This window comes from Urocitellus parryii, chromosome 14 (genome assembly GCF_045843805.1).
Source record: "Urocitellus parryii isolate mUroPar1 chromosome 14, mUroPar1.hap1, whole genome shotgun sequence".
NCBI lineage: Eukaryota > Metazoa > Chordata > Mammalia > Rodentia > Sciuridae > Urocitellus > Urocitellus parryii.
In genome coordinates, this window is record NC_135544.1 from 37,676,552 (window position 1) to 37,820,730 (window position 144,179).

The window sequence follows — 144,179 nt, forward strand, 5'->3', positions numbered from 1 at the left end:
CACATCAAGGTAGATTCTGGCACCCATCAAAACCTAGAATCAAATCAAATTAATAAAAATGAAAAATGAATTTATTTGCAGTTTGACCAAATGTACAAGACAGTTATTCTGCCTTCTACCCAACTCACAGAACTTAAACAGGGGAAGAACAAAATTTATTTGCCCAGGCTTGTGGGTCAGAGGTCTATTCTAATTCTTGTGCTTCAGGGTCCTGTTGGCATTCTCCTGGTGCCAGGGGCCAAGGATTTGGGGGACAGTTTCTATTCAGGTTTTGTTCTCAGAGTGAGATGATTGCTATAGGAAGCTAAGGTGGAGAAGTAAAGAAGGGTTAACAGGACAGTGGCTGGGTCTACAAATTTTTAAATTCTGGGAAGATAGCAATTCCACTACTACCTACAACATGGATGAATCTCAAAAGCATATGCTACGTGAAGAAGCCCAATTCAAGACTAAATACCGTTTGACTACATTAATGTGAAATTCTAGAAATGGCAGGATTAAAATGACAATGGGAATCATGTTTGTTAAGGAGCACAGATGGAGAAAGAGGTTTGACTGCAAAAGGGCATATTCTATGTATTGATTATGATGGCTGTTGAGTGAATGCATGGCCGAGATTGGTGGATTTTATTGTATGTAAATAATACGACAATAAAGCCAATGAAAAAACATGAGGCCACTTCAAGACCTTAGGTTACTAACAGCAGCAGTTCCTCGGGGAAAGCTGCTGTTTTAGAGAAGGGTAATACTCTGAATATTCGTTTCCTCTTCTTTTAGCCCTTAAGGATTTCTGTGTGTGTGTGTGTGTGTGTGTGTGTGTGTGTGTGTGTGTGAGAGAGAGAGAGAGAGAGAGAGAGAGAGAGAGAGAGAGAGAGAGAGAGAGAGATAACTTTGATAATTACTTATTGCATTTATCTAGACTATTTGATAGTTCTTTCAGGGGTTTTGTACATTTTTAAATATCTTGTCAGCCATATTTCCACAAGCAGAAACCTCATTTTCTCTAAAACTTCACTACCTTTTAGTGTTTTAAATGAGACCCAGAGTATACTTTTTTTGAGCAAACTTTCATAAGGAAACTCCATATTTAAACTCCAAATATATCAATGCTTATTGGATGGAGAAACTTTTTAAAAGTTACCAACTAGGGAATTAGTGCTACATACTATATCCTACATTTACCAGATAGAGAACTGTAGCATAACATCTAAACAGATAGTTGATATTAAATTGAAATGGATTTGAATTTAAAAATCAGTACCTGATGCATACAGAATTTGAATTACATAGAAATACAAGGTGGGGGAGAAGAGGTGTTAAGTGTTTGTCTATCAAACCACAAAGTGAATTGAGAGTGTCCTATGTATCAGGCATTGTGCTAAGAATGGAGAACACATCAGTAAATAAAATTCGGGATCTTTTCTTGCATGGTCCTTGCAGTTTAGCAGAGGGAAGACCTTATTTAACAACTGCAAATGGGCTTAATAAGGTACAAAGTAAAATGAAGGAAAATTATAGGACACCTTAATGAAGAATAGGGAATAAGGAACATTTTAAATACACAGAATGGCATTTTTAGGTCATGGAAAGTCTAGCAAGTTCAAAAACTGAAAAACTATAGTATATAAATGGGGAAAATAGAATGGGGAAAACCACAGTAAATCAAAATGTGATGCCAAACTGAGAAAGGGATAAGGAGAATTTGGTGATGCTTTTAAATTTTAAACATTTTGACATTTTTGATGGTCATTAAAAAGGGTCACCAGCTGTGGTGTTGTTTTGAATGTTCTAATTTGAACATCAACAGAGTAAAAAATAAACAGAATTTGAAAACACAAACCAGATACTGTGAATTACTTAAGCAGAAGAAAAGTCAAGGGAAGACACATTGAGTCAAGTTATACTTTCCTCTTCTCATACTCAACCTACCCATTGAAATTGCTTCCTAACTATCATATTTTCTTTTTTTGATAGTTTTTAAAATTTATTTGACAATGGAATGCATTACAATTCTTATTACCCATATAGGGCACAATTTTTCATATCTCTGGTTGTACACAAAGTATATTCACACCAATTCGTGTCTTCATACACGTACTTTGGATAATAAGGATCATCACATTCCGTCATCATTTCTAACCCCATGCCCCCTCCCTTCCCCTCCCACCCCTCTGCCCTATCTAGAGTTCTTCTATTCCTCCCATGCTCTCTCTCTCTATTCCACTATGAATCAGCCTCCTTATATCAGAGAAAACATTCAGCATTTGTTTTTTTGCAAAAAAACCCCTTCACTTAGCATTATTTTCTCTGACTCCGTCCATTTACCTGCAAATGCCATGATTTTATTCTCTTTTATTGCTGAGTAACATTCCATTGTATATGTGCCACTTTTTTTTTTATCCATTCATCTATTAAAGGGCATCTAGGTTGGTTTACAGTTTAGCTATTGTGAATTGTGCTGCTATAAACATTGATGTGGCTGTGAACTATCATATGTTCTTAAATCTAAGTTGTTTTTTTTCTTCCTTCATTTTTGACACTTCTAAAAGTGGGTTGTACTTTACAAATTATTTTTAGAAAAAGCAAAACCATATACTGCTGAATTTTAAGTTAAATGTAGATCCCAATAGTTACTCCATGATATAACACTGAAAAACACTGAATTGTCTATAGAAGATTGTCTGTTGTACTTTGTGTAATATAATTAAACGTGAAAACTAGGAAATTTCTCAGCATAAACACACATATTTCAAAGATAGAGGATAATTGGCATGATCTGTACACACTTAGGGAAAGATCATTATTGATGAGGCCCCAGACATTTGTACAAAATATACATCTAATGTTTTAACTCTGTATAGTTCATATATAGAGCTCTATATAGTTCAACTAAGAAGAAAAGATAGTTTAACTAAATTCACTCAAACCCCAACACTCTATACATTCAAAAAATTATTGAGTCCAAATACTAATTACATATTATAAAAAGCTGCATATACCTAGATAAAAGCAATTTAGAAGAATCCTGAATTTGAAAGTTTAGACTCCATGTTGATTATGCTAATAAAGCAAAAGGAATATAAACTGGTGTTTCTCAAATTTAAGGTTCCTACAAATAACTTTGGGTTTTTGCTGCAATGCAGAATCCAATTCAGGTTAGGAGTGGGGCTTGATCTTTTGTATTTCCAATTAAGATTCTAATCCAGGAACAATTTGGCAAGATATTAAACATGAGTGTATATCCTCCCATCCCCCAATGCAGATTCTAAACTGAAGATGGCCTTAAATTGAAAGAAATACATTCTCTGTCAAATCCCATTATTTCTCTTCATTGATATTGTCTTCATTATCTGAATCACCCTCTCTCTTCCTTAGATTACTATCACAGCCTCCTAAAGTTTCTTGGCCTCTAGTTTTTGTCCACTTATCCATTCTCCATACTAAACCACTAAAATCAATCCTTAAAAAACTCCAGTCTGATTGTGATTTTTACAGCTTAAAATTTTTCAGTAAATAAAGTTAATGTGCTCCTGGGGCCTATGTAAACTGACTTCTGACCACCTTGCTCCCATAGACACAATGCAAACTCAGTATGCTAGCTAGCCCTAGTGACTTTCTTTCAAATACCCTTCTTCTCATGCCTTTGTTCATGCTAGTCCTTTTATGTAAACTATCTTTGCTGGTGTATTAATGTTTTAATACTAACACAATAACACAGATTGGGCAACTTAGAGAGAAAAGACATTTAGTTAGCTCGCAGTTCTGGAGCCTAAGACATCCAAAAAAGTATATGTGCTAGATCTGGTGAGGACCCACTTGGCTATATTAGGCAGATGGCATGGAGGGAGTGCATGTGAGAGAATGGTATCACATGGCAAGACAAGGAGCATGTGTGTGCTTCTGGCTTCTAATAAAGCCATTGGCATTCAATCTTCACGCCCTCAACCTGATCTAATACTAAGCACCTCCCAAAGGCCTCATCAGAAAACACCATAGTCAGATTCAATTTTTATCCTTTTAATACCTCACAATAGCAATTCAATTCCAAATTGAATTTTGGAGGGAATAAACCATATTTAAACCATAATGTCTGGCTATCCATTAGGACTTAAAATTAACTGATAATTAAAATTCAAATCATAAAATTAAAATTAAAACAATTTAAAATTACGATTCAAACCACAGCACAATTCATCCTTTAGGACTTAAAATTAACATCACTTTCTGAGAAGCCTTCCCACCAACCTTTATTACTTAGATGTATCAGCCTTCCCTTATCACAGCACTGACTACACTTTGTTATTGCTTTTTAAGTTATCCTTCTTACTCAGTCATTATCTTGGTGAGTATAGGAACCATCTTTTCCTTGTTATCTCCCTATGTCCAGTGCCTGACACACTGGCACCTTGGGAACAATTCAGTAAACTTTCATTCATTCTAAAAGTATTTGTTAATATATCAAAGAGATATTCAGTTTAGGACGATTCTTTTCTAGGATATACAACTATATCTTTTTTTCTGAAAATATAGATTCCTCCCATAGAACAAATATAGCATAGATGACAGGTCCCAGCTTTTGACGTGATAAAATCTTACTCATCTGGAAATCCTTACTTATTCAGTAGTCATTGTTCAGTCAATAATTATTATCATTTAGTTGGTAGTGAATAAAAAAAATAAAACAAATAATAGGTACACTGGGAGACTAAAAATAATTAATAATAGCTATAAACTCGATGTAAAAATCAAAAGTATAAACAAGCCACTAAGGCAGCGGAGATGAAGGTTTATAACTTGGACTTTGTAGTTGAGAGAAACCTACCCAAGAAAGGTAAAGTGGCTTTGAGGTTCACTAGATGGAAAGGAAAGTCATTCTTAGCAAAGGAGATCATGTGCAAAAGCACAATTTAAGAGAGCACTGTACCTAGACTGTCTACAGAATTGCAGATGATCTGGAAAGGAAGATGAGACTTCAGAGAAATAGGCCTCTTGATGCTCAGCCTAAGAAGTTTGTCTTTTTTTTTTTTTTTTTTTTTGCCGAATTGGAGAACCTAAAGGCATTTTTAGTAGCAACATGGCATAATCAAAGGAACTTTTCAAAAACTTACTTTGGAAGTAGTTTGGATACACTGAAGGGGTAAGATATCAACAGGGTGATCAGTAGATAGTGCAAACAGAGAGAAAACCTTGAGGTCATACAATGAAAATGGGAAAGGAAATACACATATGAAATAGAATGAAGAATAAAGGATAGCATAGTAATAACAACGGGACTCAGATGGGGGAGACTGGTAGTAGCAATTATCTTTGGCTAAGTGAGATTTCGTATTCTGTTTTTGATAGTGAAGGGTGGCAGAATATGCCACTACAAAATATGCCACTTTTGTCAAATGGATTATTTTAAGCTAAAGGCACTTGAAAAATAGCAGATACAAAATGGGCACTATGCCATCCCTACCCCATACCAGGAGAACAGAAACATCTCATCACCAGAGACAGAAAAAAATTCTTATGTAAAAGGTGTTATAAGGAGAGTTCTTAACACCAGAGATAAGGAATCGTGGCTGAGAAAAATGTGCCCAAGCAATGTTTGTTAAAATAATTCATCTTCATTCGTTTCCTCAAACATTTTAATTATTGTTCCTATGCTCAGTGTGACTCCACATCATGTATAACCACAAGAATGTAATCAAAATTAGAATGGGTTGCATTCCATGTAAGTATGTCAAAATATACCCTACTGTCATGTATATCTGAAAACAAACAAAAAAGAAAAAGAAAAAAAAAATGATTAGGCATATACACAATGGAAATGCCTAACTATGTTCACCATGTGCAAGAATGTTTACAACAGCATTATGTACAAACTGGAAACAATTCAAATATGTATCAATAATTAAAGAATAAAAAAAACCTATCTACCTAAATATTTTTATTTATGAGTTAGTGAACTTCAGTGAGGAAAAAGGACATAAACATTTATATAGGCCCCATTTCTACAAGTATTACAAATATAAATCATGATAAAATATCATTTTAAAAATTCCCCAACAAAAAAAAAACTTGCACGTTCTAAATACTGCTGTCAGTAATGGACAGTTTCCAGTTGCTTTCTCTCTTTTTGAGTGGCATAAGAAGCCTATCATTTTCACTAGAAACACTAAAGTTCAAGTGTCATAACAATTAAAGTTTAATTTTGTAGTTTAAAATTTTATACTACCTCTACCACTTTATTCTCTCTGCATTCTTTGGATTGAAAGAAAAGAGACAGAGAAACCTGGGAATTGTTAAAATGTAAAAATTAAAGCTATAATGTAATTTGAGCTTAAAAAAGTGTTGTAGTTTATAAAATTGACAAGGTCCTTTTATTTTTTAATGCTTCTCCAAGTGCCAATCAATTATATAAAGCTCTGAGTAATGAATGGCATAAAACACAGTTCCAAAGTCTTTAAGTTTTATTTTTCAAGGAATATATTACATGTTAAAACATCACATTAAAACAGTGAAGTAAAACAAACATGATAGAACTACTTTTTCCTAACATAATATACCTTAACTTTGACTAGAATTTTCATATAGTTGGCATTAATTATTTTCAACACTTTCTTACTAGTACTTTACACAATATGCATTCTTCGTGGTAGTATATATTGTCTCTACCCAGACTATTTGGACTGTACAGTGTAAACAGGGCAGCACAAGCCACTGACACCTTTGTTGGTAGTCTAAAACTTACAGTTAACTAAGGGTCAATTATGTAACCCCAGATAATCTCTCCAGGACTTCCCTACCTCAGCTTCTCAAACTCCCCAAAGGGGCTGGTTTATTGTTATAAAACTACTTACCAAATTACCTATAGAAAAATGTTTCTACTATTTCTAAAAGAGTTAGAATAAGAAATAATTTGACAATCCTCTTCAGTAACTTAGCTTAAATCAAACTTGCTTTATTTTTGTAAATATTATGTGTTCAAAATAGTATAGACTCTTTGTAAATGTAAACATATATAGTTATATGAGTTGTTTTGTTTGTTCCTAGCTAAGCTGGATTCCAAATTTGGATTCCAAATTTCTACTTGGTAACATAAATAAAAAATGTCTTATTACATTTTCAATAGACACATATTTTCTAATATTAGAAATAAATTAGATTAAAATATTTTAAAACATCTAAATTTTGTTAACATTTATACTATATAAAGAAAAAAGGAGGATTACAGAAAGAGAAAAAGGAACTTACCTTTTCTTCTGTCTTCTACAAGAAAACTTCAAAAATGTTTATTTTTAAAATTGGAATTCAGTTTTTTCAAAAGGAAAAATAAGATTCCATTTTATGGGAAATCATGTTTCAAGAAAAGGTAAAATATTAGCGTATCAACCACAAGGTGGTGCTATAATTCCACACTAGAATTGATAGAAGCTGATGTATTGTTCTTTCAAAACTGTGGAGTTTTATAAATGCTCTCCTGTAATTGATAAAATAAAGCTAACAGGATTCATTAATTTTGGATGTACTATTAAAACTTTGCTAAATTCAAGGTTATATTCTTTAATAGGCTAACATAAAAAGCTAATAGTTTTAAAAGTCTAGTGACAACATTTGTTGGGATATTAAAAATACTTTTTCAAAAAAGTTATCTGTTCACCAGTGAAAATCAAATTAGATATATGTATTGAAAACAGATGAGTAGGATGCAATCAGATGTTCTATATGATAAAAAAGAAAAAAAAAACTTTTTATCTTTCAAGTTTCCTGAGTATTGCCTAGGATTATTAGTATATTTTTATTTACAAAGTTTAGAAGTATACTATGTAATAATTTCTAAAATGAATTTCATTTTCTCTTGATTTAACTTCATCTAAGGCTTTTACCATTCGAAAATATTTACAACTTCCATCAAGAGAAAAAAAAAATTCACTGTGCATCTTCTGACAGCCACCATCTGCATCTGGCTGCTGGTCTTAAAATGTTATATACCGGGGAATTTAAATACTCAACACATCTCTCAAAGTGATCTTTCAGAACCTTTTCAATACAAAAAGAGAATCATACCCCGATTCTCAGTGTTAATTGGAAAGGTACTGCTGCTTTTTGACTAAGCATAAAATAGCTGTATTTTTTAGCTTTAATTTTCAATGAGCATTTTTAACTTTTCACTACTGCTTATTCGTTAGCACAGATGGCAAGATGGTATGTACGAGAGCCTCTTGGGTACAATATGCAAGTCCTAGCTGGAATGTTTCCAACAGGATGTAAACTATGGTCCTCAAGTCTGTACGTTAAAAAACATATTACTTAGCACATTGCCAACAAATGTCAACACAAAAATACAGTGCTTGCTGTAATGACTTCACTCTGTAAAGGTAATGTACTGAAACATAAGTTTTTTCTAAGAAAAGTGAAGGAGAGTAAAGCAGTATAATCAAAGCTCAAAAATAATATTTATTCAATAATGAATGAAAAACTCATATCAAATGGAATTCAAATTCTTAATAAAAATTGCAGTATATTAAAATTATATAGATTCTTAAAATATACAACATGTACAGTAGTCAAAGTTCTAGAGAGGTTCATGCAGGAAATTCTACAATTAGTGACTTGAGCATTTCAGTAACTCTGCTGTTTCTTCAAACCTGAAATAGAATAAACAAATGATATGTTACGTAAATAAATGATTCATAATGAAGAACATGATTTAAATTGTTAAGACTATGCTTTTGAGTCTAAAATAAATTTTAATATTTTCCCTACTTTTAGGCACAGTTGCTATTAATAAACTTAAATATACCATAGGAGATAAAAAATAGTCAATTCTTGAAGCATGAGTTATTTTAACATTTCTCACATTTCAAAATATTAAGTTTTTAATGTAGTAGGTTGTATAATATTGTTATAAAATTTCATTTTGTATTTCCTTTGAACTGGTCTTTAAAAAATACCAGGTGTAATGTCATTTGAGCTAAAGTACTGTCAACAGTATTACTTTATCAATAACTTACTGAAAAAGATGCTTTAAACCATTTATTTATATTTTTAATATTTTGATAAGTCAGTTATCAAAAAAGATAACTCGATTAACTATCAACCCAAAATATCTTTGCACTCTTTAATCCACAGTTAATTCCATTAACAATGTTTTATACCACTTCTTGGAAACCAAAACAGTGACTCATCTCACAAACACATAATTGTAGGTGGATTTATTATCCACTGGAGTCTTGAAGGAAATTCCACACCTGATTGAGACCTTTAAGGTTTGAAACATATGCACATTCTATATATATTGTAATCCAATACAATTCCCTACAGAGAAATTAATTTCTGTTGCCCCTTTCTGTTACTTACATTTTTTTCATCCTTTCCAATTTCTGGATTGTTGTTTCCTTTAATTTAAAAAGCAACAAATTTAGGCGATTTCTCAAAGTAAATCATCCTCAAAGACGGACCATGAATATATAAAACACAGTCTGAAATATTGCATCGATTATTGTTACTTATCACAAAGAATTTTGATAGATTAAGATTTACATAGTTTTGCTTTTTCCTGATAATAGCATATACAACTAAAGTGAATGCTTGCTTATTTTCTTGACCTTAGAAAGGAGATCATCTGTACAGCTGTCAGTTTTTCTTACCTCTGAAGTCTCTTTCAAACCACTGTAAATAACAGTTGAAGCTCTGGGAGTTGAATCTGTTTCTGTACTATAACCAGAGGACAGAGGAATATTTGCTGATGCTTCCACTTCACTTTTTCTATCTGAGAAGAGATAAGTTTTATGTCACCTTTTCCTTTCACAATAGCATCCATGTCCATAAACTTTAATTACAGATGGAAGAAAAATAAACATTATCATAAAATGGCTACTGGTATAGTATTCTTTCAAGAGAACTGCCTACATGTGAAGAATCTAAATGGTATAAAATGGCTACTAAAAATGGCAAAAGGCAGCTGAGCATAGTGTTACATGCCTATAATCCCAGTTATTCAGGAAGACTATGCAGGAGAATTTCCAGTGTGAGGCCAACATAGGCAATACAGCAGACTGTCTAAAAAGAAATTGCAACAGATAATATTATCTTCATCATGACACAATCAGTGTGAATAAATAGGTAAGTTCATAATTTATTTTTAAGCCACTGACGCACACATATTGTTTTCTTAAAATGGTAGTATTTATAGTAAATAACAAATGCTCAGGAATTTGTCATGATGCTTTTATCATGAATTTGTTTAGTAAATATTTTACAATATTGTTCTGTGGCAAACAGAAACTTCTACTACTACTAAAACTTGACAATATATACCTTTAAAGAATCAAGAAACATCCTTATCCCAAGTTGATACACATGACAAAAACAACGTGCACAATTCATGATCCAGTTTTTCTCTAAATAAAAAATTTTAACATTTTGGATAAAATGATGGCAAATTTTTCCTATAATTCGATCAATTATGGACCATTAGAGATAGTACATGCCCCACCAAATCAATCCTACAGTCATACCCCATTATGTCAGAGTAATTCTGATTGCAAAGATAAGGGAAACAACAACAAAACAGGCGTCCATTTGAACCGATTTAAATAAGATAGTTTTATCGTAAGCCTTTATTGACAACCTTAGTTCGGGAACAAAATATTAATAGAGGAGGACTTAAACAACTATAAGACTTCAATTTTTATCTCAAATGGAATCACTGTCTCTTTTGCCTACTTCTTTTGTCACTTGCTCCCTTTCTCTGCTTTTGTCTATAGAGTGGCTTTCACTGTTCAATCATCAGCATGAATTTGAATAAAATGGCCATCCTAGCCCAGGCCCAACATTATTTGGTAATGAGTAACATGAAGTTATTCTTGAGGTCTTAATTCCAAATTCTAAGAGAGAGAATAGAATTTGTCTCAACACCCTTTGGATTGGTATTCGCTGGGTTATGTGTCTACTATTGATCCAATTAGCTGAGCCTGAGGGTCCAGAGCATATGGCACAACTTTGAAGACTAGAGAGATCCATATTTTTTTACCAGGGACTTTGAGCAATAAGTAATTTTAAGGAACAATCTAAAACTAAGCAGGCATTGTATCTACTATGCCCTAAATCTTCTATTATTTTCTATGGGTAGAGATAAGTATACTCTGACAGTACTGATGTTATTCCCCAAAGAGGAAGGATTCCTAGGAAGAGGATACAGGACTGGGAAGATGGAGATATCAGGGAGTAAAGGAATGGCTTTTCTGCCCCTGCATTTTGGGGCCTAAAGGTATCTAGCCTTGTTCAAGGGTGTGTTTTGTGATGGAAGGAAATTGGTATTATGCAGGCTGGGAGGCTATTCAGACAGATCTCCCCATGGGGATTACAAAGGGTATACAGTGTAGCATACAAACACCAGGCACATTTCATAGTCAGATGTGTTAAGTGCATATTACTTTCAGTAACAATTTTTCTTATTGCTTTCTTGAACCTTTAGTAAAGTCTTGTTTAAACATAATTGTTTCTTAGCCATGTTGTAGGAAATTGAGAAAAGAATTCAGTTCAGATTGCAAAAGAAAATGGAGAGCAGTGACCCATGACACCAGTTCCCAGAAGTCAGTCATTAAGAGCATTTCAGTAGTGACTGCTAAGAGATCCCTCTGAAGAAAAGGAAATCTAAGGTACAGGACACTAGATCTTCTAGACAGTTCTCCTTACATGACTGTCAAATTTGGAGTGTTATTACCTTTTACCAGTAAGGGAACTAGCTGCATCCTTTACTATTTAATAATTTGTCAGCAAATCAAGGACCTATGTGCATATCCAACCAGTTTCTGAATCTTAAGTATTCTATACATATTATATTCAAAAGTGAACTCATTATTTTTCCCAAATCTTCTCTTCTTCCTGAATTCCCTATTTTACTAAAGAGTACCAACTATCTGCTCAATCACATGAGTCAAATATGAGTAAGCAGTCAGTCTTAACTTTTCCTCTCTCCTTCACTCCTTCTTCAATCAGTGAATGAAGTAATATCTTATTGATAAATAAAGTCTTTCTGATTTGAACATCAAATTATTTCCAAAACTTATTCCCTGATCTTTATCTTCATGATTGTAGCCTTAGTTCAGACATCTGTTATTCTTCTAAAACAATGACCAATGAACTATTCTTAAACTACTGTCCTTGTCCATCTTATATTCTACTAATCAATCACTAAACTACTGTTATGACACAAATTGAGGATATTAACCTTGCCCACATGTACCCATCCTTCTAGTCATACCTGAACAAACCATACCCTTTTGTGGTGTCATACTTTAATAATATGTTTTACTTCTATGGGGGAAAGGCCCAAACAAAGCAAACAAGACAAAAACAAGACAATCAGCCCCGACACTGGGGTAGCCTAAATGGCAATTAACACCTAAATTATTGTAGTCCCCATAAATAATATGAACACATTACAATTTCTTTAAAAGCAATATCACATAAAGTCATGAAATAGAAAAACCAAAATCAACATAAAACCACTGTCATTTCTGAGGAGACAAAAGCATTATGTAACCACAAAAATGACTAGATATAGCCCTTTCTCCACTAACATGAGTACTTCTTTTCCATTGAAAATTTCAGCTCAATTTCATTCTTATCATCAAATTGCCCCTGCTTCCTGACAACATTCAAATCAGAAGAGCCCTCACTTTCTTAAATCCTCTAAATAAATAAATTAATTAAATGACCCAAGCAAAACTCAATCCTTAAAAGGTTCTACTACTTTACTTTTACTGAGCTGCCTTACAGTTTTCCACGAATACTACACTTTTGATAAAGGGAAACAAATCTGGAACCTCATAGAAATCCTTCCTGATGGAATAATGATTCTATGACTAGACTGGTAAATTACTGCTTTCTGCATGCAAATGAAATCAAACCTTATGTTTTCAAGCATCATGTAAGGAAAAAGGTGTTAAGGCTTTATAAACTGGACTCTTTAATTTATAAACTATTAAACACATATTTGCCTCATTCATAACCTAACATTCATTTCAGACAGTGTTCTGATATAGGCTTAGAGTATATTCTGTAATAATAATGTTATTAAAAAACAGTAAGCCGGGGCTGGGGCTCAGTGGTTAAGCACTTGCCTAGCACGTGTGAGGTATTGAGTTCAATTCTAGGCACATAAATTAATAAAATAAAGGTATTGTGTCCATCTACAACTAAAACAATATATCTAAAAAAACCCAGTAAGGTTCAATATGCAAATCAAACTTTAAAAAGTAATATTTTGCAAAGAGTACATTCAATATTCTTTCGATGCAGAAATATTTGAGCTTCACGAGATGTTATAGATATACTTTCTGTCTGCTAGAAAGACAGATCAGAAGATAATTTTTGTTTTCACTACTCTTAGAGCAGTGCTATGATATTTGATGAATAAATGCATGAATAAACGAAAAAAAATCAATATTTTTACCAAATCTGAAAATTGCAGTCTATAATAAATTTAGCACCTAAAATAATATGTCAAATAATTATATTTAATAACTTAATCACTAAAACAGTTCTCTGTGTGATGATGAAATTGGCATGTTTTTTCTCCAGAAAAACATGGTGGTGGGAAGGGAGTGAGCCACCCCGTGCCCTGCACTGACGTGCCAGTAGATCTCACCTAGTCGGAATACTCCATCTCTGAGAGTGTTAGAGGACCCCTATTCAGCTGCTCTCCACAGAAATCCCCAGCATTGTGACCCCACAAGGGTCTCCAGGCCTCAGCATTGGAATAGGACACCTGGTCTTGGAGCAGGACCTAAAGCCTGAAGTTCCAGCCCACTCAAGACTTGACAAGAGCCTTAGCAGAATCACCTATCAACACATCTGCAGATGGCCAAGACTTCATGCAGCTCCCACACATGTCACTCAGCTGCTACCTACCCTCAGCTCAACACCATCGCCCGGCTCCCCAGGCTCCCCCCCACGTCACCAGACACCCCGTCACTGAAAACACACCACTGCCATATTGACTCAACATTCTCACCAAATTAGCTGGGAGCAGTTCCCAGATCAGATATCGAATGGCTAGGTACCAGGTTTCCAACCTTTCCCCTTCCCCAGCGGCAGTAACCCAACACAGTAGCTGCCTAACACAGGTGTGCAGTTCGATCAGAGAGCCGCCTACAGGAGTCCCCAGGGTCAGAGTTTCCTCAGTTGAGAACTGCTAGGGGAGAGGGAGACAGGGCTAAAGTCTGGAGCCTAACAAGAGACCAGGAACTGGGAAATCTCCAGGCAAGAGAGGGAGATAGTATCAGGCGCTCAAGTCATACAAGCAGTCCCAGAAAGAGACCCATGAGGTGCAGTCTTTCTGCAGGGACTAGAGGGTGCCACTCCCCACATCCAGTTGCCCTGTGCCAGGACCAGTCTTCCCACTCTGGTTACCTCCACCATCCAGAGGGCAGAGACACCAGGTCACAACAGTCTTCCCCACCTACGGTATGAGAAGAGAAGCAGGAAAGATGCAGATCTCTAAAGCTAGCTACAACCCTAATTTCTTCCTTTGAGTTGTTTGTTTGCTTTTTCTTTTCTACCTCTCTATCCTCCGGCCCTCACATCCCCAACATATGTGAAACCAAGAACTTTGCATAAAATAGGACTTTGAGGAGTGAGTCATCTGAATAATATAATATAGAGGTGTTGTATATGCCCTTTTTTTTCTTTTCCTTTTTATTCTTTTCCCTTCCAAATTTTAGTGTTTTAACATCTGTATTTTTCTAAATACATATGTGTTTTATATACTCTATTGTCATCCCACATATTTGCCTACCCTAAATTACTTCCTGTCTTTTCTCTTGCTACTAACTCTCTTCACTAGATTTCTCCTTCACAATTCCTAAGATATTTTAACTCTATATCCTCACATCCTACCTCCTCAGCATATCGTCATACACCTGACTCCCAGTTTATTGTCCACCATCAGAAGCTGTAAACCTTTTTACAAACCTACTGGTTATATTTTAGATAATAATTGAATCCAACATTTCTGTACAGCGAGACTAAACTGTAAACGTCTTAATAACAACAAATTGTTCATAGGTGGTATATTGTTGATATTGTGATCTGTTAATATTGTCCTTCCCCACAAAGGAGAGGTCTTGGAACCCTACAAGAGCACTACAAACCTATAGGATAAACACAATAAGAATCTAGACCCACAGAGATGGAAAGGAAAACACATGAGAAACATGAAAAGACAAGGGAAGAAAGTGCCCCAAACAAATGAAGACACCACTTCAATAGAATCATTGGTAGTCACAGCAGAAGAAATGACATAGAAGGAGTTTAGGATGTACATGGTTAAAATGTTCTGTGAACTCAAGGAAAATATAAGAGAGCTAATATAGGCAGTAAAAGATCACTTCAACAAGGAGATACATAAACAAATACGAGATGCAAAAGATCACCTCAACAGGGAGATAGAGGTTCTAAAAAAAACCAAACAGAAATCCTTGAAATGAAAGAAATAATAAACCTAATTAAAGCTCAAATGAAAGCATCACCAACAGAGCAGACCACCTGGAAGACAGGAAATCAGACAAATATATAATCTTGAAAAGAGCATAGACCACATAGTGATAATGGTAAGAAACCAAGAGCAGAACATTCAAGAAATATGAGATAGCATAAAAAGACCAAATTTAAGAGTTATTGCGATAGAGGAAGGCATAGAGGTCCAAACCAAAGGAATGAACAATCTATATTCAATGAAATAATATCAGAAAACTTTTCAAACATGAAGAATGAATTGGAAATCCAAATTCAAAAAACCTACAGGACGCCAAATGTACAAAATCACAACAGATCCACACCAAGGCACATTATAATGAAAATGCCGAATATATAGAATAAGGAGAGAATTTTAAAAGCCATAAGAGAAAGGAATCAGGTTACATATAGAGAAAATCAATTAAGGTAACAGCAGATTTTTCAACACAGACCCTGAAATCTATAAGACCCTGGAACAACATATATCAAGCTCTGAAAGAAAACGGGTGCCAACCAAGAATCTTATATACAGCAAAATTAAGCTTTGGATTTGAAGATGAAAAAACCTTCCACGTTAAACAAAAGTTAAAAGAATTTATAGCTAGAAAACCAACACTACAAAACATCCTTGGAAAAATATTCCATGAAGAGGAAACAAAAAACAACAATGAAAATCAGCAGAGAGAGGTAGTAGCCTAAAGGAAAAACTAATCAAAGAAGAAAATCAAGTCAAGTTAAATAACAAAAATAAACAATATGGCTGGTAAAACAAACCATGTCTCAATAGTAACACTGAATGTTAATGCTTAAACTAGCCAATCAAAAACCATAGGGTAGCAGATTGGATTAAAAAAAAAAAAAGATCCAACAATATGCTGCCTCCAGGAGACTCATCTGATAGGAAAAGACATACACAGACTGAAGGTGAAAGGTTGGGAAAAATCACACCACTAACATGGACTACAGAAGCAAGCAGGGGTTTCCATACTCATATCAAATAAAGTGGACTTGAAGCCAAAGTTAATCAAAAGGGATAAAGATGGACATTACATACTGCTCAAGGGAATCATACACCAATAAGACATAACAATCACAAATATATATGCCTCAAACAATGGTGCAGCTATACTCATCAAACAAATTCTTCTCAAGTTCAAGAGTCAAATTGATCACAACACAATAATCTTTAACACACCTCTCTCACCACTGGATAGATCTTCCAAACACAAGTTGAATAAAGAAACTATAGAACTCAATAATACAATCAGTAACTTAAGACTTAACTGACATATACAGATATTTCAACCTGCATCAAGCAGATACACTTTCTTCTCAGCAGCATATGGATCCTTCTCTAAAACAGACAATATATTATGCCACAAAGAAACTCTTAGCAAATACAAAAAAGTAGATATACTACCAAGCATTTTATCAGATTATAATGGAATGAAATTGGAAATCAATGATGAAATAAAAAATAAAAATTACTCCAACACCTGGACACTAAACAATATGCTACTGAATGAACAATGCATTGCAAAAGACATCAAAGAGGAGATTAAAAAATTCTTAAAGGTAAATGAGAACATAGGCACAACACATTGAAATCTCTGGGACACCATAAAAGCAGTTCTAAGACAAACGTTCATTGCATGGAGTTCATTCCTTAAAAGAAGAAAAAGTCAACAAATAAATGACCCTACTTTACATCTCAAAGCCCTAGAAAAAGAAGAACAGATCAAAAGCAGTAGAAGGCAAGAAATAATTAAAATTAGAGCTGAAATCAATGAAATCGAAACAAAAGAAACAACTGAAAACTTGACAAAACAAAAAGTTGGTTCTTTGAAAAAATAAATAAAATTGTCAGACCCTTAGCTATGCTAACAAAGAGAAGGAGAGAGAGAACTCAAATTACCAGAATACATGATGAAAAAGGTAATATCACAACAAACACTATAGAAATACACAGGGTAAATAAAAATTATTTTGAAAACTTATATTCCAACAAAACAGAAGATATCGAAGGCATCGACAAATTTCTTAAGTCATACGATTTGCCCAGATTGAATCAGGAAGATGTACACAATTTAAACAGACCAATATCAAGTAATGAAATAGCAGATGCCATTAAAAGTCTATCAACCAAGAAAAGCCCAAGAGTAGATGGATACACAGCCGAGTTCTACAAGACCTTTAAAGAAGTACTAATACTAATACTCTTCAATTTATTTCAGGGAATAGAAAAAGAGGTAACACTTCCAAACTCACTCTATGAGGCCTATATCACCCTTATACCAAAACCAGGCAAAGATATCAAAGAAATAAAACTTTAGACCAATATCTCTAATGCACATAGATGCAAAAATTCTCAATAAAATTCTGGCAAATCGAATACAAAAACATAACAAAAATATTGTGCACCATGATCAAGTGGGATTTATCCCAGGGATGCAAGGTTGGTTCAACATAAGGAAATCAATAAATGTAATTCATCACATCAACAGACTCAAAGATAAGAATCATATGATCATCTCAATAGATGCAGAAAAAGCATTTGACAAAATATAGCACCCCTTCATGTTCAAAACACTAGAAAAACTAGGAATAACAGGAACATATCTCAACATCGTAAAGGCTGTCTAAACTAAGCCCCTGGCCAACATCATTCTAAATGGAGAAAAATTGAAAGCATTCCCTCTAAAAACTGGAACAAGACAGGGATGCCTTCTTTCACCACTCCTATTTAACATAGTCCTTGAAACACTGGCCAGAGCAATTAGACAGAGGAAAGAAATTAAAAGGATATATATAGGAAAAGAAAAACTTAAACTAGTACTATTTGCTGACAATATGATTCTATACTTAGAAGACCCAAAAAGCTCCACCAGAAAACTTCTAGAACTAGTAAATGAATTCAGCAAAGTAGAAGGTTATAAAATCAACATCCATAAATCAAAGGCATTTCTGTATATCAGTGACAAATCCTCTGAGAGGGAAATGAGGAAAACTACCCCATTTACAATAGCCTCAAAAACAAAACTTGAGAATCAACTTAATGAAAGAGGTGAAAGATCTATACAATGAAAACTACAGAACCCTAAAGAGAGAAATCAAAGAAAACCTTAGAAGATGGAAAGATCTACCTTGCTCTTAGATAGGCAGAATTAATATTATCAAAATGACCATACTACCAAAAGTACTACACAGATTTAATGTGATTCCAATCAAAATCCCAATGGCATTCCTCAGAGAAATAGAAAAAGCAATCATAAAATTCATCTGGAAAAATAAGAGACCCAGAATAGCTAAAGGAATCCTAAGCAGGAAGAGTGAAGCAGGTGGCATCACTATACCAGACCTTAAACTATACTACAAAGCAATAGTAACAAAAACAACATGGTATTGGCACCAAAACAGACTGGTAGACCAATGGTACAGAATAGATGACAGAGAGACTAACACACAAAATTACAATTATCTTATATTGGACAAAAGAAACCAAAAACATGCATTGGAGAAAAGATAGCCTCTTCAACAAATGGTGCTGGGAAAATTGGAACTCCATATGCAACAAAATGAAATTAAACCCTTATCTCTCACCATGTACAAAACTCAACTCAAAGTGGATCAAGGACATAGGGATTATACCAGAGTCTCTCCGTCTAACAGAAGAAAAAGTAGGCTCTAATCTTCATCATGTGGGAGTAGGCCCCAACTTCCTTACTAAGACTCCTATAGTGCAAAAATTAAAAGCAAGAATCAATAAATGGGGTGGACTCAAACTAAAATATTTCTTCTCAGCAAAAGAAACAATCTGTGAGGTAAATAGAGAGCCTACATCTTAGGAGCAAATTTTCACCCCTCACACATCAGACAGAGCACTAATCTCTAAGGTATATAAAGAACTCAAAAAGCTAAACACCATAAAAACAAGTAACCCAATCAATAAAATGGCTAATGACATGAACAGACACTTCTCAGAAGAGGATATACTATCAATCAATAAATATATTAAAAAAATGTTCATCATCGCTAGCAATTAGAGAAATGCACATCAAAACTACTTTAAGAAATCAACTCACTCCAGTCAGAATGGCAGCTATTATCAAGACAAACAACAATAAGTGTTGGCGAGGGCTGGGGATGTGGCTCAAGTGGTAGCGCGCTCGCCTGGCATGCATGCGGCCCGGGTTTGATCCTCAGCACCACATACAAACAAAGATGTTGTGTCCTCCAAAAACTAAAAAATAAATATTAAAATTCTCTCTCTCTCTCTCTCTGTCTCTCCTTCTCCCTCTCTCTCTCTCACTCTCTCTTTAAAAAAAAATAAATAAGTGTTGGCGAGGATGTGGGGAAAAAGGCACACTCATACATTGCTGGTGGGACTGCAAATTAGTGCAGCTAATATGGAAAGCAGTATGGAGATTCCTTGGAAAACTTGAAATAGAACCACCATTTGACCCAGCTATCCCTCTCCTGGGTCTATACCCAAAGGACTTAAAAACAGTATTCTACAGGGATACAGCCACATCAATGTTTATAGCAGCATAATTCACAATAGCTGAACTGTACAACCAACCTAAATGCCCTTCAGTAGATGAATGGATTAAAAAATGTGGCATATATACACAATGAAATATTACTCAGCAAAAAAAGAGAATAAAATCATGGCATTTGCAGGTAAATGGATAGTGTTGGAGAAGATAATGCTAAGTGAAGTTAGCCAATCCCAAAAAAACAAATGGTGAATGTCTTCTCTGATATAAGGTGACTGACTCATAGTGGGGTAGGAAGAGAGAGCATGGGAGGAATAGATGAACTCTAGATAGGGCAGAGGGGTGGGAGGGGAAGGCAGGGGGCAGGGGGTTAGCAATAATGGTGGAATGTGATGGACATAATTATCCAAAGTACATGTATGAAGACATGAATTGGTGTGAACATACTTTATATACAAACAGAGATATGAAAAATTGTGTTCTGTATGTGTAATAAGAAGTGTGATGCATTCCACTGTCATGTATTTAAAAAAATAAAAGCAATTAAAAAAAAGAAAAAGAAATTGGCACGTGTACTAATTAAGTAGTGGTTAAGAGAAAAGAAATGATTGCATGCATTCAAATTTGTCTATCATTCGATAACTGTGTGACCCTTGGTTACTCAATCTCACTGTACCTCAGTTTCTTAATCTATAAAATATCGGTAATAATAGTATTTATCTTGTGTAGTTATTTTGAGAATTAAATCAGTTAATATAATAGGTAGAATTGTGCCAGGCACAGTTACTACTGTAATGTACTGTTGTTATTATTATATATATATAATAGCTAAAGATTATACTATATACTAAACTTTATACTATATACTAAACTATATACTATATACTAAACTTTACATACACTAAAATTTAACTACACAATGAATTCTCAATTGTACGAAGTATTTCTCCTACAAATACAATTTAATCATAGACACAAAATAAAAACATGTCTTTCAAGAACAATGGAAAAATCAAAAGAATAAATAAAAACTGTTGTTGATGCAATGTAAAACTAATTAAAACACATTTTTAAACATTTTAAAAAGAGCAAAAAAAAAAAAAAAAAGCTGTTGCTGAAAAACAGAAATCTTTATCCAAGCTGCTCAGTCACCCTGATAATATCTTTGTGAAGGCAAGAGACATGGGAAAGATCTGTCACTGCTGTCACTAATTTTAGATCTTTCTTCTTTTACTGCTATCAGTGAACTATTCAAATGCAAAAAGTTTTCAATAATTCACAGATTATTGACAAATGTTTTCTTCTTTTACATATATTATTTGCATTCAAGAATGCTACAAAAGTTTAAAAATTAAAAACGCTAAAGGTCGATTTTGTTAATCTAGAGTGACAAAAAGAGCAAGATGACTCCAAGGTTTGCAACTATGTACACTGGAATTTATTCACCCAACTATGCTACATGAGATATGTAAACTGGCTTCTCAAGCAATCCTTAGTTTCAGTAGTTTTTAGGTTCATTATTTTTTTCTGGAAGCTTTGTGTTTTCTTTAAAATACAAGGCTTGAGAATACTAAAATTACCAAGTACCTATAAAAATTATTTTTCTGAAAATCCCTTGTTATACCACCAATAATAATACTATTTAGGGACTTACCAAGAGTCTGAAGATCTACATCACTACCAGAAGCACATTCTTCACTCACTACATTTAAGTCTATATATTCATTCTGCAAAGTATAGTTATAAACATTTAGAATAAAATGAAAAGAAAAATGTTTTCATTTTATATTCTTACTGCCATGTATAAAATATTAAAAGAGAACAATGTTAAATAATTTAAATTATTTTATTTTCAAAGCAATATGTAAGTATTTGTAGGCATTAGAAGTATCTTTCAAATGTAGAAGCAAATTTAAGCTTCTTGAATCTACCAACTTTATTTTCTATGAAGAAAAAACGAAACAGAATTGAATTCTAAATAATAGAAACAAATTTCTCAGTTCCAATACAACAATGGTAAGTTCAGTTGTTATTTCTATGAAATTCACATTAGAAGTTATTAAGTAAAAAAAGAGTTGATTTTTCATCTTCTTCAAATATTGTACTATTAAGAGATTAATTTCAAACTTTTTATAAACAAAATCAAACATATTCTTACCTCATTTTAAGTAATTTAAGTATTTTTAACAACTTAGAGCTCAATTTACAGGTTTTCCAGATTATCCTACTTGATAAAGAGAAAAATAATAGCCACAGATAAAACAGGCTATATTTAGACAGAACTTCATTCTAAGTAAACATTTTCTCATTACCTAAATACTCTCATATTTAAATTTCCAATAGAAAACACTCCTAACAATAAAAAAATACTTTATTATATCTGAGATATTCTAGACATGCTAAGGAAAAATACCTTTTTGGACAAAAGCAATTCTGTTTCAAGAAGAGTGACACGACTCAGAAGATTAGTCCAGGTCGTTTCATCTACCATCACTTTTCCTTTCATTGCTTCTTCCAAACAGTCTAACCTTTTCTCTATGGAAGGCAACTTATTAAGCTTTTCTTGGCATTCAGCAAGCATGGTCTGTAGTGCAGTAATCTCGAGGTTAACTTTTACATCCTAAAATGATTAAAAGGATTAATTTATAAGTTGAAATTCCTTTAAAGTCAATGTATTCCCATTTTCACCATGTTATTCCAATAGTTAGGAGAGGCAGTACAGCAAGAGTCAAAAGAACTATCACTGGAAGGAGACTACTTGAACATTTAAGTTAGTTCATCTCAAATATGAGATCTCACGTTTCCATTCCCACCTAAAAAAATAGAGCAACAATAACTATTAACATGGTTCCTGTGAGTGAATCTACATAATGCCCTTAAATAATACAGATGGTACAATAAAATTTCCACTAACAATTTCTTTTAACAAACAAAACTAAGAGGAAATGACATTAAGGATGTGAGGGCGATCTGGCTGCGACATCTGTCACCCCATTGATCGCCAGGGTTGATTCGGCTGATCTGGCTGGCTAGGCGGGTGTCCCCTTCCTCCCTCACCGCTCCATGTGCGTCCCTCCCGAAGCTGCGCGCTCGGTCGAAGAGGACGACCTTCCCCGATAGAGGAGGACCGGTCTTCGGTCAAGGGTATACGAGTAGCTGAGCTCCCCTGCTAGAACCTCCAAACAAGCTCTCAAAAATGACATTAAGGGCATTGAGATTATTCACTGTGCCATATAACAGGAAATAAGTCAAATGGCTATCTGGTATTTTTTATAAATGCCAATTATATATTAAGATGTTCAGAAATCATATGACATAGATGAAGGATTGAAACAGATATTTTAGCAAAAGCAGTAGAGATCATGTATATAACAGGGTCCACGGCAATAAAGGCTAATAGAAATGGTAATCTAATAGAAAAAAAAATAGCATGGATCCAGAGAGGAAAATGAAAAGACAATGAAGTGCCAAGCTTTTCCAATCACCAATATAGGAAAACAAGTAGTAGGCAAACTCCACTGTACAAAGTGTTATATTTTTATCTCACTGGATTATAAATTTTTAAATTTTTTAATTTGTTCTTTTTAGATATACATGACAGTAGAGTATAATTTGACATACTATACATACACGGAGTATAAATTCGCATTCTTGTGGCTACACCAGATATGGAATTACACTAGTCATGTATTCATATATGAACATAGGAAACTTATGTCTCATTTATTCTACTGTCTTTCCTAGTCCCATCCCCACTCCATTCCCTTTATTCCCTTTTGTCCAATCCAATGAACTTCATTCTCCCCTTTCACCCCTGACACCATGTCTTCTTATTTTTTGCATTACTCAGAACATATGTCCAAAGTCCTAAACACAATAATAAATAATATCAGTTTAATTATATTTAGTATGACTGATTACTACATAATGATAACATGAGTAATATGCCATCATTAATAATTCAAAAGGCTAGAAATATGGCAAAGTTCAAACACTGAAACAGTTAAGGTTATCAAAAGAAATACTGGCATTTGATAAAGAAGTCTAACATTCTTACTTTTTGCTCATCCTTGATTTCAGGCACGTTTTCTTCAGGAATGTTTATTTCAGAAGGCTTTAAGCTCAACATATCAAATGCTTCATCAGTATCTGCTACTGAACTTGTTGTAGCTTCAGGAATGTCAACATTATCTTCATTATACAGGTGACGAATCACCACAGCTTTCTTCTGCATGAGAAAAATATGTAAGAAATACTTTAATGGTTGTACTCCCATAGTTATTTCAAACAACACATGGTCATTTTGCAAAAAGAATACCTGATCTTCCTTTCAAGATTTAAAAAATCTTAAATCGCCATATATAATATAATGTATCAAAATACTATAAAATATTATTTATATTTTTAAAAGCATTCTATTTTAAAACATTTCTATTTTAGAAAAAAATTGAAATATTTATTTAACGATCTTTAGATTTGTTTGAAAATGTCAGGAAGAGTTATTGCAATAAAGGTGAAACTAGATTAGCAAAGAATTGGTAAATTTTTGAAATGAGGTAATGGGTACTTTTACAAATGTTTAAAATATTCCATAATATAAAATGTTATTTTAAAAGAGCTGTGATATTCAACACAGTAACCACCATCTAATGTGGCTAGTCTAAATCAACATGTGCTAGAAGAACAGAGAACACAGGGTATTTCAGACTTATCACAAGAAAAAAAAAATCGCTCATTTTAAAAACATTGATTACATGTTAAAATCATGTTTTTAATAGATAATTGTACTATTAAAACTAAAAAGTATAATTAACAAGTCACAATATATTACACCGTCAGGTAACAATCAAAACCTAATAATGGCAAAGGGAAAATTCTGACAAGAAGAACTAGGTCCAACAATGCATTTATATAGGGCTCTTTTGCCTACTTACTTTCCACAGTTTGCATATACACTATACAAACTTAACATATGTGACAAAGTCATGAATAGCATTCTTTATAAAGTGCTGTGAAGGAGATAATTTGCTTTAATACAGATTCATATTTTGCCCATAAACAAAGAAATGTACTTAAGATTCTAACTTTTCTAAATCTTAGAATTTTAATATTTATTCAAATTTCTGATGATTAATTATAAATTATGTCAGACTGAAGATCTGACATAAATCATTAAATTTTGATAGATAATGAAGAAAACTAAGACAATAAAAAACAAATCTAGTGTATTGAAATTTTACATTTTTCTTTGTTAGGATAATTTTGATTACCCTTCAACCTACACACTGAAACAAATTGAAAAGTACATTTAATTATATCAAATCATATTTAATATCAAAGTAATAAGTACTTATTAAATATGCCCAATACTGTGCTAAAGCACAGTGAAGGTAAAAAAAAGTGATATAAATCCCTGTTTACTCATGTTCTAGTTAAGGAAGGATATATGATATAAATCATTTAACAGTAAGAAAATCATAAAAAGGGCTGGGGATGTGGCTCAAGCGGTAGTGCGCTTGCCTGGCATGCGTGCGGCCCGGGTTCGATTCTCAGCACTACATACCAACAAAGATGTTGTGTCCACTGAAAACTAAATAAATAAATATTTAAAAAAAAAAAAGAAAATCATAAAAAACTAACAAGAGTTAGAAGACTTAGAGATGTGTATGGATGAGAACTATGGGCAGTTATTCAGAATCCACGCCTCTTAGAATTCCTTTACTGACATAGCATAAGAACCTATTCATCTGGCATACTATCCTTCAATCTCAGAAAGTTTTTGCCAGATAGAAGACAGCTGAAAGTACATATATAATTTAAAAATAATACTTTGGTTTAAATATCTCTTGAAGATAGAAAAACTATACTTCTAAATATACTGGATACACTTAGGCATAGATGCTAAAAGTAGTCAAAAACTGATATCAAAACAGAGAAAATATTAAAAACACCTACATTTAAAACAATCAAAACCCAATTCCAAATTAGGAGATTATCAATCATTAGATAATCAATACTCTTAATTGTAAAACCATCAATGTATGTAAATTTATCATCATAACCTCCACTATAATTAATGGTGGGCTCTTCATATGTTCCCATTTTAGGAAGAACAGATACATATAATGAAGAGTAGATGTAGATAATTGCATAATGTAACTTTAAATTGCCAGTATTTTATCTGGGAAATGAAGCAGAATTTGAAAATAGAAATATAAGGCTTATTTGATTTTACATTGCTATTCTCTTCTTAAAACTTTAGGAACTTTCCCAAACAATATTTGGTATATGAAATAAACATCCCTACATTGTAGTATTTGACTCAAAAGTTTCACCATAGCCAGGGAGAGAAGTGAATCATGTATGTCATATTCACCATACAGATAACTCTTTATTAAATTATATGACATGTTTTTTTTTAATATTTTCATACCTTTCCTGAAGTCAGAAACCTGCCAGTAGTGACATCAATGCTGACAGATTCTAAAAGCGCTTTCTCATTGCTTGAGCAAGGTTCTAACTTACCAGCAATGCTTTTCTTTCTTTGTTGTGATGGAGTCTAGAAACAAAATGATATTAGACATAATTACAGCTGGGCATGGTGGCACATATTTTTCATCTCAGTGACTTGGGAGCCTGAGAGCAGGAGGATTGAAAGTTGAAGCCAACCTCATCAACTTAGCAAGAACCTAAGCAAATTAGTGAGACCTGTCTTAATAAAATATCTGGGAATATAGCTCAGTGGTAAAGGGCCCCTAGATTCAATGTTCAGTACCAGAAAAAAAAAAAAGGCATTGATTACAAATTTTCTGTGAAAGAATAATGTATACTTAATTTCACTATCATATAAATATTCATATATAAATATATCTAAAAATAATGAGACTCTAGAAACTACATGTCTTTTAAAAACTAAGAAGTGATGAAAATGCATTATCTTTGAACTGTTGGTTTAGGACTAGCAGTTCCAAGTTACAGGTGTATAAAAATAAGTGACTAGTATTTAAAGTAAACATAAAGCTTTATAAGATTACCCAAATCTGTGAATAATGTAATAATTGTATTATGCAACAACTGGCTATATAGGGGCTTAATTTTATACATTAAAATGTTGGGTCATTTAGCATAAGTTAGCATCCAAATCTATTCACAGAATTACCTTGGTAAGACTACTTAATTCCTTGTGCTTCTTCATCACACAATTCAAAATATCACAAGTAATCTGGATTTTCCATTCTGCGAACCCACATTGAATAAATTGCTTTTTTGTCAAAATTGGTTTATAATTAAATTGATCACGAAGAAGCTGAAAAGAGGAAAAAGATTCTGTAATGGAACCATTTTCTTCTTTAATCCAAAATGATAAATGGCTATTAGGTCAGGAGATAGCTATCTTCTAGAGGACAAGAAAGACTAAGTCATTAATGAATGCTATTACAGAAATTTATAGAGCTGGTATGAGTCATGAGAGGCATCCATGTAGAAAACAGACAGCGAGAGGGCTGGGGAATGTAACTCAGTGGCAGAACTCTTGCCCTAGTATTGCCTAGAATCCCTGGGTTTAATCCCCATTACAGCAAAACCAACCAGCCAACCAACCAATCAACCAGGTAGCTAGGAATGTGCCAGAGAGATGCAAAAATAGTCAATCATCAAAAAGTTCAAAAATCTTCATAGGTACTAGAAAATCTCCTTAGTTTATTAAAATACCATGCTACTATACTAGATGTCAGAAAACCATAGTTCCATTTGTTTATAATTCTATTACACTTTTAGACAAGTCAATATGTTTTATAAAAATATTCATTTTTTAGTTGTTAGACACAATATGTTTATTTTATTTATATGTGGTGCTGAGGATCAAAGCCAGGGCCTCACACGTGCTAGGCAGGCGCTCTACCACTGAGCCACAACCCCAGCCCCAAGTCAATATGTTTTTTGATCTCAATTTCTCATTTGTGAACAGACTAGACCAGTGGTTCTAAAGTTGTAAAGTTCTTCTAGGTGACATCCTAATATTTCTTACAAATTCTATTTACGCTTCTATAGGAGCTTTCTGGGGTTAGAATACATATAAAAACTCCCATTCCATTAAACGCAACTCTATTGTTTTTTAAAGGTAAGATCTAATAAATAGGCCTTACCATAAAAAAAAGTTTTTAAAAACACAATACTTGAGAAAAAAATAAATGATTAAAAAATTTTTAAAATTAAATTCAATATACATATAGTAGAAATGTAGATATTAGTTAGATAAATATAAGACAAGGTCTTGGACCTCAAAGAACAAATTACCTCAAAGTTTCAGTTCTTATGCACAATTACATTAACTCATAATTTTATGAACTACAAATTTTTACTGAATGTAATTACATTTACCTCTAAGTTCTGCCAGTGTATCAAATTTTACTAACATTTGATAAAAAAATGGCAAATGATAGTCAGTGACTAATGTTTATAGTTGCCATAATTTATCAGAGTAGGAAACATTCAAAGTCACAAAGCAAACTTGAATTGCATTTTGATTTCCATAGGGTATGCATTTTAATGTCATGAATGAGTATGAAATATTTTGTCAATTATATATGCTGCATACACAATCCAGGGCTGCAGAACATTTTGGTCAATGATGCACCACATATATGACAGTGGTCCCAGAAGATCAAAATGGAGTTGAAGAATTCCTATTGCCTAATATTTTTACTATGCCTTTTATATGTTTCGATATATAAATCTTTATTTTGTATTACAATTGCCTACAACACTTAGTTCAGTAATGTGTTGTATAACTTTACAGCCTAGGAATAATAGCTTATACATATACCTTAGGTATGTAATAGGACATACCATCAAGGTTTGTGTAAGTACACTCTGTGATGTTTGTATAATGACAAAATCACCAAACAACACACTTTTCAGAATATTCCCATCATTAAGTGACATGTGACAGCATCTAAGGAATTATTATTAAAACATTAATTTTTTCAAATCATTTAATAACTTCTAAAATATTATTGTTTCACCATCAACTCAAAATACCTTATAGACAGTATCTATAAAGCGCAAGTCATTCTTTGCTATCAGCTCTACGTTGGATTCCATCAGAAGTTCTGTTACATAAGGTGAATATGAAGTAAGAGAATAGCTGATGATGGGCAAACAAGCTGCTGTGTCTCCCTTTACCAAACTGTTAGAAGAAAAAAAGGAAACAGATTTTAATGAGCATAATTCTGAAAGCTCAATGATCAAGGTAGAATTAAAAATCTTGTAAATAATTTGTGAGCCATGATACAATTAGGTCGTACATGACCCTCCAGATTCTATCTCCCATTCTAAACCACTCTAACATGAAACACTGTTATTCATGGTTCATCTACTTAAAAACTTGCTTTAGCTCTTTAGCACCAACAGTCTATTTACTATAGTATTTTGTGGGGAGGCACTCTGAATGATTTGTGTCTTCCATCTTGGAGCAGAGAGGCATTGACATCTTGTAGTGACCTGGACATTGCCCCCGGTCCAGGAAGTTAAGGGCATGTCTTCAGACACAGGCATGTCGCTCCATGGCCCCTTGGATCAAATTACACTCACCTGTCCTTTGTAACCCTGCCCCTTCTGAACTTTTCTGGATGGAACTTTCTAAGAATAAGGGTCCCTGCAATAAAAGCCCACTATTGAATGTGCTTGCTCTCTCTTGCCAGCCTTGCATGACTTTTTATTGCTCTCCTATTTGAGGAGCCTGAGGCTGAGAGTGGAGAAGCCATCCTGAAGCTTGTATAAAGGTAAAGTGTGTATCTGTGTTTTATTTGGTGTACCTGGGAATTCACAGCAGTGACTTTAAGTTCAGCTGCCTTCGTGGGTTGGGGGCAGCAGTATTTATTGATTTTCCAGAGCTTAGTCTTACCAGATTGACTTCATTTTCTAACACTTCACAGTGCTCAACAACACATGGTGGTTTTGCAAACACTTGTTACATTACCTTATTTGTTTTCTACACAAACTTACAAAAGTAAATATTATGAATTATAAGTTACAAATAAGGAAAAAAGGACTAGAAAGAGTATACGCTATAATTAGGTAAGCTGTTTACAACATTCCACTTTTTGCTCAGTTGAAATCTATACCTTATTAGTTTCCCACAACAAAGCACATGATTTTTCTCTTTTGTATTTCTTTTTGAGTAAAGCAATATTTTACTCAAAGAGGAAATTGCTCTGGCAACCTTCTCTATCTGAAATATAGTCCAAAAATAAAATGAAAGAAATACTGTTGAACAGCAAATGTTTTCATTTTATTCACTTTATGAACAGATAACAGCCAAGATTACATTAAACACATCTAATGCTAATTTCAATGACTTTGGTTATTCAGCTTCTAAGGACTTAGCAGATTAGAAACAGTAAGGAAAAAAAGGATAATACAAATCAGTAGTATATCAACACAAAAAAACAGTTCATGGTAGGAATTTTTTAAAAAAATTTTACAGAAAAGGTAGAAAGAATCAAATTATGTAGGGGAGTGTTATATGTGTATTTGTATATGTGTGGTTGTGAGAAGGAAACAATCTGAGTCTCTGTAGAAGAAGCAACCTCCCTTAATAGACCCTGCCAAAATCACCATGTTTGGGAATAATCTAAAAAGTATTGTTCTTAATGATGCTCATGGTTCAATAAAAAAAAAATTAAGTGTTTAAACACTGTTGCTATGGATATAAGGTGTTCTCCAAAAGCTACCGTTCATGCAGGTATATTTGGAAGTGAAATGATTGTGAGAGCTGTAACCTAATCAGTCCATCCAGGCTTGAATGAACTGATGGTTAATTACAGGCAGGTAGGGCATGGCTGCAGGAGGTAAGTCACCGGAGGCATGGCCTGGAAGGGTGCATCTTCCCTGTGGCCCATTAGCCACTTCCTCTCTGCTTCCCGAATACCTCTATGAGCTGAGCAGCTTTCCTCTGTTGAACCCTTCTATCATCTGCTTTGCCTTGCGCCAAGCACAGTGAATTCAGCCTACCACTGAGCTATAATACCATGAGCCAAAATTAAGTTTTTCTCCTTTAAGTTGTTCTTGTCAAGTATTTTTGTCACAGCAATAAAAAGCTAACTAAAACTACTGTAGAAAGAACACAGGTCAGTATTGGTATATTTTCAATTATTCCTACCTAAAATGTCTTAAAATGATGCTCAAAAATAATAAGAAAAAAACCTGTGTACTCAAACTGGTTAAGTCTTTACAAATTCTGGATATTTGAGATTTTCTTATTTTCAGAAGCCAAGATGACTGCTAAAACTATGGATTACATTTGTTTCATACCTTTGTTTCTTACAAAGTAATAGTAATTAAACTTTCTCCTTATTCTCACTATCCTTTTTACTTACAGCCTTCTCTTGGGATTAGTCCTCCCTAGTGTATAATTAGAATATCCATTCTCCTATGTAAAGCCCATTACTTGAGGATTCTACTTAGTCGTTAGTTTAATTCCACTACTTGAATATATACCTAACCTGGACTTGTCCCTTGATACTCTTCCACTCGATAAATGTCTATCAACTAACCAACTCCTAATATATGCCAGGTACAATTCTAAATGTAGAGTTTCTGTAATGAACAAAACAAAAATCTCAGACTTCAGCTTCCATTCTACTGGGAGAAATATTTAATCAATCAATCAACCAATGATAATAGGTAAGAATATGTGCTATGAAAAAACAGATGAATTAAATATAAAAAAATATAATGATTATCACATCAGATGGGCATTTATAAAGGAGAATGTATGTTGCTATATTCTACAAAAAAAGCAATATCTCTGCTTATTTTGAATATATTAAAAAATAAGAAATATGATTCAACTGAATGAGGAATCATATAACTAATAAAATCAGTTTGTCATATTTCTATACATTTAAAAGTTATAGAGAAATAATACTTTATACTAGTGTATAATGAACTTATATAAATAGTATCTTAATTCTCTTGGGTTGGAATTTCTCACTAATCAATACTTATATACAAACTTCTAAAATGTCCTTTCTCAAATATTTTAAATATTTCAAAGGAAATTTAAATAGAATAAAATCTTTGTTTTTATTTAGGTGTTCCCTCTAAATTATTAGCAAAATAATACAAATAAGTTTGATATTATAACTTACCCTACACAGTCCACTTCTTCAGGATAATTTAGCAAGCGAAGCACTTGTTCTAGGTTCCGTAAGCTTCTTTTTAAGTCACCTGTTGCCATTATTTAACATTAGATTCAGCTCCAACTCTTGAAAAAATCTAATTTATCACATAAAAATAAAAATCCAAGAAAGAGTGGTTAAGTCAGTTTACGTTTTGAAATTTCTCTACTCTTCCTTGTTCATCTCTCTCATGGGCACTTGCTATGTTGATTTTATCCCAGCTCTATTTCTGCTATTATCTTTCCTACCTGTCAAGTACTTACTGACTTGTATCTACTATAAATTCTAGAATGTGTAATGAGCTTCTTTCCTACCACCCATTATCTTTCCCTTGCAAAAAAGTTTGCTTTATGTTCATGTTCTTACAACGGATTTCATATGACATTCTCCCAAATATTTTTGCTTTGAACAATAAAGTAGAATTTGGAAAGACACAGCAAGTTAAAATGGCCTCTATCAGTGACTATTTTAGATACTTACATAAGATTTACATGATGCAATCAGTAAAAAATGAAGACACAGAAATTTGGCAAAGACATAGTCATTATTCCTAAGGCTCTGACCTCACACAGTTGCCAATCAGATGCTTTCTTTACAAATAAATATAGATGAACAAAATCCATTAAATAAATAAATAAGTTCAAGGTCCACCTACATAAGACAGATTAAAAGAATATAGCTTCATTTCCATTTTCTAAACACCACTAAGATGAAAGTAAATAACTAAAAATTATATATACCCTCCAGGATAAAGACAACTGGAGGAGATTTAATGTGATAAAATAATAATCAACAAAATTATGGAAAATGGAAAGCAGATGGATGAGTGACAGCCAACCTAGCAGAGCAGAGAAAGAGCAATTTAGGAAACAATAGAAACTACATAGGTTCACAAATAAGGGGCACCAGATACTTCTGAAAGGTACACAAGTAAGGCCAAGAGAATGAAGTATAAGAAAAATCATTTGAAGGTCCATATAAGGTGTGTCTAAACCCTAGATGGGAAGGGGAGGGGGATAGTAGGGGATAGGAAAGGTAGCAGAATACAACAGTCATTAATATGGTATTATGTAAAAATGTGGATGTGTAACCCATGTTATTCTGCAACTTGTATTTGGGGTAAAAAATGGGAGTTCATAACCCACTTGAGTCAAAAGTATGGAAGATGATATGTCATGAGCTTTGTAATGTTTTGAACAACCAATTTAAAAAAAGAAGAGAAAAAAAAGAAAGAAAATGCATTTATTATTCTCATTATACACACTGTAAAGTTGAAAAATTTAAGTTGGACCTTTCATTGTAAGCTAGGGGCCATCCATATTCTCAATAAGGTTAGAAAGAATATTAAAACTGAATTGGGGGAGTTGGGGTTGTGGCTCAATGGTGTAGTGCTCTCTTAGCAAATGAAGGGTACTGGGTTCGATCCTCAGCGCCACATAAAAATGAATAAATAAAATAAATGTATTGTGTCCAACTACAACTAAAAAATATTTTAAAAAACTGAATAGAAGGCTTAAAAAAGAATGAAAAAGTTTATCATAATTTAAAAATGAGTCAGAGACTGTCAGAGTGAATTAAAAAAAAACAAGATCCAACTATATGCTTTCTGTAAGAAGACCATTTTAAAAGAGACACATAGATTAAAAGCAAATGGATAGAGAAAAAAAAAACATGGTAAGACTCATCAAAACAGTGCAAATAACTATTAAGTTCAGACATAGCATATTTTACAATATGAAAAGGTATCAGTGATAAAGAGGGACATTACATAATGATAAAATCAAACTCCAAGAAAATATAATAATCCTTAACATATATCACCTGACAAAAGAACATCAAAATATGTGAGAACTTCGAGGAGAAACAGATAAATTCACTATTTTAACTGGAGACTTCTGACACCCTTCTATAATAAATATCCAGATCTAGCAGACAGAAGATGAGTAAGGACTCAGGACACCATCAATTAACTGGACATAACAGATATCTAAAAACGACTTCACCCAACAATTGCAGAATACACATTCATAAGAACACATGGAACATTCACTAAAGTAGACTCATAATAGACCATAAAACATTGCAGCAAACTTAAAAGAATAGAAATCATACAATGTCTGCTTTTACACTATAATGAAATTTAACTAAAAATCAAAAACAATTTAAAATAATAGTAAAAATAAAAATTTCAAAAAAAATTAGAAGATAAGTTTGAAAAAATAAATATATTATACAAAGGATGAAAAGATACAAACATGGAAAAGTATAAGAAAACCAGGGGATCAAACCAAAAGGTCTGACATCTAATGAATGGAAATTCCAGAAAGTCATCAGAGACACTGAGGGAAGAAGGTGTGAAATAATACAAAAACACCTCTTAGACCTAAATGTCATTATTTTCTAGACTGAAAGAGTCATTGAGTGATCAACATAAGTGAAATAAAACTCATGCCAAGATATATCACTGTGATGTATCTCATAAGAGAAAAGCAGTAGTTCTAAAAACATCCAAAGAAAAATAAATATATTACATATGAAGAGAATCAAAAGGAATCTCTATACAGACCTTATATGTTTTACAAAATTTAGTTTAGAAGGATCATGGATCTTAATGTATAATGTAAAAGTATAAAACTTTAAGAGGAAATATAGTAGAAAACTGATATGACCTTGAGTTTAGCAATGAGTTTCTAGATAATATCAATTTATAATCCATAAAACCAAAAATTGGTAAGCTAAGTTTCATTAAAATTAAAACTTCGGTTCTATGGAAGATATTGTTAAGAGAACAAAAAGAGGTCATGGTGTTACAAAACACATATTGGGTAAAGACTTGTTTCCAAAATATCCAAAGAACTCAAATTGAAGAGCATAAAGCCAACAACTCAATTAAAAACTGGGCAAAAGATCTGAACAGAGAATTCACCAAAGAGAAATGCAGGTGGCATACAAGCATATAAGATATTCTCGCCCTGCATAAAAGTCAACTCAAAATGGTATAACACCAGAAGGTTTATAACTGTTAGAAAAGAAAACAAGAGAAATAATTCAATAGGAAGTACAGGAAACAACTTCCTAAATAAGACTCCTAGAGCTCAGGAAATAAAAGTAAGAGTCAATAAATGGGATGGCATCAAATTAAAAAGCTTCTGTACAACAAAGGAAAAATCAGCATAAAGACACAGCCTGCAATGGGTGAAAATCTTTGCCAGTTATTCTACTGAAAGATGATTAATATCCAAAAACATAAAGAACTAAAAAAGACTAAAAAAATTAAATAAATGGACAAATGAACTAACATACACTTCTCAAAGGAATAAATAAAAACCATTATATAACAATTATAATATGTTCAACATGTTTAGCCATCAGGGAAGTGCAAATCAAAACTATACTGAGATTCTATCTCATCACAGTCAGAATGGCAACAATCATCAAGAATGTGAACAATAAATGCTGGTGAGGATGCCAGGGGAAAGGAATTCTTACATAGTCTGGAATGTAAATTAGTACAGCTACTATGGAAATCAGTATGGAGATTGCTCAAAAAACTAAAAATAGAACTATCATATGATTCAGCAATACTGCTCCTCAGTATTTATCCAAGATAATTTAAGTCAGGGCTGGGGACTTGCCCTATATGTAAGAGGGTCTGGATTCAACCCCAAGCTCAGAAAAACAAAGCAAAACAATATGAAACAGTAATACCTGTGCCCAGAAGAATTAAAATCAGTATGCTTAGGGACACCTGCATACTCATGTTTATTACAGCACAATTCACAACAGCCAAATTGAAACTGACCTAGATGTCTGTCAACAGATGAATGGATAAAGAAAATAAAGTATGTATACACACACACACACACACACACACACACACACACACACAAAATGGAGTTTTACTCAGTAATAAAGAATGAAATTGATTATTTTATTTGCAGGAAAATGAAAACTGGAGGACATCGTGTTAAGCAAAATAAACCAGACACAGAAAGACAAGTATCATATACTTTCTCTTGTATATAAAAGCTAGAGGGGAAATAAAAAAAAAAAAAAAGAATGTCATGAAAGTAGAAAACAAACCATTAGAGGAAGGGACAAAGGTAGGGAAATTACTAGAGAGTAATACTGGTCAAATTATGTGTTATATGCATGTACAAATAGGATACAAGAAAACTCACTATTCTGTATAATTCACATGCACCAATAAATAAATTTAAAAAATTTTTATAAAATATTTAAATAGATGCTCAACATATCATCAGGTAATTGCAAATTTAAAAATAAAACAATGAGATATGTGTTAATCAGCTTTTCTCTGCTATGACCAAAATACCTGAGAAGAACAACTTAGAGGAGGAAAAATTTATTTGAGGCTCAGGATTTCAGAAATGTCAGTCCATAGTTGACAGACCTCATTGCTCTGGGCTCCCAAGTTGAGGCAGAACATCATGGTCAAAGGTTCTGGCAGAGGAAAGCTATTCACTTCATGGCAACCAGGAGGCAGAAAGAGAAGGGGGAATGGGTTACAAGGAAGACAAACCCTTCTAGGATACGCCCCAGTGACCTACTTCCTCTAGTGACCTCCACTCCCTAGAGTTACCATTCTGTTATTCCATTCAAACTAGAATGGATTGATTTGGTCACAGCTCTTATAATCTAATCATTTCAACTCTGACTATTCCTGCATTAATCCAGGAACTTTTGGAGGACATTTCATATCCAAACCATAACAAGATACTACTGCACACCTATTAGAATTGCTAGAATCCAAAAACAAAGCACAACAAAAATAAGCCTATTGATAACCAAATGTATTTGAGGATATGAAGAAACAAAACTCTATTGCTAGTGAGAATTCAAAGTAGTATAGCCATTTTGGGAGATGGTTTGGCAGTTTCTTACATAACTAATCATACTCTTACCACACATTCAGCAATTATAGTACTCATTTACCCACTAACCTAACAAAAATTTATGTATGAATAAAATCCTACATAATCAGTGTGTACAACAGTTCTATTCATAATCACTCAAAAGTGAAAGCAACCAAGACAACCTGAGGTGTATTACAGTAATGTACATCCACACAATGGAATATTATTTAACAATAAAAAGAAATGACTTTTCAAGCTACAAAAGGACATAGATAGATCTTAATTCATATTTCTAAGCAAAAGCAAGTCCAAAAAGGCTACTAGACAATTTCAAAGAGAAGACATTCTGTAAATAGTAAAACTATAGAGACAATAAAAAAACACAAAGGTCAATAGTTGCCAAAGATTCAGAGGGAGAAGAGTAAGATATATAGGTGAAATATAGGGTATTAATTTAGAGAGATAATCTACTCGTTGTGATATCTTATAGATAGATAAATGACATTATGCCTTCATCAAGATCCATGAAATTCTGCAGTCCAAAGAGTGAATGCTAATGGATGCAAAAATTTTAAAAATAATTTAGGAAACTGCACAGGATCGAGTGTAGACTATGAAAGGGTAATCGAATTACATTACCAATGTATGAAACAACTGCATTAAAGGGGATGGGTGAAAGTGAATGGAGTCTGTGAGATTAAAGGCAAAAATAACAACACATAAACACTACACTCTGGTTCATAAAGTTTTTGCCTACATGCATATGAGATAAAAATTCTGATACTCTTAAAGAGATATATTGAAGTTTAAAATTAGGTATATTGATGATTGCATAATGGGAACCAGGTTTAAGAGGAATTTTACAGGTAAGTGGAGTACACTAGAATTAGCTCTATGTGTTAACTGATTATAGTTAGAAACATCAGTATCAACATGTTTACCGTAATATTGATACCAATCATTTCAAATAGAAAGATTTATTGATATATGCACACACCTGGAACAATCTTAAGCCAAAACCCCAAATCCAAAAACACTCCCCAAACCTGAAGCTTTTTGATCATCATGTCTATATGCAAAAAGTTTCAGATTCTCAGCATTTCAAATCACAGATTTTTTTATTAGAAATGCTTGATCAATACCCTATGCAAATACTCCAAAATCTGAAAAACTCCAAAATTTAAAACACTATGATCCTCAAACATTTTGGATAAGAGATATTTAATCTGTGTAGTGCTCAATATATACACATATATTTTGTTTCTCTGTCAAGTGAAAGTTTTTGAAAGTAACATCCTTCAGCAACAAGCATAGCAATCCTATGGCAAACTAGCATCTAGATCTTGATGTCTACAATACAAGAAATCAGGGCTCCTTGAAGAAACATTCAATTCTAGGACTGGGGTAGGAAATATAGAAGATGAACTGAAGCATTGTGTAGTTTTCAGGAAATACAAAAACACTCTACAAAGAAAATTTTGAAGGGTTACGTCAAAGGGACATAGAAGCCAACAAAGAGTTCCTAATGGTTACAAACTGAAACAACTGGAGCACCAAAATTCGTAACTATTGAATTATAACCCAAGTACAAGACAAAATACAATCAATATAACCCAAACATGAAAGAAATAAAGAAAATCTTATAATGGACAATAGGTATATGAAAATATCCAACATTTATTTATAATTATTAGAACATTAGTAATTGAGGGGAATTGCCTGCATTTGATTAAGGATATCTACAAAAAAAAAAAAAATCTACTGCAGCTGGGTGCTGTGATTCATGTTTGTAATCCTAGTGACCTGGGTGGCTGAGGCAGGAGGATGGCAAGTCTCAGAATTTTAGCAAGACCCTTAGCAACTTGGTGAGATCCTGTGTCAAAAAATAAAAAAGGTCTGAGGATGTAGCTTAGTGGAAGAGCACCACTGAGTTCAATCTCCAGTACAAAAAAAAAAAAAAAAAGAGGTGGGGTGAGGTGGGGGGAGATCTACTACAAACATTGTATTCAATGATGAAATACCAAGTTTTCTTCCGAGATTGAGTAGAGGCAAGCATATTTACTGTCATCACTTTTTTTCAACATTAAACTGGAACTCCTTGATAGTACAAAAATATAAGAAGGAAAAAATATTAAAAAGAAATAAAAATGTCATTATTGTTTGAGATCACACTGAATAAACTGCATGTGAAAAAATCCAAAAGAAATAATAAGTAAATTTAGCAAGTTTGCTGAATACTGGGCCAATACACAAAAAACTTAACTGCATGTCTCTGTATCCCTCAAATAATAGAAAATGTTTTTAAATGACATCTATCAATAATTCACTATAGCCTCAATAAATATCAAACACGAATAAATCTGGAAAAGATGGATAAGATCACAAAACAAAACCATAAAACTTTATTGACATGCACTGAAGAAGATCTAGAGAAGAGGCAACATTTTGATCAAAGATTGACTGAATAGATTATTGATACATAAATTCAATGCATCCCTGTTAATGTTCAGATGTGGTGTTCCCCAAAAGCTCACATGCGAGACAATATAAGCTTTGGAAGAGAAATGATTGGGCCATAGCCTTAACCTAATCAGTGAATTAATCCCTGATGGAATTAACTGAGTGGTAACTGGAGGCAGGTGAGCTGTGGCTGGAAGAAGTGATTCATTGGGGGCTTGGCTATGGGGTATATATTTTTATCTGGCAAGTGGAGTCTCTCTCTGCTTTCTGATTGCCATGTGAGTTGCCTCCCTTTGCCACACTCTTCTACCATGATGTTCAGCCTCACCTGAAGCCCAAAGGAATAGAGCCAGCCTTCTATGGACTAAGACCTCTGAAACCATGAGCCCTCAAATAAACTTTTCCTCCTAAAATTGTTCTGGTCAGATCCTTTAGTCACAAAAGCAAAAAATCTGACTAAAACAATCCTTTCCTACTATCACTAAACAAACACACACACAAAACAGGTTTTTGAGGGTGAAAATTGACAAGCTGACTAAAATTTATACAGAAATGCAAAAGCTAAAGGATAACTAAGAAATCTTGAAGATCAAAATTGGAAGACTTAAATCATTCATTATGAAAATGTTTTATGAAATTAAATTTGGAATTCATGAAAAGATGTACAAACAGAACAATGACACAAAACCAAGTCCAAAACCAGCATATATATTGATAGTAGTGACAACAGTGAGTAGCAGTGAAAAAACTATATTCTTTTCCAATGGTAATACATCAACTAAATATCCACAGAAATCTTGAAATCTATATTACAACCTTCACAAAGGGTTTATTGAAGATCTAACTTCAATAAAATACAATCAATATAATCCAAACTTGAAAGAAATAAAGAAAATCTTATAATGAACAATATACAAAGGCCAAACAACCAGGCTTTGTGAAGATCACAGAGGAGAATATCTTCAGGATCTCAGGAAGAAAAAGATGTCTTATGACTGATAAAATGAACCACATTAAAATTAGTAACTTCTGTTCATCAAAAGATACTCTGAAAGGTCATTGAATGGACGATGATACTGGCAATACATATAACCAACAAAAATAATCTTATGTAGAACATGTAAAAAAAATCTACAAAACAATAAGGGGAGAAAAAAAAGATGCTCAATAGAAAAATGGGCAAGGATGCTGAGGGCCATTACCAAGTAGGTATTGATGCATTGTAATCCTTGCCAGTGTACCCCATGTTAAATGGACTTGCCTTGGAAATTTGCTGCGACCTTGCTTGTGTGTTTGAGAAAGATGACCCTGCTCAAGGTGATCGAGGGTGGATCCAGGTTTGAGGAAGTATCCTGCAGGTTTGAGGAAGTATCCCGGTCCTTGGGCTTAGGGTGTTCCCGGTTTAAGGCATTTCCCGGTTTAAGAATATGGGTTTTAGGGAAGTTGAGGTTGAAGATTATTGCTGCTGGGATTAGGGTGTTCCTGCGGCTTGTTGAGTTCTCCTGAGATTAAAATGGGATTTGGAAAAAAGCCTCGTGGAGTAGGATTTGGGATCAGACATATTGGAATTGCCCCTGAACGTGTGTGGAGGCTGGTGTGAGATCGGGAATAAAGAATTGCTGTTTGAACCTACAAAGCTGTGTGGTGGCTCGTGATTCTGTGCCAAGCGGAGACATTGGCACTTGGCTTCGGCACAAGAGATCACAGCAAAAACTACAAGAACTAACATGTAAAAAGATTTCATTAATCCTTAGGAAATTATGAAGTAAATCCAAAATATGAGTCGATAGTACATGTGAAACTCTTAACACAATGATGTGAAAAAAGTAAATCAGTACAATTACTTTGTAAAATTTATTGTTGATATCTTCTAAAGCTGATGTACATAGGGATCTATGAAAGAGAAGTGACTCTGAAAACTGTACATAACAGAAATACCCAAACATACAAACATGCATGATCTTTGAGATTTTTTGTAAAAGATCATTTAAAAAAAATCCCCTCTCCCAAATTAATACCATGAAACTTATTTCTAAATGACTCATTTTACTGAATGGACTACAAAATTCCCAAAGGGGGTTGTTTCCAAAGGAGGTTCATAAAATAAACACATAGATAATTTGTTAAGAACTTTTGCATGATGGAGATAAACAGGTTTTGAATCACAAATTTAATCAATAAGGCAAAATTCAAAAACATATTTAAAAATATCTACGACTATTCATTGACACTTCATAAAAGGAAAATAATACATAACAATACCTTGATTAATGAATCTTCTGAGAATGAAGCTCCTTTAAAATGAAGTCATTGACATTAAAAACAAAACAAAACAGAATAATTCATAAATTGGGTGAAGTAGTTGGTGTGATCTTTTCCCCCCTAGTCTATATTTCAGTAGCAATCAGAATATAAATCATTCCCTTACACATCTTGTCTGAATCTATACATAAAGAGGTATTAAGGCTACCAATTTGCAAAATCCTAAATTTAGTAAGCTTTCTATGTTAAGACCCTTGCCACCCATTTCTGTAGCCATTTCTCCAGGGTAGAGCAACTATTCCCTCTCTTGAGGAAAACTACTGTCCTATTTTTAGCCTGTTCTCCTTTATCAACATGGTGAAGAATAGGTTCTTGAATAATTGTTTACCATTCTTCCATGATCACTTCAGTCACTATTTTCAGCCTCTCAATTATACCATCTAAACAAATTTACATTTGTAGGCAAAGGGAATTTCGGTTATAGTCAAATGGGAAATAACCAATCTCAAAATCAAATTATACAAAATACTGGTCAAGAAGGTAAGCTTTAGCTAACATCTTATAGGAGGCATGGGTGTAGATGGACATATGGAAACAGTTTTCCCAAGATCAGCCTTTACTTAGCTAAGAAAAAATGAAATGGAAACTAATCTGGTTGTAACTGTCAAAAAATTTTTTTCTTGGATTCTGTCACTGAACAATTTCATATGTCTGAAACTTTTTCAGGTTCCAGACCTATCTAACTTCGTAAAATTCTTCTCGGGTACTTTCTTATTGAAAGACATTCTCTAACTTTAATGTAAAAGGTATCTCTCCCACAGATTTCGTTTAGTCCCTCCAAATGTATATCTCATCATCCCAGTACATGCAATTTTGTGGTATCTTTCCTTTTTCTGAAGTCCTGAAACACATTTCCATGTCTCTTACATTATTTCTACCTCTGGTAATGGAATTTCTGACAACAAAGTATGTCCCTGGAACACATCCTCTTCAGTACCAGTAGAATACATATTTTGAAGAAGAGTAAGATACAAGTACAGCTTGGATCTGTAGGTGAAGGAGATAAGTGATAAGACAGAATAGTAAAAATGAAGAAATTTAAAAAATTTGAGTATTACAGAAAAAATTTACAGCTCCTGCTGTACATTTCCATGAAGGGCTTTGCTAAAAAAAAGGGGGGGGGACACTAAAATTAAGATATTAAAAGAAGCTAATCTATTACTTATGCATATTTTAACAGAGTACTTTTGGAAACGAAAATTAATTTTTTACTTTAAAAAATGTGATTAACATTTTCACCTGATTACCCTTGTCAAAGAAAATTCAAAGGAGGCAATACTCAGCTTGTAGCACAGATTCAGTCATTAAGGTCTCAATATTGCTGGCTAGCTTCCCCTAGAGTTCTGTCTACAAGTCAAATCTGTCCGAGTGAATTGATGAGAAAGGCATAAAACAATATATACTATTAAGTAAAATATACTATTAAGTAAAATATTTAAGATTTTTAATGTAGCTCAATCACCTAGCATTTTAAGATCATTAAAATGATGCCTCCCAATGGGACATCACAGGACTCAAAAGTGATTTTTGTTAGAATCAAACAACTAAATTGTATAAATTAGTGTGGATGTTTAAAGAGTTTGTGGCATAGATCCAACGATTTATATTATCTAAAAACCATGCGTCAAAAACAAGAGGAATAAAGATGAGAAAAAATTAAATTTGTGAAAATTTCCACAAAAGATATTAAGGAAATACTGTTCTAAGTGATATGGAGAAAAGTTTAAGGAAGGGAAAGCATTGAGGAAACTGGGGGGAAAGGGAATAACTGTGTAAAGGTTTACGAATAATTCTGGAAAAATATTCTACGACACCCCAATTACAGAATATAAAAAAAGAATTAAAATTCAAGACAGTTCTTTTTATAGTGAGAGGGAAATCTGTAATTCTTAAGATGGAGAAATATTTTAAACACCTGGAAAACGCAAGTAAGGAAAAAACAATTACTTTCAACTCTTCCTTCCCATCAGTATTTTAGAGGAGCCCGATGCATCCTCAGCTCAGAGTATCCACTAGGAATCCATCCCTTACCCTGATCTCAAGATTGTAACTTCTCTATCCTTAGCCACAGCCTAAATCTGATTAAGCAGCTACGATGTTTTCTACCTCGTGGCTATTAAAAGCATACACCAGGCGAGTATACGGGCAAGGTACATTCGGGATTCCCCTTCCGTAATTTAAGTTAAAAGGGTGAAGAGACAGACCTGCTCTTTCGCCTCCACCCCGGGTCTCAGTGAGGAAAGCAGAGAGAGGCGACCTCTGTCCAAACTAGTGCGCAGCCCCGCAGGCTCCCTCGGGCTCACCCGGCAGCCCCCGAGCAAAGAAGACCTCTAGCCCAGCAGGACAAGAAGGGGAGAAAAGGCATCTGTAACCGGAGCTCATCACCGGAACTAGTCTCCAGCAGGTACTCCCTCAAGGCCAGAGCTGGAGCCCCAGCGCGCTTCTCGCGCTGACCGTTTGTGTTGGAAGAACAAGTTCGAGCCCGCCGCGCACCGCGGCAAGATCTTCAAAGCGGCGGGCTCCTTGGCGCTCTAGGATTCCTCGCTGCAGATTCCATGGCCCGTTCGTCCAGACTCTGAGGTAACTTGACTCTGCAGAAGGCCTCCTCAATGGCCAATGCGATATTAATTTGCAGATTATTAATCAGTATAATTTAAAAGGTCAGAATAGCTCGGACTAAGAAGCAAGAAACAAGGAATCTGTAGCGAATCATAAACAACGGGAATTAAAATGATTCTTCTTTAAGGGTCAGAACCCGAACGTCACTTCCGGCAACAATAGGAAACGTCAAAACTGGGACAGTCGGCAGCTCTGGCTTCTGCAGCTTGAGGTGCTCCGAGTTCACACGGGTGTAGGGCTGTTTCTGATACTCTCGGCACCGTCATCTTCACCGGCGTGAACTAGTAAAGTTTGGACACACTTCTCCATGGCCTGGGCATCAGTTCCTGGCTGAGCCATTTTCATTTTGGCTTAAAGCCCCCGCCCAGAGGCCGATTCGTCGCGGCGGCGGTGGAGATCGCAGGTCGCTCAGGTACTAGCATCAGCCTAGATATTTTATATCTATTTATCTCTTTTGCCTGTTTATCCTCACTTTTCTTCACTGAAATAAAGACAGCCAGTGCTTGCCAGTTGGCAGAAATTGGCCGATCTCTAAGAGTTTACGACCAATGACAGTGTAATGTATCTTGAGTGACAGCAGTGATGGCTTATTAAAGTGAAGAATCAGTGCCATAAGGCGGGAATGGGCGTTCCTTCTGTTTCTAGGCCATTGGGGTATAGGTCAGCTTGGGACCCTAGTTGGTGACCCAGCCTCATTTCAAAATAAAACCGAGAAACAGCAAGGGTTACTTTATTTAAGCCCAGGTGTTGCTTTTAGGTGTTATTTGGGTGCCTTACCACATTTTTTGGTTCTTTTATGAATGCAATTGCAGTTAACGTTACAGCAAGCAAATTTTGGTATAAAATTTGTTAAGGTTTTAATTCGTCTTTTTTTGTTTTGTTGTAACTGGGCTCTAATCTCTCACATGATACATAATAAATATTATTAATTGGACAAAATTACATGAAAGAATTCCAATTCTCTGTCATTTGACTTTTTTGGTTTTATTTTAGGTTCTGTGTGTCTAATAATTGAGTCTACTTGTTTTACAACTATAGTTTTTATTTTTAAGGATTCTAGGTGTTTCTCCCTGGGTTAATTAATCATGACCTTTTATTGCAAGTGAAGCCAATTTGTTTTCCATCTCAGCATTTCTTCCTCTTCTTTTAATGTTTGGAGTGTGGTAACTATGTTTCTAAGATAAGAGATCACCCCTCCATAAAAATGACTTACAAATATGTCAGGTTTCAGAATGAAGAATAAACAAGTTTTGTTATATTTTTCAGGTTGATTCATAAAATTTCATTTTTGTCTAGTTAACCTGACAATTTGTTTGATGAGGTACTTTGTTATCTATTGCTGAGTAACAAACTATGACCCTTATTTACCCCAGCTTAAAACAACAAACATCTATTATCTCAGTTTCTGTGCCTCAGGAATTAGGACACAGCTTAACAGAGAGCCTCTGGCTCAGGTTGTTTTATGAGGTTCCATTAAGCTGTAATTAGGGGTTATGATCTCATCTGAAGGCTCCTCTGAGGTGAAGAAGACTCCACTTCCAAGTGCATTTATGTGGATCTTGGCAAATCTAAGTTCCCCACTTCATGAATGTCTTCAAAAGGCTGCCTCACATAATGTGGCAGCTGGCTTCCCCCAGGGTAAACAATAGAGAGAGCATCCAAAACAGAAGGTTGTAGTCTTTTATAACCTAATCTCAGAAGTGGTATTCCTGTCACTATTGCCATTTTGATTTGTTAGGAGTGAGCCATTAAGTACCACCCAAAATGGAGAGGGAAGGGATTACACAAGTACATGAATCCCTAAGACAGGGATCACTGGGTGCCCTTTTAGAGACTGCCTAACATAGATACCCTGGCTGGTAACTTTCAGGAATTAATAGATAAGAATAACTGAGCAAAAAATGTGTCCAAGAGAAATGTAGTCTGACAAGGAAAATTTCAGATTGTAAAGAAATAAACAAAGTTGTACTAATATTATCTCTCTTGGAAAAAGTTTTTATCTTTTTTCATACTAATTATCTAAAGAGGCATACTTTATATTTTTCTTGGAATACTTTGAGAGATGATATGTGTGAGAGGATCTTTGTGTTTAGGGTCTACATAAGCAGAGCATATACCTACAGGAGATTGTGTGTATCTTACCCACTGCCCTTTTTGTATGGTTGAAATTGGCTCAAAATAAACATGAGCAAAGATGGCTTTTAAGGTCGTAAGGGATCAGGAAGGGGCTAGGAATAAATATAGAGAGAACGTTGATCACTGACAGCCTTTGTATTGGGAGAGGTTTGTCTTAGAAATTTATTTCGGCCAGGTATGGTGGCTCATGCCTTTAATGCTAGCTAATTCAGAGGCTGAGGCAGGAGGATTACAATTTAGGGAGACTGTTTAAAAAAATGAAAAGAGCTGTGGATAGAGTTTAATGGTAGAACTCTTTGCCAGCATGAGTGAGACCCTGTATTCAATCCCTAGAACCCCCGCCTCCAAAAAAAAAAAAAAAGAAAAGAAAATGCATTTTGGATGTTTTAAGTGTCTTTAGGTGGTAGGTATCACCCTCTTCCTGTGTTATGGGGCTGCACATAGCATCCTAAGCACAATTTGTTAGTAAATCATATAAGTTTGTTGGAAATGAAAGATATAGGCTTCAGACTTTATTATGTCCACCTTTTGGCTATGACCCAATGTCAGATTGATTATGCTTTCTTCAGGTTTGAAGGATATTGTAAATTCTTATCTGTTAGTAAAATATTATTTTTTGTCTCTCAAACCTCATGTGCTTACCACCAATTTGAATATGGCAATTTGCAGATTATAAATTTGGCTTTTAAATCTTTGCTCTCTATCAGGTTAACATAATTTATTTATAGTAGGTTGAAGTTACTTTACAGATATAATGTTGGGTCCTTTAGATGCCTGCACAATTTTAAACAGAATCTTGAGAAAATAATACAGTTTAAATGTTTCCATCCAAAAAAATATTTTACAGTAATAACTTCCAGGTAATCCAAAATGTTCATCATAATTTTTTAACATATGATCAGTTTAGTGAGGATCAGTTTTGTGTATTTACTATGTTTTTGCTAGATTAAAAATATTTTCTTCATTTCACACTATATATACAACATTGAATTACCAAAACATTCCTCTTTTCTTTGCTCACAATGCTTTTGAATTTTTTCAAATTTATGACTTTATAAACAACCACTCATATAAAAGTATATAATGTTTTCTACATCTATATGCAGATTTGGAAACAGAGGCTCTTCTAGTCACAATAATGCATCAAAATCATTAGTACTGAAGTATAAAAAATTTACATGTAACTCATGTTGCTTTTTCATTGGACTATTATGTAATATTTTTTAAACTTTTTAATGAATACATCTGTTTATGGAAATTTGTTTCCTGTTTTGTTTTCTCTCAATGTTTTGTTTTTCTGACAAATTTCTTGACAAACATTTTATAATAAACTAAAACATCTTTTATTAATTTGAGTAAATTTATATCATATTTGGGGCAAAGTATTTTAGTTATATAGAGATAGAAAAAGATGTGGTTTTAAGTTTAGGCAGCAGATTTAGGTAGGTTAGATCTGCAGTTAGTGGTTTGTGTATTCTTCAAGAATTGAATATATAGGATTTCATAAACTATTTGAATGAAGAAGACAGGCATGGTACACACTTAAAATCCTAGGGATTCAGGAGGCTGAGACAAGATCACAAATTTGAGGCCAACCTCAGCAACTTAGCAAGGCCCTATCACAAAATCAAAACAGAAAAATTTTAAAAAGAACTAGGAATGTAGATCCTACATTCAGTTTAATCCCCAGTTATATGTGTGTGTGTGTGTGTGTGTGTGTGTGTGTGTGTGTGTGTGTGTAGGTATATATGTATTGGTCTCTTTTCATATTTTTTTTTTCTCTCTCTCTCTCTTAAATGAAAGAACCAGGTTTTAGCAACAAAACCAACCTTGGAGAGCCCCTGTCGGCTCATACTGAACAGTGAATCCTAGAAGTCAGGAAGACAGGGGGAAAAGAAATAGGAAGGATGAATGCTAAAGACATAGACACATACACCCATATCTGTTACTTATTCATTTCTTCATCCTCAATCATTTTAATTAAATATATTCATAATGTTGTGCCTATAATCATCATCCTCCAGCTTCATAATTCTTTTCCTCTGGTAAAACAGAAAACCTATACACATTCAACAACCCATTCCCATCCCACCCCCAGTCCCTGGCAATTACCATTCTACTTTATATATATGTGATTTTTACTACTCTAGATACTTCATATAAGCAGGATCATTACTTGTCTTTTTATGACTGGCTTATTTCACTTGTTTTAAAATAGTATTGACATCTTAACAATATTAAGTCTTCCAATCCATGAATATGAATGTGTTTCTATTCATTTGTGACTTATTTCATTTCTTTCATTGTACCTTTCATTGTAAAATTCTTTCATCTGCTTGGTTAAGTTAATTCCTGAGTATTGTATACTTTTTGTTGCTATTGTAAATGAAATTGTTTTCTTAATTTCCCTTTCAATTTGTTCATTGGTAGTGTGTAGAAATACAAGGGATTTTGTGTGTTGATTTTATTTTCTTGTACTTTGCTGAATTCATGTATAAGTTTTTAAGTTTTTTTTCCAGAATTCTTATGGTTTTCTACATATAAGATCAAATCATCTGTAAACAGAGATAAGTTTACTTCTTTCTTTTCAGCTTGGATATCTCTTTTATTTCTTTTGGCCTAATTGCTCTTGGAACCATAGAATTTTATTGCTAAGAGAGACTTTGGAGATGATCAAATTCAAAACCTTTGTTTTACAGGTAAGGAGTTGGGGTTTTCAAAATTTAAATATTTTCCCCAATTCTCACATCTAACTAAAGAAACAGTCTGAATAAAATCCATGTTTTACATTGGTTTCTTTTCACTATTAAATGTTTCTCATCACATTTCTGACTTTCCTGTTATTTCAGGCTACTCTCAAAATTTAATACCTTGTTTTTCTGTAAAAAAAATAAGTTCTATGAGAATTATGATTTTTGTTTTGTTTTTTAATTCCACAGTGCTCATACGAATAGCTATTATAGTTAGTGGGCATGAGAGTTTGATGTACACTGAGGAGGTGAGTTAGATAGTTGGGATATACTGTCATGGCTGCTGCTGATTACAGTTGTTCTAAGTGAATGATAGTGCAATAAGAACCAGTATAATTAAAGGTAATACTGGTTAAAAAGTGTGATAAATTTATTTTATCTACAAGTTAACACGGATGATAGTACATTTCTTTCAAAACAAGTTAATGAAATTAAAATAAGCCTAAAATTGTCAGATTTCTGTTTAGGATTTAAATAATACATCTTAATTTTTATGTTTATTTAGTTACCATTTTGGTAACACTCATTATAGAATGAAATTAAAGAACAGGAAAAAAACTTCAGAAAACAAAGTTATATTGTAAATCTTTTTGAATTAAAACAAATCCTACAAATGGTATGCCTTTTAGTAAGAAAAACTGCTCTTGCAGGACCACATCTTTAAATTTAATGAGTGGGGGCCTTTTTTATGTGTTTAATGTACCTTGTGACCTCTTAGTACTTAGCTATTTCCCTTTTCTCCTTAGAAAGACCTCCTTGTGGATTTACCCTTCTTTCATTCCTCTACAATTGTTGCCCTTAAATTTTAGGAGTGTGATTGGTTATCAGGTTTTTTTTTTCTTTTCTTTTTAAAATTTCTCTACCCACTCTATTGTAAACTACTTTGGTGGTCTCTTCTTTTGAAAGTAGAGAAATAAATGGGCTGCCAATTTGATTATAAATGTCTCAAAATATTTTCTCACAGATTCTCTCAACATTAATAGGCCATTGAATAATATCACTTGATACCACTTAAATATTTTTAAACCTAAGTAACCAAAAATTAAATTGTTGCTTTCTTCTTGAAAAATATTGGGGACATATAAATGAAATTCCTTATCTTTAAAATTGAATAAAATGTGTGTTATAGAGATTACTGTTTTTACACATTTTAGATCTTTGTCTGAGATAGAACACGGTCTGTGGGTGCCAAAGAAATGTTGAAGAAAATTATAATGAGTATTAAAATGAAGCTATTTATATGTCTATCAGTCATTAACTAAATGGTATAACACTTTTTCCAAAGGTGCTTGATGGAACTGGTTTGCCGCAAACAAAAGTATTTAATGAGAGTGCTTTTTGAGACCTTCAGCCTTTTTTCTTCTCATTTTCCACTAGGAAGATTTTATATCCTGCATGGTATATATAAACCATTCTTCTTCATTACATACAGTTGTCTTCATAGCATATACCCTTTGAATGCTCACTGCCATCAAATTACTAAAAGCATTAGTACACCTACCCTTTTTAAATATGAATAATGCTTTGTTATTTAACATGTTACATGTAAATATTTTGATTAAACCTACTAATATTTTACAGATTGCTTTATATTAGATATACAACTATTAATAAAATTATTTTCATCTTATTCTTTTGTGGAAAGACTCTTTTTGAAAACACGTCATACAATAAAATATACTACCTCTTTTGGGATTATTGCCTTTTACTAGAAGTAAGCAGTACAGAAAACTATCATAGTTCTTATAAGTTAGTAACTGGTATAGTTGCTGGCAATTAATCTTTAATTTGTACTACTTTCTAGGTAGAAGTTCCTTTATGCTATGCTACCACATACTTGTTTAAACTAAGACCATAATTCTTTTTTTAATGAGAAAACTACATCCAAAATCAGCTGTTTCTCAGATTTTTCATTAACGAAATTAAACTAGGAATTACATACTGCTTTACCAATTAAAAAGTACTTTTATATACATTATCTTACTGAAGGGTCATAGCAATCCTGTAAAATAGATAGGATTGATTTCCCCTATTGTATAGCAAACAGAAGCTCATAAAGTTGTTTGAAATACCTTAGGTCAAGTTATGGCATAATTGTAGCTTTAAATTCACCCTCTACAATAGCAGTGTCAAGAAAACCTCTATGCTTTTCTCTATAGCAGATGTTAGAGTCTATTCTCCAATTTCAGCATAATAAAACTAAATGAATTTAAAGAAAACCAAAAAGACCTACATACTTCCAATTAGATTTTTTTAAATTGATTCTTCCATTAAGAATTTGGTCAGTGTTTAATAAAAGTATTACTATTAGTTTTACTGTTATTTTAATAGAAAAAAGGATGTATACGAATATAAAAGATTTAAATAAAACATTTTTAAATATTAATAAATAAATCATTATTTTCACATATATTAGAGAGTTACTATTTAAAGTGGTCTAAATTAACACACTACTTTATGTAATTTAAATGAGAAGTTATACTGATTTTCTAATGTATTTTGCATTTACATTGTCTTTTTTTTTTTTTTTTTTTGTGTGTGTGTGTGTGGGTTGTTGGAGATTGAACCCAAGGTCTCATGCATGCTAGATAAGTGCTCTGCCACTGAGCTTTATTTCCAGCCCTACATTTTCTTTTTCATAGACTAAGTAAGAGACACAAAAAATAATCTTGTTTATTAATATCACAACACAATTATTGGTACATTTATAATTGTCAAATATCATTTTAGGATTTGTATTGTTAAGTATTTTATTACTTGATTGTGTCTTCTTTTGATCTATATAGTAAATTTGACAGAGTCAGATAATTCATAGACTAAATTTTTTAAAAATTAGCTTAATTTCCTAAAGTCTAAAATAGTTACTGTTTGTCAAATCACACCAAATTCGCTGTGTCCCTGGTCACTTCTTTCAGAGCATTCATGAAAGTTCCTAATTCCTTTTGAAAAAAAATTTTGTTATCATTTACATACTATAAAATTCACCCATTTTAAGTGTACAGTTCAGTCCTCCCACCTTCTCTCTCTGAAGATAATTTTGGATACATATGCGATGGCAAGAAATATACAGATTCCTTTTACATTTTACCTTACTTCCCCAGTAACATTTTGCAAAACTATAATATACTATCAAGGAGGATATTGAGAGTGGTACAGTCCACCAGTCTATTCAGATTCACAATGGATATGTGTGTATGAAGTTCTGTGCAGATTCATACAGACTAACTCCACAGTCAGGGTACTGAACAGTTATGTTATAGCAGAAGTCCCTCATGCTATTTTTTTTTAACTGTACCCATCTTTTTCTTGGCTAATAATATTGAACACCTTATGTGCTTATTCACTGCTGGTGTATGTTTTTGGTTAAATAATATCTTTTGGCTATTTTTAAATTGGATTGTTTATTTTGTTACTGTTGAGTTTTGAGAATTGTTTTAATTTTCTTTACTAGTCTTTTGTCAAATGAGTGGTTTGTGAATATTTTCTCTCAGTTCATTAGGTTATGCTTTTTTAAAAAATATTTTTTTAGTTGTCAATGAATCATTTATTTATTTATTTATTTTTATGCAGTGCTGAGATGGAACCCAGGTCCTTACACATACCAATCAAGTGCTCTATCACTGAGCCACAACTCCAGTCCCTAGGTCATGCTTTTATCTTTTAAATAAGAGCTTTCAAAGAGCTTTATTAATTTTTATTTTTTATTTATTTATTTTATTTTATTAACTTTATTAATTTTTCTTTTATATATCATGCTTTAATGTCAAGTCTAAGAACTCCTTGCATAGCCTTAGATCTTAAAGATTTCCCCTATGTATTTTTTTAAATTTATAGTTTTTATGTCTTGTATATATATGACTTTAATTTTGGAAAAGGTGTGAGCTTTAGGTCCTGATTCATCTAACTCAGTTTTTAAATCAATGTTTATCATTCATTCAGTCAACAAATATTTGATGAGCAGTTTATATGTTCAAGACACTAGGTTTTATACTGCATTTATCCACTTTTGTGTGGCATCAGCTCCTCATCTTAGTACTTAATAGGCAATCCTCATTTCCATGGTGCCCTGTTAACTAAAACTAGTGCATGTTGGCAGTGTGGTCTTACTTTGTGTGTTTCATGGTAATTACTAACAAGTAGTTACCATGAATGGTACAAAGGAAGGGTTGTGTATATACATATAGGCATATATATATATTCTTACATTTTATACTTATATTTTTGTATATTATATGTTTAAATTTTCTTGTAACAACGGACTATAATAAAATGAATATAAGTACAATATAATAAATGAGTTCCAAAATTGTCTTAAAAGACATATGTTTGAGTAAATATTGTACAATTATCAAAAAATGTGCCTGCAAATACCAATCTCACCAATTGATAAATTGATTTAGAAGGTCTAAAAAGTTAACCTGCTATCCACAAAACACTTCATAATTTAAATTACTGGGGATGGAAAGGTGTTACTAAAATTTGTATTGTAAACAACTTCTTATTAATTGGAAGGTGTATTTTGTGGTACTTCCAAAAGGACTTTTTGGCTCATTGAGTTTTCCAATGAACTCTTAGAGTTTCTTCTGAAAGCATATTGATAGTGATTTAAAATTATGAAAGCACCTAACTTCCAAAGTGGCACCTGTTATCACTGACTGATGACTCAATTATTTACCTTACTTGCCATACTCTGTTTTTATATATAATGTATCAATCCAAGCAAAGTTAACTTCAACTTACTTTTTATATTTACTTTTTTTCTTAGCAAAAGCCAATGGCATCTCTCCAAATTTCATAGATCGTAAATTAATGAAATTTAGGAACAAGATTATGACTAATTAGGTAATTCAATCCAAAATAATGAGATGAAATGGAATAAAAATAAAAGTTATCATTTAAAGAGTCTGGAAGAAAATGTATGTAAAGCTACTTCTATTGTAAACTACCTACTATGGATTAAGTTCTCTAAATGTTATCTTAAGTTCCATGTGATAAGAATTATTATCTATTATTTTACTAATGAAAAAATTAAGGAGATATTATAACTAATCAGATTCTGTATTAGAGTTTGATCCAGATATTTTTTTATATCAAAGTTTGTGGCTTTCTTAAGTACATTAGCCTGAAAGAGCAGTTGCAGCTGGGAGCAACAGTAGCGATAATAAGCAGTGACAGGTAGATGAGATGAGCACCAGTGATGAAGAGACAGATGGTAGAAATGTCTTTGACAATTCATGGGCTCTAATAGCTCTAGACATATGATTTGCTGGTTAGAAATAAAAGCTCTGGGCTGAGTTTGACTCTTAAATGTTTCATTTTCCAGCTATGAGATCTCAGGCAAATTTGCTTATCCTCTCTGTGTTAAGATAATATTACCTACCTATTAAGATTGTTGTGAAGGTTAAAATGAGACAATATGTAAAATATTTAAGAGTATATGGTTCAGAATATTAGATAAATGGTTTATAGCACAAAAATAATATTTGTTACTATTTATAGTACTAAATACTATGTAAATAAACATTATATACATACTATTATGTACAAAAGAAGGGAATGCAGCTAGGAATTCTATTATTATTATTATTATTATTACCACCAAGTATTGAACCTAAAGTTACTTTACCACTGAACCAAATCCCCAATCTTATTTATTTATTTATTTATTTATTTATTTATTTTTGAGACAGGGTCTTGCTAAGTTGCTTGAGGCTGGCTTTGAATTTATGATCCTCCTACCTCAACCTCCTGTGCCGCTGGGATTACAGGTGTACACCACTATGCCCAGAACAGCCAGGAATTCTACACGTGCACAAGAATTCTAAGGATGTTTTTTCCTATTTTGGTTAAAAATATTTTCTCTGTTCTTCAAAATAAAAAATTCTTATCAAAAATAATTCTTACTTAATGTTTTGATATTTTCCTTAACAGGTTTCTTACTACTCTTATAATGCTGTTTCCTTAGTAATGGACTTCAGTTCATAATATAATTTACCTTAGGGTAGCAGTTCTTGACCTGAGTGCACTAACTCAAACATAGGGTTTTTCAAATTCATATGCCTAGATTCCATAGCCAGGAGGATTCTAGTTACATAACAATCATACGAGCAATAGAAATAACTCTTGTATACCTTTTACCTAGCTTAACCAATTTTTAACATTTTTGCTACTTCAGTTTATTATTTTCTCTTTATAGACATAGACATTACTTTTTCTGAGCTATTTTAGAGAAGGTTGCATAAATCATGCCTTGATGCTTCAGTTTATGTTTCCTAAGAACAATAATTTATTCATATTCATTATACACTTATCAAGTTCAGGAAATTTAACATTGATATAATACTTTATACAATCTTCAGTCCATATATCCAGTTTCTTAATTATCCCAGTAATATCCTGTTTAGCAATTTTTTCCTAGTACAGGATCCTTTTCATATACTGCATGTAGATATCTTCTTTAACCTGAAATTATTACTCAGTCTTTCTTTGGCGTTGTTTATAGCATTGGGATTCTGAAGAAAAAAATTCTGTTGTTTTATGGACTCCATTTGTGCTTCTTTGATATTTTACAATTGAATTATGTATTTTGGATGGAATACAATGTAATTGATTTTGTGTCTGTCTCAGGGTGTCACATCCAGAGATACATGTGTTTGTTTGCCTTTTATTGCCAATGCTAATTTTGTCATTTTCTTAAAGTACTGTAAGATTTCTTAATTTCTTTTTGCAAGCAATGTGGGGCGATACTTTGAGACTATAAAAATTGCATTCTTTATCAGACTCCATTCAGCATCCACTGGTAATTCTTCTCTGAAGGTTGTAAAGTGGTGATTTTTCCGACTGCATTATTCTTTCTATTAGTCATCATTGTACTGCTAAGAAAGACCTACCTCCTTTATTTACGTATTTATTGATCATCCATGTAGACTGGGGGGTTTTTTTATGTGATGGATCATATTACTGTCATTTTGATGTCCACATTGACCCATATTTGGCCAACAGGAGCTACCTTCAGATCAGCTCCAAATTTCATTTTTATATTGCTTTTGTTTTGTTTTCATTTGCTTTTAGTTCAATGGACATTGATAATCCACATTAAGAAACACTGCATTAGGAGTTTCTTGATGGCCCACAAGTGGGTCCTGAGTGGACTGAAAAGGTGAAAGTTGGGGGGAAATGCATCTTTTTTTTTTCAATTGTAGATAGACACAGACACAATGCCTTTATTTATTTATTTTTTTAATGTGGTACTGAGGATCAAACCCAGTGACTAATGCTAGGCAAGCACTCTGCCACTAAACCACAACCCCAGCCCACATCTTTATATATATATATATATATATATATATTAGTATCACACAGCTTTCAGTGGGTACCTACTATGAGCAAACCCACAAAATATTTACCATGTAGAGTATACAATTTTATGTCTATTAAAATTATCATTAAAATTAACCTGTTAACTTTTACTGAAAAGTCACTGGATAAAATCAGAGGAAAAAATCAAATAATTCTTGTGCAGATGTTTTGGCCACACTTGTAATTATTGAACATCTTTGAGGCAATAAAATGTGGATTTATAGATGTGTGGGCCCTCATAGGACTGATGGTTCTTGATTTAGGGGAATTGGTTTGATAGTCATTATATTGGGCCAATTATAATTATTAAGAGAGTCATGGAGAGGAATATTTTCTCTGTGGTTCTTCAAATTTTTTTAGAAAAAGTGCTAAAATTTGCCTGGTAAGTGATAGGGGTTGAGATGTCTGCCTAAACATTCTAGACATGTGGTGTATATGTATTAGGAGGAGGGATTGTGGTCTACTGTTCCATATACGCATATTATTTCATTTAATTCTCACAAAAATCGTATAAAAGTAGGAAAATTTTATCTTTCTAATATAGGAAAAGGAAACAGTGACCCACTGATGTTAACCCACTGATACTTTATTACTCATTTTACTCTGTATTTTTCCCTTTCTTACTCTGTTTTGGAGTTTCAGATGTCTTGGGGATTTTGGAAAGTATGTAAGCTTCTGCTATCCTTCTGCACTTTTCCAGACCATCCTCCTTTTTTTCTACATGACTTCATTGGAAACCACTCCTCTTCCCACTTTTCATGTTACACCAATATGTTGAAATCTTTTTTCATAGTAGTTACTGTTCACTCCACAAAGGGAGCATTAGCTAATTAAGAAGCTCTGTGCAGTCTTCTGGGTAAATATTTTTCAAAGGCTTTGTTAATTTTTGAATAATTCTGAATCTTATGACTTTCATTTACATCATCCTACTACTATGCTGCTATGCCACAACAGCATAGGACTTTAGGAATAGAAAGTTAAGTTTGAAATGTAAAATATGATAATAAATCAACCAAAATATGAAATTCTTATGCAGGAGATTAAATTAATTAAATGGCCATTGTTCAGTTCATGTGATGCATTCCTTAGAACTAAGTATTTAGGATTACTCAATTTGATTACCAGTTCCTCACTCAATAGTCATTAATATAAGGCTTCAGAGTTTCTTGTCCACTACTGTGCTGCATGAGTGTGTTTGTGGGCAGTGTGGAATTGAACATGAATATTTTGCTCTTAAATCAAAATAATATCTAATGACTCTGAGACTGATCAGGATTAACTGATCATAATAGTAGTCAAGTAATGCTCCTTATAGGCATGTTTGCATAATTCTAGGAAAGTAGAAGTTTTCAAATCTCATTCATTTGGCTGTTTAACCATTGTAAATATCTCTGTATTTTCTGTAGGAGCAGTGATTCAGTAGTTAGCAATTCACTGAATTTTATAAAACATAGCTAAAATGAATAAGAAGAATAAATTTTATTTCTAATATTTATACATGAAATACACTAATTATTATCTTTTTAAAGTGAAGAATTTTTTTCCAGGAAAGCATTATCCATTTCCCTCAACCTATTTGTAGTGGACATATAAGTTACCAGCAGTAACTTCACCACAAAAATTCATATTAAAATAGAACTGGTGGGGCTGGGGATGTGGCTCAAGTGGTAATGCTCTCGCCTGGCATGCGCAGGGCACTGGGTTTGATCCTCAGCACCACATAAAAATAAAGGTATTGTGTCCACTGAAAAATAAATATTAAAAAATTCTCTCTCTCTCTCTCTCCCTCTCTCTCTCTCTCTCTAAAAACAAAAAAAAAGATTTCAAATACAAAAACTTCTGTGTTCATTTTTCTTTCAATTTGGAATTCTTTGTATATTCAGTGATTCAACTATTCAGTGACTTTTTTTAACCAAATAATTGCTATGAGTGACAGCACTATATCTTTTATAATATTATGTATGCTTCAGTGTTAAAAATCCTTATACCAAGATTTTATTAAAACTTGGCAATTCTAAAAATGCCATACCTTGAAATCAAGCTTTGTTTAGTTCAGTAATGCAACAACCCAGCATTAACTGCATATTTTAGATCTCTTCATGTTTCATATCATATTTTGAATCTCAATTTTAAAGCCAGAAGTTGACAGATGACTGATGATAACACAAGAACCAAGATATTGCTATTGGCATCATTGTCAGGCATATTGACTTTTGAATCTTTTTGTGGAATTCACAACCTTTTTTTTAAGGGCTTTTTTCCCCCCGTGGGTGAGTAATGGTCATTGAAAAACAAATTGCATTTACCAAACTAAACAAAACCCAAAAATACTTGGCCAAAATATAAGAATAATTAAAAGAGATGAAGAATTTGTGTGCATAATCCCTACAAACCTAGGCAAGTATAAACATAAATAACTTTATTGAGCTGGCAAAACCTCAGAATAGCTAAAGTATTTTAATACATTTTATGAAAGTGTTCATCATAAGCCAAAATGATTCTGACAAAAGAAAGTAATACCTAACGTGTGTTGATTGTTAGGCATGAAATGAATCTTGTAGACATCATCTCCAGTACAACAGCCTTTTGAGCTTTAGGTATTATTATTTTTCCACACTACATGTGTAAAAGCTACAATTTAGAGTCAAGTATCCCATAAGTATCCTTGCAGTTCTCTTTGAGCCTCAACTCTCCACCCTCCCCATCATTTTTTTTTTTTTTTTAAGAAACAGCAACTGACCCTTTACCTCTTTCTACCTGCTGGATGCTTTCTGATCACATTATCCAGTGCTCAGTTTAAATGATCCTCATTAATTAAAGTCCAGAGCCTAGGGAAATCACCCTGGTTTTTTGTTCCCTAGCAACAGCCCTAACAACAGCTGCTTAAACATATGCCACTAAAAAGATGCTATAGAGGAAGTACATGAAAGTTATTATTAAATGTCTTAAATATTAAGATTTCAGACACCATAGTTACCATGTTTGATTATTTACCTTTAGTGGTGCAAAAGAGAAAAATAAATTTAGTTATTTAGAATAACAGATACACTAGATGAAACTAGCAACACATGTGATACCTAGGTATTTTCTGGCTGTTAAACCAAAAAAACATGAAAATAAAATACTTTTTTATGATTGTGAGTCTTAAAATGTTACATTTGTGTCAAAATTAAATGTGCTTATTTTATAATGTAACATGGCCTATTTAAATATTAAGAAAATTGAAAACTCTATGAATTTTTGTTGGCATTCTATATTTTTTGTTATTAATTTTTTTGTTATTAATTTTTTTAAATCAACACCATAGTTTTGCCTTTTCCAGAATGTTGTAAAATTGGGGTCAGAACTTCATATGGGATTCTTTTATTTACTAATATGCATTTAAGTTTTCTTCATGACTCTTCATGGCTTGATAGCTCATCTCTTTTTAGTGCTGAGTAGTATTCCATTATATGTATGTACCATAGTTTATACACTCACCTACTTAAGCACATCTTGATTGCTTCCAAGTTTTGGTAATGATGAATAAAGCTACTATGAACATACATGTGCAGATTTTTGTGTAGTTTTCAACTAATTTTGGTAAGTACCAAAAAGTATGAATGAATGCTAGATCATATGATAAAAGTATGTTTGATTTTGTAAGAAACTGCAAGTTGTCTTCCAAAGTAACTGTATCTTTTTACATTCCTATAAATCCTTGCTAGAATTTGCTATTGCCAGTGTTTTGAATATACCATTCTAATAGTTATGTAATATTATCTCATTGTTTTAATTTGCAATCTCCTAATGACATAGGATGTTGAGTGTCTTCTTGTCATTTGTATGTCTTTGGTGAGGTGTCTATTGAGATGTTTTTTCCTAAACAGGAAAAAGAACAAAAAATTTACTAGACTCCTACTGAGATCTTTTGCCCATTTTTTAAGTGGTTTATTTCTTATTTGGGGGTTTAAAGCATTCTTTGTATATTTTGGATTATTGCTCTTTATTATATATATATGTTTTTGCAAAGATTTTTCTCCCAGTCTGTGGTTTGTCCTTCCATCTTCTTAATACTATGTAGTTTTTAAGCATTAATTTTTTAAAGCTGAACTCATAATTTAAGAACTGATACCATTATAGTGGTATGCATGGTAGGTAAGGAAAGGTTAGTTTTTGTGCCTTCTGTGTTTTAAAATCACTAATATATTCCTTTTCTCTTAACCTCCTACTTCAACATGCACACAAATATGCCACCATTTTGTAACTTAAGCTGCTAGAATTTCAAGCAGTTCAATGTAAGAAGGAGTAGTTAAAATTAATTATTTTTCTTGTTTGGATCAACAAGTAACCTAATGTGATAGTCATTGTCCAGATAATAGCCCGTAATTTAGTAAATATACATGTGGAGTATTCCTTTTTAAATATTAAGAAAATAATATCTTTGACATTCTTTTAAGGTCTACTCAATTTTCAAGTTATTCCTAAGAATTTTCAGAGTTTCTACAGCAATGTTGTAGTTTTTGTTTGCTTATTTGTTCATTTGTTTGTTGTTTGTTCTTGTTTCATCTTAGGGTTTTTTTTTATTTTTGCTTAACAAAACTATAAGTTCAAGTAATGCTATGAATGGATTTCACAATGTTAATGATTTTATGTAAAAATCAGTATTTTTTTCCAAATTTTTGAAACAAACAAGTATTAGTAGTCAACTTGGGTTAATAAAGCAAGAATATTTTGTTTGAAAGAGTGATCATGAAAGAAATTACTTGTATTAAAATCTATTCCTTATTTAGTTTTTTTTAATGAAGTTCTTACTCAGGAAATACTGCTTATTTTAAAGACAAGATCAAATAAGAAATCTAGGCCACTTGTTTTCTAAGTATCTGTATATTACAGTCCAATATCTGTAACTGAAAAATTTAGAGCTGCTCTGGTGGAAAGTCAAATGGAGGTGAGGGAGACTAGAGCACACCTTCTTTTTTGCTTTTCCCCAGGTACCTCAGGGGAATCCATGGAGCCATGTGGAGAAGTATTGGAAAATTAGTCTAAATTATGATTTTTATTTTAAAGCAACAACAAAATAAAATAGTCCACTGTTACTAAGCAATTTATCATGGAGTTCTAGGTGTCTAATTTATAAGGTTTCCGAATTAGACTTCAGGGCCTATGTTACATTTTATTACAGTCTACAACGTAAGTGTAGACTGGCAAGAATTAAACGAAAAGCCTGTTTCACAGCTGTTATGCATCTGGGAGTTTGGTTAAAAGGGGCTAGTTTAGCTTAGCCCGAATTGTGATAAAAAGCAGGGTCTGGAGGCCTTTTAACTAAAGTCCTGTGCTCTGATCAGAGCTGTATTTAATACTGGTCCATAAGTCCACATAATTATAATTTGTAAGAGTCTTTAGGACATCAGTAACTTTTAAATCTTACCATGTGAAAAATGATTTTGTCACCTGTGGACTTAAAAGTAGTTAGCAAGCTGGGAAAAAGGTGATGATCACACGAAATATTTCTGAAACTTTCTCCATCCAACTTTTGTACTTTAAATGTTCCAACTATTCTTTGTAATATACTACTGGTTTTACTAGTCTTTAATGAGGAACTTTAATTCTGATAAGTGAATGCGTCATGTCGAATTTGTTGTACTACTGGGAAAGATGTTTTACTTTTTTAATGTTACCATTATTACATTCTGGCTTTTTCTCAGTCTTGCAGATGGGTCAAGGGCTGTGGAGAGTGGCCAGAAACCAGCAGCTACAACAGGAAGGCTATAGTGAGCAAGGCTACCTCACCAGAGAGCAGAACAGGAGAATGGCTGCAAGCAACATTTCTAACACCAATCATCGTAAACAAGTCCAAGGAGGCATTGATATATATCATCTTTTAAAGGCAAGGAAGTCTAAAGAACAAGAAGGATTCATTAACTTGGAAATGTTGCCTCCTGAGCTAAGTTTTACCATCTTGTCCTATCTGAATGCAACTGACCTCTGCTTGGCTTCATGTGTTTGGCAGGACCTTGCTAATGATGAACTTCTCTGGCAAGGGTAAGTTAAACCCACCAATATTTGATTCAGATCTCTCTAAACGTAATCAGGCTTAATGTTCTTCTTGTAAAAAATAAATATATATATATGTGTGTGTGTGTGTGTGTGTGTGTGTAAAATAAAATAAGTTTTTCACTTTGGCTTGTACGTTGAATTGCACTTTATTAAACCTGAAAAAAATAGAGAAAGTTATCATTAACAGTCAAATTTGATATTGAGAAAAGAAAGACTGTAGAAAGGAAAATGGATCAATGACTTTACAGTGAAAAGAGAGGTTGTAAATTTCAGTTTGTTATAAATCAGAAATTTCCAGCTTATTCTAAAAGTACAACAAAGTTCTGAACTGAGAATTTATAATTCAGAACCTGGAGTCTTCACATCCTCTCTGTCGTTTGTGCTTCCCACAGGTATCCCATCTGCAAAACAGGCATACCTAAACATCAATAAATAGTCCTCAGATGTTAATGGTTTCCAAGGGAGTACATGTGTATTTTTTTAATATTTATTTTTTAGGTGTAGATGGAAATAACACAATGCCTTTATTTTTATGTGGTGCTGAGGATCGAACCCGGGTCCCGCTCATGCTAGGCGAGCACTCTACCGCTGAGCCACAGTCCCAGCCCACATGTGTATATTTTTAGTTATACATTATTTTATCAAAGGTGCTTATTAGCATAAACTTTAGCTGGTGAAAAATTCATCTACTTTTTATTTTTTTCTAACCACCATTTCATCAATACAGTAGGAAAAAAATTAGAAAGCAAGGGGATAAACAGTCTATTTGCTTAAAGTGGATAATAGAAATTTTAGTGACTATTATACCAGTTTAAGTTAAATTACAAATCTAGGAACATTTGGTAGTATAGATTCTGTAATTGAACCTAAGTTACTTCTTAAGTACTTAAAAAAAATCATAGGTCCTTGCGATTTGTTTCTTTTGGGTCCTGAAAATGTTAACAAACACAGGAGAATTTTGGGATCTCAGACTTTCTAGCATTCTTTACCAAAGTTTATTTAAGTTTCATTGTTTTAAAAATGGGATTTCATAATAACAAAGAACATATCTAGAAATAAAAATATTTTAAAAACTAAATAATTTCTTTTTTTTCAAATAAATATATTGATATTTTTATTATTGTTGTTTTATCTCTAGATTAATTGTCTTTAAATGGTAAAGAAATTTGTTTGTGCTATTAAAAATGTAAAATAAACATGTTGAATCTCAAGAACATAAGTATAGAACAGTTTTTTTTTTTTTAAAGTAACAGTATTGTGAATACAATACAAAGTGTCAGCCATAGTTCAACCATCATTTCCACCAACATTGAAGAGAATATCCAGGAAGCACTTTGAAAAGAGCTTTCAAAGCCATCTGAAATCTTATTAATCATTATTAACTTATTAATTCCCTCAATTAGATTGAGGGAATTAATAAGTTAATCTAAATTGTCAAACTTTAGTAAAAAGGTAGTGAAATTTCTAATGTTAGCCTTCCTAATGTTATATAATTATAGTATAAAATAATACAGGTCATTTCTCAGCTTTTGAATAGATAAAATCTTTAGTTTGGTATTGTTATGCTTTCAGTGCCTTGTCATAGTGAAGGTATTATGTGAGAGGAAATTCTGTTAGAAGTGTTTGAAGTAAGTCATAAGTTTTAATCACCTACGAACTTATGAGGGAATTAAATACTTTAAAACTATCTCAGTTTGTAGTATTTTTCTACATTTTAACATTCCTCTCAAACTTAATTTGTTTTCCTACATTTGAACTTGAAAAAAGCTCATTTCTAAGCTTATCTGAACTCAAGCAGAATTTTTCATTTGAAGTTTAAATCTGGATGGTTTATCTCTAAAAGAAATGCTTTATTGTTTGCCATATAGTTATGCCTATATCTATGACATTTGATTTTTCTTATTAAAAAATTGTTTCTATTTGAAATTAAAGGTTGGCTGAGTTTTTAACTTTGAATATGTTGAATATTTGTTGATGTTGGGAGATTATTGCTTTCACATAGCTTAACTCAGAAGCTGATTTCTAAACAATTTATTGTACTTATGATTTTAAAATCAGTGATTTCATTTGGTTAGTAAAAGTAATGCCAGGATATAAATTAACTATTAAGATGATAGTGTCAAATCAAGTATTTTACCCACTTATCCTCGCAATTTCTGATGTTATAGACTAAGACAATAACTTTTTTCACATTTTCCTTTGGTGTGTGTGTGTGTGTGTGTGTGTGTGTGTGTGTGAGAGAGAGAGAGAGAGAGAGAGAGAGAGAGAGAAAGGGAGAGGGAAGGAAAAGAAGGAAATTTGAGGCAGAAATCAATAATGAATATTAGAGGGTGAAACTGTTTTGTCTCAACAAGTTGCAGATATTTTGAACATACACACAAAAATTTACATTTTTGAGGCAAAGACTCCAGAATTTCCATGCATTCATAAGAAGACAAAAATTGAGCCTTCAGATAACAACCTATAGTTATTACCTCTGTACAGAGTTGGAAACCACTATACTGGTCTGCAGAAAATAGTGTATTTTTAGATGCAAACAGTATTTTAGATTCTATAGACTTTTAAAATAATCATTTATCATTGTAATAGTAAAGAATCAGTTTGTTTGAAAAACTGTATTAACAGTCGTGCTTAACATTACATTTTGATGTATTAAAGTTGTAACATTACAATTGCTATGTTTAGTTTGTCTGTTAATATATGCATTTTTGAAAAAGCAAAAGATTATTTCCCTACCCAACAATTTTCCCACCCCACCCCAGATCCCATTTATTTTTATTTCACAGTAGGGCATAGGTTACCTAATAGATTCCATTTAGCATCTTGATTAAGATTTCAAGCTGTGGAGTAAGACTCATTGTGTTCAAATCCTGCTTGTATACTTTATTAGCTGTGTGACTTTTGACAACATTTTTGTCTTTTTGTTTTTTATCTATTGTACCAACATCAAGATTGTTGAGAGAGTTGAGTAAATTAGTACAATTGAAATACTTAAAATAGTGCCCAGCATCTAGTAAGCACTGTCAGTTATTATTACTATTATTGATACTTATTTTAAACTTCAGGTAGTATTTATGAATATTATTAATCTTTGTAACTTAAATTTTTAGGTTCTATGAAAATTGCCAAATTTAAGGCACTTATCATGTTTGATAAATAAAAAATCAAATATAAAATTAAAAATTTTAAACTTTAGAGCTACAAGATCTAATTTTATATTATTTAATATTTCTCTTTTATCATGTTCATACATATTTAGGAAATTAAATGCAATAACTTTTTGTCTCATTTTCTTTTATTTTTCAGGTTGTGCAAATCCACTTGGGGTCACTGTTCCATTTACAATAAGAATCCACCTCTAGGATTTTCTTTTAGAAAACTGTATATGCAGCTAGATGAAGGTAGCCTTACCTTTAATGCCAACCCAGATGAGGTAAGTGAAAAATGTGAATATTTGTGTCATGTGAACTTTATTGCTATCTTGCTGCAGCTTTCTAACATAACAAATTTGCAGGTAAAACAAGTAATTGAACATACTTTTTCAATCACTAAGAAGCCTTGTATTTTAATTATTGCTATATGACATAGTCATTTTTCCTTTTCTTGTTCTACTCTTTCTGCTTGCTCACTTGGTATGACAGCATCCATGACATTTGCAGTCCTCTTCTGATCTAATAGAGATACTTATTACTGGAGAATATGACATTTTGATAATTAGAACATGGAATAGGTTCATCAAATGTTGTCTATGCATTTTCTGTTTATTGTTTATTTACTAGTGATACACTTTTATCATAATCACAGATAACATCATTCTAGTTTCCAACATCAAAATATTGTCTTTAATTGATGCCTATAAGTCTTTGTTGACATAAAAAGTACTTAGAGATTGTTATAAAATTGAAAAATTTTATATTGATCATTTAATTATTTCTTAAAATGTAATAATGATCAAAATGTGAAGCCAATACTTCTACTGTTTTTTTTCCTATTCTCATTTTAATTTATTCTGAAAAAGTTCTAATTTTCAGAATTGTTTAAATACCTACTACACTAATTCTTTGAAATCTAAGTAGAAATTATTCAATGCTCAAAATTAATACTTCCAGGTGTATTATTTTCTGTGGAAAAATATTAACTAACCAAATCTTTTAAATTTAAAAAAAAAAAACAACTTTTTTATTTGTTTATAGAAGTCTTAAGGACTATTTAGGGATGAGAATGTAGCATAGTGATGGGGTACTTACTTAACACATATCAGGCCCTGAGTTCAGTTTCCACTACCCCAAGGAAAAAACAAAGGACTCATTAAATCATGCAGCTAAACATGTTCTAAAATTAGGGAATTGATTTTTGTTATAATTAGGGAAATATTTCTCCCATGTAAAATATTTTTATCTTAAACAGAATACTGATTTTATAAATGTACATATAATAATACTTGTGACAGCATATTTTTTTAAATTGATTTTCACTTATTACATATAGTTTCTTTTTTGTTAAATTTTTCTTGTACACATGAAAAATCAAATAAAGTTTCATTGCTAACAAATTTATAAAATTTACATATTTTAAAACCTGGTGTAATACTGAAATTCAGATATTCTCTTTCCTCTCTCTACTATTCTAAGAGGTGAGAGAAAATTGATACTCTTAATGAAAATAGAATGAGTCATTGGAAATTAAAGTTTAAATTATATATTTAGAATGAATATAATATTGTTTTTTAGAACCTAATGACCATTCTTTAGAAAGGCAAATGAATGGATAAATTATTTATCATAAGTTAGGTTTTAATATTTATTATTTTATTGTTAATTTTTCTGATGCCCTTTATTATTGAAAAAAAACACTTGTTTTTACTTTGTTTTGGTCAAATCTGTTCTTTTCCTTGTAAACATATGAGAACAATAAGCTAGTCATCTTTTTGATCTTGTACTGTGGCTTATCTTCTCCATTCAAGAAATTCTGCTATAGGTAGATAATCAGAGAATGGCATGGTGTCAGAGACTTTATTGTTCTCAACTTGTTATTTAAATTAGATATTACTCATTGTTAATTAAAATAGTTCTCATGATGAATTTTATGACAAGATATATGTTTTGCATCAGTCTATTGAGGTAATTGAAGAACTGAAGCAGAATAGTACAGTGTTTAACTCTAGAATATATAGGGATCAGAAGAGGCAGCTGTAGTAAGCCCCAGTCTTTATTTTGCCTAGTTTCTCAAGCCATACTGGACCTTATCACAAATTATATTGATGTTGAGTAAAACTGTCATATTTGATTGTTATGACTTGAAAATGTTGCATTCTAAGGAAAATGTAACTTGGTAAGTACCAAGTTGTAGATTTATAAAGTTGGGAAAAGTTGGATGTAACTGCTGATGTTGATTATGGTAAGTAGTCATTCCTTGCTAAGAGTATCTGTTTTTAAAACAAATCCTAAAGCCATCTTTTTATTCAAATATTAAATATACATATTTATATATATTTATACATATATATACTCATACACTAAAATATTGAATAGTTTTAAGTATTCACATTGAAAAAGCTAGATGTAAAAATATGATTCCATTTTTGCAGCTACGTATATCAACATATAGCATTCTTGTTATTACCTCCTCTAGAGCATTTGGAGGGGAGGCAGAGAAAAGAGGTAAAATTCAAATTCTTTTTTTTTAAGTTTAAAACTGATAGTTTTAAAATTTTTAAATCAAAATGTTTGCTAAGAGAGTGGATTGAAGTTATTAATTTAATTATAATTTTTTTGATCATCAGATTTTACTTATCCATCCTACCTTCCATTGCTATTGAGAGTTGGCTGTATTTTCTTTTTCTTTACTTCTTGGCCTGATTTAAAGATATCCTTGAGCATTCCAGAAGTACTGAATTTACCATTTTGAAAGGGCCATATAGTGCTGTCCATAAGTGTAGACTTGAACCACTCAAAGTATGTTATGGTTCCAGAATTCTGATGTTGTGCTATTATAAATATCAGTAATTAAGCAGGTGTTGTCTGATAGCAAAATAGAATTCTGTCTTTACCAGAATGCACTTAGGATACAAATAGGCAAAACAAGATATTGAAATATATTTAATATGTTCTGAGGAATGAAGGGAAGTGTTTTAATGACTATATTGTATATGTTTGTTACTAATATAAATATATTATAGCCATTTGATTAATTGTTTCAGGTCTTCAAATTGAAAAGTGAAAGGGTTATCCAAAAAGATGTTTTTATGTTGAACTTATCTGTATGAGTCATATGTTAGCCAGGTCATTAGAATGATGTTTGTCAAGGTTTTTGAGTGCTAGAAATCAAGAGTACTTTTTGGAGATTGATTTTTTCCCCCCACTCACTGGAGCACTGTCATCAGAAATATCATTTTTAGTTCATTTAACTTGAGCATTAAATTACTTGGATGATATGTTTAAGTGTAAGTGGTGTTTATTGCAGGTATCTGAGATAAGATGTATATAATTGTTCACTATTATAAAAAGTCTACTTTTCCATAATTTCTAGTTTTGTACTTAACATTTTAATAGCAAGCATCATTAAAATATTATAAAAATAAGAATACTTACAGCCACAGGGAACAAGAATCTCCAAAGGACACCGTTCATGTCACGGATATGGGTAACCAAACTCCACAGCAACTGCTGGCAGTGGCTCATGGGGTGGGGGAGAACATCTGCACAATTTGTGGTATGATTATCTAGCACGCTGTTGTTATATGCATGACATTGTGATCTCAACTGTATGTAATGTCTTGATTTTATGCATGAGCTTGTGTACTTAGTGGCAGATGACCACATTCTAGTAAAGGAATGTGCTGAGACCCGTTTCCATTATGTTGTATTTCCCTTGCATGTACAAGTTATGTGTGTTGATTTTATTCTACTAGCAGTATTATAATAAAGTAATTTTACTTACCAACCAGTAATATATATTTCTTGTGCTGTATTTTGTGTTAAAACATTTTCTTGACATATTTTAAATTTAGAGTCTACAAAACTGGCAATGAATATGGTTTAATTTTATTATAGGATTTTTTATTTTAACAATTTTTTTTAATATCCTCATGGGGTCAGATTAACAAAAAGGCCTTTTTCCCCTGTACTCACACAGAAAGACTTACATGCATACAATTTTTTGCAGTTTACTAGGTTGATCATAGATAAGATCTATTATAAAAGTATTTTAAATTTGACCTATTTACATATTTCAGATAGAAATCAACATGCAACTTATTTTTAAGATAGCATTTTGTTGTTGTTGTTGTTGAACCAGTGTAAGTATAAACAAGAAATTTGTGGGAGTTCTCCATTATAAAAAGGATCTTCGTACTAATACTGAATCTTCCTTTTTGCTCCAATATACAGCAACAAAATGGTCATTACTTTACTTCATAGCACGGTAACAGTGGTGAGAAGTAACTTTGATTCTTATTCCTATGGATAGAAAACCTTTATTGATATTATCAGAATATACAGATAAGCATTTCTCAAATGTATTCTTCAGGAATACCTAGCTTAAAGTTCCCAAGTCTAATAAAATTGAATATGAAATGTTATGATTAATTGGCTTTTATTTACAGCGTACCTTTTTAGAGCCTTTAATACATTGATGCACTTCATGACTCTTTAAAAGAGAAATGTCATGTATAGAATTTTCCAAGTTTATTTGACTATGCATATATATATTTGTAAAATAGCATTCCAGGAAACACATATTGAGATACACTAGTATAGATCATCTGTAATCCTACTCTTTATAAATGTTAGAATAGTTGAAATACACGATTGTTAATTTATAGCTATCTGATACAACCTCTTAATCAAAGTCTGTGGATCCATAATTGCTTTTTTTTTTTTTGGTTATACCTGTAATCTTCTTTCTTATGAAAGTCTATAGATCTAAGTGGCTCCTGTTTCACAAGGGTATTGACAATGAAGACTAACAGGACACTAAGATGCATTTTATGTTAGAAAATGTACTTGCCTTTTGAGATTTTATTCTTAGTTTTATATATCTAGAAATTTTACTTTATCATTATACCAAAGTAGATTAGTCTGTCAGGTTAACTCATAAGTAGTAGGATGTGAGCTAGATTAACAGTGAGATGTATATTCCTTGAATAATGACTGAGAGCATAAAGAAAGATAAATAGAAATTCCTAATCCTTGGCTATTATTTAGAGTCTATTTAGGAATAATTTAGTTCTCAGTGCCCTACACTATGCTGCTTCATTCAACCAGTTTCATGATCTACTTCTGGCCATACCCACTTCTGCCCATATATGTCAACTAGGATATTTTTTACTGTAAGCAACAGAACCTAAGCTAATAGTAACTTAGACCATATATATTTGTTTATTTCTAAAGGGTTCTGGAGGGAACCAGAGTAATACAGTCATCTCATTGTGGACTCACTATCTATTGACTTTTACCCTCTTGATAGCAAGGTGCCTGCCATAGTCCAAAATATCACATTCTCACATGATCCTGTTTACAGCACAAAGAAGGAGCAGAAAAAGAAGCTTTCTTCTTACATTCCTTAAACATATTAGGTTAAAAGATTATTCCATAAGTCTTCAATATAGTTAGTGACCTACTTGCAAAATTTGTGATTCTGTGTTCCTTATTTCTGGTTTGTGTTGGGTCAGAGGCCTTTGGACAAATAGTGATACCAGAAGCACCACCATTTGAATTGGCAGCTGACTCTACCTTTTTGCTATCTAAGCTGTCTGTCACTGACCAAACAGACAAAAAAGAAGGGAGATGGTTATGTTGTGCTTGAAGTAATTCAACCTCATTATCAGAAGGAAAAAGCTACTATTGCACAGTGAGGAAAAAGAGAACAACAAAGGTGTAATTCAAGAGATGCCTTTGAGTTCCTTCTATATGACTATATTCTATGACAAAAATAATTTTTAAAGAATTAACAATAGACCTACATGATCCTATTACTTTGACTTCCCACTAGAGAAAGAACCTCAACCAACTGAGTTGCAGTAGCAGTCCTAGTCTCAAGAGTTAAATATAGCTTATTCTAGCTAATCGTGTTAATTCTATTCTGCCTGGCTTCCATGACATTCACATAATCCAGTTCTGACTCAAGATTAGAAATGTGTGCAAAGAAAGATTTTCCAGATTTTAAAAAGAAACAAAGGGAAGTAGTATTGTGTTTGTGTGTGTATGTGTGTGTGTGTGTGTGTGTGTGTAGGCATGCACAACTCGACATTGGCGTAGACTGTGTGATAGGCCCACATGCAGCCATTTTTCAGTTATGAGGGGTATTAGAAACATAGAATAGAAAACTTGAAAGAAAGATTTGGATCTGAGTTGCCATTCCTGAGCTCAACAACCCTGGAGCCATATTATTTTGGAATTTCTTGTTTTACAAGATAATTTTATTTTTAAAGTAAATTTATCCCTAATTTATCCCTGTATTAATTTTGAATTAGGGTATCTATTGTTTATAATAAAAATCAGACTGATGTATTATTATTAGCATTATTACCCAAACTTTAAGGAGTTTGATATATAATCCTGAATGCAGATTATTTTTTAAACATAATTAATTTGTCCCCAGATTTGCTGATGAGAATTTAATCAGAGAAAAAAAGAGCTAGTTAACAATGAGAAAAGTCTCTCACCAAAAAACAGCTTAATTAGCTTCTAAGAATTCTTTATCCAAAGGAGCTAAAATGTTCATGTTCATTGGCCAAGCCTCTTCTGCTTGATCAGCATTAGTCAAAATGAAAAATTATGCCCCAAGACACTAACTAGAATCCTCTGTCTAAATAAGTTAATACTTTGAACCAAAAAGTTACAGCTAATCAAATCTTGCTAATCTGGAGGGCTTTTACTTCTTTGAGGGTAAGGTAGTGTAGATAAATATGTGTATATGAATGTATGAATATGTCTATTTTCCTATTTATCTATCCACCTACGTATCTCTCTTTAATCTGATCCTTGAGATGATTTTATGGTTAAGAAGGCAACTTTATCCTTTGTCTATTAGGTCAATTTTATTTCATACTTTGCCCTAACCATACTCTAGTTTGGCCATTTCTTCCTCCCTTGTCTCCAGTAATCATTGCAACACATGGTTAGAATTAGTCCATAGAAAGATTTGTGAATTCCAAGTAAACTTTTTTTTTTTTTTTTGGTGCTAGGGATCTAACTCAGGGCCTTGTGCATGTAAGGCAAGTACCCTATCAACTGAGCTATATCCCCGCCTCCAAGTAAACCTTTTAGAAGCCTAAAAGAGACAAATTTCCCATAGTTTATTCATTGATCAAATGACCTGATGGATTTTGCTCTTCTTTTTCCCAAAATGCTATGAGATACCAATTTGCTACCTTATTAGGTGTGAACTTTTAAAAGTTAAATTAATGAACAATGTGTTGATTGCAGAACTGAGAAAGATTTTTTTCTTCATTTAAATGGTGTTACCAATTTAGATAGAGACATTGTAATGTTGGCTTAGGTATTTTAAGTACATTTCAAAGAAAAATTTATTTTCTTTTTATTTCCTTACCATATGTGACCTGACTACTTTGGTAGCTCCAAAATTATTTCTTTTCTCTGATATAACCACAGCTTCAGTGCAGCTTGATATCATTGTCTAGATTTAATGTCTTAAGATAGGAGTCTTTCATGAGTTTAGCAGTTGTTACTACCACTGTCACAGTATATGTCACTGTAAGATATGACAATATTTTCTCAATTATTGAATGTCATCAAGTCCATTAACTTAACTACAGTTTTTACAATATGGGAGTATGAAAGAAACACTACATTAAAGGCATTTAAAATCAAAATGTAATATATATTTATCCATAAGATTATATCTTTTTTTCTTTCATATCATAAAATTTTTAGAACTACCTTTTTATAATCAAAGTTTTAATTATGAACCACTTTTAGCCACCAGCAGTTAAATATAGCATCAGGGTGATATTCTACTTTATTTGGATTAATGATGCCGACCTATTAGAATTTATAATTTGAGGCATTTCAAGGTGTATTGGGTTTTATATCCCCTTCATATTTAATCTAACTCATAAGTTGAGGGGTTGTATTATTTTTTTATCCTAGATAAATTAACTAATTCTTAAAAGTTTACAGCTTCTCTTGAATGTCAGCTGGAAGCTTTGTACACTAAATTCAAATATTCTTTCAACAAATATTTATTAGTTATCTATACCTCTTACTAGTTACATAACTTTGATTTGGGGCAAATTATTTAAACTCTGTATGCTTCTGTTTCTTCTTCTACAAAATGGGTACAATAAGATTACCTATAACATGATGTTATAAAGGTTTGGTGAACATAAATGTTAAATTCTTAGTGCTTCTAACTGCTAAAATGAATCTAAATATTTATACTAGAAGTACAACTACAACAACTTAATTTGAAGAACCAGGTGCTATTTTAGGCTTTGGAGTTCTAGAACTTTTGGATTCTATTAGGTAACTATTTTGACACTGAGTAATAGTTCTTCATGAAGGGGGTATATTGGTTCCACAAACATCTCTAAGCTTTAGTGATACCCTTTGCCTTTACTCACATTTCCTGATATATGAATAATCTTTTGCATATGCAATAAGCATTTTGTTTCAATATTATTGCCTAGTTTAATCTTTTCAAAGACATTTTAAACAATAATTTGAGGTCTAAAAATTATGTCCAAATTAGAACATGTGTCTTGGCTCAAATGGTGGTAGCATGAACAGACACTTTCATTACATGAATAAATGTATATTTATTGGCAGTCAAAGTATCATTTGAGTCCCAACTTGCTTCTGTTTGCTTGTGTGCTGTTAAGACTTTAAAAGAAATAGTTGTTTAAAGTGTTGTATGTTTTCTTTCATACGTAGAAGCTAGAGGGAAAAAAGGATTTCATGAAAATAGAAAGGAGACCATCAGAGTATAGGAATGGGATCAGGGAGAAGGATGAAGGGAAAGCAAGGAAAGGTTCTGAAGAGTGAAATTGATTATGTACATGCATAGATATTCCACAATGAAACCCACTATTTTGTATAATTGATATGCACCAATAAGTTTTTAAAATAGTTTTTCATTTCATGGTTGTTTCAGAGTGTTAAATATATTTATAAATGTACATATTATAATTAAGATAATATGATAAGACTATACCTTATTTATCAGAGTGAGTTACATAGTTACATATGCACATTGCAACTGGCAGTGTTTGTGTGTGATTTTTATGAAGTGGAAATTCTAAATTAGCTAACATCAATATTTAAATACATCACTTCATTACTTTCAATTGTTATTAATTATACCTGAACCTAATAGAATTTTATCTCCATATTTTAATTCTAATGCTTTTTTCCTTCCACTTTAGAGGCAGGCTAGAGATAGAATGCATTTTCCAAGAGTCTTGCCTTAGCTAATAGCAATTTTCTCAGTAATAATTACAATAATTATTGTTACATTTAATTCTTAGTGGTAATTTATCATTTGTGAAGTGACTTCTTATCTGTCATCTTATTGATGCACCCCAGTGACAGATGTTCCTCTTTTGGGGGCTATTATTTTTCCTAGATGTGGCTCATTTTCTATTTGAAACTATTATAATTAATTAATATGACTTTTAATTATTTATTTAAAACTTTAGATAAGGAGGTTCATATATTTTGTCTGATGTCACTGTTTTCTCTCTCTTGAAGAATAAACAAAAATCTATCCCACGTCCCCTCTCCAGTTTCTCTAGATTCCACTGGAGGGGATTCTTCATTTTTATTTTAACTGTCCTACTTTTATGTGAGATTTCCTGTTGATTTCTAACTACAAATAATTTCAGGTATATATGTGACTGTACTTAGCAATTCTTTAACATTCTGCACTTTAATGTACTGAAAAGTTCCTTATAAATAGTTTTCAGGAGCTACTAAAATCCTTGCTAATTTGAACATTCATAAATAAGCTTCTTCCAACATCCCACACTCAAGTCTGAATAATGTGATTTCTCATTATCTTCCAGATGAATTGTGATGTTATGATTCATTTCAGTAACTATATTAATGGAAATTAGCTACAGGACATTGATACATTCTCTTCTCTCACAATTTTCTTTTCTCCCACATGAGTGTAGACAGTGAATGTTCTTTGTTCTTGGTAGGTAAAAGAAGAGACTGAGATCTGCATTTCAGATTTTAAACTGACATCAAAATTCTCTCTTTTCTTTTAGTTCTAGTATTAACAGAGTCTTCCAGTGCATAGTTTAGTTATGGGTACCTATATAGAAGGAAAACATATTAGTCTTATAAACTAATCTTTCTACATAGCCAACTTTTTGGTACTGGGGATTGAACCCAGGGGCATTTAACCACTTGGCCCCATCCCCAGCCCTTTTTTATATTTTATTTAGAGACAGGGTCTCTCTAAATTGCTGGGGTTGGATTTTTTTTTAAATTTATTTGTTCTTTTTAGTTATACATGACAGTAGGATGTATTTTGATTTATATACAGGAAGTATAACTTCCCATTTTTGTGGTTGTACATGATGTGGAGTTACACTGGTCATGTATTCCTATATGACATAGGAAAGTTATGTCCGATTCATTCTACTGTCTTTCCCATTCCCATCCCCGCTCCCTTCCCCTACTCTGCCCTGTCCAATCCAGTGAACTTCCACTCCTCCCTTTCTGCTGCCTATTGTAAGTCAGCTTCCGCATATCAGAGAGAATATTTGGTCTTTGGTTTCCGGAATTGGCTTATTTCATTTAGCATTGTAGTCTCTGGTTCTTCTGCCTTGTAAAGCCTCCCAAGCTGCTGGGATAACGGGCATGTGTCACTGTGCCCTGCCAATATAAGACGACTTTAAAAACTTGGGCCTATTACCAAACCAAGATCTATCTGCTCACTATTTAAAAACCAATACTCAGGAGATGAAAGTTGGTGGAAAGGAAATAATCAAAATTATGTAAAGATTGACATCCTGAGAAGATGGGGGAAAGTTATCATGCACCCCCCAAAAAAGACCATCTTGGGAAATTCAGGCATATAAGGACTTATATAGGGAGGGAAAAGAGATACAGTAATATGTGCAGGAAGGCTAGTGCTGAGTGAGGTCTTCGTCATCCAGGACATGTATCTTTTTTCTCAAACCAGAACATTGCAAGGGACCTTGATCTCCTGGGGCTAATTTCTAAAATGCTTTAGACAAATAGATTGCTTTTCTTCCCACCCCACCCCTTTCTCTTTTCTTGGTGCTGAGGATCAAATCTAGGACCTCAGGCATACTAGGCAAACCCTCTATCACTGAGTTACTCACCCAGCCCTCACACATTATGTTTCTAAAAGTTAAGCAACATCTTATGCATTCTGATGTAACATGAAGGTCACCAGATGTTCTGGGTTCTATAAGTCTAAAGAAAGATTATTCAGCAGTTAACATCTTGATCATTTAGGTGCAGCTTTTCTTTGGAATTTAGAATGCAGGGCAAAAGGAGGGGATGTAACTGCACAAGATAACTTGCAACTGAGTTGCCATTGTTACAAGCATACTTTTTAGTCTTTATTTTACTGCACATAAAAAAGAGCATGTTGATTTTTTTATTTACAAATAAATCCCATTCAAATTTTGCATTGTTGTTGTTATTGTTATTGTTGTTGTTTTGGGTTTTGGTACCATGGATTGAACTCAGGAGCAATCAACCACTGAGCCACATCCCTAAGCCCCATTTTGTATTTTATTTAGAGACAGGGTCTCACTGAGTTTGTTAGTGCCTCGCTTTTGCTGAGACTGGCTTTGAACTCACTATCCTCCTGCCTCAGCCTTCTGAGCTGCTAGGATTACCAGTGTGTGCCACTGTGCCTGACCAAATTTTGTGGGTTTTTAATTTTAATTCCTTAACTATAGAGCACATATTCTCTGATTAAACAGGAAGAGTGAGAGTTGCTGAACTGAACAAAATTAATAGATTTTATATTTACCTTAGCAATTCTGAAATTCTGTAAAAAAGAAATCTTATCAGAGCAGTCTCTTAACTATTGTTGTTTCTGTATTCAAAGGAGACAATGGGAATATTCCCATTTGATCTGCAGCAGGCTGTTTCTGATGTACTATTTATTTGTTACTATCTAGAAAGTGAAATTTTTATAACATGTTGCATCTCTTAATTTTCACATTACTTTTACTGTGAAAATAATACATTTTAACTATATTTTTTGTTCATTTCACTGTGGTTAAAATGTATATGTAAAAATTAATATATGAGTTATTATATTGAAAGGAAGGTTAGAAATCTAGATTGAGCTGTTTTGTTTTGTAAATATTTGTTGATAAAATTTAAGAATTATTATTTTTAGAATATCCTTTTAAAAATAAAATTAAATGCAATGTCCAGTTTCTTTGTATTATATAGTGTTCTAACAATAGGTTTATCATGGTACTGTATTTTGCATGTATAAAAGGACAAATTTGAACAAAAAAACTAAATCATTTTTTTTCTTAAATTTCTTTACTAAACTGTTCTCTAAGAAAACAATTAAGAATATGTTCCTCATATATGCTGGTTTTGTTATATTAATGATCTCCTTAATTGACATGAACTGTTATACAATGTTCCTGCCAGGTATCTGTGCTAATAATCAATAGAATGTACTTTTCTATTTGGCTTTACATGCCTAATTTTTTAGAATGCACTCTATTCCCAAATATATATTTATTGGTTCAAACATATATGATAGATTTTGGTGAATTTAACATGAGAGGAGGAGACCGATTCACATTGACTTCCCTGGATTCTTATTGTTGCTCAGCACCATTATTGTTTATTACTAGTGGATTCCATTATACCTCCACCATTGCTAATAGAAATCTTCACTGCTTTGCACAAGGATCCAGATCAGCTCTCTCTTTTCTGCCTAAGAAGGAAATGAACATGCACTCTATTTTTTGCTTTTTACTTTTTTAATATATATATATTGTTAAAAATACCAAGGTACTGCAAGAAATCAAACATATGCTCTGGGCAGGCAAGGCAAACTTTACTTCTTCCTGAAGGGTATTCTACCAAACGTGGCTAGCAAGTACACTTGTGCAGGTAGACTGCAGCACTCCCCCTTGCCCTAATAGGAGGAGTTTGGCATTACAATCTACATGATTAGCTAATTTTAAAATTAGGGCAGCCAAAGGGAAAGAATATAGTTATAAATAGTTACAGTTGAATCTTTATATCCCAATTAAGGCTAAATACCATATTCTGAAAATGAACTATCAAACAATTTATTTTTCACACTGCCTCTGAACTAGTGCTACTTCCCTGTCCTCCTGGCCTAGAAAGCATTATATATTCCAATGATACTTTTCTGTCTTTCTCCTTGTTCCCATTTGTCTGTGTTGCTACTCTTGCAGAGCAAAAGTTTTCCTGCTTATCAGTCTTTTTCTTTCTCCATTGACTTTTTTTTTTTTTTTTTGCATTCTGACATGCATAGGTCAAATTACCTTGAAAAATACTCATTTTCTCTTTTTGCCTTTAATTTTACCACTTATCTTTTTCCCCTTTTGTACTAATAAAATTTTCAAGCAAGTGGACTTTACTCAGTTTCTTTATCTTAAGCTCATTCTTTAGATTTCTACTTAGACTTGAGCCTCCACTACTGGATGGAAAGAGACTTCTTGAAAGTCACTACTTTGTTTTCTCCCAATCACCAAAAAAACCAGTGACCTCTTTTCCCATAGTCTCCTTGAGCTATGCAAAAGAAAAGGTAAGCCAGCTATTTCTTTTGCTTGGCATTTTAGTTTCTTCACAATAGCTGTCCAAGATTTTTACTGATTAGGAAACTGAGACTCAGAAAGGTTGAGTAAATTATTTATGTCACATCATCATTTACTGGCAGAGCTATGTTTGATACTTCTGAAAATTATGCTCTTTCAACTCTACTGTGTAAATGTATCTATTCCCATTTTTAAATCTCAAAGACTCTTGGCCTCTAGGACATTATTCTACCCTTTTCCTCTTTTTTAATCTATATCTCTAATCCCCCCTTCTCTCTACATCCTATTACATTGCCAACTGCCTATTATGCCTTTCTGGTTATATCTATCACCACCTCCAATTCAACCTAAGACCAAATCTATCACTGTTTTCTTCAAATCAACACCATCTGTAATTCCTTTTTTTCCCCCTTCTCCCCATCAGTCATTTTTTTGTCAAGTCAATTCCCTCTTCATCAAGCTAGAAAAATCAGTTATCACTGCCAGCATATTTGCAAGAATAACCACCTCTTTTCATTTCTGGAACATACGGAGTTTTTAAAATGTTTTATTTCTTTCCTATTTCTATTGTTTTTCCATGCTTTCAAACACTTGTAGTAGCCCACTAGTTTATCTTCCATTATTTCTTTTTATATTAGAGTATACCTTCCTTATTATCCAGGGAGGATACAAGACTCATAGTGGATATCTGAAACTATGGATAGTTCTGAGCCTACATATAGTTTTTTTCCTATGCATACATGCTTTTGATAGTTTAACCTATAAGTTAGGCACTGTAAGAAATTAAGAAAAATAATAGAACAATTATAGCAATATATTGCAAAAAAATGTATTTGACTATACCCTCTGACCCAACATATCTTATCGTACTTTCTCATTTTCACTTGAAGGAAGCACTTTTTGGTTTCTCTTTGGCTTATTCAAGTTGTTAGCATTATTTCTCTTGGTTTTTGTAGCCATTTTAAAGTAAAACACAGATTATTAGAACACAAGCACTATGATACCATGACAGTAGATCTGATAGCCAAGATATCTACTAAGTGACATATAAAGTGAGGATATGAATCAGGAGGGATGGAACAGGACAGCAGGAGATTTCATCATGCTACTCAGAATGGTGCACAATTTAAAACTTATGAATTATTATATTTTTAAATATGTGTTTTTTTAGTTATTGATGGACCTTTATTTTATTCATTTATTTTTATGTGATGGTGTGAATTGAACCCAGTGACTCATACATGCAAGACGAGCCCTCTACCACAGGGCTACAACCTCAGCCCCAAACTTATGAATTATTTATCTCCAAAATTTTTCATGTAATATTTTCATACCACAGATGAATAGGTAACTGAATGAACAGAAAGCAAAACCACAAGGAAGGACTACTATACAGTCAAATTTATATTGTAGGCCAGCTTCCTCATGTTAAAAATTCTTCAAAGACCTCCAATTACATATGGATTTGGAATAAAAATTTTATCCTAAAATTCAGCCTATTTATACTACTGTCCAGTTCCATACTTATTCTCAAATTCAAGATATTTCTCCTTGTCCTGAAAGTAGACTTAATTTTTATGTTATATTGCTTTTGTTCACATATCAACTGAAATGTTCTTTCCAGTGTTCCCCTCATTTAGAGCTATCTGAACTCTTGTCATTTCTTCAAACCTATCCAAATGTCCCATCCTTTAGTGATGTTTCCATTCATTGAACTATTGAAATTCTTATTTTTAATACAGATTAATTTAGGGCATGCATTTTATTGATTTGTCACATTGTGTATGCAAGTTATTTCTATACATGTCTCGTCACCACAAATAAATTTTCCTAGGGTAAAACTATCTTATACCACTCAATGTCTGTCACTGAATACCTTACATATACTATCTAGGTTTAACATAATTTTAAATGGTGATGTGGACAGTTTTAATTTATAAATTTTGATTTGTTTTAGAAAAACTTTATACTGCTAGACATGTGTGCATACATATGTAAATATGCATACATATGTAAATATATATTTATTATATATACTATTCTTTAGGTATTCATATTTGTATCTAAATGTAAAGTTAATAGATTCTTTTTTAAAAGACTAAATAATTAAGAAATTTAAGGTGGGGCTAGGGATGTGGCTCAAGCTATAGCGCGCTCCCCTGGCATGCGTGCGGCCGGGGTTCGATAGTCAGCACCACATACAAACAAAAGATGTTGTGTCCGCCGAAAACTAAAAAAAAAATATATTAAAAAAAAAAGAAATTTAAGGTGGACATGGTGGCACACACCTATTATCCCAGCGTCTCAGGAGGCTGAGACAGAAGGATCATGAGTTCAAAGCCATCCTCAGCAATTTAGTAAGGCCTTAAGCAACTCAGTGAGAGCCTATCTAAATAAAATAAAAAGGGCTGGGAATGTGGCTCAGTGGTTGAGTGCCCCTGGATTCACTCCCCAGTACCAAAAAAAAGTTAAGATTTATAACATGAATATTATTTACCAGTTTATCATTTTCCAAAGAAACATGAAGCCTAATGTCTACTTTCATAATAGGAATTTTGTTTATCCTACTGTAACTTTCCTATAGAACTATTTTTTAAGTAAAATCTATTTGGATCAATAGTTTCATTTCAGCTGATGTGAACTTATCTAAGGAGCCAGCCAAATATAAGACTGACACCGTTAAGATTTATCTCACAGTTATTTTATGGAAATGTCTTAGAATCCTCCCCAAATGGAAAAAAAAGAACTACACTGTGAACAAAATGATTTAAATAGTTCTAAAAGTTGAACAGAATAGAATTTGCATAATGAAATTAAAATTTATAAACAATGAAATTAAATAGTAATGACTTTGAAGCGTAAGTTTATTTTGGAAATGCAAAAGGAAAAATAGACTCAAGTAAATAACAAACTATTGGCCTTTGAACAACTCAGCTGTAGTTACAAGCATGCCTTTCAAATGAGATGTTAACTGGCTTGAGACTCCTATGTTCATTTAGAATAGGGATTCCTAGACTGCAGTCCTTAGATGGACTTTAGGTGTTTAATTTCCATTTTAAAAGTACATAGGGGGCTAGGGCTGTGGCTCAGTGGTAGAGTGCTCCCCTGGCATGTGTGAGGCACTGGGTTTAGTCCTCAGTACCACATAAAAATAAAATAAAGGTATTGTGTCCACCTACAACTAAAAATATACATTTAAAAAAAGTGCACAGGAAAGCTATGGGGGTAACTCGGTGTTAGATTGCTTGCCTAGAATGTGAGAGGTCCTGGGTTTGATCCCCAGCAGTGAAAAACAAAATCTTTTTAAGTGCTGCATTATTTTGATATATTGAATGTCTTTATTTTTTCTTCTTTTCTAACTATTTCCTTCTTTGATTAATACCTCTACATTCCTCACCTCTTCCTTATATAACATGAGTTTTATACCCTTCAACCATCTGAGTCCTAATTTTCTCTGTCCAGATAAATTCTACTTTGTCAGTATGCAACATAAAATGTAACTTTCAAAATTGGACACTTTTTTAATGAACCATGTAATCAGGTAAAATATACCAAGTTGCAACCTTCCTTTTACCAGAAACTGTATTTGTATTAATATAGACTAAATATGAGTGCTCATGATTTCTTTTGACTGTGAGAGACCATGTAAACAAATCAATGTGTTCACATGCATGTGTGCGCACACACACATTCATAGCTGTGAGTTCTAGTTGCTAGTGTACTATGTGGTCTGGAGATCTCTCTGTATCATTCTTCTAAAATTTTATTAAAAATTTTTAAAAAACTACTTATTGAACAAATACAATATCCTTCAACGGATCTCATGTTCTGTTATATTTTTGTGTTTCACTATTACATAGAATGGAGTTCGGATGATTGCCAGCTTCCTTATTCAAGACAATTATAATCTAATCCCATGCCTTTTTTTGTTTGTCTTGATGTTCACCTTGATAGTTCTTCCTCTACAGGGAAATCTCAGGCTTGAAACTAAAGCCTCCTTTCCACATAAAACCAATAGAGTTGGCTTATTTCAGGCTATATGTTTCTAGTTTTCAGGATTGGGTTTAAAACTCTTTGTGTATGTGCTTACTCCTGTGTATTTGATTGATTTTGGAGAATTTTGGTTAGATTAGATATTTAATTCTCAAAACACATGTTCCATAAAAAAGGAAATAGTCAACAGTATATTTTTATGATGATTACATAGGCAAACATTAAGGTTACCTTATAACTAAATAGCATCAAATGATATTAAAATTACATATAATAACATAATTATATCCTACTTAATGGATTATATTTGTGTTTTTTTAATAGGTGAGAATTAATTTTATACCTCTTAAATAGCGATTTGGGTATGAATAAAGACTATTAAGTAGTCCTTAATTGACATTTCTTCATCTTTAAATCACTTCAATTAAAATTGAACACAGAAATGATTTGAAAATACTGTTATTCTTTTACACTGAGAAATTTTGGAAACAAACCCCACTCAATTTTTGCTAAGCTGATTGATTAAACATACAGTCAACTCTCGATTATTCAAATTAATGGAGGAAAGGATGGAACAAGCATTAATAGTTCTCTCATCCCTGCCCCCTCAGACAATTGCTGACAGCTCATTCTAGACAAAATTTGACTTTCTGTCTTGATCATATGACATTTTCAAGCCCTTGTATCCAGGATTCAGTGAAATATGACCTACAATTTAGTTAATAGGAAAGTTTCGTGTTATTATACTATTATCTTCTTTTATGTAGATTCTTAAAATCAGGACCTTAGCTTTGCCTTTGTACTATTAAAATTCACATGAAAAGTTGGTAACATTGCTATTAAGGTATTATTCTGAAGGATCATAAAATTAGTTTTATATAAAAAGTCATCCTGGAATTACAGTTTACAGATAATTATAACTTTTTAAAAGCATTACCTCATGGTATCAACTTGCTTTAAAAATTTTTTAATATAAAAATTTTATGAGAAAGCTTTTGTCTTTGAGTCTTTTATAGAATATATTCCAGCTTTTTAAATTCTAATGAGTGCAATATTTCTGAGTACTATGTGTTTGTAAAATGAAGAAATGCTGAAAGAATTTATGTGTGAAAATAGTATGTTGCGTGTATGTAATACGTCATCTTCTCTACCAATTAACTGCACACATTGTGCTAGTATCCAGACATAAGCATTCATAGAAATGCATGGCTCTGGGTAACTACAAGTTGAAATAAACACACCTGCATTTTATTTCAATACTGCACATTCAAATCCACCTAATACATTTATTTGAATGTGACTTCCATATATGTGAAAGAACAGTGGTTTTAGCATTTGATTTTTTGTGATGTTTTGTTGGTGGTGATTAAATCTAAAGTAGATGCAAAGTTGTGGGTAATGCTTCTCTGGAAAACTTTGCATGCAGAGAAAAGGAAATTCAAAGATAAATCCTATGAAAACTTTCAAATTGTTTTTGCCTCAATGTGCATTGTAGTCGGATTCTTATAAAATATAGTGATGCTTAAAGCCAAACTAGTAAAACCCATTAACCAGCCTGGAGTATGGCCTACTTTACTTAAAGTTCAGTAATTTAATTATTTTTCTTTCTAGACTAAAAATTATTAAGTCCTTCATTTTGAGAATATTATTTTTTTCTCAAGAAACTGTTTCCTTGAAAGTGGACTAAGATTTAAGAAATCATGGTTTCTATTAGGCAGGGGAAGTATTAGTTACAAGTCTTATTTTATAGTCTATGTGATGGTTTCTTTCATATGCTGTCCCAAATTAGGCCATATTTCTGTATAGTTAGTTTTACCTGACATGAGCCAGAAAATTAAATTAATATTTCTTTAGGAATCTTAACTTTGAATTTCCTACTTTTCATTGCATGTAAACTATCAGTCACAAATAATAGTTTCAGTTCAGGTTCTAGCTTGTATTTTGCATGATAAAGCTATATAAAAAGCCTAGTAATGCTGGGAAAATTTATAGCTATGGTTCCGCTATTGCCTAATTGTCAAAATTTATAAATAAGGGGTGATTTTATTTATGTAGACTTGTCTTTCTGCCTTAGGGAGTGAACTACTTTATGTCCAAGGGTATCCTAGATGACTCGCCAAAGGAAATAGCAAAGTTTATCTTCTGTACAAGAACACTGAACTGGAAAAAGCTGAGAATCTATCTTGATGAAAGGTAAAAAAAAAAAAAAAAAAAAAAAAGAAGAAGAAGAAGTTTTAGTTTTCATAAGAAATGAGTTAAGTGAGGCTTTACTTTAAAAACTATACTAGATAGCAATCAGCAAGTACTGTATCTTATATATCCTTTGTTTTGTGAGTTTTAGCTTGCTAATGAAGAAGTTGCCATTATAAAAGTAAAAATAAGTCCATGCACAAAAACAAAATGATAGCCCAACATTTTTCTTATAACAAACCAAAATCAATATTTTTGTGGAAGCTGCAGCAGCCCTTTTTCTGAATAACTAGCTATAATCTTAAGTGTTAAAATAACTGAAAGTTTTGAATTCTGAAATTGTTCATATATATGAAAATAAATTATCAAAACTTAGAGATATAAGGATATGTGTGTGCATAGCAGTACTACACAGAAGTACCATGTGCATGTTTGAAAATATGACATTTAGTAGTGTCTTCTACACACATTGAGATAATTAATATGTTGTTCTGATTTAATAGTCATTCATTTATACTCTATTATTCTACTAATTGATGGACATTAAAAAATTGAAGCTGGGTGTCGTGGTGCACACCTGTAATCCCAGTGGCTCAGGAGGCTGAGGGAGGAGAACTGCATGTTTGAAGCCAGCTTTAGCAATTTAGTGAGGCTATATGCAACCTATTGAGACCCTGTCTCAAAATTTGAAAATAACAAGGGCTGGGAATGTGGCTCAGTGGCTCAGTGTTCCTGTGTCTCTAGGTTCAGTCCCTGATTACTAAAAAAAAAAAAAAAAAAAAAAAAAAAAGATTATGGGAAAACATTTTGATGCCACACAAACTCTCATTTTAAAAATTATAGGTCTGATACTAAACTAACCTATGGCACACAAAAAAAATGCATGCCTTTCAATCTTTTTTTTCCTCAGGATTTTTCAGTACCAATTTATAAATTTATAAATGTTTACTTTGTTTTAGAAACTTTGCTAAAAAATAGGGTATATAGTCATTACAAGAAGTCTCTTATGTAAAAATATTCTCATTGACTCTTCTTGTCTTTAAATGTCAGGCTCTTGAATTGGCAGTTTTCAGTAAAGAAACAGATCTGCAATTGTGTTGTGAAAATAGACATATAATCTATAAACAAAGTACTGTGGTTGTGTTTTAATACAGCTGTTTACAAATCAGGCAGTGGGCCAGATTTAGCTCAGTATCTATAGTTTGCCTGTCCCTGCCATAAGCAATTGGTAGAAGTTGAAGGTTATGATTACATAATTGTTGTTAAGTTCAATAATCATTGAAGGATATTGTAACAAAGTGAGACTAGACATTAGAATGCTATTGATTAAACATTCATAACATACATATTCAAATATTTATATAATTGTAAATAACCTGAATGTTTACATCAATAGGATATATAAAATAGGATTGTAAGATGGATACATCAATAGGATTGTAATGGCTACTTTGCTGCCATGAAAAACAGTGAGATGAATCTATATGTGGAGTTAAAGAAAGCTGTTAACAATAAACTGTGTGAAAAAAGCAAAAGCAAATTCTAAAGCAATATATAGCATATGTAGGCAATTTAAAATCTCTACATAGTTGTTGCCTCTGAAAGTGTAGCTTGGGATGGTAGGTGAAGATTGTCTTTACTCTCATAATTTAAAAAATAAAGACTTAGCCAAGAAGACACTGCAAAAAAATTTCTTTATTTTATAAGCAGCATTACTTCTGGTATTGTCTTTTGTTTTGTTGTAACCTATTTATGAAAGAGTTCAAAATTGTTTAACTTCATTAGATAATCATACTTAATGTTTTAAAGTTTTAAGAATAATATCTACTTTTGAGCCAGGTGTGGTGGAACACTCCTGTAATCCCAGCAGCTCGGGCAGCTGAGAAAGGAGGATTGCAAGTTCAAAGCCAGCCTCAGAAACTTAGTGAGATCCTAAGCAATTTAGTGAGACCTTGTCTCAAAATAAAAAAAAAAAAGAACTGGGGATGGATCAGTGGTTAAGCACCTCTGGGTTCAAAAAAAGAAGAATATACACTCTTATAGGATTAACTGAGTAATAATTCATTATTTTTGTCCAAAAATTACAAATTACACTTTATAATTTTTATTATTAGCATTTTTTAATAAAGTTAACTAAAGCTGTACCTATTTTTTTTCTATAGGAGAGATGTCTTGGATGACCTTGTAACACTGCATAATTTTAGAAATCAGTTCTTGCCAAATGCACTGAGAGAATTTTTTCGTCATATCCATGCCCCTGAAGAGCGTGGAGAATATCTTGAAACTCTTATAACAAAGTTCTCACATAGGTTCTGTGCTTGTAATCCTGATTTAATGCGGGAACTTGGCCTTAGTCCTGGTAAGAATATATATATATATAGTACATTACTTCCTCCCTCCTCCCTGGCCACCTCCAGGTAAAAAGAGTCCAATATGACACGTTTTTCTCACTGTGGGGAAAAATGACTCCATTAACTAAAAATATTTATTTTTTTTTATTTTATCAGTAACTGCATCTATGGAATATATCATTTATGTAAACATAGAGGACTCCTTTAGTTAGTCATAGACATCATTTATACTTAGTAAATTTACTGACTTAGAACAAAAGTTAGATTTAGCTACAGATATTCTTTAAAATTATTCTTGTTTGAATGTTCAATAGTTTTACCAATGTAATTGAATACTTGAGAAATTATTTTAAAGCTTTTAATAATCCACATATTGCATAGGTAATATTTTTCTACTAAATTTTTTTGGGTTTTTTTGCTTTTAAAAAATTAATTTACTTATTGTAGTTATACATGACAGCAGAATGCATTTTGATTCATAGTACACAAATAGAGCACAATTTTTCAGTTCTCTGGTTGTACTCCACAGCATTCATGACTTCATATGTGTACCTAGGATAATGATGTACATCTCATTCCACCATATTTCCTACCTACCAAAAGCACTATACAGATGTGATGTAATGTAATGTAATCCAATCAAAATCCTAATGACATTCCTCATAGAAATAGAAAAGCAATCGTAGGCCCTGGATTCAGTCAGTTGTGGGGTTGGGAGGAAATGCTTACTGAATTTACATTCAGACTGGAGGATAACTGTCCTGGTTTGCCCAGTCCTGAGGAATTTCCCAGGTCTTTTAGTGCTGAACTGGAAAAAGAGCAAAACTAGGCAAACTGGGAGGAGTTGGTCATCCTGTTTAGTTGTATACTAATCTTGAGCTCTTAAAATTATGAACATTTTCCCTTATGTAAAACCTTTGGGATAATATTTTTTATACTAGCAAATAATTCAAAGTGTTTCTTTTTCCTTACAGACGCTGTTTATGTACTGTGCTACTCTTTGATTCTACTTTCCATTGACCTCACTAGCCCTCATGTGAAGAATAAGATGTCAAAAAGAGAATTTATTAGAAATACTCGTCGTGCTGCTCAAAACATTAGTGAAGATTTTGTAGGGCACCTTTATGACAACATCTACCTTATTGGCCATGTGGCTGCATAAAAGCACAATTACTAGGACTTCAACTTTCTACTTCAGACTAAAAGCTACCGAAGGACTTATTTAGCAAATATGGGGGTTTCATCAGTGCTGGCCCTTCTAGCCTCTGTATACAATCAAGCTTGAGTATACAACCTCTTTTTCTTTCACTATCTTCTTTTTTAGTAATTTCCTTGGAGAACTAAGTAACTTTGGAGAATTTTTCTTAATTTTGCTTATCATGTTTTGCACAAAGCACAGCCATTGTCTAACACAACTGTTGAAAGAATGTTAAACTGACACACATTATACTCTATAAGATGGTGTATTTGTGCAGTAGATTTGCCTGAAAAACTTTATCCATTCTTTTTTAAGATTCCACATAATGTGTACATATTTAACTAAAGAGATTTATAATCATAATTATTTTATTGTAAAGATTTTAACTAAAGTTTTTTTCCTTTTCTCTCAAACTGGGTTCTGAAATTTATTTGGTTCTTATCTGAGAATATTGTTGTCTTTGTAAAAGTAGGATCTGACGTCAAATGGAAACCAATACCAGCTATCCTTGTCTTTGGACTTCCAAGAGTGTTGGTTTGTTACTATATTACTATGCAAAACTCATACTTACTTGTATAATATAAATTTAACATTTGATTCTTCATTTTTAAAACTTCTGAGTTAGTCAGTTCTCAGTAAGTCCTTTAAACCACTTAAGTTTTAAAAATGTGTCTGAATTTAACATTTACACTTATCAGAACAGAATACATGTTATTAGAACTCTAATAAATCTCTGCTTACTTATAGCTGAACTAATCACACTTTACTCCTTTCCTAATCTTGATAATCTCTGTTCAAAATTCATTGAGAAAGGGATATTGTGACGATGGTATATAGTCTTTGTTCATTCATTTAGTAAATATTCATCAAGGGACTTCCATGTGCTAAGCACTGTACTAGGTATTAGTAATACCTAGACATCAGCTCTGCATTCACAGGAGTTACATAATTGGATAAACCCTACTAAATGGAGAGCAGATGTATTCAGTGTGTCTTAATTAATAATTATTTAGTGGTTAAAGAGTGTTGGATTTACACAGCATTGGATTGATAGAGAATATTGTATTTATATAGTAAGTTAAACAACAAAAGGTTTGGAGTGACAGAATATGATGGTAGAGCTGCTAGCTTGAGGTAAGGGAGTTGGAGTAGAGACTTCTTATTAGAAGTGTAGAATCCTGGCTTCCTTTCATATATGACCCTAAATCCATAGAGATTTTTAATATTACAGCTGTAGTAGTATACTATAGATTTTTAAAGGACAAAAATAAGGTAATCAAATCATTTTTAATGTCAGAAGAACTTTTAAACTGATACAAAACAATGTCTAGATTCTGAATAAAATAAGTAATGTTTACATGTATATAATTTTGAATTCCATTACAAAATAATTCTAATTTGTAAAGTTCAAACTAATTTATTAAGCTTCAAAAGACAAAGAACAGTGGTAATGTATTTTATTTTTGTTTCTATGTTCCAGTGCGTGGCACATAGACCTCACTGTCTACTCCTTCCCCCACCCCATCCCTCTTAATTGTCATCTTTTTAAATTTCACTCTCTCTTTTCTTTTTTAATAGCTCCTACTTCCCAATTTTTCCCCTTTTATCAGCCTTATTTTCTACTATGGTCTGATTATAAATGTGGATTAGCAATACCTTTTTCAACATTTTCTTATGGAAATGTTCAAACATATAGAAACATATTTTACAGAGAATGCCTATATACATGCCACCTGGATTCTACAATTTAAATTTTACTATATTTATTTTATTGCATATTTATCTATCCCTCTTTCCATTAGTGAATCCATTTTATTAGTTTGGTACAGGTTAAAATAAGTTTCAAACATCAATATACTTCATTTCTAAAGACTTAAGCTTGCATATCTTTAATTAAAAGTCTATTTTTTTTTAGCTTTTTTCCTTTGAGGTAAAACTTACATTCAGTGAAATGCAGATATATCATGCATACTGATCAATGAAACCTCACTAAAACATGTACCTGTGCAAACCAAACCAATGTGACCATAGAGACCCATTTATGCCGTCCTCCCATCCACTACCTTATTCTTGTCATATATAACATACAGTATGTTATATGTTATAATTTTTCTTGAACAAGCATATACACTTTAAATAAATTTTTTAAAAATACTCTTTAATACTTACCCAGATTATCATTTCTGATACTCATTCTTTTCTGATGACCCAAGTTTTCTTGCAATATCATTCCTTTCAAAATGAGAAACTGTCTGATTTCTATTTCAGTTCATGTCTGCTGAAAAATTATCATAGTGTTCTTTTATCTGAAAATGTCTGATTTTTTTATGAAGAGTTTTTGGCTGAATATTTCTGGGTTGACATTTTTCCCCTTTAAAGATATTATTTCATTATGTTCTGACCTCTTATTTCTGATAAGAAGGCAGTAGTGTTCAAATTGTTTTTGCTGTTGTACGATATTATTTTCCTCTGAGTGTTTTATTTCATGCAATATTTTTTTTAGCTTCATATAGTCTCAGGTTTTTGAGGCTCTATAGATTTTTTTCCAATCTTTTATTCCCCATGTAGTTTTTTTCTCTTTATCTGTATTCCAGTTTACTAATTTTTATATACTTGTTCGCTTTTTAAGCCTCCAATAAACATTTTTCTTTAAATTGCTACACTTTTTCAGTTCTATAAATTCCCTTTAGCTTTTGTAACTTATAATTGCCTTCAGCTTTTATGACTTCTATCTCGCTGCCAAGATTTCTTTTTTCATTCATTACAAGCACATTTTCCCTTACATCCTTGAGCATAGTTAGAAAAGCTGCTTTAAAATACTTGTCTGTTTATTCCAATATCCTGGATCATATCAGTGCTAGTATTCTTTGGTTTCCTTTTCTTTTGAGAATGTGTTTACATTTTTCTGTTTCTTTATGCTGAATAACTTAGACTATGTTCTGGACATGGTAAATAAGATGTAATAGAAGCCCTGGGTTCTGATTTGTTTCCCCAGATCCTTTTTTTCCCCCAAACAAATAGGCAGTTAACTTGACTAAACTTCCAGCTGTAAACTGTGGCTCCCCTATAGTTGAAGGCAGGTCAAATTTCAGTTCATTTCTTTAATAAGGCAGCTCTATTTAGAGTCTGTTCTGTGCCTGCATGCTTCAGGGATCAGCCAGAATTGGGGGCAAAGTCCATACTTAGGATCTGAGACTCTCACTGGTTCTTTCCTTGCCAGGCTTTCCCTCTGCATTTTCCAGCAACAGCCATTACCCCAAACCCTAGCCTGTGGTTCTTCACATCAATAAAACTATAGGTTCCACAAGATGCAGAGTAGGACTGCCTTTGGGCTAATTATCAAAATGGGAAGCTCACCCAATGCTGTGTTCTCTGCTACCCAAAATGATATTCTCTGTAGGATCAGCTTGCTTTGGGTTGCTTTCTACTACTTTCAAGTCATTGAATTTTATATTTTGCCCTGAGTTGGTAGTTTTATCTGTTGGAAGGTTGAAAGAGCTATTTGGCTATCACTTAAAGTTAAACCCTCTCTAATTGAGTAGTATTCCTTTTATGGTTAATGATTAGGGATTCATTCCTCATTCTTTTTAAAATAGGTGATTAAAAATTTTTAACATGATCCATCTATGAAGACCCTTAATAATAAAAAACACGTACTAAATTAAGCATTCAGTGTTTCCCTGTATGGGTTCTATTATTTTTGAAGGAAGGTTAGTCTTCATCATGCGAAGAATTTTGTATTATATATAATGTCACATACAGTATGGGGCATAACCATGCTTGGATCTTGCCTACTAGATGCCACTAGTCTCCCCCAATCATTATGATATACAAATAATGTTCCTATATATTCAGGTATCTGCTGGGGAACAAATTACCTATAAGTGAGAACTGCATCTTCTTTCAGATTTAACATTTATATCTTTCTAAAACACAAATCATCTTGATGACACTTCAAAGTCCCCTTTTGCCCTGAAAAACTAGGTGTAACCTCCTTAAGACTTTTCACAATCATTTAAGACTTTTCACAATCAGGCCTCAGCTTATCTTTAAAGCTGCATCTCTAATAACATTCCTCAAGTATGGTTTGATCTTCCTTTGCCTTTTATAAGCTCTCTTTCTCTGATACATTTTTCTTACCTATGTATATAGTGTTCCTCTGCTAATCATCTGAGAGTCACCTCAAATATAATTTCTTTTTCAAAGCTCTCAAACTGTTTTACACACCACTAATGTTAATTGCTTCTTCCTCTGTAAACTGTGGTGCTTTGTATATATCTTTATTATAGTAGTTATACTATTATTTTCTACATGTCCAACTTTTTCATCAAACATGATCTTAAGATTAGACTGCTCCCAACCACTCAGGTTCTCTTTCAAAATCTGAATTAGAAAAGTGGCAGAGGATGTTAGAGAGAAGTAATAAGTTTGGAAATTGATAGGAGTGGTGATTTTAGAAAAAGATTTGTAATCTGACTGCCTGATTGTTCTGTTATGAATGGTAGCTCCTAGGAGAAGCAACAGGTGGAGTAAAATGGAAAAGATTTTCCCAATTTTTGCATATTTTTAACTTCAAAGAATGAATAGAGCTTTCATTGCAGCCAGAAATAGGACTAGGGTTAAAAGTAAATAGAGCTGGATATTTAAGTTGTAGTCCACATTACTATTTAAAGCATATCAAGTGATACATGGAAAAGATAACGTCTCTTGAAGTATGGAGTATAAAAAGAAATAATTGGTAATATATTATTTTAGGTTTGGGTAGAGAAAAAATAGGAGTCAGAAAAGAGGGTTCATCAAAGCACTAAAGAAGAACAGTATCCCAATGACTAAAGAAAGAAATTGTCAAGAAGGGTGCTGATCTTTACTTTTACTGCAGCCCAAGGAAGTTTTTTCCCATCTATACTCAGCCTTCTTGAGTCTATCTTGCCACCTGGGACTAAATTCTTTAAGGCTAGAAAATCATCATACTGCTAATGGCTTTTATATGGTTCTTGGGCAAATATTCCCTTACCCGATGTGTAATCTGAGCTCTGCGGAAACCCACAAAAGTGCTTAGGCCTGTCTACACCTTCCTTCCCCAATAAGGGTTGTGTTGTTTCAAGCCCAGAATGCACTATGCCAATTGGGTATTTCTGGTGAATACTTCCCACACAGTCACTGGGTATGTTTTCTAAGATACAGATCATATTTTGAAAGAGAAAAGGAGAGAAAGGGAAAGGAAGGAAGGAGAAAGGGGAAGGAAAGGGTGAAAAAAAGGAAAGAAAAGAATACAGAAGGAAAGAAAAAGGAGAAAAAGGAGGAGAGGGCAGAGAAGAAGAAGAAAAAAAAAAACAATACTTGAATCATTTAGAGCCTCCTCCAAATTTGTCATCAGGATTTTTCCAGAATTTACCCTGGTGAAACTAACACTGTAATCACAATGAATGCTGTATTTTCACCTTTTTACTCTGTTTGGGAAACTGTTAAATCCTCCTTCATATTTACCTGTTGAAATGCTATTTGTCCTTCAATGTTCCCAGATTCTGTTCCCTCCAGGACAGCTTTCTCAATTTTTGCAGATGGAAATTTAATTCTTATGTCTCATTCAGTTCCTAACATAGACATTTCCCCAGAGCAGTTTCTTGATTTATTTTAGCTCTGGTTCAGTTCCTGTATAAGCATATAGAAAGATGGTTTTACTAGTTCCACTTTACAAAACACATTAAGATTTTTCAGGTGTACACAATTTATAAGTCGTTCACTTTAAAAATTTTTTTAAGACAGATTCAACCTGTGTGTTATTCTAAACATAAATTCATCTCTCTAGTACCTCCAATTTTAAATATCTGGATAAATCACTGTTTCTTTAAGATTGTCTCCCTTTTTTAACTTCAAGAATTTAAGTCTTTGATCTTGTTAATTTTCGTAATTATTCTTTCCAATTTTTGGCAATATTATGAATATCAATGAATACAGAGCTAATGAAAGTTGACTTGCTCAGTTGTAATATTTAAAATAACAACCTATTCTAATTGGAGCTTGTTTTCCACTGCCTAAAGTGTTTTTTTCTTAAATATCCTTATTAATACAACTACCTACAGTTTCTTTTCAAGCATTCATAAATAAATTGAGCCTCTTTTAGGGAGCCATCTTAAGAAAATAATAAAAATAGGGAAAAGGGAGTGTGTATGCCCCTTATCACATTCTTATATTTTTAAAGGAAAAAAATAGATGGAAACACCTGGAATCCCCCAAATTGGGAAATAACATTTGTAAGAAATAACATATAATTGACTATATACCCAACACTATATTAGGGACTGATCAGGTAGATCAAAATACATTCTCATGATGTATTACTATGAAGCCATGATGTCTCTGAATAATATGAAAAACCACTTATAAATATTAAAAGATATGAAGTTATATGTGTACATACATGTGTAGATACACACATTACAATAACCTTATAAAATAAGGCAAAATCATGAATGGAAAGAAGAGATTGGAATAAAATATACCAAAATATAATGGATTTTTTTCTTATTTCCTCTTTAAAATCCTACTAAGGGTAATATGTATATGTATGAGAGAGAGAAAGCGCACACGAGAGCAAGCACATGTACCCATGTATGTGCATGTGTGTATATATACGTGTGTGTGTTTGTGTGTGTGTGTGTATTGAACTCAGGGTCATGTTACCACTGACCTCTATTGCCAATGCTTTTCATATTTTTTCTTTTGAGATAATGTCTAGCTAAGTTACCAAGGCTGGCCTCAAATTTATAATCCTCCAGGCTCAGCCTCCTAAATTGCTAGGAATTATAGGCATGCACCACCGTGCCTGGCAGGGTCATTAGATACAACAAAATAAATTCATTGATCTATGAAGAAAATAAAGATGCATAATCTTTCTAATTTGCATGGTGTAGTTTCCTCTCAGAATGTCTCCATGACTTTTTATTCAAAATATGTTTTATCTTTAAAAGACACTTGGTTGATCTGTTAAATTATACCTGGACAAATGTTTTGTTTTCAAGCTTAGAAAAGTAGATTGTTTTGTTTTATTTTTGTCTAACTAAATTAAAGACCAAGACGAGAAACATACCAAATTTTTCTGAGGAAATTTTCATTGTTGAAAAAAAAGAAAGAAGGAAAGAAAAGGCTTTCTTCTTGGCATGGTGGGACAGGAAGGTTGGATTTAATTTAAAATGATTAATGAGATTTTGTCAGGCTCCTTGACTTTACCACCACTGCAGTTTGTCAGTGCAACAACCTGGGAAGCCCGGACGCCACTCTGTCGCCCAAAACCACTCTCCAGGGAAAAAATTAACTGGAAGGACTAGTGCCAGGTACACGTCAATGGCATTGTCTTTCTGGTATTGACAGTTTAAAAGTCTAAATCAGAAATATGTATGTTTGGGGACACACATACCTAAGATATTGTTTTCAGTCTCTTTGCAAGTAGTTAATCACTTTTTAAATTTTTAAGTTGTTGACATTTTGAGAATACTTGAGACAAAAATCTTGGACAACCTCTAATTTATTTTAAAAATTAAAACAAACAAACAAGGAATTTTAGAATCTCAGGTTACTTTGTTGTTTTGTTTTTCACTTAAAGAAATGAAGCACTTGAAATGTAAAATAATTTTCACTTTTGTAAACACTTAAAAAAAATACCTAATTGTAGTCAAGTTTTAAAATTAAGCTATAAAATTGCAATCTGACTTAATACACCCTTTCTTACTTCCTCATGTGTTATGTTTGAAAATAATGACATTATTACCTAAAACCAAATTTCTGAATATGACTAGTTATTAAGTAATAAATGTAATATAAGTTTTTACCCCAGTATTGATATTATATTCAATACTGGACAATCATTATATTTGATATTTGTATTACAAGTATTTTAATTAACCAAGACTAATTAAACAAATTAAACACCAAATACCAATTATCAATACCAAATACAATATCAATACTGAATTACAATAACATTGTGCAAATTGTTACTTGCATTTGTACCAATTAGCAATAGCAACACAATATCAATATTTATCATTTTATTCAAATAGCTATCAAAAAGAGTTGAGGCATGTGAAACTTCTTCCAACAAAAGCAGAATAGAAAATATCTTGAGGATCTGAAAGATATTCGGGGGCTAATTTTACAGAAAACTGGTAATGTACATTTGTCAGGTTTTATCAAAATGAAAAATGAACAAAGAGTGCCTTCCTGTTGAACAATTTCAAAGTAGTTTTCTGAGTTGAGCATACATCCCTCAGGGAAAGAGACCTTCAGCCAGAACCAGATTTCCAGTGAATATCCAGTGGAATGGCCTAGAAAATTTTATTAAGCCTGCTGGTTTTATTGATAGAACACTAACAAGAGCAAAATAGAATAGTGTGTGTAGGCCAGTACATTTGTCGTCTATCATATGGCCCACAGTCAGTTTCTCATGAAGCAAATATCACTTTCAACCTTGAAGCCATGAAATAGTTTATTGCATTTCTAAAATTCTCAAAAATCATATTATTCTATTTTCAATGTATGTAAATTTTAGTTGCAATTGCAATTTAGTTGCTACATTGCATACTTAATATCTAAAAATGGACTTCAAAATATTTGTGTGTTTGCATAAATGTATGTGTGCATGTGTTCAGTACTGGGGATTGAACCCAAAAACAGTCTCTGAGCTACATCCTCAGCTCTTTTAAAATTTTATTTTGATGCAGAGTCTCACTAAGTTACCAAAGCTGGCCTCCAACTTGCCATCCTTTTGCCTCAGTCTCCTGAGTTGCTAGATGTTATCACCATACCTGGCTTTGACTGCAAAATCTAATGTAGGTAATAGTGTTTACACAGGGATTCACAATTATTCATTTCACTTCTCTTTGGAGATTTTTACTGTTACTGCAGAAATTGAAAAATAAATATGTATTTATTTTCCCTTCCCTTAGTTGATTGTGGAGTTAGGAAAATGTTTAGAAGTTTCCAGAATGCCCCATCCCCAAAAGACTATGGCCATAGACAATAATAAACCAGAAAAATAAAAATATCCTTGAATGGGACTAAGCTCATATTGGATTAGGTTAAATCCAATGCCTTGTAACAGCTGTCCCCTTGGGGGCATTTATTACCATGATGAATTTGTGTTGATGCTGGGTCTGGTTCTTGGTTTCAAAAATCTGGTTTTGTCAACACATCTTAAGCAAATGTATTTTTCATGACATTGATTTTAAATCCAGTACAGAAGGAAATGTTACAGTGATAACCTACTGATCAGTACCCTCTTTATTTACCAGCTTACTATAGAAAATTGATTGGCAAACATGGAATTAAAGCAAGAGGAGTTACTTGAATCAAATGCTTTGTGCTTTGTGTCAGACTGCAATGGCCAGATGCATTTCTCAGTAGAGGTGATTTTGCACATTTAAAATTGGATAGCCAAAATCACTTTCTACTAGATACTGCCAACATTTGCTTCCATTTTTCAATATTTTATTTTATTTTGTTTTATTCAGTACTGGGTATCAAACCCAGGGCCTCAGGCATGATTGGCAAGCATTCTGCCTCTATACTACATCCCCAGCCCACAATCCATATTTCTTTTTCTTTTACACTGGTAAGTGGAACAGTGTCTTGTCCTTCCCCTCACCAGTTTTCTTTTTCTTTGACTCAGAATATTTCAAATACTTCCACTAATCACATTAATTTTTTGGGGGGGTACCAGGGATTTAATTCAGGGGCACTTAACCACTGAGTCACATCCCCAGCCCTTTTTGTATTTTACTTAGAGACAGATTCTGTCTCACTGAATTGTTTAGAGACTTGCTAGGTTGCTGAGGCTGGCTTTGAACTCTCCATCCTCCTGCCTCAGCCTCCTGAGCCACTGGGATTACAGGCATGCACCACCAAGCCCAGCTAATCACATCAATTTAATACAAACAATATAGCCAATCAGATTATATTCAAGGCCTAAAGTTATTCTTATGCATTTTGTGCTTTTTTTCAGTGTCGAAAAAAAAAATCTCATTTCTCACATACCAAAGTTCTACTGCACATATAATCAAGGTCACTGTAGCACCCAAATACCTATTACATGGCAATACATTTAAGACATTATTTTACATAACAGTGAAGTTATAATTCAAAAATTCAAATAAATATTTAAAGACGGCCCATGTGCAGTGAAAGAGACAAAAAGGAAGAAAGCCCATTGTCAAGGGCTTTCATGGGAGAAGTCAAACATAGCCACATTCAGTCCTAAAATACTTTGTGTATGTCCATAATAATTTTGCAGAGTTCTGTAGGAGTTAGGTGATTTCTGGAGGATCATATGACCATTTGTAGGGGTCAAGAAAGACACTGACTCCAAAGTACTTTGTGTATGTTATTAACTTAAGTAATAGCAGAAGAAAATGTGTTATTTTAATAGGTGTGTTACTGAGAGAAGAGATGACTAAAGGCACAGATACAAATGTGGATGGGAGTCATGGAGTAGTGAATTACCTTTGGGAGCTGGAGGGTAAGGTGTGAACAGCAGTTTAGTGAAAGGAAAGACTGGAAAATACAAGTTGGAGAAAGAGTAAGCCATAATAGAAAGTTGACACTTTAATTTTGTAGACAACTGGGGATTTTTCAGATGTGTCATTTCTGATCTGTTTTAAGATCTTTCCAATGCTGATAAAAAATGTAAAGTAGAAATGCAGTCTGAGGAAATCAATGAAGATTGGTAATTATACACTTTTAATTATGAAAGCAAAATTTGAAGGAAATCTGAACTTCAGCACTGTTATTGGAGTGGAAGGGATAGACGAAAGATTTAAGAGACACTTTTAAAAGTAAACCATCTTGGTGCCCTATTGACTGTTGGACATAAAGCAGAAGGTGTTAAGAATTATTGCAGGGCTACTGAGGATATAGCTCAGTGGTAGATTGCTTGCCTCCATGCTCAAGACCCTGGGTTCAACCCCCAGCACCAAAAACAAACAAAACAACAGCAACAAAAAACATTACTCCAAATAATGCTGCCATCCTAGAAGAAACACAGTTGAAGGCCAAGTTTGCTTGTGTTGGGAGGAAGGTGGTGATGAGAGGATGTAGGTAAGAAAATGGCCAGTCACTTAATGTACATACAGGTGAAAGTATTCAGCAACTACTTTGTAAATGTAATTAGTACTCAGGTGAGGGATAATGGCTGGTATAATATTTTGAGAGAGTCCTCAGCATAAAAACAATAGAATAAATCACAGAAATAGATGCATATTGATATCATCATAAGCACTTAGCACTGTGCATGGCAAATAGTAGGGTCTAAATAAGTATTTGTTGAATGGGCAAATTGATTTTGACAAGTGTTCTCAAAACAAACAACCCAAAATATCCAAGTACTTTAATAACATACCTTGAATATAAACAAATGCAGCTCTGTCTCAAGTTAAAGAATCTTTCACAATTAAAATTTTGAACTAAATAACCAACTTGTTCAGAAAAGTTTCCTCTAGCCAGTCCAAGTCCTTGCTAGGGCATGAGGTGTTCTACTTACCAAATAACTCTTTTACTGTTGCACACTGTGGTGACTATAGATAATGATAATGATCTATATATTTCAAAAGACTAGATGAAAGAACTTTGAATGTGTTTCACCATAAAGAAATGATAAATGTTTGAGGAGCTATATTTACTTTAGCTTAAACATTGCTTAATATATACAACAGCACATAGTTCCCCACTAATATGTACAACTTCTAGTTTTTATGCATCAGTTTTAAAAATAGGGTTGGCAGCAGTAGCTCAGTGATAGTGTGCTTAGCATATGTGAGGCCCTTGATTTAATTCCTAGCACCAAAATAAATACATTTTAAGTTTTAAAAGGAAGGTAGAAAATATTCTTCTTTAATTAATAGACTGTAACTTACCCTACAATTGGAGTACTCAAAACTGAAACGACACTAAACAAAATTAAATCTTGAACTGGTGATTAAGACACAAATCCAATCTTCAATCCCACCTCAGCCCTGGGCCCTGAGTATTTCTCAGAAGCCTGAGAAATTCTGGGTGAGTTGTTTTCACACCTCACTTAGGTTCAGGGTTGCAAAGCATCTTCTGGGATGTGTTTCATTACCCATGATTTCTTCACCAGGCTGTTGTCTCCTAATACAACCTTAAACCGAGAAGAACAAAATGGTGCTGTTCTCTGGGGTCCACACTATCTTGGAATACACTGTGTTCCTAGCAGAAATGGGAAGAGAAGCCATTTCCCTGCAAGCCTGCCTCATAGACTTTGAGGCCTTCCTAACTCTCCTCTGTTGATTCTTCCTGCCTTTGGAGGCTAAGTTTCTCCTTAAGGAGCTTTCCTCTGCAGGCAAAGCTGCCAGACATCTCTGGGTCACCAGCACCACCAATGTGTCAAACAGGCCCACATTCTATTTAGGACCACCCCAGTGCTCCTCGGCCTCTCCTGCCAGGCACCTGCTTCATAATTGGGGGACTATGGAGTTTATTGTCTAAACCAGGACACTTCTGAGAGTGCTAAAATGCTAAACCAGATGGTACTTCAGGACAACATGCATAAACTAAGGATGTATGGTCACCCTACTCAAGACTGTAATACAATGTGATAAATGCAATAATAAAAGTTTAAGCACTTTCGAGTGGAGACATTTTGAATGTAATGCATGCGCCAAAGGATCAGATTTGTTTCCAACCCAAAACATCTCTAAGTTATTTTCCAGTTGGCATCCATGATAAAAACCACTCTGTTCAGCTGGGAATGTTTGTGTCATGCCACACAGCAGAGTCCTGGATTTTGGAAGAAACAGTTTCAGCATCTTGGAAATGTATTTTGTAACTCAGATTTCCTGTAGGGGAGTTAATTTTGCAGTTTGGTCAATACCATGAGAAACTGAGTCTCAGAAATCTCTGAAAACAATTGTGGAAAGATTTAACTGAAAATAATGAAAATGGAATAAAAATTATAAGTAAAATGTATCACCCTTTTATTATACTTACTCTGCTAAGGGCCTTTATTCCTTAGTTCATTTGGCCTTCACAGATATATTCTAAGGATATAAAGGTGACTTCACTTCTGTGAAACACATGGTGATCAATTGAAAGCTCTTCTTCAAGACCAAGTATGCACCACTTTGCCATTCTGTGAGCTAATAACAAGTGACTTATATTCTCACAAGTAGATGTCCTCATGGTGATGTCTCCATGAAAATGATGATGTAATATTAGTCATAGTGGCAGTATTGAGAAGGAAGAGTCCACCAGAAAAAAAAAAGTTTTAAGCACAAAAATTCAAAGATTTTATGTTTCAAGTAACATGTAATACAGTATTAACATTTTTGGTCACAAAGCTTTCTACATGGACTATATTTCAACCATGTGTCATATTTTGTATGATTATTACTATTATTATTTGCAATGCTGGGGATTGAACCCAGGGCCTTGCATGTGCTAAGCAAGTATTCTACAACTAAGCTACATCTCTAGCCCTTGTATGGTTATTATTGTTTGTCATTTATGTTTTTTTTCTACAATATGACACATTGACTTCATGTTTGTTATAATGTGAGACTTTGCCACAGAATTTTAGGCTCTTTATATTTTGCAAAAAATTAATTGAAATACTCCAGAAAATGGTTGCACAAATAATGAAATCTCTTGATGTACTCCTTAAAATATATGTTGATTTAGTGTTGCCTTATGGATAAGGAAAATACTAAACCTTTAAATGTTTTCTATTTTAAAATTGTGGATGAATGACTAAGGATGTAGTTTAGTGGTAAAGCACTTGCCCAGCATGCAAGATGCCTTGGGTTTGGTTCCTAGCAATGCTATAAATAAATAAATAGATAGATAGATAAATAAATAAATAAGAAGGCCCTATCTCCCACCAAGGTATTCCCATTTCCTTGTCCAAAGTTTTTTTCTTTTTAAAGTTCTGTGATTGATTTACTAAGAGCCACTGTCATCTTAGGTCTGTGGTAACTGATTTGCAACATAGTAGATGCTTTCACAGTGTTCTCTTCTTAGGTTGTTTTCCTTTGAGTAATATTCAGACCTTCAGATGAAGTTGCACCAACACCAGCAACATTATCATGGCCTTGTAGCCCTGAACTCTCTATTAAATATAACTCAAAGGTTATTCTCTAGGTTGAACTATGGTAAAAGTTCATGCTTAAATAAAAATTATGTCAAAAAGCAAAAACAAACAAAAAACCTCAAGAGAAGGAAAGTCTGAGTTCCCATTATAATCTATTCAATTATTTATAATCTTAGTTTCTTTAAAAGTTTTCATTTTTTCTCCTTTTTAAAATAAAAGGCCATAAGTCTCTTTAGGATTAACTTTGAGGATAATTTGCTATCAGTGGGAATGGATAATAGCTGGTTTCAATTTCTTCAATTTAATAGCACTTTATTACTTAAAACCTTTGAATTGTCCTTTCTTTTGTTTAGACTAACTATAAGTAAAATCCTTCTTCTCCCCATACCCCTGTCCCAGTACTGGGAATAGAACCCATGGGCTTGTGCCTGTTGGGTAACTGCTCTACTACTGAGCTCCATCCCAGCCCTAAAATCGTTTAATAATAAAAATCAATTTAAGAATGGATTTTTCACTAGTAACACCATAACAGTCTCTTTTCTTGACTACATTAAGATCTACAAGTAAATTTTATACAAATAATTTCTTTATGAAATACATCATAGTTACTAATAAAGTCATTAATTCAAACATGTATGTCAAATATATGTTTGCTATAATTAATTCATGCATTTTCAATGTACTGAGGATCACTACAGCTAAGGAAAATATGTAAGGAGAAAAATTTCTACATTATGTACTAAAATGTTAATATTCTACTGTGTCCTGGAGGTGGGGAAGGAGGGAACATGAACTGGGAGGAATTGGAGATAGCATCTTCACTTACAGCAATATTCATCTTTAACATCTCATTCTGAGATCTAAAGAACACCCTTCTATAAACACAGATCTTGATTTCATATGATAAATAAGCACAGGAAAATATCAAACTCTGCATTTAAAATTTTCTTCAACTATTTCTGCATCCTCTATAAACCATTTATCAAGGAAGGTAAGATTTAAAAAAATCTTTTGGGGAAATCTAGACATAAATAAAGATCCAATTTTATTTGGGAAAAAAATGTCAAAATTGTTTCAAAGAAGAGGTCTGATTAAGGAATTTTAATTCTTCAGTATAAGGGTGAGGTGGTACTTAAGAGGTTTCTGAAAACAAAATATAAGCATGATTTCATATATGTGTTGATTGGTGTGTTTGGCTACTTGTTACCATGGACATACTTCTAAGGTGTTTGCGTTTTAGACACTAACCCCATCATATTAACAAACCAAAGTGTGAAACCCAAGTTTATCTAGGTAAATTTGGATAAAATTAACCCAAGGCTCCCTGGGCCGTGTACAAAGCCAGATGTACAGAACCTTAGAAAGATTTCTATAATATGCACATCTGGGGGCACAGAGAAATAAGCAGAGGAAATGAGGAAAAATGTTTAAGATAAGCTTGGGGATCTTGCAGATGGGCCTCTGAGGAATACAGCTGGCTCTCTTCTTTCCTAGGAGATGAGTCTCTAGCAAGAAATGATTTGTTAAAATTAAATACAAGAAGTATTCTGACCATTTAGTTATTAACTGTGACAAACAGAGACATTTGTAACAAGATATGCTGGAAAATTTCACTCAAGATATGCCCAAAAGCCGCTATTTGCATATTAGCTGCCAGTTTTGCACACTTTGCCACCTAGTGGATCAACTGAAAACTACAGGATTTTCTATCGCTAATGATTAAGTTCCACAGTCTTCAGAAAAAGTCCTAACTCGACCTAGGGTAGGTATTTGGTTTGTTTTACTTTTGGGGGATCCTAGAGTAGTGTCTGGATATTAACAGGCAGTTAATAAATAGCTGTTATATAAATGATGAGCATTCACTAGAGGTGTGCTACACTTAAAAGAATATTGTTACAGGGAATATGTAATTGAAAATTAAGTCTCAAAATGTTGTTGCCAAAATGTATTTCCAAACTAAAAGTAAAGTTCTGAATTATTTAAAAAGTAAATGGGGGGGTTATATTCTCATGTTATGGGTGTATCTACATAACTCATTTGGATGTGTCTCTATTGCTCCATGTAGGCAGATAATTCAGATAATTTAATTTAGATAGTGAAAGCCTACCCCTCTTTCATCCCAAATGCCCCTAAATAAAATTAAATCTACCCTGGAATATGTCCTTTCTTCTTTGCCTAAAAATTATTCCTAGGTTTATTCTTGCTTTGGACTGTAGTGTTTGTTATACTCCTTTTTTGCTGCTCAAAATTTGAAACCTTTTAATCTTCTTTTTAAAGAAAAAAATATGCATACACATATATGACTATATGTACATTGTTTTGTTTTCCGTTTACAGAATAACATTCCATGTTTCTCTTTTAGTGAACTATAGGTGTAAATTACTCTTAAGCATATTTCTTCTGGCATGAAGATTAGTGATTTAAAAAAACAAAATGATCATTATAATTTTAAGTAGAGTTTTCCTCTAATAAGTGCTTGATTTTTTTCATAATTCTTTATTAATTAAAAATTTCAAAACATTTATATATTTTCACAAAGATGTAAAGAAATGTACAGGGAAACCCTTTATCTCCTTAGCTTGTTTCACCAAATTCAGTATCTTGCATGACTACATTACTGAAACTATGGAATGCTTCACAAATTTGCATGTCATCTTTAAGCAGGGGCCATGCTAATCTTCTCTGTATAATTCCAATTTTAGTATATGTGCTGCCAAAGCGAGCATAAGTGTTCAATTTTTGAGACTTTAAAAAAAAAGAACTTTAAAAATAAAAATATTAGATTATGTTTTAGCACCTTAAAATTTAGACTGGAAAAATTGACTAGATAATCCACTTTAAATTTCTTTCACAGAATTATTTTTCATTCTAAATTAGCCAATAAACAAACAAATAAAACCCCATATACATGACATAATGGTATGCCAACAGTTTGTTAAAAGAACTTACTCTTGTTCTCAAATTAATATGAACTTAGATTGACAATAATAATACATTTTTATAATATATTACTGAGATACAAATTTTATTTTTTATTAGCTGAAACAGTAGCTGTTCATTACATCAAACTCATTTTATATTTCATAGAATTAAAATTCTTCCCAGAATTCATAGTTTTAAACAAATATGCACACATTTTCAAGTAAATATAATATCCCCAAATAACAATTACTTTATTTTGATAGAGTCAATGGAAAACACCTTAAATACAGAGTCACAACAGAAAAACTTGAAAAGCAACATGTGAAGAAGCAGAATTTTTTTTTTTTTTTTTTTTTAAGAAAGAGAAAGATGTGGACTAGGGAGCTGCAGAGTGGTAGAGTGTTTATCCAGTGCTCAAGGACCTGGGTTCGATTTCCACCACTGCCTGGTGCCAGGGGGAGGGGTTATTAATTAAAATATACAGTCTCTGAAGACTTTGAAAGTAGTTGCTTTCTAAGGCAATTTTTGCCCCTCTGACATAAAACAAAGTTTGAGTAACACTTACATAACTACTATAATTTCTTAACATAGATTTCATATAACATTAATATGCACACACCAAATAACAAACATGCAAGCACTATAGTTAAGAATAACATTTTAATTCTGTTTTAGTGTATGTTTTTCTCAACTATATCCTTAGGTTGAAGTCTACAGCATTTATCTGAACCAGCTACATATCTCATTTTCATAAGGGTCCCGGGAGGCCATAGTCATACATTATTACTTCAGCCTTCACAAAAGCAATGCTGTACAGAACTCTGTACTGTAATAAGCAGCACAGAGCAGTCACAATTTCAGTTCCTGTTACATTGACAAGACTCCTTCAGGTAAGAGATTAGAACATTCCTTTCTTTTTATAAGGTTAGTGACCATTTTAATGCAATAAGAGGATTATTCTTGTTTCACTGGGGATAGGAAGTTTGGGCTGTGAATGTGTGTGGTAGATATTTTTACTCTCTTACGCTGGGTTTCCAGAAGTCCTCTGTAGTTCAAAATAAAGCTAGCTCTATAATCCCAATGTTAATATTTATTTAAAAACTGTTGAGGACACACATTATATAGATATGCTGACCAAAGCATTCGACATACATTTATTAAAAAAATCAATTGATCATAGCTCTTGCCTTTCAATGTCAACAATAGAGTAGGACTTAAATCTGCTCCATTATTGTTAACTACAAAGATTTTAGTTTACTTACCTCACTATAACAATAACATCTATCACTTCAAAAATAAATAAGAATTTCAAAATTAATTTCTCTCCCTTAATATGCATGGCTTATTCACCCATGTGAAGTATAGAAATAAACCCCACAAATACAAATTCTAAAGTTGCAGAAACACTTTCAAGTAGTTAATTCTTTCAAATTTTAAATATTAATATTTGCTATTTAGGCAAAAATTCTCTCATTGGGGAGAGCTTTGAATTAAGGTAAGTGATATTACATTTTCCCATTTTTGATACAAACTATAAATATCATAAGTGAATTTCATAAAAGTACAATAGTAATAATTGACAGTTTAATAGGGTTACATATGAAATGTATGACAGATTAGTCTTGCTAGGAAGATTTATACAGGCATTTTTTTTTTATCATGCTTCATGCTGTTTAATGTTTTCTTGCAAATATTCATTGATTATTTTCCAACCCATGCCTGAGAATTAAAAAGAAAAAGTTGTGTAACCCAAATTTAGCTGTTCTTTCCTGGGGTAAAGAACAGAGGGGAATGATTGTAATTTCTAAAATATAACCTTATTTTTTTCCTGTTGTGTATATCCTCCCAGGTAGTTGAAAAGATTTCGTTTCAAAATAACTGTGTTTAAAAGCTGGACATACTATTTGCTACTATGATGCTATAATTTGATAAAGGAGCAATACTTTTTCTGCAAAGTAGAATTCTATAACCAAATGACATAAGTTTAGAAAAACTGTAAAATGACTAAGAGAACTAAATTTTATTTAATTTTAAATGTAATTTCTTAACTGCAATTGCTCCCATAAAAATCATGGGAGCCTTTTGGATTAAGCGGCATATATGTTAAGTGGCATATATGTTCTTTTGGAAACTCTTCTTTTAGTCCCCCTCCCCACGGTGTTCTGCCACATAACTAGCATAAATCATACCTGATCTCAATATCTCAAGTGTAGCACCAGAAATCCCAAAACCTTAAAAACGACGTAGTTTTTAACACATTTGGAATAATATTTATGAAAAGGGAGGGTTGAAATTTTGGAGCTTCTCTGCGCCTGACCTTGGATATATTTTCACACTAGTATCTTTTGTGACTTTCCCCAGAACTAAGCAAATCTTAAATGGCCTTTGGGAGTGGGGGATGGAGGGCGACCTCTGGGGTCCACTTCTTCTCCCTCCAGGTGAGTGGGGCGGCAGGTGACAAACAAGGAGTAATTGCTGACGTGAGGAAAAGAGGCTAAATTCCTCCAAGATTCAAGGACCTTATCTTCCCGACGCACTGAAAGCCTCTCTCTCTCATCCTTCATCTCAGTCTATAGCGCAGCTTGGTAGCCAGTCTGGGGGGACTTTTTCTGCACGTCTGCTTCAGTGGTGGGGAGGGGTGGGGTTCCTGATTTAACACTGAAGGGAAAACATCTCCTCGTTCTGCCCCATTCTCGTCCTACACCACGTCCGCGACACTCTGTGGTATGAAGACTGCCAAGAATAGGTACCGACCGAGAGAGGAGTACTGGATGACAGAGTTCAAGGGATATCTGAAAGTGTAAAGAAGGACAGCACCCTCCTTGGTCCCAGTTGAATTATTTGCCATCTTTCTTAGCCGTGTGTTTTTGTTTGGCAATAGTTGTGATATTAATTTTTGAACTGATGGATCTAAATCTGAGTGGCCGGGAAGGAGCCTGGAAGAGTCAAGTCAGCTTCCACCCACCCTACATATTAGAGGTCCCATGGCAGGAATCCGTGTGGCTGCCAGGGTCCCCACCCTGGGTCTTCAGTGAGAAGGCGTTTGCCTCCCAGATCTGGTGGTGCAGTGGAAAATGCAGAGGCAGCCTGCTAAGAACTGTGAATGGAGAGACAAGCGCTTCAGGATCTCACTGCTTAAATTAAAAATTAAAAAGAAAAAAGAAAGAAAGAAAAGAAAAGAAAAGAAAAAGAACGATAACTGGTTGGAACCAGTCTTGCTTCTTCATAGAGTCCTCGCAATTTGGTTGCTTGCCTGACTCCGGGAGCTATGTACGGCAGCAGCCGCTGCAGCGTCCTAGAGTTCACGTCTTAAAATAAACCATCAGGAATAATTCCATCCCGAGGCAAACGACCCCGTCCCTCCCCCATTCCCCAATGTCAAAGCAACTCTAGGGCTGGTCGTTCCTACCGTTCCTATAATCTGCTCCTGGGGATTGGACGCAGCGGGGACTTCGTAGCCCTCTGCATCCGGAGCTCTGCTGGGCACCAGGCACTAGCACTCGCCCCAGACTCATCCAACCTCCCTTTGGGGGTCTGCGGCTGGGAAGGAAGTGGACTTGCTTACAGTCAACCGAAGGGTTGAAATGGAGTCCAATGAAGCCGGAAAGGCTGAAATTCCTGAGCCCTGAAGCTGTAAAGCACCAGATAGGGAAACTGGGAAAAGACGTGAGGGTTGATCCATCCTCTGGTCTTATTTTTAACTCCCGCGCTGTTCCCTGCACACTCTAGCATCGGAGGTTTACGGTTGGCTAGAGTCACAAGCGCATGAATCACTGTCAGCCGAGATGGTAGGTGCAGAGCTCTCTGGCTCGCCCTGGACACCACATCACAGGCAGTTAACTGCAGGGGGTCCAGAGGATATTTCCCAGCCCGGAATCTATGCCGGAATCTTTGTATTTGAATGTCCTAGATAGGGCCACATACATGCTTGCGCTTTTAACAGGCATGCAAAGGGCCCAGTGGGGAAAATGCTCTAGCAACCTACAGAGGGATGACTTAAAGATTGCCCTACAAACAGAGAATGAAAGAGCTCATCCTCCTATCCCATTTTGTGCACGGGAAACCTGAACCTTTCAAGGTTAAAGTGACATGTTCAAGGTTACACAAAGCTCTGGTAAAACTAATCCTAAATCTCTCACTTCTTGGCCCCCGCCTCCATCAGCCCACTTGGAAAACTCAGTTTTAGAGATATCAAGAAGATCTGAGCATGTCCATAAAGGAAGGATTCACTGTTTGCTGTCAGTGCAATTTATCAGCATAATTTCATTAAGATAATTTCCAATCATGGTTCTAGGAATGTAGTTCAGATCTTCTTTCTCATTCTATCTTACAAAATCGGATAAAAGGTATCTCAAGCAAAGGTAGCCAGATATCAGTATTTTAGACACCTAGTCACTGGGTGATGGGTTACCAGTACTTAACTAAGTCAGGAAGAGGAATTACTTCTGAGTCCTGGGCCTGGGAGGAATGGGGAGCGGCTTAGAGAAATGTTGTAATGGAGGGAAATGGTCAGGCAATCAACTTTCACCTTCTCACAAGCTATTAGAAAAGGGACTGGCTTTTGTCCTGCAAATTCTCCCCTCAGGCAGTCCGAGCTTGATGTTATTTTGATTATTTCTCAGTATTCACATTAATTATTTTAGGATAATACACACACCTTTCCAAGAGTCAATGCAAATTGGAGTCTTTTCAGACTGCTAGTCCCCATAGTCCCTGCGCCCCCACCCCCCAAATCTGGGATAGAAAGTTGGTAGCCCTAAAATAATTTTTTTTCTGAAGTAAAAAGGCCACAAAGTTGTCTCTTTTCTTTTATCTCATTCAAATTTTATCTCCCCTCCCCCTCTTCCTCCTCCCTCTCTGAGTAGAAGAGAGAGAAACCCCAACCTTCAACTGTCAACTTTTTTTCCAAACACCAGATTAATGTTCCCCAGGACTTGGTAGTAACGTGACCTTTCTGTTTTCAGCTGTGTTTTCCAACATGTAATCGTTTGTTTGTTATGTCTCTCAGTATGGAATAAGAAAAGCTGGGGGGAAGGGGTTTTGGATGTGGAGACTGTTTTTTGTTCCCTCTTCAAAATGCTCAAAGCATTTTTATTTTCAAGAAGATAATCCCCAGGGGGAAAATCCACAAAATACTGGCAATGAAAAGAAATCCAGGCACTGAAGCAATTATTTAAATATCAACATTTTCTAAAATAAGATCTAATAAATGGATTTTAATTTAAAAAATTTCAGTGCAGGAGGGGTACTTCTCTGGTGTTGGTAAATGCTCTTCATCTTGATCTAGGTTGTTACAAGAGCAGTATATTTTTAAAATTTTTACTTATAAATTATGCCCATTTTTGGACTGTTCTCTTTAATAAGATTTTTTAAATCTGAGAAATAAGAAACCTCTGATATGTGGTCACTATTTCTAAACCTGTATACTTCTGAAATTAAATTAAGAAATTTACCAATAACTTGATCATGCATAATAGAATTTGAATTAAATTGAAAAGTATTATACTTGATCCAGTTATTTGGCAACCGGCTTATATATTGCATTACTATTTCTAATAGTAAAATGTCAAACGTGCAAAAAGAAAAATTTAAGAAATATACAAAGAAACAAAATAGCAATTTGTTTTGTTTAAAAACTGCAAACTCTTTTTGTTCCAAATGAAAATTCTAAAAAGCCAAATACAAAAGCGAATTTCTGCCACAAGATACTAGTTTTAAACTTTTTTCTCCCATAAAATATTATTGTTGGGCTGCTTTTCATGGTCACTGACCAAGTATTTTCATCAAAAAACCAAAGACTAAATGGCTATCCTCATTTAATCCACAGCTTTTATTTCTGGCATCTACCTCGATAATGACCTCACGGTGGCCCTCCAACCCTTATTTTGTCTTTTAATCACCCCCTTCTAATTTACCCCAATATTTTTCCTACCCGGTCCAACTTAAAGAAATCTTGATTCCTAATCTAAGAAATTGCTTCCTGACGATTCACTTTATTATTGCTCCCTCCCTTCTCTCCCTCTCCATCTCTAATGGACACTTTATCACCCGGGAACAATTGCAAAATCCGCACTGCCCACATGGAGGCTTCGCTGCTGCTTTACTTTATAGGCCCTTCCGTGGTTTTATGATAGGTTGCTGTGGTTGGAATGTTTATAGATAATAAACAACTAATCCATTTCTTGCCTAATGAATTGCCCCACCCGCGTACCAGTTTAACACCCGTAACTAGCTCCAGGATCAATCCGAGTCAGCGGCAGGGGGCGAAAGGGGTGGGGGTGCGAAACCACCCAGCGTCACTGCCGCTTAAAATCAAAGCCAAAGAACTCAAAGTCAGCAGATCCTTATTTCCTACTTTTCAATGCTTCTCGCGCTCGACCCCGGATCGTCCAGGCGGGCTCTGCCCCACCCGTTCTTCTCTCCCAAAATGCTCCTCTTGAGTCTGAAATCTTAAGAGGGCAGTCCTTGAACTTGGGCGCTCTGCGCTGAAAGATTAGCGTTCCTGCTAGAACCGGGCGCTCCCGGGGACAGGCTAGAGCTGGTGGCTGCTGAGACTCCTAAATTGGTGCAACCAGGCAGCTGAAGGTTTCTGCGGCGCACAGCCTGAGGGCAGTCAGACTTCTCCTTGCTCTGCAGGAGGTTCTTTCTGACGTTTTGGAGGGCGCGTGCTCCAGTGTCCCAAGCGCTGAAAAGAGCTTTTGGTTGGGTGACAGGAGAGGTAGTGGGAAGTGCACAATCTGACACTTTAGAATACTGTCTGCAATAAAGAAAAATGTATGTTCATACTCCCAAGAGGCCAGGGGAAAAGTGGATGATCTGCCAAAAGCATTCCAAGAACAGAAGAAATCCACCCCTAGGAGAGACCCTTTTATACACATTATGGCAGCCGCACATGGTCTTCGTCAGTAGCTGGGGCCAGGGCTTACGATGTCTGTGGCTTGGGGCTGGGGAAAGGGCTGCGGGAACCAAGTCTCCTATGGTGTTGCGCTGCGGAGTCCACAGTCTATTCTACCAGCGCCCAAGCCTTCCTTTTCCAAAAGCACCCAGAGGAGGGAAGGCCTAATGGGGTGGGAACTGCAAAGTCCCAGGTTAATGATTCTCTTACTAGAGACATTTCCAGAACTACATTTTATTTAGTCGTTTCCTTTACTTAGTAGTTGGAGAGTTCTGCAGTTTTACTGTTCACAAATTTAATTTTAGAAAACAAAGGTGTATGCCACCTTCTAACTAAGCACCCTGTTCGAGGAGCTCTTCTCTCCAAGAACCTAAGGAAGCACTCTGTGCACCCTCCTCCATCTGCATGTGATTTTGCTTCCCTTTAGTATGAAGAGTAGGGGAAGATTGTGTTGGGTCACAATTTATTTTCCCAGGTGACCATTTCTTTCTTCTCCAAACTGTGGGTAAAGAGCACTTTACTTCCTTCTTTTGCTAGTCTTGGTTGGTAAACTCCATTTATCATGGAGCAGGGGCTTCTAATGTTCTATCATTCCAGTCACAAATATTTATTTAACACCTATTGTTTTAGGCATTGGGGACACAACAGTTTAAACACACATAATTGTATGTATGAGCGTACACACACACACACACACACACACACACACACTACTTCTGTAGAACTTCCACTCTGGGGGGCGGGGTTGGGGAGAATCAGGTTTATACTGGGAAACATTTTGGACTGGCACTGACAGGGTGTGATTTTGAAGAGAAGTCTAAGACACAATCTCAGTCACCTGGCTGACCTCTCCTGGTCACCTCAAAGCTTTCTCAGCTGTAACTGTTGTGTTTATTATCAGATAACCACACACTCTTTTTCTTTCTTTTTTTTCTACAGAGTTGATTTTCATCTGTTGGTGATGGGGAGAAGGGTGCTCTTGCCACTCTTAATAGCGATGGTCATTATGAACCCATAGAGTCACCAAGTAAACATTTTTAGTGTCCTTTAAGGAAATCTGATCTCATGGATCTTCAGTGACACCAAATCAAATTCAAGACAAATGTCCTTCACTGAGAGAGGGGATTTCCTCCCTCCATCAGGATCCAGGTAGGATTCTGTTCCTAGGTGGGATCTCTCCTGCTCCTCTGATGTGGGATGTAGAGTTGCAGGGGGGAAGAATGGGCAGCTTCTGAATGGTAGCCAGCACTGGAAGTTTCTCTCACTCTCTTTCTCCCTCTCTCAGTCTCTCCTGAAAGTCTCCTCAGGGGGAAGGGCACTTGTCCCATGAACAAGCCTGCAAGGAAGCTTGTGGGGCCTGAGCAGTTGCCTTGGTCTCTGCTGCGCTGGCTCTTGAGCACAGATACCGATTTAATTACCCCTTGATGAAAAAGAGAATTAAAAATGATCCACAAAGGAAAACTCAGTCTAAAAGCCCACTGTGAGATGTTTGATTATTTTTTCTGGCATTGCTATTTGATTTGAACCTACCTCATCAGAAATAAAAATAAATACGAACACAAAACCTTGACGAGTTTTTCAGTACTGGATGTGTGCATGGTTGATATATAGAGAAAAGAAAATAAATCCCGGTTGCTTAATCAAAGGAAGAAGAAAGTAATTTGTATAAATAGAGCTTTAGAAAAAGGATCCCTCCTGCAGGAAAAGGTTGCCTAGACCCGGGGTACCTTCTGCAGAGGCTCGGGAGCTGGGAAGCCCGGAGTGAGTCATCTCAGACGCCACAGAGGGGCCTCCGCAGCGGTTAGAGAAACTGGACAGAGCTGCACATCAAACAGCGGGGATCTGGGCTCGGTTTTATTTGATCATCAAAGGAACAGGGAACTCAGGAAGGCGTCTATGTCTGCATCCTAGGAAGTGCCCAGAACTTTGAAAGGTGTTTGCACTTCGGAGTGGCTTGTTTTGAACATGATGGATAAAGAAGCCTCTTACCTGCAGGAAGGTACAGCTAGCTGCTCCTGTGTCTTGACCTTGCTACACGCAGTAGACACTGTAAGTGCAAACGCACGCTTGGTGCAGGACCTCACAGAACGGTGGCCCAGCGGGATCACTTCTCACAATTGGAGCCTGCAAACATTTGGGAACACAGAGGGGTATTCTTCAGTTACAAGTGGCATCATGATGTGTCTCTGCTGGGTCTGAGGATGTTCAGATATCACAGTCTGCAAAAAGGAAAATGCATGTCAAAGAACTTTGTTGACTGTAGAGGATTAGATGGTAGTATTACTATGCACATCTGAAATTTCCATATATATAAATGCAGGGATGGTTGGTAAGATGATAAAAGTAGAGTTCTGGTCTCATTTCATTGAGAGTCTCTGTCACTTTAACTCTCATCCTCGTCTGAAGTTGGCATTGATTGAACCTGTACTTGTAAAATACATAGTCTTGTTTTCTTCTTCCTTTGTAAAAGTTAAGTTGCCCCCTAACTTGGCTTTAGAATTAGCCAAGGATCATTCTCCATTCAGAAGCATGAAATCACTGTGTGTGTACAGAGATCAGCTTAAAAGTCAGCTGCCTGCAGGACAGGCTTGAAGATGTAAAATAATTTCAACATAGGGAGTCATAGATAACTCAATCTTACTTCTCACTTCAATATAATGCAAAAACTATACCCAGTTGACATTTTTCCTTTATTCAAAAAGTTGTGGGAGTTAGATAAATACTCTGCCCCTACGTAGCTTGCTATAAGAAGAATGTAATTATGGAATTATGTCATTACATTTTACTTGAGCACCATACAGTAACTTTTTAAAAGGCAAAATAGAGCAAATAAAAGCCTGCCGAGGTGGTGCATGCCTGTAATCACAGCAATTCTGAAGGCTGAGGCAGGAGGAGTGTAAGTTAAAAGTGCTGGGGATTTGGTTCAGTGGTAAAGTACTGCTGAACTCAATCCTTGGTACAAAAAAAAAAAAAAGAAAGAAAGAAAGAAAGAAAGAAGAAAGAAAGAAAAGGAGGAGGAGGAGAAATGTTAGTGACAACAGCAGACTTATAGAGCAAAATTCAGTTAAAACAAAAATATTTATAGTTGACAAGATTAGAAGAATAAAGTACTCAGATCAGAAAAGAAAGGTCTACATTGATTTGGAAATAGAAACTCTGCTGACCAAGCTGAGGGGCAGATGAAGTGCTTCCCCCTCCTTACCTTTACCAGGAATCTGTCCTCCACTCTTTTGGCCCATGCCTGGCCCATTTATCAGAGCCGGGGGTTCCTGTCACTGCCTTCTACTGTTCAACATCATATCCCTCTCTGCTCTAGCCACCCCTCCACTGAACTTCCTAGCCCCAGAAGTGATGACCTAGGAAACATTTCTCTATCCCTTTTCATAAAAATTACTAACTTTTCTTCCCAGATCCCACTAGGTCCCAATAGATTCACATTTTCTTATGGTGTGCTAATGGATGGTTTAATATGTTCTCTTGTCCAACCTATTATAGTTGCCCTAAAACTGATTTTTCAATGCTTAAAAAAAGATGGGATTAGAAGTAGAAGTTTTAGATAGCTTGCTGCAAGGAGAGAGATTGGGAGGGGCAGATTTGCTCATAAAGGTCTTTTTAACTATAATAATATCTTGCCTATTTATGGGCTGAACTGACCTGAAGCCATGTCTAAGAGTGAGTTAATTCAGATATTCTCTAAAATTGGTAGTGAAATCCCTTCTTTAAATATAATTTTAACAAGCCAGGCATGGTGGTCTTACCTGTAGTTCCCAGGTACTTGGGAGACAAATGGGAGAATTCAGGAATTTGAAACCAGCCTGAACAACATAGAGAGACCCAGCTCAAACAAACAAACAAACAAACAAACAAACAAAAAACACATATAAGCAATAACAGCAACAAAACCAAACCAATATAAATGAAATTTTACTTGGAAGTCCAGTACATGAAACCAATTAAAAGGTAGTGCTCTGGTTGAAAGGAGGGAGACGAAACTATAACATTGAAAACTATAACAGTAGCTGTCTATCACCCCTATTCTATATCACTTGGACTCATGGGAATACCATTTGAAAATTATTATTTTGTTTGAGATCAGTATAAAAGATATAAGCATCATCAGAGATGTAAAATAACAACTAGCTGGAGATAGAGAGAAACTATATAAAATTAGAAGCATTATCAGTGGCCATGAATGAATGAGAACAATATATGTATGTATGTAAACTGGATAGAGTTAATAGATCCCATATTCACTGATAAACAAATATATTTATAAACAATGATTCCTAAAAATGGTTCACTTTTGTGTCTTTCTTGAACCAAGATCTAGTAATTTCACCATCTGTGTTGAGGAATGTACACTAAGAAAACCAGAATGAGAGGTGTGGGAAGAGAGCTACAGGAATGAAATTCTGTGAAAGTTGTGGAGATCTGTCCCCTGTTTTCCCCTTTCCAAACAGGTCAGATTGCACTGATAATAGCTGCAGAAATGATTGGGAACCTTACTCATAAAATCAAAGGCAACATTTCAAATGGCAACCAACCAAAGGAACTGAGGATGGAGGATTACCAAATGCTAGTGAAACCAAGAACAAATCCTTTGGAGAATAAACATCTCTGTGTTTTTGTTAAAATGTGGAAATAAGATTCCTCCCTGCCCCCTGAAAAACTTGTAATCAATACAGTACAATAAGGAGTTGTTATAGGAAGCTTATCTACAGAGAAAAATAATTTTCTTAGTTGAAAATTTGATGGACTGTTCAAATTGCTTTGTCATTTTTTCTTGTCTCTCTTTATAATCTCCATGTAATCCAGAAACAGACAATAAAAGAAGAGAATTTCTGCTCCTTTAAATACTTCCTATAAATTTGACAACTACTACCTCAGTCTCATTGGCTATTTTACTTATAAATGAGCCACTCATTCAAAGACAGTGTAATTATTTGGGGATATTCACTTCCCCAGCTATATATCATGCCAATCAAAATGAAGTGCTTCTAACCCACCTTTAACAGTGTCTTAACATCTCTTTTGAGCAATGTGTTCAAAATTAAGTATTTCGATAATATATGTCCCAAATCTAAAATAAACCCAAAACAAGTTATCAAAATTGAAAATAAAAATAAAATCAATTGATGAAACAATTATTTGATTCCTACTTGATTTCACTCCTATCTGAATATTTCATAATTTATGAATTTTATGAGACTCTGAGTGAAAGACCCATAAAAACAAGAGTTGACTCATGAAATTTTTCTGTGCATTTCTTTTTTTTTGCAGGGGCAGGGGGTGGTGGAGGGAAGGAAATAGTCATCAAGAAACATAAAGTTGCAATTCTGGTAATTTAATGAGCTATTAAAATTCTAAGTATTGTCTTTATAGAGTTATGAGAAAAATATTTTCAAGTTTTTAAAAGGACAAATATTTATTTGGATAAAAGTAATCTAAAACAATGTTTTAGAACTGAAGTTTTTTAGTGATATTTTATTCTTAAGAAAAATTAGTTATTGTAATTAATATGTAAACCTTAAGCACTGATTTAAATACAAGATTAATCAGAAAAAATATATTAACTCAAGGGACACATATGGGGAATACATTAAGGTTTCATTTTGTATAGTATGAAGTAAACTGAATATTTGATACCAATCCATTATTATATACTGAATATACTTAGAAATAATGTTTAACTATGAAGGAAATTCACTTTGCTTCCAAGACTTCATTCTGAGGTATTATTTTTATACGAAAAAAAATTATCTCGGGGCCTTATCATTTCACAGTTTGATATAAACATTTAAAATAGTTGTAGGAAACTGTGGGGCATTTAGGAAAAAGTAACAAGGTGGGTGGGCTGTCATGTCATTTCTAATATGTCCAATGTGAAACGGAGAGCGACTCAATTACAGAAAAAAACTTCAATGCAAACATACCTTCAGTAAGCTTGGAATGTTGCAGAAATGGGAGATTTCTAAAATGAAACAGAATCATCCATTACAAATCAGTAATTTTGTTAATCTTTGTATCAGCATATGTATCAGAACCAAAGGAAATTCGGTAATATGTGCTTGGATCTGGAACAAATTAAACAATCGTAGTAGAACAATACACATCTGCATATGTAATTAGTTATGCCTTAATTTCCCTTTAATGGTTGTGTATGGGGAGGAAGTGTTTGAAAAAAAAACCTGATGCTTACTTTTTTATCCTTCTTAATTGAGGATGAAGGTAGTGGAAATGCAGTTTTACTATTGAGTAGTCTATCTCAAACTTGGAAAAAATGAATTGCATAATCAATGAGTGAATATTTGTGTGACAGACATTCTATAAAGAAGACAAAGCACAGTTTCAATAAATAGGAAAATAATATGCAAGTACATAAAATGTTAACTATCTATAGAGGAAATAAGTGCATACTTAATTTGGTACAAAATGCTAAACATATTGAAAGGCAGCTACTTTTATTTCCTTCTAATGAAATATTTCTGGAAAGATACACAAAAATAATAATATTGGATAACCAGGAGGGAACCTACTTGGTTGAAGGAAAAGGTTGGGAGAGAGACATTCCTTTTATTTTTTTTTCCTTTTCTTTTTTTTTCTTTTTTCTTTTGCAAATGCTTTTGTACTTCTTGATTTTGAACATAGGGAATATTTTACAAAATTATTCTTAAGAAGTACCTGGTCAATTTCCAAAATAATGATTCAAGTGGACACCATTATACCTCGAAATTTCATGTGGGCCTTAATGAAGAAATTGAATCTGGATTGAATATTAAAAGATGAATAATATTTAGAGAGACTAAAAGTAGTAGGGAGAATTCCAGGCATGGCAATTGACATTGAACAAAAGTTTAAAGAAGTAAAACATAAGGCATTTGTGGTCTTCATAAGAAGAAGGACTGACTTGTGAGGTCTGAATGGAAATATTAGTGTACAGATTATGAAGGCCCTTGAAGGCTTAGGGTAAATAAACAGTGAGAAATGCTTGAGCTTTTTTGAACAGGGGAAAATTAGTTTCCTATAATGATCAATTGATTGGACTAAGAGAAATTGGAGTCCACTACAATATTCCAGGCAAGGGGGGTGTGATGTAGGTGGTGGTTAGTTTGTAAGGGCTGGAGGAATGAGACTGAGGCCCAGTGATTGAAGGGTGAGGAGAACCAATAAACGGGAAGGTTTCCAAAGAGAAAGGTCATCATCATACTATATTCTTAAGGGTTAAAAAAACAGTGGCTCTTTAGAAAATGTCATTTTATTTATTGACTTATGAATAGAAAATATATACAATATACAATTAAATTATTAAAATTAAAATGAAATAATCCAGCATACAGAATCAATAGTTTTTGAATGTTAAATAGGTGCTAGAATCTGAGTTAGACACTAAAGATTTAGCCTGGAACACAAAAGACTCAAAAGACTTAATCCCTGCCTTTATAGAGCCGATCTATCATAAAGATAGATATTAAACAAGTAATTAATAATGAGTGGATTACATATCACGGAAGGAAAAGAATAGAATGCAAATGAAACAATAGCTGGAGGAATGTGGTAGGGACACATGAAATATTTTTTTTCCAAATTCATCCACGTGTCTTTGAGGCACATTGGATGGAGTCCATGGCAAGGAATAGAGCAGGTAATTGATGGCACAAAGTTCTCTGGGAAGCAAGAGAAGATGGAATTAAGCACAGGTGGGGAGACTTGCTGATAAAAGGACACTGAATTTTTTGAGGCAGGCAGAAAGAAAGAAAGCTAGAATGTGAAAGTAGTGTTGTCTAGAGGTTAGGAAGAGGACAGCAGAGAATACTCAAGTGTAACACTGAGGCTTGAGTTCCGCAAGTCTGGAATCATCAGTGAGGGAGTGTATTGAGACTAACTGGCTTCAGTATTTCAAGGTTACAGACTGCACTACTAACCCCATGTCAACTCAAGGAAGTAGTGGGACAAATGCAAGGTATGTTTCCATAGACCCTGGAGTGGTGGGATAGATTTTGCTATATTTCAGCAAAAATACATCCCCTAATAAATTGAAAGCCCTCATAAAATATAACTAAATGGAAATCTTTAAAATCAATAGGATCTCCAAAAAGGTATTTTATTCCTGTTTGGTATTTTACTGAATACGGATATATTATTTACTGATGCATGCAAAGCTCTCACTTAGTAGGCAATCCTGCATAGTAAAAATTAATCATGATTTTTAGAAGGACCCAGAGAGGCAAACAGATTTTTTTCCACCTATTTTAGGAATCTCTTTAAAATTGTGTGAAATACGTATCAGATTTTGATGGCCACGGACCTCCTCAGGAAAAAACAAGATTAAGAAAAGGAAGTGGCTAAGAGTTTACCCCATCCCTTCTGTCCTAGGTGTTTAAAGCATAAGCATTCAGAAGATGGACTCCTGAGGGGACCTGAGGCAAGGTTAAGGCCTCAGGTTTCTGTTCCCACCACCAGTTTCAGATTAAAAGCATGGGAACTGGAAAAGGCCTGGTGCCTGACATTCCTGGTAATAGACAAGACTGATATATCAGAAGGACAGAACTGGCACAGCTCTGGGGCAGTCCTGAAAAGAAAAGACCAGATAAGCGACGGGCCTACCTGGCTACCCCATGACCTCCGTGCCTCCTTAACAGAGCTTTCTGCCTCCTGACCAGTGGGAACCTCTTTCCTCTTGACTTCAGCCAAAGGAGAAAGCCCCCTCCCAACAGGCCGGGGAGGATGAAGGCTATGAATCCAAAGCCGTGTAAGAAGATAATCAAGATTTATACTAGCACATTTAACACATTTAATAGTTTGGGAGTGTCATCCAGTTCTGAGTATCCAGAAAAAGGATAACTTCTGGCTGGAGACTTGACAGCATAAATCAAGCGGTCCACTGGAAACACAGTGTTGATAGGGCCATTGTGATTCATGAATAGATGTTTTAATGAGAAAAAGCTACACATTACGTTGTCTGTCAAACACTCCCTGCAGAAATCTCTCTTTGCCATTTAGTTGTGAATACATTTCCATTTTATTAAACAGTGTCGCCTATCATTTTGTATCATGTGATAACTTGCAATTAAGTATAAAGTTACTGCAATTTAAAAACAGATATAATTCTGCTATCGCTACATTTTACAAGGCATGAGAAGTCAGTCTGTCCCCTTCACTATTTTTTTTTAAATTAAATCTGTCTATCAGATAACCTAAGCCTTTAAAGCCATATATCCTATTTTAATTAAAAAAAAATTCTGGTTGCGATCATTGAATAGAATTAAATTCCCATGTAAAATATGGGAAGAAAGGAGGTAAGGGGAGGTCATATAGTGTTACCTGATAAAAGGAGACAGTAATATTTAAAATGAGGTAAGTGTTGCACCGATTTATGATGTATTTTATCTGCAGGAGAAACCATAGTTTATCATGGTGTCATTCAGCTTGAATCGTCAGCTGTATATCTTTGACTTTTTGAATGTAACTGTTGAAAGGGAAAGACTTTCAGAGATGTGAGCTATGAGACAGATCAAAAGCTTAAAGCAATTTTGCTTTGCTAGTTCAAATATATTTTTATTGAAACATATTTTGTTGTCATGCATGCATAAATATTGTATAGTATCTATCAGTCAAAGGGGTGAAGGTCCCAGAGTTGCTGGGTGTTGTTAACAGAAAAGCAAGAATTCAAATATCCCTGTAAATTCTATAATCTCAAACTCTGCTTTATGTAGTTTTCTTTTTGTAAAATCTAATTTTGCTGAAGCAGTTCTTTTCCATAGATAATGTTCTCTGTAGAAAATAGAAATACGTTCATGGCATAAGATTCATAGACTCAGTTGAACAATAGACTTAAGGAATATAAATCTTTATTCTATAATAGGAAGCTAGTGATAATTCCATATCCTATATAAACCAATATTCTTAATCTGTAGTTTGTTTTTATTTTTAGTTTATTCTTTCTGTCATTATGTTTACATTTCTTAGTACTATAGCCATGAAACTCTTAAACCTTGTTAATTATATGTTGACTGAAGCCTTTTGTAAGAATGTAACAATTTATATAATATTTTGTTAACTTGAGTTAGGTCTATTTTCTTATTTTTGGCTTCAGATTTTCTTATTATATTAATATTTCCTTCCCTTTAAGTAGTTTTAGAAAATTGGACTAGACTAAAAATTAGAGGTTCCTAATTATTGGAATAGGTTTTATAATTTTTAACATTTTCATTTTCAGAAGTTGATTTTAGATTAGAATTGAATAGTAAAAAATAAATTGTTAAAGAGTCAGTAGAGTTATTAGAAATAGATTTAGACTACCAATACTACAGTCTCAAGACAGGAAGGAATTTAAGTTCCTTAAATAGTCTGTGAATCAATCCCAAAGGATTGAAATCATTTACTTTTAAGAATATTCTATAGAACAGAGAGGTGAGACCAAGAGGAAATATGCTACTGTTTGTTTGTTCTATGCTTGTAAGGTCTATTAGCTGTTCATTTTAGTTTCTAAAGGTGGCACTTAATAATAGATTAATTGCATTTTTTGTGTCTCCTCAATCCATGAATAAAGCTTCATTTCTATTAAAAAAAGCCTGGCATGTATTATTGTTCATGTCATCTTTGGTATAATCAGTTGGGCTAATGATTTGAGATTTTAGGAGAGGGAAAATAAAGAATTGGGGCTTATAAATTGAATGCATTAATCCTTCTCTCCAAAAGGTATGAGCATTCATAAAACAGATTCTTCACTGCTGTGTTCACACCTTTCTGTAAAGTGAAAGAACAACGTTGATTTTCTTAAAAGATTTTAATAAGTGATAAAGCGGCTAGTGTTTTGAGTTGGTGTAGCAACTTATACAAGGAACTTAGAGACTCATACAATTCTTAGTATTATTCAAAGAACAGCAGCTTGAAGGGTTCTGAAACCTTGTATATCTTACCCAGACTTTATTAGAATGTTTACAAAAGGACTCACTTCATAACTCATATCCTTTCTTAAAGCAGTAACTATAAAGCAGCAAACATATGACAGATGTGTGTCTGTGTGTCATTTTGGCCTTGTTTAGGCTATATAGTTTAAAAAAAAATTTTTAAGGAAAATCATTAGTGAAGGATCATTTCACATTAACATACTTTCTTTTGTATTCCTGCTTTTAAAGCTTGTTTAAGTACTGTATTTTCATTAAGTCCATGAGAGAATATATTATGCAAGTTTCTGTGTTTAATTTAGGCAACTCCATGCTAAAGTCACATTTACTGCAGGTTATGTTAATAAAATATCTTTAAACATTTTTTTACCATATTTTATATCTTGCTATTTCAAAGACTCTTTTTTTCCTCACTTCACCCACATTTTTATAATACCACAGTAAAGTAAGCATCTTATTGAATAGAAATTTTAAAAACTATAAAGTATTTGTGAAAACTTTGGGGAAAAATATGAGTCCTAGAATTTCTTACATCTAATCAGAAAATTCTTATAATTGAAGTGAGTATTCAGGATATATAATGAATGAAAATAATGCATGATGATAGATGCTAAAACAAATACTGAATACTAGACTTTGTAAATAACCCCCCACTTATTAACAATATATTTATTTATTCATGATATTTCTTAAGTACCTCTTATGTGGCAGCTGTTTCTTTAAATATATTAATAATCGAACTGAAATGATACTATCAACTATTTTGATTTCTTGTTTCACAGAAAGGAATTAGATATGCTAAAATTGTTGTTCCCAGTGTCTTTGGGTTAACTACGCTCTTCAGACTTTTGATAACTCTATGGTACATGGGAATAGCATTTCCTTTTAAATAATAAATTTTGGGAATAACAAATGATCACATTAGCATATTTCATTGCTGGTTTATAATAATACATGCAATAATTATGTAGCAATTAGTTCCAATAATTAACACTAGTAGAGAAATTAGTAACAATTCAGGGCAAATGAGTTTATTAAAATAATTAAAATTGTTCTAAGATAAACTTATTTTGTGAGGTTTGAGTCCTTAGTGCAAAAATGAATAGAAATTTAAAATGAGAGACTTCTATACTATGTTTTCAATGTTGAGATATAGCAATATTCTTTCCCTATTAAAGCTTTTCTGTTAAATATATTTGTTATGTGAAAAGTACAAAGTGGACTACAACATTTAATTTAATTAGATTAAATATATATATATTTAGCTGTAGATGGACACAATACCTTTATTTTGTTTATTTAATTTTTAATGTGGTGCTGGGGATTGAACCCAGTGCCTCAAGCATGCTAGGCAAGTGCTCTATCACTGAGCCCCAACACCAGCCCCAACCATTCTTAACATAGTAAAATTCAAAATCTCCTCTATTTGGAAATGATAATCATTTCTTAAAGTATGCTACAATTTTGGCATTAAACTATTCAACTTTGCCTCTTTGGTCATTTCAATTTTCTCCTTTTTATTGCTTCATTCTTCATTTTCTAGGGAAAAAAAACTTTCACCTTTATTGTGGTCTTATTTGCAGACAGTCTTTTTAAATTTTCTCAGTGAATTCTTCATGAATATTAGATAATGTATTCATTTATACTTTGGGTAGCTACTTTATGGTTTGGGGAGGATTTTTTTTTTCTAAGATTTTCCTAATAAGTTCATGAAAGTGTCTTTGGGTTAACTATGACCTTAAGATTTTTGGTAACTCATTACTATAAGGAAATAACACTTCCTTTTAAACAAAAAGTTTTTGTAATAAAAATAATGATACTAACAATCACGTTAGCATATTTCATTACTAATCTATATGTTGGAGAATTTTTCTTTGCAATTTCAGTTGCAGTTATTTAGGAAACATAAAATTTTAGTTTAAATATACCCACTCATAGTATTATCTGGAGGTTAAAGAAAACACACACATACACACACACACACACACACACACACACACACACAATAATATGAATGTGAACCAAAATGATGAATCTTCAAAGAACATTGTTAGATCTAGCTGGTTGAGGTATATCCTCCAATATTTCTGTTTAATATCATTATATTTAAAAAATAAATCAACAGCAAGGAGACACTCTTATCTTTTTCTATCTGTATCTTTTATCTCTATCTATTCATCTATCCATCCAATCATCACTTTTGTTTTAATTTATCAAAATCAATCACTTGATGATATGAAACATTATTCAAGACCTCCAAATATTCTGAAAAGATGGCTTTATTCTTTACATTTCACTTTAGCAGTGCTGAATTTAAGAGAAATGTCCCTATGAACCTCATAATTCCAAATGATTTTTAAAAAGCAAATATTCTTCTATTAAAAAATCATATTAAGTATACAAAAATGATTATTTAAACTTTTAAATAGCAAGTATAAAATATTTGCAATAACTAATGATGGTTTAAATTAAATTTTTATTAGATTTTTAATTACCACCTAGTATCAAAATTTAAATTCAAGCCTAAGTCACATAAAAGGTAAAGTGAACCTGAAGCTGACTGATTGATTATTGATTATCTTTTCCCAGAAGCACAAATCATCAGGTTGACTATATTTTTTTTATTATTATGTACATTTTCTAATTATTAGGCATAAATGTTTTATAAAGGATGGTATGAACTGAGATAAATTTTCAGTAAAAGAAGACTGTCAACTTTCAGTCTATTAAATAATGTGAACAATTGCAAAAAAATTATCATTTTGAATTCTGATCATTTTTTTTTTTTAATCACTGTGAAAAAATTCTAAGAGTTTCTGCCCATTACATTGCTACAATTCTTCCGTCAGAGGACAGGACTGTGGAAATCTGCAATAGCTTTCAATGTGACTTGATGAATAGCAAGAGAGCTTAGTGGAAATGTTGAACTCCTTCATGATTAAAAAGCAAACCTTTAATGTAGTTTTTGTTTACCATGTCATAAGTGCAGCGTTGGAAGTTACTGCCAAGGAGTCATTGGAACAGGCATCAGTAAGGCAATGTCAGCCAGCCAATGCTTTGAAAATGATTCAGTTCCTCTAGCCTTATGACTAAAATAATATCCAGTGGCTCCAGCCCCAAGCCTGGTTAATGCATCTGTCCAGAACACATAATTACTCGGTCATAACATTCCCCCGGCCACCAGCCAACAAACCAATCAGCATTTCTTCCTAACTCACCAGAATTTTTGCTGTGTCAAACTGTTTGATCTCTAGGTAGTAAAAATGCAAAAAATGGAAGGACACTGCACTGGAAGGTTTTAATTTAGAATAGTTTCTCATGGAAATTAAATTTGAAGAGAAACATGTTTTGTTGTCATGACTGAAGTTGAAATTTTAATTTGGTATTCCTTGAATACTGTGGAGTTGACTTTTTTTTTACACTACAAACTAATATTTTTTGTCATTTTAATGAGGAAATATTCTCAGAACAAAGTAAATAATGAATATATCTCCAGTTACTGTTTTTTTTCCAAAATCTTAATAGAGTGATAAAACACAATCTTTTGGTTAACATAAATGTTCTAATGTGCATGTGAATATATAAATATATATATAATTTTTATATCACTTTCTGAGAATAGTTCAGAAAGCCTATGTGCACGTGTGTGTGTGTGTGTGTGTGTGTGTGTGTAATGTAGGCTTTTACACAAGCTTATTACATTTGAATAAATGGTAATAAGATCCTTGAAATTATTCTCAGTTAAATTACATTACTTTGCCTTATTTCCCACAGACTGATCTAAAAATGTTTTTAAGTGGATTTTGAAAATCATTTTTCATTGAGAGGAAGATTCACTGAGTATGTGAAATTTGAGCTTAGTTATGAAGAATAAATAGAGTTAAGTCACTAGAAGAAATGAGGAGGAACACTCCAGACAAAAAGAAAAGCAGGTGGAAAGAAGTGTCCGTTTGAACTACCCTAAGATACCATCTCACTCCAGTAAGATTGGCAGCCATTAGGAAGTCAAACAACAATAAGTGCTGGAGAGGATGTGGGGAAAAGGGCACTCTTGTTCATTGCTGGTGGGACTGCAAATTGGTGCAGCCAATTTGGAAAGCAGTATGGAGATTTCTTGGAAAGCTGGGAATGGAACCACCATTTGACCCAGCTATTCCCCTTCTCGGTCTATTCCCTAAAGACCTAATAAGAGCATGCTACAGGGACACTGCTACATCGATGTTCATAGCAGCACAATTCACGATAGCAAGATTGTGGAATCAGCCTAGATGCCCTTCAATAGATGAATGGATTAAAAAAATGTGGCATTTATACACAATGGAGTATTACTCTGCATTTAAAAATGACAAAATCATAGAATTTGGAGGGAAATGGATGGCATTAGAGCAGATTATGCTAAGTGAAGCTAGTCAATCTTTAAAAAACAAATACCAAATGACTCCTCTGATATAAGGGGAGGAAACAAGGACAGGGTAGGGACGAAGAGCTTGAGACGAAGATTTTCATTAACAGTGTTGAGAGGTGGGAGGGAAAGGAAACGAGAAGGGGAATCGCATGGAAATGGAAGGCGATCCTCAGGGTTATACAAAATGACATATAAGAGGAAAGGAGGGGTAAGACAAGATAATTCAAATGGAAGAAGTGATTTACAGTAGAAGGGGTAGAGAGAGAAAAGGGGAGGGGAGGGGAGGGGAGGGGGGATAGTAGAGAATAATATAGACAGCAGAATACATCAGACACTAGAAAGGCAATATGTCAATCAATGGAAGGGTAACTGATGTGATGCAGCAATCTGTATACGGGATAAAATTGGGAGTTCATAACTCATTTGAATCAAACTGTGAAATATGATGTATGAGGAACTATGTAATGTTTTGAACGACCAACAATAAAAAAAAAATAAAAAAATAAAAAAAAAAAAAAAAAAAAAAAAAAAAAAAAAAAGAAAGAAACTGCATACTCAGCAACGTTAAGGAAGCTGGTCTTCCTGGAGTATAAGGAACTCATCTGAGAGTAATGTGAGATAAGGTTGGAATGATAGTGTGGGTCATGTTGTGAATCACCTCAATACGCAACAAGGAAACATAGGGAGTCAGCCTGATTATTTGACGAAGTCATATGGGAATACTTCATGAGGTCAATTTATGGACATATGAAATTTTTTTTTTATTATTGATCACTCCTCAGCTTCACTTCATCCTCTGTCAGGTTTAGATAGCAATGTACCCATTGGATCATATTTCTGGCTTCATGTCTGGTATGAATAGGGGGAAAAAAGTATGGAACTGCTTGTTTCCCACAAACAATGATGTTCATATAGCATCAATTATTTATCTAAGGTACACACTGACCTTTACGGGAACAGGCCTGAAATGAAGATAAAAGATGACGTCATGAAACAAATGTCATCTTCCAAATAGTTGGTTACTGAGCACTTGAGCAGTAAATGTCCTTTTGAGCTCAAGAAGAAAGAATAATGTATACACATGTACTCCATTTATACCATAGTGTTTTCTGCTTCTCTTCTTTCACACTGTGTCATCATGCATGTTTGTATGTGAAATTTCACATTTATTATTTATGGATGGGTCTCTCTCATTTTATTTCCTAGTGGCAGTGTTGTTCACGCTCCAAAAACTCTGAAGTATTTACCAAAATACTGTGAATGATAACACATCAGGATCATCTTTAAGACACATGGATTTTCTTTTTATTTATTTATTTATTTTTTAGCAACTGTTTTTATAATTTCAAAGGTGAATTGAACTTCCACTAATGTTAACATGGCTAGCTTCTAAAAGGCAAAATGATACCATGGAGAGAATTCAGCCAGAGTTGTAAATCTACATTTTTGTGTCTAACAATATCCTTACAAGTTGATCTAGTTTAAAAAGGAAACTTGCTTGAAGCATAAATGTAACACTTACTGGTGATAAATACATTTAAGAAACCACTTTATCTTAAATGGAAGAAGGCATGATGCTCATGAATTATTATCATCTCTGCTATCATTAAACTCTATATGGTGACTTCTGGGAATTGACATCAAATATAGAAGTTTCCATTTTGAGGTAATGGAATTCATCCTTTAAGGTAGTATTTCCCAATATAACAAAATGAGAGCCATGTATGTAAATTTTGAGATTTGTAGTGGTTTAATAGCTACCTTAGGACAAAAGAAATAAGCAATTAATTTAAATATCATTTTATTTACTCAATATGTTAATATTGTTTCAACAGTCAATCAATGAAAAATGAATATATCTATCTTCTTTATAAAAGTTTAATTTCTCTAAATCTGGTGTATATTTGATCTTTACAGCATATCTTAATTTAGACTAGCCATATATCAAGTGTCCACTGGCCACAGTAGCTAGTGGCTACTGTATTGAACAATAGAACTCTAGAGTAAAAGCACCTGAGCTAATGATATGGTATGCTAATTTGAAGAATATTGGCATATACCTCTATGTTTTAGTTTTTGCATAATAACATCATAAACATATTTACAGCAGAAATTTGTTTTAAATCATATACATAACTCATTTACATTGTAATCAAGTTTCATGATCTTTATCTCTTCTTGAATCTCTCAGTTTCTCTCAGGGATAATTTTTGACCTCCTAAAAATATTTAAAATGCAACATTAAGTGTGTGTGTGTGTGTGTGTGTGTGTGTGTGTGTATTAGAACTAGTAATTAATGATATTAAATCAGAAGTAGGAAATATTCATGGATTCCATCTGAGCTTTAAATGGATTATAAATATGAAGTCATCTTTGCCAGTAAGAATTTGAAAAGAAACATTTAAAATATTTATGTATATTTTATATGTCGGTACTTTAAAGATTTATTTCAGTGACTTAAGTTGGAAAACCAGGGTGGATATCCAAGGTAAGCTAATGAAATATATTATTTCTTTGAGAAGATTAAAAAGATATTGAGCAAGAGACTGTTTTTAACCATCAGCTTATACTGACATTTTTCTTCCCCCAGGAAAATATTGATTCATTGATTTTGACAATTAACTTGAAATAACAGACGTCTTAATTACTAGTTATGGTAACAATATTTATCGCTTTTTGATATCTCTTCAGTTGTTGAACATCTGAGTAGATTTGTAGAACATCCTGTGTTTTACTAAATCATGACAAAGCCCCGGCATTCCTTGCACACATTTATTACTCAAATTTCAGTACTGCACACATTTTTTTAAGAGTTTCTGATACTTATTCCTTTTATTTCTGCATGCCTTGCAGAAACTACTACAAACTATCCTTTGATGCTGAAGGTGAGGAGGACATTGTTCACACTATGAAAAGGTAGTGCTAAATGGGGATATAGACACACTGGAAGTATCTTAAAAAGAAACTTTGTTAAAGAGAAGAGTAGGTAGATATGACCAGTAAACTAAATAAAATACTAGTGTAAATGCAAAAATAAAACTTTGTTCGGGTAATATGTTTGTGGTCAAGACCACAAGTTCTGGATCTGGATCCCAGTTATGACACTAACTCACGATCCTAGATGAGCTTTAACTACTGGCAGCTTCAGTTTCTTCGTTTGTAAAAACTGAATTAATAATAGTGTCAACCAGTTGGATCACAGAGAAGAGTAGAAGAAAGAACCCTCGCAAAGTACTTATCACAGCATCTGGTAGACAGCAAATTCTCACTAAATCTCACTATATCACTGTTTTGAACTTCATTGGGGCGCTCATCTGTATCAAAATGTCTTTTGGTAAGCATGAGTCTTTTATCACTACTGCACATGTGTTTACCAAGGGCCTACAAAGTTTGCAGTATCACAGTCATAAATACTCATTAAGTTGTTGATATAGTCTATCTTAGCCAAGTTTCCCTAGAAACAAAACTCAAGGGAAAAGCAGATGTACTAATACTTTATTGGGGAGTGAAATCCAGAAATGTGGGAGTGAGGGAAAAGGTGAGGGAAATAAAATACAAGGGAGAATTTTATTGAGCTGGACGTTGTGCTGATTTCTCATTTTCGTTAATATCTCCAATGCAACAGTTTGTGAAGTCCTTGAGTCTTCTAACAGTCCAGTCCTTTTAGGGTGGAGGAAAAGAGTGGAACTTCTCCACCAGCCCTCCACTATTCAAAATTTGCCTTAATACTGAAGGTTTGCACAAACATGGGCTCCTATCCGATGCCTTAAAAACTTGCTTCTCAGTATCAGTGAGGACATGGGACAAGAGCAAGAGTTGCTCATTGAGGAGGGTGAGCTGATGAAGAGAAACTGCCACTGCAGTCTATAGAAGAGGAAATACTTCCTTGCCAGAAAGCAAGTCAAATGAATGGACCTGGGGTGCATAAGCTGATTCTCAATACACACGCGTGCTAAGGGAGCTAAGAGCTAAGGGAAATAGGTCTGAAAAATCCTAGACTAATCAAATCCTATCTCTTTCTCTTCTAAATTGAGTCCATTAAGTTTCTCTGAATATGTACGAGTCACAGATAGAGTCTGTGAGCATCACCATTAGACTCCAAGAAATCTGCTATAAATAGTCTCCAGTCTTTTCAAATACCATTTCACTCTCTGGCAAATGAATGAGAAAAATAACTGTTCACAAACAAAAACAATCAGCTGAAATAAGCTATAACAGTATAGTAAGAATATATACCACACATGAAAAGAACCTTGTCAATTATCGTTTTCAAAAGCTGTGTTAAAAATTGCTCATACTGAATGATGTTTAGACAAAAGTATCTTTAGAGCTTCTGTGCAAGTTAGTATTTGACAAACATTTTACTGAGATGCCATGATCTCTAGATGTAAACCAGAGCTACTTTTGGGTATTTCAAACAACTGAAAATGCCTACTTTGTCTCAAGGAAAGATAAAATAATTGGAAAAAAATTTCTTTCAGTGCTAGATATCAAACCGAGGACTTTGTACATACTAAGTAAGCACTCTATCACGGAGCTCCACCCCATCCTTAAAAAAGTAAAGATTTAAAGTTATATTTTAATTAAATTTGAATAGAGAGAGAAGTTAAGGGGATGCAAAAATATATATATATAATTCTTTGAAGATGATACTTAGCCCACAGGAATTCCACTTTATTCTGATTAAATTCAAGAAAAGGTATATGAATGTCCATTGTAATGAAGTGAATTTGATCATAAGACGAACAAAAATAACATCAGTTTTAGAAATTGGAAATAATTAAAGAGCAAATAGTAGAGTAGAAAATCTGGAGTAGTTCTCTGTTATGTATAATAAAGGTTAGATAAAATACACATGATATGGGGCTGCGGTTGTGGCTCAGCGGTACAGCACTTGCACAGCACCTGTGAGGAGCTGGGTTTGATCCTCAGCACCACATATAAATAAATAAATAAATAAATAAATAAATAAATAAATAAATAAATAAATATTAAAGGTATTGTGCCCAACTACAACTAAAAAATATTTTTAAAAAATACACATGATATTTAAAGCATGAGAGAGATAACCTGCTAATGAAAGTTATGGGTTCAGGATCTTGGAGCATAAAGGAAATAGAAATTTGAGCCCAGATCTGTAGCCACTCTCAGCTGTTTTGTGAGAGCAGTTTCCTTAATTTGGGAGAAGAAAGATGAGAGAGTGAGCAGTACTTTTGACTCAGAGAACAGAAATAGTCCAGAGCCTGCCAAAGGGGTCCCAGTTGAAATCCCTTTAAGTAGGTTGAAACTCTGAGGAAAAGCACCTTCAGATGATAAAGATAAGGTAAGAGGGAAGTGGTATGGCACTTGCAGGAACTAAAGTTCATCTTGAAATTATCTCAGTATCTTAAATTGGATTGAGATGATCCCAATCTTACTAGTACTCCCAGGAAAAAGCAAATACTGTCTGTAAATTGTAGTATTATCTTCTTATCTAGAATGTTTTTTTATTTATTTACTTACTTTTTATGGTGTTGAGGATCAACCACAAACCGTTGAGCAAGCTAGGCAACTGCTGTACCACTGAGCTAATTCCAAGTCTTCCAGAATATTTTAAGGAGAAATTTTGTAAACACAATGCTTTGAGAACAATTTAAAAAATAAACTAAAACAGATTAAATGAACAATGCTAAAAAATAGCAAAAATAAACAATTGAAAAAGACTTGCAGGAACTACAAATCTAAAGTTATTGCTTATTATGTTCAAATACATACAGTGAAGGTTTCAAATTTTTGTGGAGAACTGAATTCTATTTTTTTAAAATTCCAGGACAGAAAGTGCAATTACCAAAATTGAAACCTTAATTGAAGATGGTTGAAGAGAGAATTAATGAACTGAAATGTAAGTCCAAAAAAAAATTTCAGAACGAATCGTGGAGAGACTAAGGGACAAAAATACAGAAGAGAAAATAAAAATTCTAAATGGATATGGTATAAAAGCCTAAAAAAATATAATGGAACTCCAGAAGAAGAACAAAAAGAAAATGAAACAGTAGTCACATTTCAAGAGAAAATCACTGAGAATGTTCCCAAACTGATTGAATATATTAAATCTGATTGACCATATCAACAATATGTTCAAAAGCTATATGAAGCACAAAAAGGAAAAAAAAATAAAGAGAAATTAACACCTACTAACACCCAAGTAAAGTTAATTTAAAAAGTAAGGCTGATCAAGACTTGGTGGCATACTTTTATAACCCCAGCTATTCTTTAGGCTAAGACAAGAGCATCTCAAATTTGAGGCCAGCCTCAGCAATATTAGTGAGACCTTGTCAAAATACAGTTTTAAAAGGGTTGGGGCTATAGTTCAGTGGTATAATGCCACTGGGTTCAATCCTTAGTCTCTCTCTCTCTCACACTCACACACACAGCCATGTTGAAAAGCAACGGAAAGAGCAAATCTTAAAGGCCATTAAAAGAAAAAAGAATGTGATTAGCTGACTACTCAATAGAAAAAAAAAAGTAAAAAACCAAATCAAATAAAAAATTTTCAAACTCCAAACAGCACATAACAAAAACTCCAGAAAGCTATTTAAATATTTATATAAAACAATTATCTGAATTAGAATTCCATATTATGAAAGTATCTTCTAAAAATGAGGATTAAATTAAGATATTTTCAGGCAAATGCAATCTATAAAAATTTATCTACATTGTACTAAGGAAAATAAAAAATAAAATAAAATTTCAGAATGAGATAAATACTGCTATGGCTTGTCCCCTCATAAACCCATGTTGAAATTTGATTGCCATAAGCTGATGTCAGGAGGTGAGTCCTTTAAGAAATGATTAGGTCAGTAAGAGGGATTAATGCCTTTTTTAAAATTAATTTCTTTTTCTTTTTCTTTTTTTAGGGCTGGGTTTGTGTCTTAGTGGTAGAGTACTTGCCTAGCATGCGTGAGGCACTGGGTTCAATCCTCAGCATCATATAAAAATAAATAAATAAAGGTATTGTGTCCATCTACAACTTAAAAAATATTTTAAAAATTTTTAAAAAAATTAGTTGTAGATGGACACAATGATTTTATTTATTTATTTATTTTTATGTGGTGCTGAGGCAATTAATGCCTTTCTTGAGGGAATGGTTTGATTCTCAAACTAGTAAGTGAATTCTCACTCATTACCTCTCTCAACATTGGATTAGTTACCAGGAGAGCAGATTATTAATTAATGGTTGCATGAAAAAAGTAGAAAAGATTTAGTATTAGCCTCTGTCTCTCAGATTAATCAGAGTAGTAAACAGTCACATATTCATGAGAAAAGTCAAGCCAAGAGCGACTCTTCCTTTTTACGAAGGGTTGATATTAATGAGAGACAATTCTCAGTAACTTTAATGTTTTTGTACATCTTGTGATCAAAATACTGATAGTTTTTTTTTCTGACCTGTGTTTTTAAGGATGTTTGTATGGTTAACATCCTTAGATTACCCTTTATGGTAGAGACAAAGGAGAAAAGAATTATAGAAATAATATTGCCTGGTGGGGCAAAGGAAAAGCATGATTATTTCCAGTGTACAAAAGATAATGTCTCCCTCTGGTGGAAAAGTCAGGCAGGTTCACTGTCTATTATAAAGAATTTGGGTTCCCCGAGTTCAGAACTCCTCTCCCACACACACACTTTATGTCACAAGATCTTCTTCTCATCACTCTGTGGGAATTTAGCCTTGGGGAACTACTGCTTCTATAATAAATTCTTTGCCTTTGACTCGGGAGTATCAGTGAAACTATGCAAGGTTAACTGATTCACTTGCAAATAGGGTAACATCTTAGACCTTTGGGAGCTCTTGACCACACACTCCGTGACATCTTTCCTGTTTTCTTCTTCTTAGCATACATCATAATCCAGTATATATTGTATATCTGATTTATTTATTCTGTTTATTCTCTTTCTAGCAAGAAATTTTGTCTGCTTTGTTCACTGCTGCAGCTTCAGCATCTGGTTGGGTCCACAATAGACAGCTCAAAAATAGTTTTGAACGAATGAATGGGCCATGGTGCAACTTCAGCACACAAGCAAGTGGAAAACAGTCAAGTGGGTTATGATCCAACCTCAGGATAAACGTTGTTGATAATATTAATGTGTAGACAGAGGGGGACATACGGGCAGTCGTGGATATAGCTTCAGTCATGCACAGAAACTGTACTATATACCATGAGCTCCTTTTGTATTCTCTCCTGCTAAATCATCTCTGTGTGTAACACTGGCCTTTTTGTTCCTGTTCCTGTTTTGGAGGGAAAAGTTTGCTGATTACTTGAAAAAGATGAACTCACCTGTGCTCTTTTTATCATCACTGTCTGCTTTTTAAAATTTTTCCACTATCACTTTTTGTCACTGTTTCATCTTTCTCAGTAGTTTTTTTTTTTAATGAATCCTTCAAAAATGGATATTTGCCCTTTGTTTTAAAACTATCTGCAGTTTTTCTGGCTGAGGCTTCTTTTTCACTGGGTATTATTTGCCTTAAATTTCTCAAAAGGGTGGTCTATGCTAGATGCCATGACCTCTCTCAACATTGACTTAATTTTCAACCCTTTGCAATCTGATTTTTTTGGCTCATTGCCATAGAAATTATTCACACTTGTAAATGCTCTTTTATCTACTAAATCCGGAAGTTTCTTCTGGAATTCCTTCATCTTAAAATTGTTCATCACTATCCCAATTTCTACTTACACACTACTTACTGAAATTCTTTTCTCCTTTGTCTCTACCATAAAAGGTGATCTTGTTCATCTTCCTATTTTATGACTACTTTTCTCAGTGTTTCTTCTCTTGTTCAACATCCAAATATAGATAGCTGTCCATTAATATTAATAAATATTTATTGAGTGCTTACTATGTTGTAAGTGCTTGGGTTACTCTTGTAGACAGAATATGGGAAGATCTTAATCTTCATGCATTTATATTCTAACAAGGAGAGTTGAGAGCAATATTGGGAAGATAGTCCACTACAGGTTCCTTTCTTTTTTCTCTGCACATGTCTATTGGGGAGCTCATCCACTTTAAATTTTACAACCAGTTACTCTCTGCTGTTAATCTCCAAGTATCATGTCTGAATTGTAGTTCTGCTTAAACCTTAGCATTGATTCATTGATTTAACTAAGTTTGAATATTGACTCTGCTAGAATTGTAAAAGTGATACAAAGATGAACAAATCAAAGCCCCAGAATGCAATGAATGCATGCAGTGTGAGAGACTATGATTTAACAGCACCATTTGGAATTACTGGGGAGGACATTGACAGATGGGAATAATAAAAATGGCTACAGAACTCAGTTGGGAAACTCCCCAGGGAATCGCTGCTGCCAGTCCACCTTGAAAGAGTGAAGGAACTAGAGTCCCATGATCATTCATGGTGGGAGTAACAATTGACACACCTGTTAAGAAGAATTGAGCTTGCACCAGCTGGGACTTCCTCCTTCTTCTGCTTTTTGTTCCATCTGGGGCCCCAGCCTATTAGACCATGCTTCTCACCATCAGGATAGTTCTTCCTCTTTAGTTTGCTGTCTTACATGTGAATTATCTCTGGAAACATTCTCATCAATATAACCAGAAGCTTCTTAATCTAGGCATCTCTCAATTAGATAAAGTTCACAATCCAGATTAACCATCACACTTCCTCTTTATTATCATATAGAACCAGTCAGTATTGAGGTATTAAAAAATCAGCAAAATTTCTAGAGAGTAAAATTAACATTGTTAGAGACTGAATGCAATGCTTAGGAGTTTTCACTTGGATTTAGATGAATCCTTAGTAGATGGCACACTATTTGGGTACATCAAACATGACTGCTGCAGTCCAGCTGCAGCAAAATAACCGGGGTGGGGGTGGGGGGGGTGTTATTTTGTGTAGATTGACACAGCAGGAGTGGGAGCTGTTTTTTGTAGGACAGGAGGGGTATATATACATTCCACACAGCTTATCTTAATTAACATAAACTAGATACAGTAGTCAACCAATAAGGAATCTCCACACTTAATGGCTTGCTGACGTTACTTCACAAACCACTCCCTCTGCAAAATGCCAGGCGCCATCTTGACTTGTTTACAGATTCTAACACATGACACTTCATTCCTTTAAAGTTTTGGTTTCTCATCTAGGAAATAGATTTATTAATAGTACCAATTTCATGAAGTTGTTTTGAGTATTATATAAAATAATGCTATTTTTTAAAAGTATTTCTTATCTTCTACATTACATATTGAAATATTTATGAGTGAAATCATATAAAGCTTAGAATTTACCTTAAAAGCATACAGAAAAGAGGAAATGGTCAAGATATAAATATAACTAGGTTGGCCATAAATTTGTAACTGTAAAGCAAGGGTATAAGGGTCCATAAGGGCATTGGAGTTCTTATACTATTCAATTTTCATGTATTTCTGAAATGTTCCATAATGTATAAGTCATTGCAAGCAAAGTTCTTAGCAATGTTTTCTGCAAATTATATATTCAATAAATTAATTATTATAATCAAAATATTTATAAAATAATGGTTAACAACATGGGAGTGTTGAGATAAATATTGATGAAAATACGCCACTTTAAAAAATTAATGGCTCTAACTTTGATGGTTTTAATAGAATAACAATCAAGTATGTCCCTTCTGCTTATCAGTTTATCAATTGCATTTGTTTTTGTTGAATAAGAAATAGCTTTGTCATTATTTAACCACAGACATATAAAAGACTTACTTGTCAGTATTTTTTTCATCTTGTCATAGCTAAGTCATCTAGAAGGAGTAAAAAGGAAGAATAAGGCAATTTTTGAATGTTATGACACAATAGTAACAAAATTGAAAGCATCTGCCTATTTTTAAGCAAATAAGAATCGTTTTTACTTGTTTAATTAAAGAGAAAATTCAACAATTATATGATGCAGTTTATTTAGCATGATGATAATGAAATCTTAACATTTGTGGAGGAAATTTTAAGTTAGTGTTCATTTTTTATAATCCACCTTTTCTTGCTCATAAGAGGCTGGGTGCACCTCTGCAAAATCTAGAACCTTGGCCCCATTGGGAGCTTTCAGTATTTTACAACAGCTTTTTACTTTTCCTTTTAGTATATTCATGGAACTCTCCAAGTCATTGGGATGACTGTTGAATGGTATGCTTAACTCCACCCTTATTGGATATAGTCAGAAATTTCTCATTCTCCAAGACAAAAATTAAACTGTAAGACATATATTTTTTTTTTTTGTAGGACCTCACAAATCCTTCTATTTAGAAATTTTCACTTTTTCTCACTGTCTAAAAGTCAAGCAAATCTCTAACACCCCACGTCCTCCAATGGGGGTCTAGCTCCATTCAGTGACTTCTGGAAATAATTATCTTCCTACTTCAGAGATGAAAGCTTAGTTAAATATGTGAGAGACCAAGCAGATGTGGCAGAACATATTACGCTGCACATTGTCTCATGTCACAGCTCTACAACTGATGAAGAGCTTGCCTAGGATGGTGTTATGTGGAGATGTTAGGAAAGAGTGTTGTTTAGAAGATGAAAATTAGCATAACTGTGATTACGTGATCTTGTTGTGATATCCAAGGTACATGGATCCAAATGATATGAATTTTAAAAAAAAATTATTTACTTGAAGCATGGATATAAAATATAGCAGAGTATAAAGTAGACTATAAGTTTTTAGAAAACTTTCTTCATTATTAATACCCTCAATAATATGTGAAGCCATTATTTAATAAGAAAATTTTGTGCTATTGACTATAATAGAGCATGTAGTGATATTGTGCACATTTCTTATTATCAGATTATTGTATTTTAATTGAGCCTATGATATAGCATTTTATACCTCTTATTTTTTTTTTAAAAAAAGGATTTTTATTCTATAAAAAATTCTACAAGGGCTGAGGCTGTAGCTCAGAAGTAGAGTCCTTGCCTCACATGTGGAAGGCACTGGGTTCGATCCTCAGCGCCACATAAAAATAAAATAAAGGTATTGTGTCCATCTACACCTAAACAACAACAACAAAAAAAGAATTCTACAAGTTAGAATAGTAAAGATGTACATTCAGATAGTACTTTATATTGTTCAAATAATTTTATGCCTAATGTACTACAAAACGAGTTTTAAAATATGATATTCAGTGAGGATGAGCTCTATATGTGCCTCTTATGTCCCATAACTTGAGTAATTTCATTTAGCATGACTAAACCCTTTGTTTTTTCAAGGTTGCTTACTTCAAGGCAAGAAGTAGGCAACACACAAAGTTCTTGATATCGGGATGAGAAGTTTTGTTGTGCAATCTGGAAATTTGGTGGACACTTCTGGAGGACATCAAGACTTTGATTAAATGGCAAATCCAGAACCCTTGAAGATATTCACAATGGTTCTTCAGATGGTTGCTACTCTGGTCAAAAATTAGGAGGTCCATTAATCCATAATAAACTAATATCAAATTGGGGAATTTTAAAACAAGTTTTGGAAGTTTTGAATTATATGATTAATTTTTATCTATTTTCTAAAAGTTTAAATAAGAACTAAGTAAAACTTTCAGTAGAAGTTTCTTTATTGAAATAGCAAGTTATATCTGCTCTGGAATATTTCTTAGCACTGAGACATTTAATGTATGATACAAATAAATAGTTGCATTTTGGCAAATCTCTGTATGTTCTATTAAAGAACACTGACGCCAACTTGTTTCTTTGGCTTGTGGGTTGTCAGCAGTTTTCTGGATCCTAGACCTCCTCTGTCACCCTGCCTTTCAAAGATGAGAAAACATATTTATATGAGTTTATCTGTTCATCAATATAAACTTTCTTTGACATATTTCACTTTAGCTTGAGGTATAGAGCCTATTTCTGTCCATAGAAACTGCTGGGCTGGGAATACCCTTCCTTCTTTGATTTTCTTTTGATCATCGATCTGGAAATTCCTCCAAACATTGAAAAGTATTTTTGTAGATACAAATGAGATGATCCCTTTTCAAAAAAAAATTACTAAAATGATACTATGAAAAATGCATTTCAGGAACAAAATGTTGAGATAATATTAGTTGTATTTACCTTTTTACCCACAAAGATGCAAGTTTTTAATTACTATAATCTATAAATTGCTATAGCTATCTTGATTAATGTCTGGGCATAATACCATTAAAGCATTAAACCCATTTGGGGTATAGAACTTGCTTTGAAAGCTATGACTAAGTATGAAAAAAAAAAAAAACCGGATCAAGTTATTCAAGACCAAAAGGAGTCACAGTATATTGATAACAGCCATGAGAGTCAGTTAGCATATAGAAGACAGATTTTCAATAATGTTAGGGATGTTAAGGTCCTGGAATGAATTCATAACTTTAGTCAGAATGATAAATACAAATTTCTTTATGACACCAAATTGAATCATTTGTAGGAAACCATAATTTCAGTGGTGCTTTGCAGGTCACAGTACTCTAAAAGACTTCTTCATGAATATTGACAATCCTAGGGTGTTAGGGCAGTCATGTCAAGGTGGCAGGAGCAGCCTGCCTTGCTGGGGCACATCACTAACGCTGAGGGAGGAGTCACCCAAGAGGGACAGTGGAAAGTGAGGGAAGGAGCAGAGGCCCCTTGGGGGAGACTGTGCCACTGGCCGTGAGTCCCTGGTGAAAGCCCAAGCCAGGCCTCTGCGTTACCTGGCAGAAGGCGAAGGTTGGCAAGAGCCTTGCAGTGCGCAGAATTCTGAATGCTCACGTCATAATTGACCTCCAGCAATGCTTGTGGACATTTGGTGGAGAGAGGTGGATGGTGATAGTAGTGGTTTTCGAAGCGGGTCTGATGGCTCACTGATAGTGGCGATGTTGTCCTGGATTGGAGGCCTAGGCTCCAGCTTGGGCCACTCCTTGGGTCAGGTGGGGGACAGCTTGGCTTCCCTCACAGGCCATATCTCCAGCTTCGCCAGGGACGCGTTTCTGGAGGATGTAGAAGAGGTAGAAGCAGGTTTACCTCATTGTGGGAGAAAGGAAATTGAAGCTCCCCAATCTTCATTCATATCAAAGGATGGAAGACTTAAAAAGTACTGTACTGATCTGGAAGAAAAGCATGAAGAAGCATCAGAGCTTCCCATAAAGCATCCATCTGCACGTTACTGACATCAACTGCAACAGAGAGGGACAGAAGCCAGCCAACCTAAAGCAAGACAGATGGTACTAGAGGATCACCTTTGGAAATTGCAGTCACCTACTCAATCAGTACACTCGGGAGCTGGTAGTATACCAATAACCACTGAACCAACTCCATTTAGCTGTGGAATCAGTCATTAGTTTTCACGTTTTCCTGATGATGACATGGACTTTAGTGATGTCATTTCATCACAACAAGAAATAAACAACTTGTCAACTGAAGTTTTGAGACTTGAATGTGAAGTCGGCCACTGGAAGCATATTCCTGAAGCACAAGGAACACGTAATTCTAATCCAAGTGAAATCTGCAAACTCCAAAATAAGGTACTTGAACAAAACCAAAGTCAGGACATAAATAATCATCAACATGAAATGTCAGTTTTGCAGAAGGCACATCAAGAGAAACTGGCAGAGGTAAGTTGCCGGCATCGAGAGGAATTACATAACTATGAAGAACAAATTGAAGAACTTGAAAATCAGTTACAACAAGGTAACTCAGGGGTTACAGCCTGTGAGATGCAAAAAACTATTCAGGTTCTACAAACTGAAAAAGCTAAGTGGACGAAAAAGATAAAAGAACTTCAGGATAAAATAAAAGATATCAATAAAAAATTACCTTCAGCAGAAAATGACAGAAACGTGTCCAACAGAGAACAAGAGCAGCTCAGTGTGGAGAAGGGACAAATACTTGAGCAGTGTGAAAACTTGCAACTGGAATGTAGTAAATTGCAGCCTTCTGTGATGGAGCAGAGTGAAACTGTGGCCAAAAAGGGAAAAAATTCTTCCACAGAGTTCATCGGTGTGGAAGAAGTGCTCAGGCTACAACAAGCCTTGTCTGATGCTGAAAATGAAATAATGAGACTGAACGGTTTAAACCAGGATAACCGTCTGGCTGAAGACAATCTGAAACTTCATGTGCGTGTTCAAGCTTTAGAAAAAGAGAAGTCATTATTGAGTCAAGAAAAGGAAGAACTTCAGATATCACTGTCAAAATTGAGCTGTGAATATGAAGCAATTAAAAGTACAGCTTCCACAGACATGAATCTGAATGTACAATTCCATGATTTAAAACTTAACTTAGAGTCGAAGGAGCAAGAACTGAATCAAAGTATTAATGAAAAGAAAATGCTGATAGCTGAGTTAGAAGAATTGGACAATCAGAACCAGGAAGCTACAAAACACATAATTTTGATGAAAGATGAGCTTTCCAAACAACAAAATAAAGGAGACCTTGTAATCAAGAAATTGAAACAATTCAATCAAGAGAAAGATTTTGAAATAGCAAGCCTCAAAAAGAATATTGAGCAAATGGCTGCTGATCAAAAAGGAACTAAGGAACTTTTGGCATCTCGTTTAGAAGAATAGGAGCAATTGATACAACTTATAAGTGAGAAAGAAGTTTTTATTGACAAACTCAAAGAACAAAGTTCAGAACTCCAAAAGGATTTAGATAGTGTTCTCGGGTCTTAAGAGAAAATGAAACGTTAAGGCAAACCATAGAAGAAAAGGACAGAAGGATTGGATCCATGAAAGAAGAAGAAAATCATCTGCA

At 33.6% G+C, this 144,179-nt stretch overlaps 2 protein-coding genes, 1 non-coding gene and 1 pseudogene across 9 annotated transcripts; 2 read left to right on the plus strand and 2 right to left on the minus strand.

The window, feature by feature from the left end:
• Positions 1 to 7,926: 7,926 nt before the first annotated feature.
• Positions 7,927 to 44,437, minus strand: Cep44 (centrosomal protein 44). Of its 4 annotated transcripts, XM_026389728.2 has the most exons (13): positions 44,052 to 44,437; positions 42,715 to 42,834; positions 41,788 to 41,819; positions 32,159 to 32,285; positions 29,046 to 29,193; positions 27,166 to 27,312; positions 26,440 to 26,565; positions 24,064 to 24,234; positions 22,420 to 22,626; positions 21,661 to 21,733; positions 9,636 to 9,757; positions 9,346 to 9,383; positions 7,927 to 8,633 (listed from the first exon to the last, which is right to left on the minus strand). In XM_026389728.2, the coding sequence occupies exons 4-13, from the start codon at positions 32,245 to 32,247 to the stop codon at positions 8,591 to 8,593; spliced, it is 1,164 nt and encodes a 387-aa protein (XP_026245513.1). In that variant the 5' UTR covers positions 32,248 to 32,285; positions 41,788 to 41,819; positions 42,715 to 42,834; positions 44,052 to 44,437; the 3' UTR covers positions 7,927 to 8,590. The 4 variants fall into 4 exon arrangements, with proteins under 4 accessions (XP_026245513.1, XP_026245514.1, XP_026245516.1 ...); XM_026389729.2 differs by lacking the exon at positions 42,715 to 42,834; XM_026389731.2 differs by lacking the exons at positions 41,788 to 41,819; positions 42,715 to 42,834 and having other exon boundaries at positions 44,151 to 44,437.
• A 195-nt stretch (positions 44,438 to 44,632) lies between these two features.
• Fbxo8 (F-box protein 8) lies at positions 44,633 to 90,539 on the plus strand. 4 transcript variants are annotated; one of them, XM_026389733.1, is made up of 8 exons: positions 44,633 to 44,878; positions 62,399 to 62,735; positions 66,057 to 66,183; positions 68,338 to 68,410; positions 69,343 to 69,461; positions 85,583 to 85,701; positions 87,861 to 88,057; positions 89,024 to 90,539. In XM_026389733.1, exons 2-8 carry the CDS (start codon positions 62,407 to 62,409, stop codon positions 89,209 to 89,211), a joined length of 1,152 nt encoding a protein of 383 aa, XP_026245518.1. In that variant the 5' UTR covers positions 44,633 to 44,878; positions 62,399 to 62,406; the 3' UTR covers positions 89,212 to 90,539. The 4 variants fall into 4 exon arrangements, with proteins under 4 accessions (XP_026245518.1, XP_026245519.1, XP_077648692.1 ...); XM_026389734.2 differs by lacking the exons at positions 68,338 to 68,410; positions 69,343 to 69,461; XM_077792566.1 differs by lacking the exons at positions 44,633 to 44,878; positions 62,399 to 62,735 and having other exon boundaries at positions 66,063 to 66,183; positions 68,382 to 68,410.
• A 15,425-nt stretch (positions 90,540 to 105,964) lies between these two features.
• On the minus strand, positions 105,965 to 106,071 carry LOC113183468 (U6 spliceosomal RNA). Its single transcript, XR_003300883.1, has one exon. It is a non-coding gene; the product is annotated as a U6 spliceosomal RNA (small nuclear RNA).
• A 36,232-nt stretch (positions 106,072 to 142,303) lies between these two features.
• Positions 142,304 to 144,179, plus strand: part of LOC144249019 (thyroid receptor-interacting protein 11 pseudogene) — a 6,956-nt pseudogene continuing 5,080 nt past the window's right edge.

Coding starts and splice junctions, on each gene's coding strand:
- Cep44 (XM_026389731.2), bottom strand. CDS start 32,247: ATGGCAACAGGTGACTTAAAAAGAAGCTTACGGAACCTAGAACAAGTG. Junction 27,313..29,045: donor TTATAGATACTGTCTATAAG/GTATTTTGAGTT, acceptor TCCTCTTTTCAG/CTTCTTCGTGATCAATTTAA. Junction 22,627..24,063: donor AAATCAAGGATGAGCAAAAA/GTAAGAATGTTA, acceptor TAATCATTTTAG/GATGTAAAAGTTAACCTCGA.
- Fbxo8 (XM_026389733.1), top strand. CDS start 62,407: ATGGGTCAAGGGCTGTGGAGAGTGGCCAGAAACCAGCAGCTACAACAG. Junction 68,411..69,342: donor AGGGGAGGCAGAGAAAAGAG/GTAAAATTCAAA, acceptor GAATACTTACAG/CCACAGGGAACAAGAATCTC. Junction 85,702..87,860: donor AGAATCTATCTTGATGAAAG/GTAAAAAAAAAA, acceptor TTTTTTCTATAG/GAGAGATGTCTTGGATGACC.